General features: G+C 38.8%; 1 protein-coding gene across 1 annotated transcript; it reads left to right on the top strand.

Annotated features, from left to right (window-relative positions):
• Positions 1–69764: 69764 nt before the first annotated feature.
• STAC (SH3 and cysteine rich domain) lies at positions 69765–139083 on the top strand. The gene is made up of 11 exons (XM_065753386.1): positions 69765–70441; positions 92494–92770; positions 111685–111785; positions 114320–114401; positions 116124–116239; positions 120542–120614; positions 124692–124756; positions 125706–125794; positions 129317–129368; positions 129466–129603; positions 137902–139083. Exons 1-11 carry the CDS (start codon positions 70325–70327, stop codon positions 137998–138000), a joined length of 1209 nt encoding a protein of 402 aa, XP_065609458.1. The 5' UTR covers positions 69765–70324; the 3' UTR covers positions 138001–139083.
• Positions 139084–144179: the final 5096 nt, after the last annotated feature.

Genomic DNA, 144179 nt, shown 5'->3' with positions numbered 1-144179 from the left:
TTGTTGCATACAAATATTTTTCTCTTCCAGAGCCAGTTTTGCCTGTGACACTGACATCATTTTTTTTTTCTTGACTTGGCTTGTATTTTTGGCATACGTGACGACCTTAACAATTTCCTCAATTTTTCTGTTCATCTGAGGACTCATAAAAAATATGCTTGGACCTTTTCCTAAGCCTATAAATAACCTCTCTATCCTTTATAATGTGTTCTTCTGTAACATCTAAGGAGTCAACATTCCTCTGGCATTAAACAAAATCCTATCTAGTCCCTAGAATGGCTTTTTACATTGATAATGCCACTGAGGCATTTGCTTCTCTGACCACCCTATGCTTACAGAAGGAATTAAATTCCTCAGATGTTGCTCCTCAGTAGAGGGTCTGGCAGTCATAACTCACATAACCTTTGAGACCAGACATTTGTTTGTTGATTTCTTTCAGTACAGCAGAAGATGTACTGATCACATTAATGAAATGCTCCAGAGAGCATGCATGGAGTCACTTAAAATCCCTTGTTTTGGGTTTTCCTGTTACGTGTTTGGAACATTTTAAATACAGTTCCTTCGTTCTCAAAGGGTGGGAGATTTTGCTGTGATTTTGTATCTCCGAATGCTTTCATGTATCTGGTGGGTTACTTAACTGCCCTGTCATCCCTCTAAGGATATTCCAGTTGTTTGACTCCTGGTCTCCAGCATTCTTCAATAATCACTTGGAGCCAAGCTGCCTGGGAGAGTATGGGTTCCTGGGGTACGTAACTGCTCGGTACGGCATGGCATAAACTTCTGCATAGCAGGGTGTCCAATTACAAACAGTCTTCATCTTGGAGGTTTTCAGTTGCCCATATGCATTACTTCTTTTCTAAAGATAATACATTTTACCTTGATGTTTTGGCTGTCAAAGCATGGAGGTTTCTCTATGCCTTTGTGGAAATGAAGTCAGTCAGCTTTGCTGATGGGAAATCTATATTTGTATTTCTCAGTTCAGGCAAAATAAGGCTTAAATATCAATTGAGGCATCAGAACAGATCTTAGGAGAATAAGAGCCCCTGCATTCAGTGTTTTTCATTTTTTCCTTTGTGGTATATTCAAAGGACGTTCTTAAGCACTTGCAGTTTAAATGTTACTTTAGTTTCCCTCATGCTTAAATTGCCAGCAATCTGTGCCCTCTCTATAGTGCAGACATAGTAAATTGCTGTGGCTTTGTATAAGTCTGGAAGATTTGAGCACGTATTTCAGTGCTTATCCTTGACTTATTTAACATTCACGTAAGTCACTCATGTCAACTCATACCCAGAAAAATAAAATCTGAAAAAAAACCAAAAAAAACCACAATAAAGCCTGAAAAAGTTGTATTATTTACTACAACAAAAGGAAAAGCATCTTGATTATAGTAGGTAATGCAAAAGATTTTTGTCTCTGAAGATACACAGTAATTGCAGAACGATATACATATTACTTTTTTTTTTTTTTTATCTGAAAGATCTCTAGGGTGTTCACTTTTCATGTCCTCAATATAGTAAAATATAATGCATCAAAATGATAAAGTTCTGGGAGTTTCCCAGTCCGGATTTTGCTGTGCTCAAGACAGAAGATAGTATGAGGGCTGTGCTGTTGTCACTGTTGTCATCATCACCATCACAAAGCCCATTCCCAACCACAAACCCAAGATTTAGTGTGCGAAAGGAAATCTGTCTTAAACTGGCTTAGTGCTATTATTATTATTTATTTATTTGCATTGTAATGGGGAGCGGGAAATGGAGTAATGTGATTTGCTTCGTGGGAGGCAGTGAAGATGTAACAGATTTCCTGCTATGGATAGATCTTGTGATGCGTACTTTGACATCTTTGGTTTTCTACCAAAACCAAATGTGGCATTTTATTGTCTCTTTTTTAAAAAAAATCTTTTTTAACCAGTACTGCAATATGTAATGGAAGGGGGTGCTTCGGGGCCAGTGGTATGAGGGGGGCACTCCGTTGACCAACTTAGAGTAACTATTGCTTCTGTGGGTTGGCTGCGGTAGCTGAGGTCTGCATTCCATGACCCATCTGCCCTTCCTAGCACTGAAATCCAAAGCAAGTAGTGTTTTACGTCAAATAAACGCAATCCCCAGCTCCCAACTATTTCTAAACAGAGCATCCTGCAAGTTGGAGACTCTGACATTTACTATTTTACAAGGAAGTCCTTGGATACTTTGAGGATGGATTGTGATAAAAAATAAACAAATGAATAGCTCTGGGTTGCAGTTACATGAACTCTCAAAGGAATGAACTGTTAGTTATCTGCAAATGGTTCCCTCCTCCATAGTGTGGCATTGCTAACTAATTACATATCATTTAATAAGAATCATTTGTTCAGTCTCATCTGAGAGGCATCTGCATCTCCTAATAAGATATTCACTCTCTTTTGTACATCCATAGTTTTAAGCATTGCAGAATAACATGATATTTCTTCTGTTTAATGAGGGGAAGAAAATGTTTTTTTCCCCCCAAGACTTTTAAGTACGACTTATTGCTATTGTTGTTGTTATTTGCAATGTTTGCAGAATTAATTTGAATGCATGTTTGATGTCACTGGGGCTCTAATTTCTTTTTCTGGGTGAAAATTTTAAGAGTGGTTTAAAAAAAAATCATCATCTGGGTCCTGTCATTGCTGACATGATGTGGGAAGGAGGTCACCAAATTGAAGAAAAACCTGAGTCACAGCTCATTAGGAAAAGATTAATAGAGATTTCTCAGAGTTATTTTGTTCTTGGGATGTGTATTCCTAGAAGTTCCCATTTTATGAGTTCAAGACTCGCTTTTCACCTTGGTCCATGTGGCCATCAGTGCTCATAGGGCGTGAGTGGTCAGTATCAAGGTCTTGCACGGATGACGACTGTGGGAATGTGCAGAGAAACTCATGGAGAAATCTGGTATCATCTGGTATCTCAGAAAATAGTAAGTTATACTTCAGAGAAAGCTGTTCAAAAGTTTAAATTCTATTGTATGAAATATTGAAGTAATATTCTTGACAGAAGACTAGGGAATTTGACATAGTTCAGAAAGTTTTAATCTTGATATTTATAAACCTGGCTTTTTCTCTCAAAAATGCCTTGTGTTATGAAGTAGTTACACAGTAACTAATATATAGATAAACTATGTATACACATAATAGAGTACACTAATAATTTGGGAAGTGTTCATCAGTTTTCAGCCTCATGGAAGACCTATATTTTTTTTCCACTTTATTCACTTATGTTCAGGCATTAGGTATATGAGTTTTGATTTCCTTTCTTTTTTGCTTAGAAACCTGAGGTAACGGGATATGGCAGTAGGTACAAGTGTTAGTTTGTATTCTGTCAGGACTGGGAAGAATAGAACTTAGAATTTGTAATTCAGAATGTTTTAATTTTGTTACTTATAAACCTGACTGCTTTCTTTTCTCAAGAATGTCTCTTCCATGAAATAGTTTGGCCATATATCAGTTACTATTTAATTTTAATTTTATACAGTATTCCCTTTATTTCACCATCAAAAAGTGAAGATGTCCAGTTGACTTGATATTTAAAACACCAAATAAGCCTGAGAGCTTCCCCTTCTTGCCCTCTGCCCCAGCTTGAATATGTCTATTAATCTTACTTTCCCTTTACTGGAAATCTTTCCATCTTTCTTTCCTTTATGTATTGTGCTGATCTCTTTTTTGGAAATAAACTGTACATAGTAGTCAGTGCAGGTGGAGTGCTGACTTTATAATATCAAGGAAGACCGATATTAATGTTGATACTAGGCATTAGTTCAAATTCCATTTTTATAGGCTAATATCTTATTTTTTTCATGCTGCCACTTTGTGTTGAGGAGATAATTTTGTTATTCTACCCACTGTGATACCCAGGTCTTCACCTTAAGTGGTTACAGATGATAGATGAATCACATGTAGCAATACAAATTGTTTTTTCCCAACGTTTTCAGTCTATGTTCTTCAAGGAGAGATTTGTCTTCACTCTTGACTGTGCGTTCTTGCTGTTCTGAAGAAAAGTTGTTCCCATCCTTGGTATATGCAGCTGTGTAACTTTTTGCAGACCTCAGGCTTTATTACCTTTTATTCCTCTAGAAAGTTTAAAGCTCTAGTACAGTCCAAGTAGTTATTTTGTACTGGTGCTCTAAGAATCATTGTTTTAGCTTTCTTGTCCCACTTCATTGGCAAAGAACTGAACCAAAGCCTGGAACAGAAATAAATAACCAAGCAAACATCTGGGTTGACCTTACTTCAATGCTTTGCATGTTTTGGTTCAGTTTTCCAAACCTGTTTTCTGGTGAACAGGCTGACAGATCACTCCCTTCATAGACAACGTTATCAAGTAAATTCCTCTCTGACTCTGACAGAAAAATGGTGCTGTAGCCTCCACAAACGTGGACTACAATGCAGACAGGCAAAGATGTACTGACAAAATAAGTTAAATAGGTACATCCAAGATGCATACTAAGTCAGTGAAGAAGTTTACCAAATTTAAGTTGTGAAAGAAAAAAGATCTTTAGTCATTGAGATCGTGAAGATAGTGCTTTATCTGCTGATAAAATTTGTAAGAAAGAAGGTAATACAGAATGTGATTAGGCATCAGAGAAAACCAGATGTACGTCAGGCAAAAAGTTATACACGGTGATGAGAATTACTGGGATTTCAAACTACGCAGTCCTGCTTCACAAAGGAATGCATATGGTCACGTAAGGGGAGGTAGGGGGGACTTAACTTACTTTTTATCATGAATCTGGTGCTATTTCCAATGGTTTTAAGCAAAATTTTACTTTTAAATACTCTGTATGTTTTCCTCTAGATAAGACTGTACTGTAAATAAAGGTACTTCAAAATATTTGGGAAAATTACTCATTCCATGTTAAGATATCCAAATAGTTTTATAAACAGTGAGTACACCTTAAATGGTGACTCTTATTACTCACTTAGGGTTTTCATTTTGAAGATTGGTCTTCTAAGAACTTGTTTATATTTGTTCCTCATTAAAATTTGGAGATGTAATACTCTACACAGAGATGTTAAGTTCTCATAGCACTAAAAAGAGTCATTTAAGCATCCTTAAATTGAGTGAGACAAGCATGTGATTGAATTAAACTCATAAAACTTTATCTCCACAGCTGATCTGCTATTGCTCTGAATGTTAATTGATATTATCCTATGGAATGATCTGTCTTGTTTGTAATCCCTTGGACCACTTTTCTGCATGTGCAGAGACTACAGTGTTGTAGAACTAAAATTCACCTTTCCTGGCAGAAATTAGACTTTATATTCTGTAGTATCTGCAACACTCGAGAAAGAGCCATCTCTGTACAGTGAATAATATGTCGGAAAGTAACAGATCCTAAGGAGCACAATCCAGTTAAGACTACAGGCTAGTATTTGAGGGGTGAGATTGGACACTGTGGTTTTTCAGAATTCTTGCCTACAAGATTGGAAAAATGTAGCATTTCACACTGTTGTGTGAATACATGACATTGTGATTTTTGTTCTGGGTTATGGTTGCAATGCCTTGGTCTAGGGAGCTGCTTTGGCCGGGGGGTTGGACTCGATGATCTCTGGAGGTCCCTTCCAACCCCTACAATTCTGTGATTCTGTGAAAAGCCATCATCATTATTTTTATATCTTATGTTTATATTGAGAACTAACACAAACCAGAGAGGTACTACAAGCATGATGCATCCAGTCAGGAAGGTAGGGATATGCCACATGGATGTGGTAAAACAAAGTTCCCCAAGCTTGGCCATTGCCAAGGTGTAAGCCATGATCTCAAATGGGGGGGGGGGGGGGGGGGGGGATGGAAAAAAAATAATAATGAAAAATCCACAAACCCATAAAGCTTCACACAAACTAGAAACTAGACTAAGTCTTAATTGTAGGAGTTCCAGGCAGAAAATCTCATATTCACAACAATGGTATTTTGCACTTCCTAGAACTCCAGAGTTTTAATCAGTTGCTTGCAACATTGCTTCCTTCTTTTAGCAAGACAATTTCTACCAATTAATAGAAAAAAAAACAGTACAGATAGCACATACCCTAAAATAACTGACTTTAGAGATTATTAAAGCTAGAGTACTTCATGTGCCTAGCAGTAAGCACATTTAAGAGAACTTTATAAACCTAGTGTCCTAGGGTGCATTACTCCATCACTGTTTTGGTATGACAGTAAAGTAACAGTGAAATTTATCTGAAATGTGATTATTTATTTGATAAAGGACCAATGCTTTGAAAAAGCAGAAAATGAACAAACTTTCTATTTCCCTTCTCAGATTTTTTGATGTGCATCCCTTTAACAGCAAGTGATTACTACTGAATAGATCAAAAACATGAGTTAAAATGAGCATTGATTGTCCTTTAATCCAAGGAAAATGCACATGCATAGGTGCTTTCTTTCTCTTCAGATTCTGTTCAAGCAACCTTTTGAGAGCCTATCCAGTCACAGCCATTGAGAAATGGATCTTTTTAAAACCAAATCCAAAGGAGAGCGAGCCGGGATCTACACTGCATGTGTAAAAGCCGCTGTGCTCAGCACAGAAGTGCAGAGTAGTTCAGTGGGAGTCTGCAGGCAGTGGGTTTTACAGGAGCCTGATCTGGCAGATTTCACTTCCATTACAAGAAATTAATCCCCTGTTCAACAGACCCAAAATAGAAGCTCTTTTGCTTGCTTGGTAATTAGTCTCTTGCATATTTGCATCTCATTGGCTTTTTCTCCATACTTAGTAGTGCAGCTGGTTTTTGCTCATGATAAATTAGAATGGGAATCAGGAAAATATATCCATTTGGTAGTAATGGTCTGTCTAATAAACTTGTTGCCTCTTGAGTTTCACAGCCCTAATGGTAATCTCCTATTAGTTCCAGGAATGCTTCATTTCTTTCCTTCCTCCTGTTCTGTTCCCTATTAGTTAAAGTACAGGTTTAATAAGATGAATTTCTGCATCAACCATCTTTTATTGGAAAGCTCATCTGCTGAAATGTTCATATTTCACATCAGCCATTCTGAATGGGTGCCATCATAAACTGCAAATGACAAGAAATAGCACAGTAGGGAGTAAATGGCCAGTTCAGTTTAAGCAAGGAATGTAATTTTGCTCCATTGCTTTTCACCTGCAAGCTGCATATAGCCAAATTTCCATGCAGTGACTGAAACTCTTCATGTCACAATTTGTATATTCCCTGTTTAAGCCAATGTGAGAACCAAGCAGCCCCAGGTTGTATTTAAACAGCTGACTGGTTCTCTCTCAGCTTTCATTAGAGCCAGTGAATTCAGAGTGGAGGTGAGTACACAGTGCTAATCCTCTAATTTGAGTAGCTGGTGAAAATCTCAGTTATGAAGAAATATTGGAGATAGTTATGTGCTGTGGTGGAACTCTACTAACTACCATTATTTACAAGTGTAAGCAAAAAGCTGCTTTGCTGAGGGCTTCATTTGATCATAAGCCAAGTGGAAATTATGCCACTGCAGGCTCTATGTAAACTAAACTAAAAGTTGTTAGTCAAATTTCTTCTGTACGGGGTTGTATTGTGTGAAATCACTGCAAGGGTTCTCTGTCACTAAAAAACTCTAGCAAGAAATTCCATGATTGTCTTACGTTCATAATATAGAAGCTGCTGAGCAACCACAGCATGTTTACTTAACACTGCACTTGCTGAAAGCTACAGTGTGGTTAAGCTATTAGGCTACGGTTAAGTAAGTTTCTATTGTGAAGATTGTCCTGAAATTTACATTACCTATACTCATTTTTTTTTCTTCGGATTTTATTTCTTTGCAAGTAATTAAATTTGTATTTTATTTTAAAGTTAGTGTTTCTCTGTTTTCCGTTCTGAACTGGAACTGCTTCTTGAGTAAGTTGCTGATGTCAGTTGAGAGCAAATTCTTTGCAAGAAAAAGTAAACAGAAGAGCATGCTTTGATCCCTGTTGTTTCCAGTGTGCAACCTTGAAGTGACACTAGTAATTATTTTAATCAAACCAGTAAAGAATCGTTGAAAATGCCTTGGCACTTCTGCTTTTTCTTTTGACATTCATTAAACTAAATTAAGTGATAAATCTGTGGGTAGGACTAGCAGACTAATTATTATAACCTGTCACCTTAGAATTTGTTACCATGAAAAGGAAAATGTTGCATGCTGTAAGTCAGGAGTTTGTTGCAGCACCAGGTGACACCCTTAGAGTCTGTTGTGTCTGAATTGATGTAAAACTGTTTCCTGTTTGCAGCATGATGTAGTGTTGGATCCTGACTGGAGCTCACAGGGACACAGTGTAGGCAAGACAAATAATCTTTCAAATTTCTGCTGGTTTCACTGATAGCTTGAGTCTACACAACTCACGAGCAAAATAATGAAAATAAGTCTAGCGCCAAATGCTTAAAAGTTCACAGCCAGAAGCTCTGTTATGGGGAAAACAGCCCTTGGAGCTAAGCATCAGCAAGATGAGCTGAGCAGTTAACTAATTGAACATATGCACACAATTGCAATGAGTATGTTTTTAATTTAGGATTAGATCTTTATGTTTTGTGACAGATTTAATGAGTGACTTCCCTCCAAGCACTCTGAGGACCCTTAGGCTTCTTTCTGTTTAACAAAGCAAAGCAAAGGAATGTTTTTAGTTTAAAAGCAACAACAACAAAAGATATTTTGGTTCACATGCAGACTCAGCAGAATTTCAAAAAAGCAAGAGGTGTGGAAGAAAGAGCCTTAGATGCCTTGTTTAAGTTTTATCTCTTTTCTAGTTAGCAGACATCTGCCCTTGTTTGAGAGGAGACAGACATCCAAAGGGATTTAGCTGAAGGGGGATCATGCAGTTGAGGAGAGAGCAAAAGTAGTGCTGTGGCACAGATGAATCCCTGGGCTATTTCTAGCAGGCAATTGTAATACCTGCTGTTGGTGAAAAAGGGGTAATTTAGTTGCTCTTTCATTTCTAAATAAAAAAGGTGAGTGCTTAACTGTTGATGAGTTGGCTTTTGAAATATCATGGCTTTTGCACTGAATTTCATTTCCCTATTGAAGGTCAATAAGTTATTGTATCAAAGGAGAAAAGGAAAGTAAGAGCTGAGCGTGTCTGTCCCTCTCACTTGCTAATTGCCCAGAAAGGAAGAATTTCACCCCTGCCTTCTTCAGCCCAAGCAGCTCTGTGCTTGGGCTCCATCAGGGATATGTTAGAGCAGTTTGGATCACTTGCTAGCTCTTGACTTTAGAAAAACTTGGAAACAAAGTCTCTGATGGACACAAGACTTTTTTTTTTTTTTTTTTTTTTTGCTTCAGGGTTGTGTCTTTATTAATGTTCAGGCGTTTATGGCCTGGCAAAAGGGAACTTTCTTTTCGCATACTGGAAGCTTACGAACATGATTTCCTTTGAAGAGCAGATACTAAATTTAGAATATTAAGAGAAGACTGATATGAAGCTTGATAGTGCATAGTGGGTGAGAAAAACATTTCTTCAAATTTATAATTTCATCTGCCTCACTAGCTATTAATATAGCTAATGTAGAACTGGAAAACTCTCCTACTGTAGACCCTGAACAGTTTCTTCTCATCAAAGATCCCAGCTTAATGAAAATGAGGAACTTTTACTAGAGCATGGCTTTTCCCTATAAAGCTAGTCAACCTGGTGGTGACTCTGAAGCGTCCATCCACAGACAAATCAGTCCAAGTGGACAAGGCTCTGTGTAGCCTGCTCTAGCTGTCCCTAATTTGAGTGGGGTTGGAACAGAAACTTCCAGAAGTCCCATCCAACCTTTGTAACTTTGTAGTTCTGTAATAACATGCGCTGCTTTGCCAGCTGTGACAGATGAAAGGAAGCTGACCATTGGGTGGCTCTGAAAAGCCTGTGTTCTAGATTAAGCCAATAGAGGTGACGTCAGTCTACCTTACTTGCCATCAGACCTTACCTCTGAGCATTCATACAATTTGGTGTAATAGCAAGGCAGGTCTAAATTCATTTGCAACTCTAAAAATAACATTTAATTTCAAAATTAGCATACTTTCAATTAAGGCTCTCCAGTCTATTACAAAATAAAAATATGCACATTACTTATTGTTCTGTCGTCATAAAATACATAAATTAAACCAACAAATGTAAGAACAGAACTCTCTATAGCACAAGATGTGCTATAGAGATATACATGTGTGAAAGCTGGGAAACAGAGTAAGAGAGCTGAAAATATGTTTATATTAAACTTTGTATCACAGAAAGTGGTGTGGGGGAATGAAATAAACAAGGTACAGCCCATCAAGCCTAAAAAATATTAAGGTGTTCCGAAGGTTCTCAGGTTTCTGCTGAGAAATATCTGTGTCAGTGTGATACTGTTCGAATGCCCAAATGCCACTTGGAAAATACAAAATACTGTGCCATGCATGCATGGATGATACATTTTGTCAGCCTCAACTGCTGTCTGAAGATGTCACTGAACTTATTGTGAGCACAATCTTGTGATCATACAACTTAAAATAAGATTTTATATGATGATTGCTTATCTTAAGCTATAGCAAACTGCTTTATGTTACCCTGTGCCATGTAGATACTGCTCTGTGTTGTGGAAGACTGTTTTGATGGGCCTTGTGGGAACAAAGGTCTGTGCAGGCAACTGGACCTTCAGGAGGACTGCTTCTCTGAGCCATGCCATTGTTGGATGCTCAGGTTCATTCTCTCCCTCCAAACACACAGAAAAGCAGTGAGGGTAGTAGTAATTCATTAAGCCAAGTTGTCACTTCTTGCTATACCTTGAAATTTCCAGTTTAAGGCTTACAAAAGCAAATGTTGAGCTTGAGATGATGTCAGCTAGTGGTCAACTTGTGATCATTACTGCCTGGGTCACTCTGGGCTGTTTTTGTGGATTTGGGTTTTTATTTTTCTGAAATGCTGTGTGCCTCTGAAAACAACACAAACAAACAAACAAAAAAAACACTTCAGTGTTTAGAACTAAGCTTTCAAAACTGGAAATAATCAAGACTACAGAGGCTTCTTTGACTACTTAGAACTTCACAGCATTGAATACCATATTGCTGTAAATTATTTTATTGGTCATAATAATGAGAATAATCTTCATGATCTTTTTTGATGCAAATACAATTGAGACAGATGGTAACAACACTAAGAAACTTCTGTCTGAAAGGTTAATCTGATTCCTAACCAGGAAATCTAATTAGCCAAGAGCTGTCATTCTAACTCAAAATCTCACACCTGTAGTAGTGGAAATTGCCAAGTGCCATATAGACTTGTAAACATTAATCACCCTTCAGCCAAATGTCTGCTTTCCAGTAAGTCCTTGTACTGCTATCTTCTTCCTGTTGCTAAGCATTGCTATTTTAATATTTGCTTTCTGCAGCCTAATTTATTGCCTACTTTATCTTCAATACATTTGGACTGAAGCTTAATCCAAGTTCTGAAATTTCATCTACCTGTGCAAAATCTTACTTTTCTCCAGCTAAAATTGGAAGGTTGGAGGAGGGAGTATTCTATTAACAAATTAACAAATTAAACTGGATGATGATATAGGAAGATATGAATGACCCTTACTGAAATGTTTCAATTGTGTCACTGCTGTACCATGGACTCTTCTGTAATTCAGATTGAGTGATACATTGCACAAGCTCATGTCAAAATTCCATATGCACTTTTTTTACAAACATTTGGATGTGAATGTTTTTCTTTCTCAGTCTTTAATACTCTTATCAATAAATCTGTAAAAGTTTCATCTTTCTTGTTTAACACTTTTGTTATTTGGAAGATATACCCTGACCACCATGTATTTCATCGTCTTATAAGAGACATGTTCACAGGTAGTGTCATGAAGATGGAAAAGCTAAGAACTAGTCACAGATACAAGGTGGGTGGATAGGCAGTCAGCCAGCCTCATCATGCTGAGATCATAAGCACAAGACACTGCTCTCCCCCAGTGATTTCTCACCATGCTACCCATCCTGAACCATTTCTCATTCTACACAGCCTTGTAACTGTAGCCTCTCAAATCCTCGTGTCCAGCTATAACTGTGCTTCTTACTGTATTAAACATGTTTAAACAATCTTTCTAAGGGTGCTACCTATATGCTGGAATAGTTAACAAAGTGCTATTGTATATATATGTATACACACATGCATGTTTATACACATAGATATGAACACTTATATTTTTTTAATAAATAAATGTATTGCTATTAGGCTGTCTCAGGTTTTATTCTTTAATTTGAACTGAATATTTCAATAGATGCATAGCATGGCTTTGTTTGTTTGTTTGTTTGATTTTGAGATTTCTTGCTGAAGACAAGGGAACACGTTCTAGAATCATAGAATCACAGAATAGTTAGAGTTGAGAGGTCATCTAGTCCAATTCCCCTGCAATGAAAAAAAGACATACATGATCAGGTTGCTCAGAGTCTGATGCTGCCTGACATAGAACATTTCCAAGGAGACATCCACCACATCTCTGCCCAAACCCTTCCAGGGCCTCACCACCCTTATAGTGAAAAACTTTTTCCTTATGTCCAATCTAAATCTCTACTCTTTTAGTTTGAAATGACTTCCCCTTGTCCTGTCACAGCAGATCCTGCTAAAGAGTCTTTCCCCTTCTTTCTTACAGCTCGCTGCTCTCAGATCTCCCTAGAGCTTTACTTTTCTCCAGGCTGAACAACCCCAACTCTCTCAGCCTGTCCTTGTAGGAGAAGTGTTTCATCCCTTTGAACATTTTTGCAGCCCTCCTCTGGACTTGTACCAACAGGTCCATATCTCTCTTGTAGTGAATTCTCCACATGTGGACCCACTATTCCAGATGAGGTCTCACCAGCTCAGAGCAGAGGGGCAGGATCAACTTCCTCACCCTTCTGGCCACAATTCTTTTGATGCAGCCCAGGATATGATTGGCTTCCTGGGCTGCGAGGGCACTTTGCTGGTTCATGTCCAGCTTGTCATCTGCCTATACCTCCAAGTCCTTTTTGGCACAGCTGTGTTCTATTCTTTAATCCCTCAGCTTGTACTGACACTTGGGGTTGTCATGACCCAGATGTAAGACCTTGCAATTGGATTTGTTGAACCTCTTGAAGTTCACCTGGGCTCACTGCTTGAGTCTTTGTAGGTCTCTTTGGATGGAATCATATCCCTCAGAAGTGTTGACTGCACTACAAACCTTGTTGTCAATCACAAGCTTGCTGAGGGTGCACTTGATCCTACTGTCTATGCTGCTGATGAAGATACTGAAGCGCATTAGTCTCTGTACTGACCCCTGAAGGAAAGGTAAAGCTTTCCTTTTTGCAGTCTGTGCCTGACTGAGATTGATTTGTTAGCCCATCACTTTTGTAAGTGCTAACCTAATGAATATTTGACATCTCTGTGCCTTCTAAACTGCACAATCTTAATGAGATTCTTTGGTTTCTTTTAGCTGTAGATGCTTTTGTATCAAAACAGCCCAGCTCTACTGTGGTTTTTATTTTTTATTTATTTATTTTTCTGAACATGAGTTTAAAAGATAATTAGAGATTCAATGGGAGACAAATAATCCTTGTTTTTTTCTTGAGAATCCATGCTAATATCTTCCACTTTTAAATCCATTCTTTCTTATTGTTCATCGGTTTTAGATGACCAGCTTGATCTGAATGTGACCTTCAAAGTCAATCACCATAAAATAGTTATTGTAATGTTTCTGCTGAAAGTACTCTTGACATTTCTTTAAGGAGTACTTGTTTATTTAACTGCTTTCAATGATGATGCATTTCCAGATGAGCTGGCCAGCTAAACAGTGCTGCGCTAAGTGCTACCAAGAATTTATTGTCTGCTTTCTGGGTATGAGGCTGGGCTACACCTTTACTGGATAATCTATTAAGACAGGAACAGAATTACTTATGAGAGAAAGAGAGATCAAGTAAAGACTTGAAGGTTTGTTTGGGTTTTATTTTCCTTCCTTTATATAAAGGAAAATCATGGCAGGGCAAACAGTTGAAAGGGCTTGAAGAGCATGCACAACGATGAAGAGGAGTAGGAGAGAAGTTCCCTTTTCAGGGGGAACTGGGACTTCTGCTGGCACCTACTGTTCATCCTATCAAAGACTGGAAAAGGCCCTCTTTCACCTAAGTATTTTCTGTTGCTAATTGAAATCCCATTAAGACTGGAAAACACTGTTTCTGTGGTAGTCTAACTAGGGCAATCTGAAGAGCATCAGTATCTAGTCATATCCTGAAAAATCTGATTCTGCAGCTCAAAGAAACTTCAGTCTGGAAAAAGGTTGTAGGGAAAGTTTTCTTTCAGACAACATATGAAGGTGACAAACAAACTCACTTGATGCTAGGAGGGCTGCTAGGATGAAGGTTGGTGGACAGTTGGCTTAATTATGATGGGATAGTGTGCGCGAGTAAGTTTCTGGATTGATCAAAAAGTGATTGAATGCATTTTTAGACAAATTATTTAATTTAAATATATCTATTTGGTTAAAAAAATGTTAAAAAAAAAAGTAACATAGACATGAAGCACGCTAAGTTTCTGTTGCTGCAGCCAGCATAGGTAGTTTGGGCTAGTTATGGGAGTTGTTGATGATAAGTATCTGAAGATAAATATCCACCTGTCCAGCTAAATAGCTGATATCACTGTGCATTGTTGAAGTGAATAGAAACCTGAATCTCAGTAACTGTGAACAGATATTTTCTAGTATAAAGACACAGATACCAGCATTTATAGAGCAGAACAGAATACAACAGCGAAGATTAGCTACATAGAACATGCACTAAAACCTTCATTGAGCTGATAAGAACTTCAGAAGACAGACTTGAGCAAATCCTCCCTAATTTAAAATATTGGGTGAAGGCATAAATGCATTCATTAGGGATATTATAGAGCACTTGCATGCGCGTGTTACCTTGTAGACATCTAAGGGTTTCTTAATGCTGCTAGGAAAATAATCATTGGTGATCCTTAATGCCTCTGATTCATAGAAGTACTTTGAAGCATAATGCAATTGCTATAAAGAGACTTCGAAGATGAGTTTTTGTCTCATTACCAACAATTTCTCAGTTTTATTGTCCAGAAAAATGATTTTATGCTTTGAGACCCATGAGTCTGTAAAAGAAGAATTCTTTTCTGTGTGCATGCATGCACATGCATGTTGTGTCCTACATCTTCTGTATCCTTGTCCTTCAGAAAAACAAACAAACAAACAAACAAACAAAAAGCAATGACAGTTCCTTTAACAGGTGGAAGCATTTTACTGGCAGTAAACAGATCTGAATTGCAGTGTTACACACCTCTTTTTTGAAAGGATGTTACCAAGGCGTAGCTTAAAGTACAGTTGCATCTGGGAGTTGAATATCACCTTAGGCATACTTTTTCCCATGCCTACAAAAACTTTTGCCAAAAGATGAAACATGGTGCACAACAGTGTGTAGACTCAGTGATGAAAGAAAATTGAGATGGATATAAGCAGGAAGTCAGTTTGATGTTTCTTAGTTTACCAATGATCTTTGTCAATAGCCAGGTTAATTCAAGCAGCAGCCCAGACAAAGGTGTTGCTCACATGTTGTGACATCAAGACAGATCATTGTATAGGCTTCATACCAATGATTAAGCTCAAATGTCTGGAGGAGAACCATGAAGTTAGGTGCAGGCAAAGCTACTCTGTGAGGTCTTGTCAGTCCAGTTATGCTGATGAATACGATGCACACAGTTGTCTGAAATAGGTTGGCTACATGTTGGAATGGACCTCATTTGGCAAGAGAAACCAGTAACTATCCTATTTCTACTCTAGGAGCAGAATGGACAGTTATTTGAGATGCTGTATGTACAATGTTCTAAGTTTATATACACAATTTGTCATCAATCTTGTGATCCACTGGACTGTGCTGCTGAGTTTTGCACTACTGTAGCACTGATTTCCTACTACTGAAAGAGGAATTTGACTCCTTCCTAGCAGAAGAGATTTGGATAAACCACATTTTAATATATCCTATATCCCTACCTTTATTTTATCTGCTATATTGACTTGGTAATAAATCAGTGTATTAAGTTGTCCCTTAGCCATCATATCAAACCTTGAATCATGTCTTCCTCTTAATGCAAGCAAAGAATTTCTCAATGCAGAGGTGGCACTTAGACTTCTCACTAAGTGATACTGTAATTCTCTCAGGACCAAGTGAAGAAAGCTACTCTGAACTTAAAAAGGTTTCTTAACATCTCATTTCTTGCTGCACTGAACTCAGTGCAGCAGGGCGCTTAAAACTATTTGACTTTCATCCCAGTAAGTCCCTGTAAAACCTGAAATAATAAACCACATCATGTAAGTATATATACATGTATATATTTAGTACACTAATAACTTGGGAGGAGCTCAGCATCAGTTTTCAACATCATGGAAAGACCTTTGCCTTTCTACACTGTACCCTTCCGGTTTATGAGGTTTTTCTTTCCTTCCTTTCTTTTTTGCTTAGAAACCTGAGCTACCTGGGGATATGGCACTAAGTATGAATGAGGAGTTAATTTGTTCTCTTTTAGAACTGGGAGGAATATAAACTTGCAATTTATAAACTTGGCTGTGAGACACTTAGAAAACTGTAATCATTTTTCATTTGAGTTTTCACAGTGAAATTCTTCTTTGGGCACTGTTTCAGATTATGCTGTAGATCCCACACTAGGTTTTCCCAGGAAACATCCAGCAGTTAAGGACCCTTTGGGTATGATCAGATAAACCCTGTCTCTCAGTGGTAGGTTTTACAAAAGGCTGCTCTCAGGAGCTGAATAAGCAAACACAGCTTCCCCTGTATTTCAGTGGCTTGCACATAACATGCTGTTATTTAATTGTTAGATTTCAGCAGACTTTCAGAAAATTCTTAAACAACACAAGTGTGTTTTAAAGGATAATCCAAATATATTCTTTCTACCAACATGCCTATGCTTATTGGAGCTTGGGTTCTTTTGCTGTGTCTTATTTATTTATTTATTTCTGTATCTGATTAACACAATCCCAAGTAAACTTGCAGTTTTATACAAAGTGAAATTCATAACCTTGCATCTTAATCATCTTCTAATGGTAGGAAAGTCGTAGCAACAAACATAGCTATAGCCACATCATGTGTTGACATGACTTATTGATTTCCAAAGAGATGTACATTTTTAATTTATTCTTCAAAATCATATTGCACTGCAAATATTACCTTACTCAACCAAGTACACCAGAAAACTCTCTTCCCAATGCAGTGTGGTAAAGGAATTGTTGAATGGCCTATGTTTTTTGTCAGTGAATCAGAAACTTTAACATTCTACTTTCCATTTCCTTGTGTGCTTTCTACTGTACATTACAGATGGGCCCAGGTGCCTGGAGGGAGCTTTGGTGAAGCTAAATACTTTGTTAAGTAGAGGGATCCATCAGATTAGGACTTCTGTTGGGATTGAAACTGTCCCAGCAGCTGGGATAAGTTAAATACAAGATAATATTTTTAACTCCTCTCTTCTATGTTTAGTTATCCTTTGGCTGGTATGTGGTGGTAGTGGTATGTTTCCACTTTGATTTGTTTTGTGGGTGTTTTTTTTTTTACCTATTTTTCTCTTTGGTTATTTTGTTATTTTTTGGGTTTGGTTTGGTTTTGTATTCTAGCACTTATGCATTTACGTAGTGTTTTTCAGAAAGCATTCTGAGTCATGTTCTTTGAATGCTGCTGTCTAAATCATGTATTTCAATTGATTAATAGTTTAAAGCTTTTCCTCAGAACAGTTGCTAAAATTAGTAACATCATAAAAAGACTGTCTGTATGCTATGATAATGGCTTTGAAGTAAAACAGTAGGTTATTCATTTGCAGTTGAACTTTGTCCAAGCTATTCTGGTTTTGTTCAGGGTGGGTTCTCAGATTAGATTATGTTAATCTGTAACTAATGAACATGTTGTACTTTGAGACCTATAGATGAATAACAGCTAAAACAGCTTCACATTTATTCACAATTAGAAAATCCAGCATTTTAAAATTAGGCTGGATAGTTTTATTACCTGTAATCTTGATGTATAATGTTATGTACAAGAGCTCTAATCTAAGTGCTGTCCAACTATAGGGATGATCAAGGAAAATGTGTCCGTTTCATAATGACATTTAAAATGCATTTTTACCTGGTTAATTTGTAGAAATAAAAATGAAACGTTTCCATCTCCTAAAATTATGCAAATATCTTCCACTATCTGTTGTTTGTCATGTTCTTTCCTTCTTCCTACTCCAGTAACTGAATACTGAATTGAAAGTGCAATTAGTGGCAAAGAAATTCCAAAACTCTTAACCTCTCTGAAAATGGATGGATTTCGAAAGAGTGTAAAAAAGGTAACAATCACTAAAAGATTTAAACAGGAAAAAGTTGCATCACAGATGTTAGCAAGAACATAGAGTTGTTTATATTGTTCACTATAATTCTAATTTCTCCTCCTCAGTGTTTCTTGGTCATGTTTTGGCTTAAGATCCTCATTTTCTCTTCACTGAGATCTAACATTATTCAGTGTGTTTGATTCTATGTTGGTAAGAAAAATTTCCTAGTTCTCTAGAACATAATTCAGCCTTTTCAAAAAAATTAATCAGTTTTCTTTGGGTTCAAACATTCAGGGTACAAGCAGAACTCCTTATTCCTGGTTATGAATGTAGTCATACTGAGGATTTAGTTGTATGTACCTGTAGCTGACTATTCTTCTTACCTCTCTTTCTAAGCCCAGAGCAAAATTGAAATAGTTTTTACTTTTGAATGCACCTGAAGGCTAAATCCTATCAGTATAAGACTTCTGCTGATTCGCAATGGGTTCAGAATGAAAAAGAGGACAGAACAGTGAGCAAATGGACTTTTATGATCAGATCCCCTGAAAGGTTATATAATCCTGGTGGCAGTGAAAGAACTGTGTGTGTTGAAGTGTGGAAGGGCAGCAGCTCTGCACACAATTCACCAAGGTTTGCCTTTCCTTGGATCTATATGATTTTGCTCACAGACTATGGTGCATATAGAGACCTTCCTCAGTTGCTTTGATTTCATGCAGAACTACTGATGGCTATTTATACTGAAGGTATACCTGGTAAATTTGTAGACTTTGTATAGAGCATGCTCTGCTCTTTAGCATTCATTTAACTTCTGATGGGGAATTGGAGTACTCTGAATCTTTATAGGCTCTAAAATTCACCAGTGGTGTGAATTTTCCTATACAGACCAATGTGAAGCTGCCTACTTTGTTAAATATCAGATGCCCATATGGATTTGGTTTATTTTAACTAGTGACACACTGTAATAATTCAGAGCTTTCAAGGAAGTGCTCTAGAATCCAATGGAATTACCAAGTGGTTTATCTGTAACTACAGAATGAACCTTCTTGCTCGCTTTCATGTACCATAGCATGCTGTTTCTAAAAATCCTCATTTTTTCTAAGTTTTCTTGACACTATCAATTCAAATATCTTAAGGTCATTACCTTTACTGTCTCTCATTAAAGCCAAATATGTCAGCGGCCATGACTTCCCCTTCTTTCCTTTTACAAAAAATGGTTCATATTGCTAATTTTATACTCGTACTGTAAGGAATCAGACACAAGTAAATTAATGAGGTTCCCAAGAGAATGAGAACAGGGATGTTTTACTACTTCTGGTGTCCTCCTGGGAATAAAACACAGGCTCTAGAGAAGGCAGGAATTCATCCTCTTGGAAAACTCACTTCAAAACTCATAACAAAGTTATCTCTGACCTAATGGGTCTAATTCAAAACAGATTTTGTTTTGATAGCTTTTGAAAATAGTGGCAGGAAATTTGCTTCTCTCAGTACTAGTTCTCACTGCATAGCATATATAATTAGGCTACATATCATGCTTTCCAGCTCTGTATAAACAAAAGTGTTTTAAGGTCTGAGTGGCAAAAATATTTAATTTAGAAAAGTGAGACACACTGCTGCCCCATGCATATTTATGGGGCTTCTCACCCAATGAACTCATCCCAGAGGGCTTCAAAGAACAAAGTAGCATTCTAGCATTGTGACAGTAAGACTTAATATAATTTATAAAACTATATATTTGTTTTTTAACAGTTCAAAGCCTCTAACAAACAAGTGTGACTTTTTATTCTAGATTTAAGAAGAGCAAGAAATGCTCTTTTCCTCTCTTCAAAGGTAGAGCAAGTTAAACAGTGAAGATGAAAACAAATCTGTTTTAATCCTAGGCTTCCAAAGAAAAATTAATACATATTTTCTATTCATTTAACTGTCTGTCATTCATTATTCTCATAAATTCACACTGAATGTAAACCATGTATCTGCTCTTTTGTTGGTCTTTGAGAGAGATATGATTCAAGTTATCTCCACATGCTCTTTATAAATCCCTTTTGTCATAAACCAGGGTTTTCCCTGCACAGACTATGTATATTTTACCTGAAGCATTGAAGAACATCAGTTTTTGAGAGGAAAATAATGAGTGTTGTTGCATGGATGTGGAAATGAAGGATTCTCCCAGTTGTTCATGTTGTAGAGCAAAAATAAAAAAGACTGAAATTCTTTCACTTCTCCTGTAAAGTCAAGTGTCTGAAGACACACTCAACATACTTAGCTGAAATATTCAGTGGGACATCCACTGGGAATTTTCAAAAGCAATTACCTGCATCTTCAAATACCTGCATACTTTTCAAAAAATTATGAATCTTTTCATTGCTTAAGTCATTTTGATGTTTCTACTCCAGCAGTCTTTCATCAGTGCTGAAATAAAGAAGTTAGTTCCATAGCAACGGTCTCCTTTGTGCCCTGTAATGACCAGAACCCAAACCTCCAGAGCTTTGCACTGCATTAGTCTATCTTTAGTCTGCCATTATAACCTTTCTCCCTTGTGATTCAACAAGATACATTTATCAGCTAGGTAACTGTTCTGTCAGAGAATTGTGGCATGCAAATGACTGCTTCTACATGTTTAGGGTACTGCTCTCTATTGCTACACAGTCCTGAAGGACATTCTTGTAGAAGTGTGAAGCTGCTTTGTACATACAAAAAGCAAACCTCCAAGCAACCAAAACATAGCTAGTTCCCCAAAATTTGTTTTTAAACTAGGGACTTGAAACATCAGAATTAATCTCTTTTTCCTATACTCTTATCAAATTACTGAATTGACTGATGGCAATCTGGCCTTTTCTCCCAGAGCATCCATGACTTCTGCAGTAAAATTTTAATTCAGATGTTTTGTGAATTAATTTGTTTGGTTTTCACTTCTTTACATTGACCACTTCTCAAAAATTGGAGAGAGCATTGCACTTTCTCCACAGATTTGGATGAGAACAATACTGAAAACTTTAGGGAGGCTCAGGTACACAAATACATGCATATATATTGCAACCCAAATATATATTGTCACTATGTAGTTTGCATTAGGATGGTAGTTTGCATTTTAGATGCTTCAGTACTCAAAAATGCCATTAGTAAGTGCCATTCATGCTTCTTCATCATTCTAAAATAGCAAGATAAAGAATGTTTGAAAACAATTGCCAAATTTGCCTTTCCAGTAGCTTATGCTGATGGTCAGCCTCTTCTTCTTTCTTATGGCAGTACAGCTACAGTCTCAGGACCTAAAATTCATCTAGCTTTGTACCTTGAAAATAGTCAGAAACCAATTCTTAGTTACAGATGTTTAAATAAGTTAATTAGGGGAAGTGATTAGGTGTCCCTAATCTATAAGCATCAGCTTACCTCATTAATCATTTTACCTAGAAATTCAACAGAGAAGTTATATATCTATATATTTTTTCCTTCTTTTTGTATTTGCCAAATTTTTCAAAAAGAAAAATTCCATGATGAATAAGCACAATGTAAGCACAACTTTTCTGGCTATCCCCTTTGGTTTATGTCATGATTTCCTCCAGAGTTTGAGTGCAGAGAGAAAATCCTTTGGTAATGAATTCTTTGTTCCTATCCAAATACTCTGTTCTAGATAGTTCCAGCCCCTTGTCAAACTTTTAATTTGAAAGAAAGAGCTTGATTTGAGGGGGAGGAGAAGACAATGTGGAGAGAGAGAGCGTGGCTGTCTCATATGGCCTAATGTAGATTGAATATCTTGCTAACTAAAGATACTGAGCCTACATTTTCCAGTTAAGTTTTCTTTCTGACTTTCTTCTTGTTTGTAGAGTTCTTCAATAATATTCCAATAATACCTTTCATTTTCACCTGGGTAATTTACTTCCTCCTTCTCCTCCCTATTTCCCTGTCAAACTCTCTTTCTCACAAGCTAAAAATGCATTACATTTGGATGTAGTAAGCAAACACCTTTCTAGGTGAGGTTGTGTATTTAAGTAAATGACATTCAAAACACATTTCAGTAATCCTAGAATCATTTAAGAGGAAGGGACCTTGAGAAGTCATCTAGTCCAGTCTCCTGCTCAAAACTGAATCAGTAGAGTCATGGCTTCATTAGAGAATTTGCATTAGTGAAGTACAAACAGATGAGATTTTAGCCACTATAACTTTGAGACCATGCATTAGTCAGTTTTTACAGGATGAAATTACGTTTTGAATTTTGCTGGCATTGTATGAATTGGTCACTGCTGGCAACTTAGCTGTGATCATAAATTTATGCTGACAACTCTCTCTACAGCCATCATGCTGATCTCATAGGAACATCAATTAACTAACTACCCTCTTTTTTATTAAAAAAACCAAGAACAGGACATGACATTTTCCTAGGGGCTCTCATACCTTGCTATTTGTAGCTGGGAAGTGAAGTAGGAGCCTCTAACTTGTCCTTATTTTTAAGCACAGAAGTGCAACTACTAATCAAGATGCCTACATCTCTTCATCCAACAGAGTTACTTCCATCTGCCTAGCATTCTGAGTGAAAGTCCCAAGAGAGAAGAAAAACAATTTAATACATGGCATGTGCCACCCACTTCAGGCCAAAGGCCTTGTTAACATCCTCCTCAGGTTAGAACGATACAGTGAGTTATGTCTCCATTAAGTCACTCTGCTTGTGCTGTGGTTAGTTTAGGGCACACTGTGAATCTGTGAATCCCCAGCAATGAGTGCTAGAAGTATGTCTAGAATGGTGTACTGAGAAGTTACGAGACTATCTTCTTCGATTCTCATCAATTTCATTTACACTGCAGCATGTCCTAAGATACAGATGTCTCCAAGAAGGGCAAATATGACGCAAAAATCAAAGAGCTGATACAGTTTGTGTCAAGGTGATGATCTTCCTACAGCTGTGTTAAAAACTTACATGTTTGGAGGAGGGAGAGAAGAATAGAAAAAGCTTTCTGACTGTGAAGCAACTTCATTGCAAACCACATCCATGCTTATTGCTGCAGTTTTTTTGCAATGCTGCTTTCTTTCTTCAAACTCCCTTCAGCATGGATTGTGGAAACTAAGGCAGAAATACAAGTTTTATACAATTTTTACATTCTTTAGTTATCTGAATCTCCACCGTGCAGTCACCAGTAAATTTCTTTCTGCATTGGAGTGAGATGGAAGGCAAGACAAGCTCTTTCTCTGGTATCTAAACAGTTTTTAAAACATGGAGAAATAGACTCAGTGCCAGAATAGCATCTCTTCCCTCCTTCATTTGTTTTTTTTGATTTCTTTTCCATTTGAAATTTATAATGCTCCGAATAACCTGATATCACTTTGAAATTGTCCCAGACAGTGCTGTAAGTTCAGACCAGATGACCTCCAATGGTCCCTTCCAACCTAAATTATTCTGTTATTATAAATAAACATACAGAAGTCTTAATCTCATCTAGTAGTAAAAAGAAGATACTTATTTTTCTTTCTGTTTTGTTACTGCAAAAGATCAATGCTTAGGCCAGAATTTTGAATACCTGCATATTCATTTTGAGGACCAGTGGGTACAGATTGTTCTATATTTGGATCTAGAATTCAGTCCCAGAAAAGCCTTGTGAAGTCCAGCATGGTTGTGTTGTATCCAAGGGTAGCCAAGGGTAGCCGACATAGAGAATGAGATGCTAGGGCAAGAATATTGTTGTTTAAAGTATATGGTAGGTGTTGACTGTAGCTCCTCCTATAACTCCCATACTTGTGCGGAGACAGGCTAGCAAACAAGCAATTGGGATTGTAAACCTGCTGGCTGCTATTTCTTGACCAGTTTTATCAGATAACTATCAGAGGAAGAGGTAAATCTGTAACTGGATCTTTCAGTTTGTGTGAGTTGAATTATGGGCAGACTTTGGAGTACATTTCTCTAGAATATACTGTCAGTTGTTCTGAAAGATGGAGAGTGGCTGAGGGGATGTTCTTTGAATATAATTAGATTTATTAGGACATTATGAATAAAAGAGGAAAAATTGAGGGAATATTTGAAAAATCTTATTAATTATTCAGTACTTAGGACCTTAGAGAACTTGAGGCTTACTTTGGTAGTTGAAGAAACAACAAAGCAAAGGGCTGGAGATTGAAGCAGAAAGACAGCAAATAATTGAGAGAATATTATGCAAGTTGCTTAGAAAGGTGTGTTCAAACCATGTGTAATAAAATAAAACCATCTTGGTTGACTCACTCTTATATTCACTGCAGAGAAGAAGTGGGACTTCACTGGTCTTCAGAATCATGCTGAGAAGTATTGGAATCCAGTCCTCCAAACACCTTCATGTTATCAGCTGGCTAACACTTCCTAGATTACTTCAGTCTGCCTCTACATTGGCATCTTATCTGAAATGAGTAATGCTGATTTGGAATCATCAACAATAACAGAGGAACAGTGTCAAAAATTAAGATGATTCTTAGTCAGATTGCAGTTTGAAGTATCTGAAAAGAAGGTGTTCATCATGTAATTACTACCAAATTGACCTCTGCAAATTCTGTCTTGCTTCCAAAAAGGAAAAGTGGTCAATTTGTACAACAGCATGTACACCTTGTGGTGTTCCTAGAAGTGTGATTTGTCTCCCTTCCTTTTATTTCCTGCAGAAGTTGAGGAAGTATTTCTGGCACCGATGTTCTCCATAGAATTTTTTCTTCTTTTGCCAATCTCCTTATTTCCAAACCTCTACCTCACATCATCCCATTCCTAGTCTTTGTAGGAAGGAATCAGATGCCTTGAAGAAGGTAACTTCAAAAAACATATTGGCTCATTGAGAGTAAGATATTTCCTGTGACAAACTGCACAGTGTAGTTCTGTTGCCAACTATTTTTTGCTTTGAGCTCATTCTTATTTGTAGGTATATGAATATGCCTAGGCTACTTTCAAAAATACAAGACTGTGGCAAGTAACATAAGAAAAGAGGATTGGAGAAGCAGAATTTAGATGTCTCTTATCCCATATCTATAATTCTCCATTGCTAAGATGTAATGTTTTCAGTTTGAAGAGCAAATGTGAGAATGCCACTATGCAAGAACAGCAGTACTTAATATCCATTTTGTATACATGTGACTGTGTGATACGAAGACAAATACAGCCTGAACCTTTGCATTCGCAGACTCTTTTCCTGCCATTCCACAGAAAATATGACCTGAGGAGTGAGTAGTGCCATGCTTTGTTTCTAAGCCCTTATTCTCTCTTCCTGTAACATATATTAAAACATCCATTAAAAATTTCATCTGAACTTTTCTTCCACTTGCGATTCTCCTGCTGATGGATGATGTCAGAATCATGTAAAATATTGCCAAAATTTTTTAATACATGATACATCATCTATCATCTAGAGTTTATTCATTTTAAAGTCTTTGCTGTTCTTTATTTAAACATAATGTGAAATCATAGCTTTTTGCGAGCTATGAAATACTACCCACACCTTTTTCAATATCAAAGATGTAGTGTGAGTCACTGTTTCATTTAATTCAGCCAGTGACAGCTGTGTTCATGCAGCCTTAGAGAAAGCAATGTTACACAGTCTTTGAACAAAGCACATTGTGGGATGCATTACAGAAAGCCTCTAGTGTGACTGCCGTCTGGAAGGGCTTTGTTTGGGAAGTGAAAGAGAAGTATTAGCTAAAGAACAGGGGTTGCTCATCTTTGCTACTACAGAAAGGTGATTTTGTTGAGTACAGAGATTAGAATCTAAAAAGGGATTACAAAAAAGTTGTTGGGTGGTGCTCTGTTTAAACCCACCTTTACTTGGAACTGTTTTTGTTGGAGAATCTTTTTCCCACTTGCGTTTCCTTTGAATCATGGCTACTGGATGTGACCCGTGCTGTGAAAGTATATTACAATGAGACCTGGGAGGAAGGTGAGAGAAAGCAGGGGACTACTTTCTGTTTATGGGAGCCAGTGTTGCCCACAGGCAGACAGTGCTTGAGCATGACAGTTATCCAGGCTCAGTCTCCTGTAGGAAATAAAGATGCCTCAAGCACTAGCTTCATGCTCACAGAAACTCAGATCTGTTTCTGAGGCCTTCAGGGAAGCCATGAGACTTATGATGACTGAAGAAGAGATTACGTATATGTCTATAAATGGGATCCTGAAATACTAAAGAGTATATCTACACCTGACATACATCTGAATATACTAAAGGGTATATAAAGGCACTGGGGAAGGTTGAGGCTGCACGTGTGACCTCAGCTGATGAAAACATGATGTTTTTAACCCCTTTTTAGTAAGGAAATGAGGAGATACTGTGGACTATTGTGAGAGACAGACAAAACCAAAATTTTTCCATCTCCAACTTTGCCTTGTTGTTTTGCTCCCAGCTGAGGTGTCCTCACTGTCTTGTTGGAGTGACTGTGGCATTCATATCGCCTCAGTTGGCCACTGTCTCTAGATCACTGAAGAAACTACATGCAGATTTAGCAGGTCACTGGCATGACTGCTACCACAAAGTCTCACCTCACTGCTACATTAAATAATGGATAATACCTCAGACAGTGCACTACTGGTTCAAGATAGTTGAAAAGTTTTTTTGGTAAAGACTAAAATCCTTTTCAATGTGTATGTGTTATTTATAATCAATACTTTTTAAACCCCACAAATTGACATATTTGGCTGCAGTGAGGATGGTTCTGCTGAAAACACAGACTGTGCGATACAGAGTTCTGCCTCATCAGATTTATGAATATCAAGTGTAGGAAAATCTGCTTTGCTCAGAATTTGTAATAATTCAGCATATGTTATTTTGTCATAGACTTTCATTTGAAAGAGGAAATTGCTCTTAAACTGTTCAGATGAAGAGCCCATATATATAAGGATACCTTTGAGGAAAGCATCTGTCTTGTATGAGATTTTTGGCCGAGATAATTACTATGGATTGCCTACTTCTATCACTGAGAACACAGATAAGCTAAACTTTATTGTAGCTGAACTGTATTATACTTTGTTGGATTTTTTTTTTAATTTTTCCTTGGTTAAACAAATGGCTGAAGTTAAGCTTGTTTCATTTTACAACCTTTTTAAGGAAAAGTGAAGGTAGCCTACTCCACATTTTTCCCCAACAAGTAAGTCATGTTCTTTGTTTTCATCATTTTTGCTGGCTGAATCTGTGGCTGCTTGTTATGTACCTCATCATTCTACTGCTGAGTAGTCCACGTGATTGCTTTCCAGTCTCTTTAAAGTCTAAGGCAGTCAGTTCACCACAGATTTATTAATTACCTTGTCTATTCTAACCAGGCTGACTGAAGAGAATATATGTCTAAGGTTCATATATCCAATGCCTATAAGCACATTCTTAGTAGTAATACACTACAGAACCCATATTGATAGTATGCAGCAAACTCAGCATTATCTGGATAGACTGTCAAACTCTCACAAAAACTGTATTCACACCAGGCCTTGATTCACTGTTTTCTGCTCTTTTTTTCAGCAGTTTCTACAGAGCTTTTATATAAAAATTTCCTTGTTCTTTTCACATCCCTGAATAATTCTGATCCTCTCCACTCCACAAATATTTCTATCTACCTCCACTTTCCTCCCCTTCCCAAATCCCAGCTCTCAATGCTTTGAATGGAGCAGAAATTGTTTTTGTTATAATTATTTGGTAACGTATCTGCAGTAGATAACAAGCATCCAGAGTGATACCAACGGAAATATGAAAATATTGTGTGCTTGCTAACATTTCCTTTAATCATTAAAATCTCTTCTTAAAAAATATGCTGAAGTCTGAAACTCAGAAGTAATTCCTTAATAATCTTTCTGCTGTTTTCTCACTAGTTTTACATGACAGACAAAGAAAAGAACAGGAAAGAAGTTTCTATTGCAGGTCAGGGTAACAGCCTGCCTAACTTTACACCTCATTCTCTTCCTTCATTTTCCTCTCCTTAGTAAGATGTGGAAAGCTCTGTGTTCTGGATTGTGCTATTTGTAGATTTATTTTACTGTGCAGGCTTGTATCTCAGAAGATTTTATATCCCCATCTCCTTGCAGTGTTAACTGTGCTACTACTGAATTACAAGCAGCAGCTGTAGGAAAGGGGAAGCATGGGTGATATCACCTTTCCATCCCAGACTTACAAGATAGAAATAAATGAGGGAAGTTTTGGAAAGTTATTACAAATCTTCAGTCTCAAGACCAACCCTGAATCCATGAGGAGTTAGAGCTCCTTTCAGGCTGTATTAATTCATGCTGTAGAGGCATAATCCCAGTTGTTCTTTTTGTTGCCATGGACATGAGGAATTCTCCTGCACTCCTGAGCCTGATGCAGGCCCCATTGGAAGAGCAGGAGGCTGAGTCTTGGCTTCAATGCTCTTCTAGTGTTTTTGCCTCCAGCTGTTTCTATACTTCTGCAAACCTCTTCCAAAACTGTATTCTATATCTGTTCCATGCTTTGAATCTTAAAAAGTGGTATATATTTTAACTGCTTTTTGTTATCTTTCTGTGCAGGATGGATGTTGCGTCTTACGATAATTCAGCATGAGTTGAGTTTTGTAAGAATTAAAGAGTGAAAACTGGAAAATATTTTGCAGTTTGACTGAAAGATTGGAAGTGGAGACTTATAGTCCAAGTGGCTCAATTTCAATTTTGGGGCTTATTTACAGAAGCTGAGATATTTGCAGTGGTTATCCTGGTAATACTCTTTTCAGTTTCTGGGCTATTCTGTAGCCAGTTGATTAAATCAGGGAGAAAGACATGAAAATGGAAACACAATAAACCTATTTTTTAATCCAAATGAGAAAGCCACAGCATCCAAATTCTTGCACTAGACATTCCAGTGATAAGCTTCTTGATTCACAGTGACAAAATTCAGCCCTAATAAAGGACTGCCATGCAATTAGAGTCATCTTGTGAAGATTAAACTGCTCTGCCCTCTGGGAAACACTGCTTTTATCTCATTAAGAATTCTTGCCACTTTACAATTAATAAAACACAAAAGATTCACCTCCGTTGAAGACAGAAGATAACTGGAGTAGATAATGGCAGCCGTGCTGGCAGACAAAGGCTCACCTGCATCCAGACAGATGCTAATAGCACTGAGCTACCATCATGTGCCCTGGGTGCAGAAAATTATGTGACTGGCTCCCACCAGAGTGTTTTAAACCTCTGAGGCAGGACTGAAAGACAGCAACTATAATAAAAAGAGGCCTTTTGTGATGGTTTTATCTAGAGAATACTCTCCATCTCCTTCTCACATTTTGATTTCCTTTGTGATGGAAGATATTTGAAAATGTAGGCTACGCTTCCCTGGTTTTGTAAAGAGGTGAGCATGGTAGTATATCCCCTAAATCAGCAAATTGTTGACACTTTCTCACATCTCCCTTTTGCCATTATAATCCAAAACAGGCCTGCACTCACAGTAATTTCACTACAAGTTTACAGTGCATGAAGTTAAAGTAAAAGACCAGATGATCTCTGCTGCTGACAGTAGATACTTGAAGCAAGTCACCAAATCTTGGCATGATTGCTTGTGAGAAGTAGTAGATCAAGCAAAATATAGTTCAGTCTATACTGACAAATTATTGCTTTTAGTTTGGTAAGACCTATTACAAAGCATTAACTTATTTATGCTTTATGCACAGGAAGGTGCTGTCTGTGCTCATAACATGATGCTGTGGTGCAGTATGTGGAGTAATCACTGGGAAGGAAGGAGGAAAATACAGTCCAGGATTTAAAATACAAATATACTGGTGTGATCTAGGATGGGTTAATGGCAGTGGCAGTCTTGATAGTGATTCCTATGAGATCTAGATGAAAATTCAATTGCCTACTGTGAGGTTTTTGAAGCACTTGAATGAAAAATGTACCCTTAAATAAACGCTGGAGTGTCCATTTCTTATACTATTGGATTTCTGTGAACTTCTTATCATTCAAATAGTCATAAAATTTTGGTAAAGAGTAAATACATAAGACAACATATAGTATAGCACTAAGGTTCCTGTGGCAGAAGAAGATTTGGTTCCTTAAACCTACACATGGAACAACAGCGAGGCAAGTATTTGAAAATTTGTCCATCTTCTTTTTCTGGGAGAAAGAATTAAGAAGAGCATATTATTAGATAAAATGTGTTCACTCTGAGATGATTTCAACTAAATTATACAGTTTCCTCCTCCTTCCATTCAATGTTTGTTATTAGAACATAGAGACAATACCTTGAACTTTTCAAAATGCAAATAGGCAATGCAAACAAGGCAGTACTGTCTTTAAAAATGCTGGTAGGTATACAGCTTAGTTCTAGAAATGAGATGTGAATTGTTGTATGAAACCTTGTGTGTGTTTGGACTAGAGTGGGGAGATAGTCCAACTTGAGGAAATTGCAGATTTTTAACAGGCTTTTGTTTCAGTGATTGCAACAAGAAAAAGAAAGACAGTGAATGAGCAATTTCTGTGGTTCTTCATCCTATTCCATTTCTTTTCATAAATCCAAGGTTTTTAGCATGACTGGTAACTAGCACTGGGCAGAAAGGAATTTTCTATAAAGAGACTGGAACATGCCCTGTGGTAGACATAGGCATTTTGGACGACATTAATTAGGACAGTGAATGACATGGCAGATAATTGACACACCAAGTGCTTAGGTCTTCCACCATTCATTCACTGCCTGCCAATTCAGATTGCATCTAAAAAACATTTCATTTCCTGCTGGCACCCAATGTATACAAACAATTAGCACTATGCAATGCCTTTTAGGTCTTTTGGTTACATGCTGAGTTAATTGCTGGTATGTTTTGATGGCCGCCACAGCACTATCCTTAAGAGATAAAACATTGTTATTTTTAAACTGGAAGTGGGACACTTCAAGGGAGCTTGTTCAATATTTAATTTCTGTTAGAACATAATGAATTTATGTAAGAACTATTAAGAAAAGGTCTTTCTTTTACACCTCCTCTTCTCTGGACCCTTTGCATGTTTGGACACTGCTGTTCCAAGAAACTTTGTAGAAAAAGTCTTGCTGTTGTTATATCTGTCTTTGAAGGTGAATGTCTTCAAATATCTGGCCCTTTAATTGCACTTAACTTCCAGGGTTAATACAAATAATAAGTAAAGTGTTTGAGCAGTGTTGCTTTCGAAGTGGCTCTCCAAAGAAACAGAAGTTTTCAAAAGTTCCAAATCATGAGATCATTTAATATATATATATATATTATAACATTTTTAATGAGACTTTTCAGTCATAGATTTTCTACCTCTCTCCCTTTTCTTTTTCTTAGTATTTTTTCTAATTGCTAGACATATTTGTTGTAGAGAAAACAGTCATTTATCATTTTCATTTCATCTTCCGTTTGATCCTTTAATGATACTCTAAATGTTGTGGCATCATTGTGGACAGCAACAACTGTTTATAAAGAATATAATTTTCATCTTACCTACATATTTGGATATACTTGGCTTATTTTTTTTTTCCTGTATTATCCTCAGAGTCTATCTACAGAAAGAGAAGTTTGGTTTAGCTGAAGTAGCACTATTCCAGAACCTTGCATTTTGAGAACTTGCCAAAGGGCTGAGCCCATCATAAACAAAAAACTGTTTTAAAGTGTTCAGAACAAGGTTTGCAAAGGAATTAAAAATTTGTTTAGGTCTGTAAGAAGTGGCTATACTTAAAGATTAATTCATTATCTACCATGCTACCATAATGAGCTCTTCCAAAAATCTTACTATTTTCTTCTTGCAATTCAAAAAATACTAGACTGTTTAAGAGATCCATCACCAATTATATTTGATGAAGTCTTTTAGCCTTTGTTGGACAGTTTTGCCAAGTATGAAAAATTGTTAATCAAATCAATATGAATTTCACTACAACACTTTAATGAAGACAGGAAATGTCTAACAGAGGAAATGCCTGGCTGTTGCTGTAGTTACTGTTGGTATTCAACTGTTGGAAGAGAGCTCATCATTAAAGGATATTAGATATCACTTTTTAATTAAAGTGACTAAAATCACTATGTATGAAATAGGTGCATTTTATACTATATATACATGTATATACACATTGGTTGCTCTGAAAGTAATGCCTCCTATTTATTTCCATGAAAACTACAACCATTATGAGGAGCACAATAGTCATATTTGGTGGAATAAATTCTTAGCTGCAAAACAATATTTTTCAGTATATTCAGTTCTAAGCTATGCATTTTCACCAGCAGCAAATAAGAGCCTGCATGCTCCTCACACAAAGATCTACACCAGCCGAAGTGACTCACTTCTTCACAGTTGCTATGATGATATTGTTGGTAGGAAATTTGCTTCTGATGCACTTCCATGTCAAGCACCATTTGGTCAGACTGCCCCTCTGCTGTCGTCTGCTGCATGGCAACAAAATGTTGCAGAATATTGGTGGGAAGGTTCAATCTCTACTGCCGTACCAGCAGCATCTGCCTCTGACATTGTGAGACAATTAAATAGGAGGCATTACTTTCAGAGCAGACCTCATATAAACAGAAATATATTTTCCCTAGATTTAGGATACAAATGCAAGATAGATGAAGACAAGTATGGGAATGACAAGAAATTGTTGGATAATAGTGAGTGGATTTAGCACTTCGGTGGCCTAATGTTCATATACGGCTGTGAATGTGTGGGAGGCAGAAAAAGAAATCGGCACCAATTAGTCTTTTTATAATCATCAGAGTCAGAGTTTAGTGAAGACAGTGCAGATCAATAAGGATGCAACACTGTGGTGACTCCCTCCAACCCTCACCCTTAGCACAGGAGAAAGTACAGAGAGATTATTTTCATATTCACCCATGGAGCAGTGATAGCAGTCACTTGGGCAAAGAAATGTGATCCCTCCTTGCTTTGTGTGACATCTGAGGTGATGCAATAACAAGTGTGGGTCAGGAAGGAGGGACTGATAATGAGAGGAAGAAGCCAACCTTCAGCCCTGGATATGGGGAAAACAGATTTCAGGTTGTTCAAGGAACTAGTTAATAAGGTCAGCATAGAATCTGCTTTTGAAATTGTGAGGTCTATCAGTGTTGATCAGATGTTGGGCAAATTACTGGCTGACAGATCGGTCTTAAGAGTTCTAGTAAATAGAGTTACATCAGGCTGGTGACCAGTCACTAGTAGGATTCTCCATTCCATTTTTGTACTGATGCTCCATAATCAAAGAATTGTAAAATCATTAAGGTTGGAGTAAACCATCTATTCCAGCCATCCATCTACCACCAGTGTTGCCCACTAAACCATATTCCTTAGTACCTGTAGCAGAAACATGAAGTCACAACCTGAACCAGTGATTGGCACCTGGTGGGAAGGCAGGGCCAATCCAGGGGAGCTCAGGTGCATGCAATGTACAGAATCCACCTCTTCCCAGACCTCATTTAAGGGTTGGCAGTGAAAGCAAGGGTATCTCTCTGGAAATTCCTATCTACCTAAGGTGATCCAAAGGTAAGCAACGTCTTTACTTTGTTTCTGTGATTATAGATGATGCATTTGAGCAAATCCTTACTTGCTGCAGCCTGGGACCTTGCTGCTCTGCTGTTACTGCTGCTCTTTCCATGGCATTACAATATCACATCTAAATGTCCCTTGAATTTTTCAAGGGGTGGTGAATTAACTCCCTGGGCAGCACATTCCTAACCCTGACAACTATTTAAGAGAATAAGTTTTTCCTAATATCCAACCTGAATCTCCTTTGGTGCAACTTAGTGCTGTTACCTCTTGTCTTATTGCTAGTTACCTGGGAGAAGAATCTGACCCTCCACCACACCGTAACCTCCTTTTAGGGAGTTCTAGAGAGCAATGAGGCCTCCTCTGAGGCTCCTCATCTCCAGACTGAATAATCCTGGTTCTCTCAGCTGCCTTTTTGTAAGGCTTTTGCTCCAGACCCGTCATGGCTTCATTGCCCTTCTGGTCATGCTCCAGCGGCTCATTGTCTTTCTTGTAGTGGCTGGCCAAAAACTGAACACAGTTCTCAAGATGTGGCCTTAAAGGAACAGAGTATAGGAGGATGATTTCCTCCCTGCTCCTTCTGGATACGCTATTTCTGATACAAGCCAGGATGCCATTGGCTTTCTTGGCCACCTGGGTACACTGCTGGCTCATGTTCAGACAGTTGTTGACTAGCACCCCTCATCTTTCTCCACCACAATGAATAACGATGTTTTATCAATTACTCCAATAACAATATTGAAGGTATACTAAGTAAATTTGTGGATGATGCTAAGCTGGGGGAAGTGTTGATTTCCTCAAGGTGGAGAGGCCTTGCAACAAGATCTTGACCAATGTGGAGGCAGTCACCATCTGCATGAAGTACAAGTTCCAAACTTTGCAGCTGAAATAAGGCACCACTCTCTCTGTATGTACAGGTCTGGGGACAAGAGACAGGAGAGCTGCTACACAGAAAGGAATCCAGGGGTTCTCACGGATGGTAAATTGAATCTGAGCCAGCACTGTGCCTTGGTAGCCCAAAGGGACAACCATACCTGGGGAGATGTGTCAGGTCTTCACTGCCAGCTGGGAGAGGAAAGGGGTTGTCCCACTTTGCTGTGTGCGGTACAGGCTCTGCCAACACTGGGCGCTGGTTTGGACACTAGTCTAAGCAGGGCATGAAGCTGTTAAAGAGCATCTAGGAGGTCTATGAAGATGGAGGAAGGGTGGGTTGCTTTCAATTCATTATAGTCTGTTTCTATTATTCCAGTTAGTATAAGACAAAACCATAAACCTCATGGTATCACAAGGGTTGGGAGGGTGGCATGCTAAAATAAATAAGCTACAAAAAAGATGCCTTTCCATAATATGTTTTACAGAAACAATTTAGACTGCTTTTCAGGACAAGGAATGTGGCTGAATTACAGATGTAACTAATCAGGGCTTTGTTCTGGCAGCAGGACCTTCCTGCTAGTATGTTACTTCTAGGTATGATAAATTTGCAGTATAATAGAGGTATACTTGTGCACTGTAATAAACGTTTGTTTCCAATTTAACTTGTAAGTCTCCCAAAGACTGTGTTGCTTAACAGAACATCTTCTGTTCAACTTGCTTACAAAAATGGTATGGAAACTAGGTAGCTGGTAGGTCATCTAGATAATAAGTCACATTTCTCAATAGACTTGGAACACCAGCAAATTTTCATTATCATTTAAAATGTCTTTTGTATTCCATATTTCCGCAGAAAGCATAGTGACTTTCAGGGTACAGATACGCAGTCAGAGCTCATTTGCAGTAATTTCTCAAGAGCATATAATGTGTTTACATGCAAGAATGCACTGCAGTTTTGAACGTGGCACTTATTGCAAGCAGTAAAAGTCTGAAAGACAATTAAGTAGTTACATGAAGCGCTATACACGACCCTAGGGAACATGAGCAGCTTACGACTAGGCTTAGGGAATATATCAGCTACATTAATGCAATTACCTTAAAAATGTTCTATTTTGAACATTCTTACTGACTGCTATATTTTATTCTAGATTGATATATTCCTGCTTTTCTATTATTGTACATTTCTATTTAAGTAACCTCAGAAGTCTGACTTGCATTTCAGTACGGCAACTGAAGTACCTGATGCTTAACAGTCATTTTAAGCTTACTATAGCCTTGTTTAAATACTGAAACCAGTCTAGTCTCCAGAAATACTTTTTCCATTTTTCTTTAGTTTCTATATTCCTTCCTTCCCCCCTCCTTCTATTATCTTTTTTCCAAGCCAGTTTTTCTGGCAGGACCCAAGTCTTCTCTGTCAACAAATACAAAAGCAGCAGAGGAATTCTTGACAGCTCTGTGATTCCCTGCTTGGCTGGAGACTGACCTTGCCAAAGAGTAGGCCAACTTAAAGATTTTTTTTAAAGCTGTTTGCCCAAAATTCACATTAAAAACATTTGATGGGGTTGAGTCCAATCTCCCCTCCACATCTGTTTGTGGTCAACGTGTTCCAAGTCCTGACATATAGTAAATTGATCCCAAAGGACCAGTACAATGTCTCCGACAACTTTGGGAGTACAAGTATGCCTCTTCAGATGAAGTCTTCTTCAGTTAGTCCTTCATTGATAGTTTAGATTTTTTATTTTTATTTTGTATCATTTCTGCCCACATTTTTTTTTCAGCCTAAATTCTGAGATATGTTTTAAATAACTAATCACAACTGCTATACTGGGATCATATCTTGGTTGAGCTGTTATAAGAAACTACATTTCTTAATAAGTACATCTATAATAAGTCTATCTTCTTGCAAGTGCTAGAATCCATGCTCTTCAGCTATTTCCTATTAAATGTATAATTTCTGCTTGCTTTAAGTTACTTATTTATTAAGAGATCACAATTAGGAACGCTGTTTTTTCCTGTCTACCTGAAGATACAGTCCCATGGCTAAAGCTATATTCTAGAAATCAGATACAGGATCAACTTTTCAGAAACTTTATTAGAGGTTTTAGACAAGTCACCTGGTGTTGTCTTGCCTTCTCACCCCTAGGAGAGGGAAAAATTTGAAAATAGTGAGGCTTTAAATTGTTTGTTTCATTCTTCTGGAATACAATGTATGATGCATTATAAAGAATGGGATTTTTGATTACTTGGATGCTCAGCTGAGAACTGTTGAGGGGAGTTGGTTTTGGAAAAGCTTGAGAAATGAAGCATTACAAATTGAGCATGTAAAATGACTCGTTTATGAAATATTTTTGGAGAGTATTAAAAAGAAGTTGCAGAGTATTTATAACCTTAAGCTGGCTTTGTGCAGGCTATTGGCATTATATCCATACTCACGTCTGACTAATATTACCTTTAATAGAAGAACACATGTCCTAGGGATGTGAAAATGAAAGCCCTGTATTATGCTTAATACACATTTTAAAAACATTATGTTACATGCTGAAGTTGTGTAGCTTGTAAGACCACATGCAGGAAATGATTTCTCAAGAGTATTGCTGGAAATCAGCATAGGTTTAATGTGGAGTATAGAGCAGTTATGATACCATATACAGCAACTTTGTTCAGTGTTTTACAGTCCTCTAACACTTTGAGCTTTGGGATCCAGTGTCCTAAATGCCTTATCATAATTAGATTGTACTTTTAGTAATTAGTTTTTCTAATGCAGTATAGCCAGTTCTCTATGAAATTTTCTTTTGATGCCTAGGGACGCATTATGTCAAAATCTGATGAGTGCTATAAGCTTATGTATGCAAAAGATGACTTACAATCAAGCTCACTCCTCTCCACTAGGATAGCGAAGAAAGGGACAAGAACAATCATCTTCCTGACTTCCCCAGCAAGAAAACCAACTTCTTCCATTATAATTTTAATATCTTGCAGTAATGGTAACCACTGGAATTTAGGCACTGCCACTAAGGGATGGCTTTCCATTTCTATTGTTTTAGTTTGGTGGATCGTTAACACCTGTGCTCAGCAGCAGCTATATCAACCATGTGCATTGATTTACAAGTAGTAGCCTGAGTGGAGAAGAGCAAGCATTTGTTTCTAAAGATCTTTTTTACGCTCAAAATTATATCTTTGATTTGACAACCTTTTTTTTCAAATTTGTTCATTTTATTGAACTGTCTAGAAGAGCAAAAGAGGGTTATTATGTTTTGTTTGATAATTCTTTCACTGATATTTTTCAAACTGATAATATTACATCTAACAATATTCTACCATGAACAATATATTAAAAAAAATTACTTACTTCGATGAAACCTAAGATTTTGTTGTTGTTGGTTTGTTGTTGTTTTTTTTTCTTTTTAATTGATTTACATACTATGGAGCTATCTACATTCCCACATATACATGGAAAATTCTAATTGCCCCAGGCAAAGCTGAAGTGCTAGATCCATCCCTTAAATACTTTGTTATAGTCCTTGCTTATTCATTAACATAACAATGCAAATGTTAACAAGATACTTCTATACAGATTTTTAATGATAGGGAAATTAAAACAAACAAACAAAAAAGCATTTCTGTTTTCCAAAAAGCTATATTTTTTCAATTGGTGAAAGAGGGGAAGTTGTAATATCTGTGCCATAAAAACTTTCAGAAGTCATTGTGTGTGAAAATATTTTGGAATTTTTGGTTTAAATTATATAAAAAAAAAAATCTGACTGATTCTGTGGAAGTCGTGGCACATCTCAAGGTAACTTATTACAGTACATTTTTCTCAGTTAAAAAAAAAAAAGAAAAAGAAAAAAAGAGGAAGAAGGATGGTGAGAAATGCAGGTTAGTCTGCATCTCCATCCAGGCAGATTACCCATCCCATGGATGTGAATGAGAGCACAATCTTGTGGCAGATGGCACAGAAGGAGGACAGCAGTAGACAGAAGCTGGAACATCTTATCAAGTTTTTGGTATAGAAGGTAGACTACTGTATAACCTCCCCCTGAAAGAACTGCACTTCTAGGGAACTACTAGTAACCTGCAGAGACAATGAGACACAAAACTCCTTTTTCTCACGTCTGTGCAGTGATGAGACATCTCAGTATAATGTTTTATTGAACTTATATATAGTTGATGCTTTTAGATGAAGTGAATAAAATGATATATTGTAGGTTGAACAGACATAGAACGCAGTATTTCTTTTCCTTCAAGAAAAATTTTTCTAACTGAAAAACTTTTTCCAAAGTTATATTTTCCATCAAGAAGATGTTTAAATACAGAATTTCCCAGTGATTCTAATTAAGTAATCTAAATATAAAACATAATGTAGGCATTTATAAAGTTTTTCCTGTTTGTGGAGCCTTTATCAAATCTAGAAAGAGTTTTCCATTTGCAGTGCAGAGGTAAGTGCTACAAGTTGCAATACCCCTAAAATGGGAATGAACTAAAATGAACTCCTTACAACATTGTTTATAGCAGGCAGAGAAGTACAAACCACAAGTATGTCAGTCAAAATGTTTTGTTTTGTTGATAATTTTTTTTCATGTCATGTTATGGGAAATGAGAACAAAGAAATGACCAGTCATTGTGTTCTCCTCCTAGTTTTCACTTGTGGACACGATCTAATATTGTGCCTCAGAAGCAGAAAGCACAGTGGCAGATTTCTTGAAACAGAGAAAATGAGACTTCAGTGTTTAAAAGAGACCATGAAAAAAGAATATTAAAGCAATTTCTCATTTAATTTGCGTAGCATATTTCTGCAGCTGTAGCTCAGCTATATCAAGGCAGTGCTCTATGGTGAGTGTGATGCAGAAAAGGAGTGTTAGTGGCCAGCATGTGATGCAGGCATTTGGCTGATGAGGGGCTTTCTCGTTCCCCATTGTGCTTTGCAGTGGGATTCAATTCAGCTGGCTGTGACCTGTGTGCCCAACTCCTCTTTCCATGGAAAACACACCTATGGGACAGGGCAGAAGACAGTTTATTCACTTTGTCCAAAAGTATTAACCACAAATCAGTTTGATAAAGCTTTATACTGCAATGTCTCATCGCTCATCCTTGAGGAAAAAGGAGTTTAGTGTCTCATTGTTTCCCCAGGTTATGCTCCCTAGAAGTGCAGTTCTAGTGTCAAAATAGTTCCAGGTTGAGTGCACAGCTTCGAGAAGTGACTCTCACAGTTTAGCTGCAATTTTTTACCCTCAGCTTGTCTCCTGCGCAAAATCAGCACAAGCATATCCCTTGGCATTCATGTTATACTGTCTGTGGATGCCTGCTGGGGATTTTAAGGCACACGATGCAGTTACACAAAGCAACAAACTCTATGCATGTGGATATTTTAAGTGGGCGTTTTTATTGTGGAAGATGTTCATCCATGCATTTTGCACTGCAAGAACCTCCTGTTTCAGCAAGACCAAACTTCAGTTTAGAAACTCTACCTGTGCACAGCAGTAGGGAAGTTTCTTTAGGTAACCTCTCAGTCCCCTATGGAGCAAGTAAGTTATTGAGCTTCGGACAAACAGTGCTTAAATGAACCAAAACTGAAGTCCATAGCAATGATAAAGCACTCAATAGGATGAGGATTACTTTCATGTAAAGCTCTTTCTGGAAATATGGATGTTCAACAGAACTAATTAAAATCTAGACATTTACATCTTTTTGTAGTTAAGGGAAAGAAAGAGTCCTTTCTCTTACTTCCTAGCACCTTCAGATCTTCACCAAAACTGGGAAACATGGCAATAGATTTATTCTCTTAAATCAGTAGAGGCTCTGAGAGGAGGACTTTGATATACATTAATTTAGCCCCTTCTATTAACTGTGTGATCTGTTTAATTACAGGCACAGCATAATAAATTTTATAAATATTTGTTTACAGCATGCTGCATGAAAGTACAGGAAAATATGAAAATTAAATTTATATAATTAAAGCTTAATGATCTGCATTTTAATTGAGGTTTTACCAAATAATTTTGTAATAAATAAATAAATCAGGAATGCTCTAATAGTGCTGCTTTATGGTTAGATGCTTGGGGTTTGAAATCTCCTGTTCTGTTATATTAACGCTTAGGAGGGCACAAAAGCAGGAGTGTTAAAATATTTTGAAATATTAGGATATTTTTTTTCTCACTCATGTTTATGGTGTGCTAGAGAAACATGTCTTATGTCTGATTGCTTCTGGTCAGTTGAGGTATATTGCGCAGTACTTTGAAAAATCACTTAAAGTTAATAGTGAGGTATATATGTACTCAAAATTATATTCTGTGTTGCTATTACTCTCTGCGATCCCTACTCCCTAACTGTTCCCTGAAGACATAATCACACTGTCCTTGTTTTCTCCTTGTCTCATCCTGCAGGTTCTGCCTTATTTCCCAACAAATAATCACTCCACAGATGTTGTCGTTCACTGAGTATAGTGTTAACAATGAGGTAGTAGAGCAAGCTGCCAGGACTACTCCTAAGACCTCTTTCTGCATAATTTATGATAGTGTGACAGTTGCCATCTTGGCTAAGCAAGCAGGAGTTGAACCAAGATATCTAATGGCCTGTGATACTACTATTTCATCCTTATTTGGAGCTGCAACATACTCCTCTACCCTGTCAGTTTGGTCCAGAGGAAAAATGCACCCTCAGTAATGCTAAAGTAATGCTCTACCCATGGAGTGGTGGTGAAGACTTATTTTCCCGTGCTTATTTTACGTTCTTTGGGCAACAAAACATTGGTGATTGCAAAATCCAGATACTTATTTTCTCCCCTTTGCCTTTCCCTACTAACACTGTTATGGTTAACAAATCTTAACAAATTTGCCAGAAGCAAAACTATGTCCTCCTGGAAGTGAAGGTGATTTTGCTCCGTTAGCTACATCTATGCAAGTTCTTGTTCTTCAGGTGCAGATCTGCTGGAAATCAGATCTTGTCACATGATGTACTGACAAAGAAATTACCAGTCCATTTTTTTTTTTTTTTTTGCTACTTTTATTATAACCTTTTTCTTTTTGTTTGTTTGTCCATATTTCAAATCAGGCACTGAGAAAAATACCAAATGGACACAGCTTGCTGTTTTTGAAGTGGTCCTCTGTGGCAATTCTTGTTGTCCTACTGCTGTATTCAGGAGGCCAGGATTATTTACTTAAAACTGTTTTTTTCTTTGTGAATTTTCTCCACTGCCAATTCGAGTGTGCTTAGCAATTGCTAGCTCACATGTTTTGTGATTTCTCAATAACTACAGATGCTAGGAAGTTGCTTTTGGTAGAGATTAAGTTGTACTTCTGTAATTTTTAGTGTGCCACTTCTAGCTTTCCTAGAAACTTCTTCCTCTTCTGAGTCTCACCTCCACTGTTCTGCTTTGCCTTTTCTGCTATAAGTTCTTATCTGTCTAAAATATTAAAATTGTCTATGAAGCAATAAACAGGATATTAGGACATTATTCCTTCTGGACATCTAGATTTGCAGTGTATGAGCATTCACGGAGTTCTACAGAACTCCCAATTCATAGAAGACTCCAAGTGCAATTTTGAATGGCTAATAGATTTGATTCTCAATAAATATCAGTTGCATATATCATGCAAAGGACACAATGAGTGGGAAGTTTATGCTCCTTTTTCTGTAGGTATTTTTTCAGCTGTGTTCATGTGTAAAAATAGTTTACGTGCTTCAGTTATGCATAGAAGTCACCCATAAATAACTTCACTTGGCTGAAAAAGATCTCTCATGCAATAGACATCTCCCTCTTTTACAAGTATCCTTTGTAATCCATGCATTGGATATTACTGCATCTGTAATTTTAGTGGATATCTTTCAACTTAACTTTTTCTACTCCATTATCTTTCTCCCTGCTTTACATTTTTGGTAAAATAAGAATTCTCTCTCAGACAAAATATGTAGCCATCTCTAGGGAGATTGTAGCAGAATGTCTCTGTTTTCTACTTCTTGTGATTACCTCTGTTTCCTGTTTACAGATAATGTATTCTGAGCTTTGCCATATGCTAAGCAGCCAGCCTGATACAATCAGCAAACAAACTGGTACTTAAAACCAGGAAAATCAATGCTGCAACTAATTTTTTGTACTCTCATTTAACCCTGGCTGATACTCTATTAGATTTTGATCTAAGCTTCCAGCAAGTGTTTATGCAACCCACAAAACAATTAATAGAGTGCAACACTACATTATCTTCATCACTGCAAAATAGCATTGAAAATAGCTTTCTATTGCTATTCCATCTAGGTTGAAAATAATAATAATAAAAAAAACATTCAGTTTCATTAGATAAAATTCAACATGTCATCAAGGGTCTCAAGTCTAATGGTATAATAGCAATTATACAAAGGACTGGTTAGTCCATGAGAACTATGCTTCCTGTTTCTTTTATGTCAACCTGCTAGCCAGTCGTGCAAATAAGGTACAAGAGTAGAAGGAACATCACTGTTGCATCTTAAGTATAATCCATATTATATATAAAGAGAACTCTTCTTCCTTTAATAAAATCAGTAGAAGAGTTTCCCATAGGATGAGTGGCAAAACAGCTGAGATTCTTACTACAAGCCATAATTCTTACGAAAAAAACAGAACTCAAACTACAGTGTTGTCCCATGAAGCTAAACCTGGGGGAAAATTAAGCCTTACTGTCTCATTTGTACTATTGCAGAGTTGTGAAATCCTTGGGGAATGAAGGGGCAGATCTGAGCAGAAAGCGTGTGATATTTTCTCAGCAAAGAACGTTAGTTCTATAAATCTAAATATAGAAGATGGACAGACTGCATAACAGTCACAAACTCCTAAACAAAGTGTGAGAGAATTATAATTACCATGAGTGTAAAATCGCTGTTTATGTAATGTCGTAAGAGTTTCAAACTTTGCCAGAAAGAAAATAAGGAAACAGCATTTTCAGAAACTCTTATTATTCTTTGGTTGAAGCTCTTAACGTAGGCAGAAGGATGTCCTATTTTGTAAGACTGTATTTCCTGAATAGAAGGTAGATATCTTTGAAAAATGAGCTGATAATATACTGCTTTTTTTGGAGGACTTGAGTTTCAAAGCATTAGCTGCAGAAAAAGAATGCAAAGAAACACCACTCCTCTCCAAAAACGTGTTTAATACAGAAAGACAGATTGTATCCCAAAGCCTCTTAGATTTTTCTCTGACTTCTCACCTCTATCCACATTTGCTCATACAAGAAAGCACAGAGCAAATTGGTTTTATCCTCCTCCTCATCAACTTCTTCAGAGCAGAAATGAATCTCCATGAAGTTTTCTTTTTCTTTTTCTTTTTTATTTTCTTCCTTCATCTCTTTGGTAGTTTTTGATTTTTCACTTCAGTAAAACTCAGGTAGTTTGGTCCTTTAAGTTTTGTGAGGAGACATCAGCCTGATCATGGCTAAGATTGCACAACTGCCAGTAACAAAGGTAGATGTACTGCAACTCTACAGATTGATATAAAATTAGAAGTGATGAGTGTGAGAAACTCCCTTTCAGTCTAGGGAGAGGGTGGTTTCTTCACACTCTTTCCTTTCATGCTGCCAACAGCTATTTCTCTTCTATTGACAAGAGAGAGAAACCAGGACGATGCTTATTGCTGTCCCCATTCATTTGTTCATACCAGGGGGAATCAGGCAAGAAGCTCTTTTTTTCCTGTTAAATTCAGTGTTTGTCTGCCTGGGGCTGCGAAGGGTGATGGTGCTTTGAACATAGCCCATTGCACCAATCCATTGCACTCAGGGAAGGCTGTTAAATCATATGACTTTGAAATAAAAGATTTTTTCCCCTCTACTGCTGGGGATTTTTTTCTGAAGCTGTCAGCACTGGATTGCTAGTGGTTTTGTTGTCCGATGCTAGTAAGGGAAGAGTAAGAGAATTAAAGGGAAGCTCATTTCAAAATCCTTCTAAGCAAAGAGCTGGGTAGGTTCTCAAAATCTCTTTTGATTTTTTTTTTATTTTTTTTAACTAGGGCGTGATATAGAAATGCAGTGATGAAAAGCTAAAGGGGAAATGTTAAGATGGTGAAAAAATAATTTGATAGTCCCAACGAGTCATAGCACTGCTCTGCTTACTGTCTTCTCCAGTTTTTTATTAGCAGCCAAATGGACATACACGCAGGAACATTTCCCCTTGCTGGCTTACAGCTGAGCTGTACCTTGAGCTGCTTGTAATTCTTCATCTGGTCATCTCCTCTGCCTTTCTATAAGTGACTCCTCAGGATGCTAACGCAATGGTTGGATGTTTTGGCTGTTTCCAAAAATAATCCCTTGTGAATGTCCCTGAGTTCATAACTGCATCATTTCAGACCTCTGAATCACAGAGACGTGCTACCACAGGAAAACAATAGCCCCAATCAGTCATAGTTAAATTTATGGCTGAGAAGCCATAAACCCAAAGCTTGTATAAGCAGGATTCTGATTCAGTCTAGTACTCCAAACCCAAGATAGAGAATGAGGACAACAGCTGCCTCTGAGCAGTTTCTTGTCAAGCAACATAAATTCTTGTCTGTGGTTCAGGATGCTGAATTGCAAAGATGTCCCATGCTGCTGTTAGGCACAACTCTTCAGCCACCTCTCCCATCCACTGTTTAGCAGAGCAAAGATGGGTCACATGCATCTCCTGGGATGTATTCAGATCTTCCAGGCCTTGTTTAATTCTCAGCAGGTGCAGTTGGTAACCACACTCATGGTTGTGACTTGGGTGACTATTTCAGCCATGATCTAATATGGTGTAATTTGCTAGCAGTGTTTGGCAATGGCTGCAGCATGTAATTCGTCCTAACTCACACTGAGAAATTACATCTCCACAAGAAGATTGTCTTTCCCTAGCTCCAAGAGCTGGTAACATCATCCTCAACCTAGTAGTGTCAGTTTTATTGAGGTTGCTCACACCTTAAAATGAGCAAATAAAATAAAATAGCTCTCTTGGATACAGAAATTGCTATGATTTATCCCAAAGAAACTCAACTGGCCTCAAAGCCGTGGCAGACCTGTGGAATTTTTGCTACATGCTGATGTTCTTCAGCTTTATCAGTGAGCTGCAGATGAAGGCACGGAAATTTCATTGATATCGATTTGTAGTTCATCTGTACATGTTTTTCTCATGAGAAACACATTATGGTGTACCTGCCTTAGAGTACAGAGCTAGAATATATGTATACTAGAATACATGTATTCTTAACATCTAACATATATATATATATATATATATATATATATCTGTTGGATATTAAGAAAATCAGGTTGGATATTAGAACAAAAGCCTTAGAGTGATGAATTACTGGCATGGGCTGCCCAGAGATGTGGCGGGGTCATTGTCCCTATAGATGTTCAAGAAACATGAAGATGTCACACTGAGGGACGTGGGTTAGTGGTAGTAGGTAGATGGTTGGATTAGATGATCTTAGAGGTCATTTCTAACAGCAATGATTGTCTTTTGGTTTTTAACAGAAAAGGTGTTTCACATTAATTGTCCATTTTATCTTCCTAATGCTTTTTGATTTCCTCCCAGCCCTAGTGGGGCTATCTATTTTATTAACCAGCTACTTTTTTTTTTTTTTTGGTAAATTATTATATACAGCTTCCTCTGTACTTTTTTTTCCTGGCATTGTAGATCTATAGAGGTGAGCTTTTTCTACTCTGATACTCTGTATCACCTTCTCAAAATGCATCTCACATGTGCCCTAAACAGCACCTACACAATTTTTAAAGTACACAGAATGTTAACTGTGGGCGTTCGTCTGTAAGCCTACTTGATAAATACTGTGCATGCAAAATGTTGTTGTTTTCTTCTCTTAGTGACTGCACACTTTTCATGTATGGTATGACATTGTATTTAGAGAACTGGAGAGTTCAATATGTTAATGCCTGTTATTGTGTGCTTAACCCATGAGAATGTGCAATCAGACAAGACCAAAGCTTCTGATACATATCATGTAAATGAGCATTTTCTGAAATACATAAGATTTAGCTGAACGTGGAATTACTATTTGACTAAATAGCATATCTAGGGCACTTCTAAAGGAAATAATAAGAAATATGGTAAATATCCTGTGAAAAGAGGTTAAGGATGAGTAAACTGTTCTTGAAAAAAGTGGATGTAAAGTTAGATTCAGGAAGAAGTTTTCAACTTCATTGTTTACTAGCTGAAAAATAAATTTCTCCATGACCTAAACAATATACCAGTGGAAAGTTTAGAAGCAAATTTCCTTTGGGAAAATTGAGGAGTGTGTGGTAACATTCCTTCACATATTTCATGTTACATATTCAAAGTGAAACCATCTTCCCTTTTCAACTTCACATTTTAGATTCTGATAAACAGAATTAGAATTTAGGAAAGATAAGTGCCAACAGAAAAGGAGAGCTTTAAATCCCCAAAAAGGTTGTTGCTTTTAAATCTAGTGAGAAGTTGAAGGAGGAAATATTATAGTTCATAGCACTTCATCTAAATCAGGTTTTGTTTGTGGCAGGCTGGTTTATGATTTCAGTCACTAACCTCCCAGAATCAATTATCTCCGCAGTTCCATCTTTCCAAGTGCTGAAAAACAGTTTGAAAGTTTTGAGACTTTCCTTAATTATTCCTACATCTATGGACTTCTGCCTTCACACAGAACTTGTAAGATAACAGAAGAAAAGCTGTCTGTCTTCCTTTATGTCTGGGACTAGAAGGATGAGTGAGAAATTCATGAGCTGACCTATTTTACTAGACACAGAGAACTTGTCAAAGGTGTCCCAATGCCCCAAAAAACCTGCAAGATATTCTGAGAAGTGCTCCAACAGTCAAATCCTGTTATTAATTCCTGAGCTTCCAACCTTTTGCAATTCTGACAATTTTTGATGAATTACCATCAATTAAGCAAAAACAACCTCTTCCTTCCCACCCATAGAAAAAGGAGCCCAATGTAGGGAAGAAAATAAATTGGTAGCATTTGTTTTTTTGAGGGAGAAATTAAAATTATTTCTTCCATGTGTTTTATTTCATTCCTTATAAAAAGAAATGTCATTTTAAAAAAGCATAGGGTCATTCTTATTTGGAAGTGATACCAAATTTGCAAGTCTGTTTCTTTAATCTTCTATTTTACAGTTTTGTCCTAGTAAATGCACTGTTTTGGCTACCTGAATAAAAAGGGAGAAAAGAAAAATCAGTAAAGGGAATTCATCATGCTGCCAATCTAGTTACATATCAACTGTCAGCTAAATACACATATATATATTGTCTAAAACAAAACCGTAAAAACATAAAAACACTACAAAACCTATCTGTGACTTTGCTGTTTATCCTTTTGGCTGTGATTCTGTAGAAGCGAAAAGCATTTTGATGTATCACTGTAGTGCTGTGTCTACATTGTTCTGTAAAGATATTTTCAGCAGCAAGTTCAAGGCTGAAAGCTTCAACTGTCTACTTGCTGTTGAAATTCTAGGAACTGTCATGTAAGCACTTCACCTGATCTGCTGGTAGTCCACAGAGGATATTTTAGGTGCACCTTGCCCCTACTGTGCTGTCAGTAGGTGCTGGCATGACCAGTATGGCTGACACTTCCACAGTCAGACCACCATTCCCCCCTCAGGGGGCCATGTGCCCCTAGAGCCTTGTGCCGACCATGCCATATGAGAAATGTCATGCTTGGGACACAATGCCCTCTCCCTTACTGTGTAGCCCACAGGATTTCTGCTACAACCCTACCTCTTACAGGTACCTTTACAGCTGCCCTCACAGAAGAAGAAACATGTCCCATCCACATGTCACTTGAACTTGCCTAACAGCTACCATCTACGAGGGAAGAGCTATTCTACTGAGGACTTGCAAAGATAACTGGCAAGCCTCTGAAGGCGTTTTTTCTACTGAGGCCACAGTGGCTCAAAATCTCAGTGTGTGATCCCAGGGTGGCAATGGCCATCCTCGTGTGCTTTCATGTACTTAAGATTATCTTAAACCTACTCAGCTTCTTTCCAAGGTCATGAATGCTGCCATCTGATTCTTGCCTCCCTTTCTTTCCATCCTCATCAGCAGGCTGCAGTCCAAGCAGTCTAACTAATTTCAGATAGACACTAGTTCTGCTTTCATCAAAGGACTATAGAAAAGTCAAACCATTCTCGTCTTCCTTGACGCTTATGGTGAGAGCGGGGTTGGTCTCTTCTCACTGGTGACAGGACAAGGGGAAATGGCCTTAAGTTGCTGCAGGGTAAATTTAGGTTGGATATCAGGAAACACTTCTTTACAGAAAGTGTTGTTAAGCACTGGAATAGGCTCCCAAGGGAAGTGGTTGAGTCACCATCCCTGGATGTGTTTAAAAACTGTTTGGATGTGGTGCTCAGGGACATGATTTAGAGGAGGGTTGTTAGAGTTCGGGTAGTATGGCTAGGTCATTGTTGGACTTGATGATCTTTAAGGTCTTTTCCAACCTGTGTGATCCTATGATTCTGTGATGCACACCATTTCTTCTCTGTCTAAACTGGGCCATGGCCATTCACTTCCCTGAGCTGCTTCCAGGTTTCACTGGCAAACTTAAAGCTCCATAACCTTCCTCATAAACAGGGTTTCAAGAAAATCTGCTTCCACTTTAATAGGGATGAAATCAAGTGAGGGGATTCAGTCTTATCTATAGACACTTAAAAGAAGCAAGGAATTTGTTAAAGACTCTTTTTTAACTCAACTTTCGCACCCCTCCTTTTATATATATATATATATATATGTATATATATATATAGTTCAGTGAAATATTAATCAATGTTTAAATGCTTTTATCTCTTGCTTTTATCTAAAATAAGTCAGTGATTCAGACCATTTCTCTAATTTTCTCAAATCTGATCAAAAATTGTGTGGTCCTCACATCCTCGGCTGTATTTCCAGAATAGACTTAATTCACAGTAAGCACTTAGGCAGCCAGCTAAAAGAACCAATTTTCAAAATTGCTCAGAGAGTTGGATTATAAAGGTACTTAAAATTTCACCGCAAATGCTAAAGCAGGAAAGTACTGAAAATTATCTGGTTTTCAAAACATGCAAGGTAATAGCATGTCTTTGTCTTGTTAATGAAATAGGTCATTTGAAAAATCCTCATATATTTGCAGATAAGTGGAAATTTGCAGGTACCTGGAAATGGGACTGCAAATACTCATGGGCTGATTACCCAATATACTTTTTGCAAACCCAGTTGTTCCTATAACTACTAGAGAATTGTAAGACTCTTGTGTATTCTAGCAACAGAGAAAGTTTACATGCTTTTGTCACAAAGGTTTCTATATTTTTTTTCCCAGAATTTTAATTAAGCCTTCTCTGCAATCCAAAAAAATGTTAGTCAGTGCATTTTAATTTTCACTTGTAGTTTAATAGAAAGGAGTGTGGCTGGATGGTTTTTTGTTTGTTTGATGAGGTTTTCAATTCCCTGAGGTTAGAGTTGTTTTGTGATGACATCTTACATTTGTAAGTGCTTAAAGGTACAATCAACATATATGCCATTGTTTAGCTATCCTAGTAAAAGGCAGTGCTTATTAATAATGAACAAGAAGCAATACCTGGACTGGTCACTTCTTTCCTCCTGATTTTTAACTTGTCATCTAAGTCTCCTCCTCTGTACAGATATTCTGCTTCTGTTTAACAGTTGCTGATGCTCAGTGAAACTAAAAAGTAGCAAGGTTGGTATACAAAGTAGGATGAATCTCAAATTTGTCACCGAGGCCAAGGCCTTTGCATAGCCATATCATTGGAGCAGGAGTAGAGTTGCACTTGGCATCAAAGGCAAGTGGGGTGCTAGCAGCAGGCTGCAGGATGAAGAATGAGCTGTGCAAGTGTTGATGTTGGTTGGAAATGATGAATCACTTCTATCAAAGCATGATGCACCAGTGCGCTGAACTATTACAGAGATTCCTTGAGAGTCCCCTTGACTGATAGGCTCAGCACACTGCTTGAGTATGATGTCAGTCATACTCAGAAAGCAGAAATGAACACAGTGGCTCCTCAGTTCCATGCGCACGAGGGAACGATTTCAAGTGTGTACTGAGGAAATGCATCTTCCATCAAGTCACTAAAATGTCCCACAGTCAATTCAGAGGGAATGAGAACAGGGGGAAGAAGAAATAGAGCAGATACATGGAAAATTCTCTCTTTGACAAATTAATAAAATTGAAATCACTCCTTTTCCTTTTTCCTTTTTCCTTTTTCCTTTTTCCTTTTTCCTTTTCCTTTTTTCCTTTTTTCCTTTTTCCTTTTTCCTTTTTTCCTTTTTCCTTTTTCCTTTTTCCTTTTTCCTTTTTCCTTTTTCCTTTTTCCTTTTTCCTTTTTCCTTTTTCCTTTTTCCTTTTTCCTTTTTCCTTTTTCCTTTTTCCTTTTTCCTTTTTCCTTTTTCCTTTTTCCTTTTTCCTTTTTCCTTTTTCCTTTTTCCTTTTTCCTTTTTCCTTTTTTCTTTTTCCTTTTTCCTTTTCCTTTCTGTGTTTCTCCTCAGCAATACAAAATAGTAATTCACATGTGCCACATTATGGACTTTATGTTTCTTTGTAGGCTCTTGCACATTCAGGACCCTTGTCTTCCATTCTCATAACTATTGCTAGCAGCCATTATTTCAGTAAATTTTCTGTAGAGGCATCCTCGCAGAAATGTTCAAAAAAGTCTGGTTCTCAGGAGTGAATTATCAAGCAGTGAGAATTGCACAGCAGGCAAGCATTTCAAAATGGAGACAAAGATGTAGTGAAACGTTTGCCTAAGCTAAAATAAGCCAGGTAGATTAGAACTAAAGCAATTGTATGGTGCAGACCCATGCTGAGTAGTTGTAGTGTTATTATTTTATCATAAAATCCTCCACACTTCATTGTACAAAAAGGCATCAGCTACTCTACACTATCATTCTCTAATCTCTCACAGTACATTAGTACTATGTACTGGCCCAGGGCTCCACAGGTATCATCTAGATAAACATATGTAGAATCATAGAATTGTTTGAGCTGGAACAAACCCTTAAAGGACATCTAATTCAACTCCCCCACAATGAAAAGGAACATGCATAGCTAGATCACATTGCTCAGAGTCCCATCCATCCTGGCAATCTAGTACCTGTTCCCAGGGATGAGGCACCTAGCACATCTCTGGGCAACCTGATGCAGAGCCTCACCACCCTTATATCCAATCTAAATCTCCCTCTTAGTTTGAAACCATTTCCCCTTTTCCTGTCACAACAGATCCTGCTAAAGAATCTGTCCCCTTCTTCCTTATAGCCTCCCTTGAGATACTGTAAGGCTGCTACCAGGTCTCCCCAGAGCCTCCCCTTCTCCAGGCTGAACAGGCAGCCCCAGCTCACTCATCCTGTCTTTTTAGAGGAAGTGTTTCGTCTCTTGGATCATTTTTGTTGCCCTCCTCTGGACACAATCCAGCAGACCCTTATCCCCCTTGTTGTGACGTTTCCACATCTGACACAGTACTTCAGGTAAGGTCTTACCAGCGCAGAGCAGAGGGGCAGGATCTCCTGTCTCACCCTGCTAGCCACTCTTCTTTTGAAGCAGCCTAGGATACAGTTGATGTTCTGGGCTGTGAGGGCACATTGCTGGCTCACATGCATCTTGCCATCCACCAGTACCCCCTTTTTGACAGGGCTGTGCTCTATCCTTACATCCCCCAGCATGTACTGATAGTGAGAGCTGCCATGACCCAGGTGCAAGACCTTGCACTTAGATTTGTTGGACCCCAGGAGGTTCTCCTGGACACATTCCTTGAGTCTATCTAGGTCTCTTTGGATTACATCCTATTCCTCAGGCATGTCAACCATACTACTCAACTGGTTGTCATCTGCAGACTTGCTGGGGGTGCACTCGATCCCAATGTTGATGTCATTAATGAAGATAATATAGAACATTGGTCCCAGTACTGACCCCTGATGGACACCATTCATCAATGATCTTCCTCTGGACACTGAGCCATTGACCACCACTCTCTGGGTATGATCTTGCAACCAATTCCTCATCTATAGAACAGTTCACCCATCATATCCATTTCTTTTCAATTTGGGGAGAAGTATGTTATACAGGCACCATGTGAAAGACCTTATTGAACCAAAACAGATGACATTAGTGTCTCTTCTCTTGTCCATTGATGCAGTTACACCATAATAGAGGGCCGCTAGATTGGTCAGGCAGGACTTGCTCTTGGTGAAGCCATGCTGGTTATTCCATATCACTTCCTTCTCTTCCATGTTCCTTAGCATAGCTTGCAGGAAAATTTGCTCCACGATCTTCCCTGGCACAGAGGTGAGGCCACAGGTTAATAGTTCCCTGAGTCATCCTTTCTACTCTTCTCAAAAATGGATGTGATGTTGCTTTTTTTTTTCCAGTCATCAGAGTCTTCACATTTCAAACATCATTGATTGAGGCTTGGTGACTGCATCAGCCAAAGTCATGTATGAAATCACTCAGTGAACCCAATGAACACTGGATATATCTGTTCATATGGAGTTAGATTCTTCAGTGAATGCTCAGAGAGGTGGAGCCTCCTTCTGTGGAGATATATTCAAGACCCATCTGGACACTTCCCTGTGCAACCTATTGTAGGGTACCTTCTTTAGCAGGGAGGTTAGACTCGATCTCTTGAGATCCCTTCTAATCCCTGCAAATCCGTGATTCTGTGATCTTTGTTATTATCTGGAACTGTACTTCAGTCTATTAGATTAAGTTACAGTTTATATGTCTGTCTAGAGACAAGTCTGTCCCATTCAGAGCATCCAGGTTCCACATACGTGACTGATGCCTCTAGAAGAGCTGTCCAGATCTCCAGATGTTGGGTATTTGACTCAGATTCACTGCTGCAAGGAGCAGTTCGCATATCTTGAGATCTCAGAGGAGTAGTAATTAAGTGCTTTATCTATTCCTGAATGAAATGTCTGAGGGACAAGAGATCATATCAGGAACATGCAGACACACGATAAGTTTATCCTAGAAAAAACAGTTTCTCAGTATCTTCATTTAACATACTTTCTGTTTATTTACATATCATATTTATTTATTTTTTATTGCAGAATAATCTTTAAAAAAAAATTTCTACTGTACTGTTCCTATCCCCTATTTGTTTAGTTAACATACACTGCTATAGTTACTTTGGCCAGGGTGTCTAGCAGGCCAGAATGAGTGAAACATGTCAAGCTTCATCTGGAACTAATGAGAGGATTTTTGATAGCAGCATGCCTGTGTGGTTCCTCTTAGGAGCCTCTGACACTGAGCTTGATGGTGGCTTTTAAGCTAGAGCGTTGGTGCCTAGCTCCTGGCAGGCATTGGGAGTGCCTGTCACTCTATTAGAAGCATTCTCATCCTATATCTTGGACCTATTGCGTGGGCAGCAGAAAGAGAAGAAAGCCCTCTCACCTCTCCAGACTTCATTAAGCATCCTGCTTCCCCAGCATGAGAGTGAAGGAACTATCTTTGAATGACAAACAACACAGGGACTGCTCTTGTTGTCTCCCCTCCTGAACTGGCTGCTTGCAGGGAAGAAAAGCTTGCAACTCAGAGATGTTGAAAGGGTAGCTGAGGTTAGTTTTCACTTTTTAGTTGGCAGTATATAGACAAACAATGATTAAACATGCGTTTGTGAACCGTCTTTAAAATGTCACCCCCAGTTAGTCCTGGAGACTTGTACAATTTTATTGCAATATAAGCACACGTACTGTCTGCTTGGCAGATGAAAAAAATTGTTTGCTTTTATTATGCAGCAAAGAAGGAAGAAGTATAGCTTGTATATGTATAAATGCTTATTTTTACCATCATTAACACCAACTGTATGTAAGGAGATGTTAACATTTGAGAGCAATTGATTTTCTTCTGATCATACTCTAAACAGATGAGAGTAGTAGCTGTTTCTACAATTGCCATTCCTAAATGTTAAAACAGTACTTGAAATGACTCAAAGTTCAATGTAAATGTTTTCTGCTGGCTGCTCTGTGTTGATGTTACCATGACATATTTTCCAGTAGCAAAGTAAATAATTAGCACATTGGAAGAGGTTATTTTGTTAATAAATGTCATACAGTGCCACTTAATTGAATATAAACCTATTGTATCCTTCTGTTTAGGCAGCACATATACTCCATAGGGCTTTGGCCTCATAAATTCTAATGATCTACCCAGGGCACGGCTGGTTACTGTGCCTCTGGAAGCCTGACTGGTGGAGAAAAGGATGGTTCAATATTTGTGCTTATTCCTTTAAGTCACCACCAATCCAACATTCCAGGATAGATGTAGGGGGATCCTCTGCCTCTGGATATGCTGTCAGATTCAAGTTCTTCCTCCAGCCAAACTGCAAGTGATGCAGCATAAGTGCCTTGATATAAGTGGAAATTAGAGCAGACCTATTCATATCACATGGGAAGGGCAGCTGAGTTCAGCTCAGAATGCAGTACAGAACTATTAGAAAAAAAATCCTAGCAAACCCTATAGTACAGGTAGATTTGGACAAACAGTCAGTGTCCAGTGATCCTCCAACTAAGGCAAAGATATGGCTCTTCATACAGATGTTGATGTAAAGAGGATAAAGCAGACAGCACAGCCCACCTGCCTGTCAGGGCAGCAGGCAAGCTCACTGAGTGAGTGCAAGGAGGAGTGCCTGACCATCAGGAGTAGGGTGGCAGACCTTTTAAATGAATTCAATGATCCCAACAACATTAAGAGGTGTTTCAGCCCCTCAGCTGCTCACTATATAATGAGAAAAGGAACAAAAACACCAGTGAACTTGAAATGCACCCAACGAGATGCATTTTGAGCTGGTATTTGCCCAAATGTAAGACACAGTGAGTGGGGTGTAGTGGGATGGCAGTGGAGTTGAATAAAGACTTGTAAAATGAGGGCTCCTTTTCTGATGACTGATGCAGATGAGTTTCATTTTCTTGAAGATATAGCTTTCCAAGGCTTATGATGCTCTTTTAGGCTATATCATCTTTGAGCTGTTTCTTTTTCCTTCTGCCTCTCATGCAGTCATCAGATGAAAGCATAGTTGCCGCAAGCTTGAAAGTGAAGCTTCCCTTGCCTTAAAAAGTACTTCTTCTCACTCCTTTTTGCAAAGCTTTGAATCACTGCGACAAGCAAAACTGCTAACCTTAACTCTCCTCCTTCTAATTAGGCAACAGCATTAAAACTCTTTATTAATGCCACCCCTCCTGGGTAGTTGCAGATATATATATTTTCGCAGCGTAATTGCTTTCTGGCCCTCATTTTAATTAGAGTCAGGGGGGCTATGGGATTCCACCACCTTTATTTCCCACCGGCTCATTGTGCCTACAATGCAAATTTAGAAATGGGGAGCTACTTTCCAGATCTGCATGTGAAAAAATGTGCAAGAAGGGGAAAAACAAAACCCAGCAATGTTGCTTTCTTCCTGTCTAATTCCTCTTATATCTCAGTAAAGTCTTTCAGTCTGGCTCCTTCATTCACTGGGATTCCTGTTTTCTGACTTTTGTCAAATGCAGTGCAGTTTATGACTACATTAACCAGGAGTTTAAAGATCATCTGAAGCTAAGCTTAAATGTTAGTTAAGGTTACAATTGCTTTGCAGAGTTGACACTCAGTTTTCTGGGTCTTCAGATGTCTCAGGCAAGCTGTGGAGAGAGGAGTAATGCTGTGGCAGAAGGGAAATGCAGTACACAACTTTGCAGCCCTAAATATGAAAAGAACTGCTTCTCCCAGCTGAGATTTTGCCATCTTTAGCATTAGAAAAATGTTTTTGTTTTACTGAAGTTCATATTTCCCTGGGAGCAGGTCCTTTTTGAAAAGAGTAAAGAAACCGTTTATCAGAAGAAAACATTTTTGTCAAGGGAGTCCATCAAACCAATAGATTGAATGGAGAATATCTGATCATACTGAATTACACAAAAAATAGAACTGCTTGAGAATGTAAGTTTTTGAGATATGTACTTCAGCTGGATATTTCAAATGAAATGAATAGTAGTGAAATGGTAACAATATTGTTATTATTGGTCTTCAGAGTTAATATATGCTAAGGTGGATGAAGTAATTCATATCCATCCAAGCTATTGTGTCAAACACTGACTGCAGACACTTCTGCTCCATATAACGTTCCAATTAATGTTTTCTAAATTATAGTCACAATCATAAAGACTAGAAACTATAATTACTCAAAGAGGTGTGCAGATACGACAGTATGAAAAGAAATTCTATCTCTTATTTCAACATTTTAAAATAAAGTTTTGTTCAGTTCTTTCTCTATTAAAGCAGAAATAACTTCATAAAACTGCAGGAATATAATTGCTTTTTTGTGGGTTTAAAAAAATAAATATATATTATAATAGTTCTGACATTTTTTTTAATTAATTCTGCTAGAATTTCATCCTTCTATCTTCTGTATTTCCTTTCTTGGAAGGCCGAGCTACCAGAGCACAGTTTCATGACAGCCTAAAACTCCTCAGTGCCAGAAACACAGCTACAAGAGGCTCTGCACCTGAGCATCATTTGGTGGAAATCACAGAGCTAATGTGTTGCTCCTTTCAGAGTTCCTAATAAAAGGCTGATTGCTGTTGCCAGCTCCCATGCACAGTTGGGTGTTTCTAGAGAGGACAGTTGCTCCTCATCACGTCTGCCTAATTAGGCTGATTGGTTCACAGCACCAAGCCAACCTGATTGGGAGACATGCTTGGTCAGTGTCCTGATTTCTAACTGGTTTTGCTTTGTGTTAAATGACACTTTGCTGAGTCCCCCCCTGCAAACTGCTTTTCCAGCTAGAAGTGAGGCTGCATGGCCAATGTAATGCTGAAGAAGTAAAAACTGTTTTGCTGATGTGCTGTGGGTGAGCTACATCGCAAATATCCTGAGGTTGTAGTTCTAGATTGTGGCTGCATTGAGATTTAAAAAAAAAAAAAAAAAAAGCAAGCTGGTTATGTTGCAGATTAAGGACTTGGAAGGACTCACAAAACAGTGATTAGTATGCAGAAATAAGGGCATGCTTGTTTAAGTAAAAGTTTGTCATTTAAAGGTTGTTTGGCCATCCCAAAGTACCTTAAATCTGTCTAGTAGAGAGTATGACTACGAGAACTGTGCTACTTTCAGAGACTGACTGACAGAATAGCATGCAATTCTGCATCCCAGTCCTTTCATAATCCCACTCAGTTCCCTTCTAGGGACGGAAACATTTGCTTAGGATCATTGACCCTACAAATACGGCTTCCGGTGTTGCATAAGTTATAGTTTTTGTAGTAGCATCAGCATGAAAGTTTGTGAAGAGGCTGTACTTGTCAAGTTATACTAAAGCAGAGAATCAGGATAGGGTTGTGACTGGGGTGAGCTGTCTGACTAACACTGCAAAATTGAGAGGGAAGCTGAGGAAAGTGTTTCACCATGTGAAGCACAATTCAGACGTAAGCTTGTTTTTTTAAATCCCAAATTCTGAGGTGTTAAGTCAGTAAAGTTTATTCACTCTGTAGTGATGGTTCAGGAGCTAATTCTCTGTTGGCTTTAATTCTTGTAACCAAAATAATTAGTAGAGCATGCCATGCCCAGGAAAGTATTTGTAGCATTCATATGTGTATGTCTGGATTTTGAATGCTCTCCTAAATGTGGAAGTGCACTACTCACAAGGAAAATATAAGTCTTACATCACAGCCTTTAAATTATCTACTGACTTCGACAAGCAGTCATATGGAATTTCTGCAATAGCACTGAATTTAGAGTAGACAAACATTCTTTTTGTTGACCTCTGTGAGAAAAATGGTTGCAAGTGTCTGGAAACCTAAAAGTTGTCAAGTGCACTATTTCATTCAAGTTCTGTATGGCTAAGGTACAGTTAATCAAGTGTATCAAAGTTTGCAGAAATCACTTGCCTCTAAAATAGATGAACCATCTGACAGATTTACATCAAAATCACAGGCACATTCTGAAGTTTCATTTGATTGCATGTTAGAGTGTTCTATAACTGGATATTTTCCTGTGAAAAATTTGAGTGCTGCCATTAGCTTTGAAAGCATTGAGATAATTCCAACATCCATGTACATGACCCATTGAAACTAAATCCAAACTCCATGTTCCAAACAAGGAATTCTTAATGATAAATGAAGGGAAAAGAGCAGAACAGTAAGGATTTAAATACACATATACCAAGTTGTAACCTTTTGGAAGTCAAGGAGCTCGTACCACTGCAGCACAGCACTCACAGGTTTCAAAGGCTTTGACCATGTCATAAATGATAAACTCTGGAGGAGTTTGTCTGAAGAGAGGAGAAATTATGCACAACTATTCTTATGAAAGATCGAAGTACATCATGGATGGGAGAGAGTAGTTTACACTAGTCTAAGAGTAGGGGAATTAAGAAATTGATTTCACGGTTCAATAACTAGATATAGATATCAGCCTTCAGAATTGCCTAAAGTCTCCATGCCAACATGATTAAAGCACTAGAACTGAAAAGCTGGGTGTAGGAATGGCTCAGCAGTCACTGATAGGATACTTTTCATTGTTGATTTAGATTCAAGGAGTAAACAAAGAAAATATTCCTCTTCCATTTGAATGACAGACTTTCATGTTAGCATTGAACCAAAGTGGCTAGTGAGTCTGTATCAGATAGGCACTGATTTTTGAGAAATTGTGAGCACTTATTCCTCTGGAGTCAGTAGGGAAATATAGCCAAGAAGGCAGCAAATCAGTGCCCAAACCCTGTCTTTCTCTCCAGCACATTGTGAAACTTGCCTGCAGCCCATTCCCAAATCCACATTGTGTGAACACAGGCACATGAGTTTTGTGTGGACAAATCACTATATAACTCCATCTGGGAAAGAAGGGAAGATTCTCGGGCCACAGTTCAAATGGGCATTCTCAGATATGTTCCCCAAAAGCCTTCTCATTGGTGGTTTCCCATCAGATCTGAAATGGGTCTTTAATTAAGGCCAAGATATTAGAATTGCTCTCACTGAGCAGCAGCTCACCTCCACCACATTGGTTAAACCTATCTAGCTGGTTACAACACTGCCTCATCCGACAAGCATTGCATTTCTACATCTGCCAGTAAATCCTGATAGAAATTAGTGTGTAGTGATAGCCTTACAATAAAAAATAATTTATTAAAGTTTTTGGGGGGCTCTGACAAACTGTTAGATCAGTCCCCTGATATCAAAGCTGGCCCTGTGGGGAATATATAAACCATTTACATGTCCAGGAGCAATAGTAAAATATGAGATGATAACTACGGTTACTACTTAAAGTAGAAAATCCTTGTTACTTGAACTAATATTTAACATTTGAAGGAAATTAGAATCCCTGAGGCAGAAACAGGGACATGGCTTTTAAACTGTGTTGAAACGTACTGGAATAGTTACATGTCTTTGTGAGAAAGATTATACAGAAATAAAAAACAGAAAATGGGAAAGAGTGTGCTAAAAACAGGAATTGTCCTTTTTGGGTAGGAATGTCTGACAGCTAAGACAAATTGGTCCGGTTTTGTCGTTTAAAATAGTAACTGATATTTTGTCAAGTTGCTCCCTCATGGGTAGACTTTTACAAAATGAGAGCAATGATTCCATTAACTTGTGTCTCTTCTGTGGTCCCAGATGGCACAGCTAATATAGTTTCTGTAATGCCAAGCTAATACTTATTCTTCTTTTTTTACGTTCTTCTGTAAATTTGCCCTCAGCTTATATTATACCCTCTGGCAGTAGAGAAGTTGAAGGTTGAAGATGGAGGCTTTAGGCTTGATCTAAAAACAAAGGTTAAGAATTGCTAAAATGTAGCTTCCAAATGTGTCTTCAGATGCAACATGAGTTTCCAGTTTCCCTGCCTTCTGTATCTTTCATTTCCTTTCTAATGCTACTTCATTTCTTTTGTTACCCATTTGTGAAAATAACATAGATCCCTAAAGTCCATAATTCAGTACGATCAGGTGGTACAAGGAGTTAAGGATTTGAAAGATATATATCCACGACTCTGTCCTTTTCTGTCATACCACTTGGATGGCTAGACTAAAGAGGTTAAAGTATAGTTAAGATTGATGCTGATCTCTCAAGTTTGGATTGTCATAAGTGAAAACTTCAGGGAAGTCTGGCTGTATTCCATTTTTTTCAGCCTTCTACTCTTTTAGGAATTTTAATTTTTTCTTGGATAATTAAATCTCTGACAGTAGATGCATGTAATTAACAGGGAAGATGGTTTGCATGCTGACTATAATAGCACTGACTTATCTGTTTGCCAGATAACTGCTATGGCCTGGTTTTTCAGTATTGTTTTATTCCCACAGATATCACCAGACATCCTTATCCGGAACCATCTGTATTTGATTGCAAGGATGAAATCTTGGAATTATTTATTAATTTCACTGGACTGAGAGTTTTGCATGCATCATAGAATTCTCCTTTATGATAGTTCATATTTTCATCTTTTGGTAGCTGAACATGAATGTCTTCCTCTTTTCAGTAGTATAATAGAGCTGAAATTTTATGTAAAAAATACGTTTCTCAGGGAAGATGGTTTTTACAATTGGCACAGAAGCTTTTACTGTAATTCTCAAAATGTACCTCCCTAGGTGAGAAGATGAGTTCTCTTTAAAATAAAATTAGCTTTATCTATCTTTGGTTAACCAAAGTTCAGTTCCCTGGTGTCATTCACATCTTCTGGAATATTGCCCCCAAGTCTTTTTTGATAGCCTATTTACCATCTGCTAAGCAAACAACATCTAACAATAAAGAGTTGGGAAAAACACTTATAGCTGGTTTATTATAATGTATTTTATGCTACTTACAACTTCCTTCTTACATTTAGGTCAGATAAAAATTAGGTTCACTGGACTAAAGCTTTCAATCATGACATTTCAAATATGAACATAAGGTAGGTGAAGCATGCACCAGATTATACGTATTTTTTTTTCTGAGTATAGCGTCCAGGCGTAATTTCTAGGTGTTTAATACTTAAATAAATAGTAACAAGCAAAACTGATCTAAATCTATTGGGGAAAAAAAGTAGTAGGAAATGGAGCTAGCTGCTTGCTTTTGGCCCAGCTGGTCCATCTTTGTCAATTTGTCTTTTACATCTCTGGAAGAAGATAATCACACCTATGATGATTTGAGTGGTGTTTCAGCTGAGATCATGGAGAAAAGGCTTTTCAGACATATTAACAAGTACCCTTATATATCCACTGGCAGTAATAGGATTAAAAAATACCCCTCAAAAAGTCAAAACCTTTGCCAACTATTTGCAGTTAAAATAAATCATTCACAGTTCTGGACATTCTTTGCTTTTCTGTGTGGAATATAAAAATAGATTTGCTACACAAAGCTCTTGTTAGGGGGTCACACAAATACACAGCAGCCATTTTCCCCTAAACTGGATCATTCTCTATGCTTTTTCTTTTGATGTATGCAGTCCTTGGTGCAGTGATCTTTCCTCATCTTTCCTGAGCATTACTGCCTAGTACTGCCTATCACTCAGTGCAGTGGGCTAAGTATGCTGCACGTGAACACATATTGAAAAATTTAATGTTTAGCTACTGTTTCCTTACTTTCATGTCTCTGATTAAGATTTCAGTCTTGAATATATAACTCTGGGTTTATTTTATTTTATTTTTTTTTAATGCTTTTATATTCAGATTCTAGTGGTTAGTGCAGAAAAGCAGAATTTTGTATAAACAAAATGGGAGTGCAGAGGAAAAAAATAAAGGAAAATTTTGATGACAAAATCTTTTAACATAGATGAATGTTGCACAGGTTAGATTTACAGTGCTCCTGGGACTGACCAGGCTCACATCCACTTTTCAGCATGATTATTTGTTTGTTTTAATATGATATCAGAAAGAAAGTAAAGCTGGCTCCTAGGTGTTGTACAAATTAAAAATTGAAGAACAATATTGAACCTGTAGAGCTCACTATTTAGACATAAATTTTGTGTGTTTGCAGAAGTTTTTATCTGATTACTGGTCACATCCACTTGAAAAAAAAAGCTCTTCTGTTGTATTGTGCCTTAATTACTAGTACTTTCCTCTTCACATTTCTTATGAATCAAAACTCTTTTCTGAGTGAAGTTATATCTTCCCAGTGTCTGCAAATTCTTGGCTGTTCTGATAATGTGAGCTACAACATCCTCAGGATTTTCTTCTCTTTGGAATCCCAGAAGAACACCCCAGTTGGAACAATCCCTTATATTATTTGATGAAGGCTATTCCTTCTGCTGCTTTCTTTATCTCCCAAGATTAAGTTAGTCTCCCAAATTTATAAAAGTTCGGACACTTATTCTGAGTTGGTAATTTTTCTTTTAGATAAAGTAAAGCATCCTAAATTTTAGCCCTTCCTGGGAATTTGGAATAACTTGCTTTTCCTCCAGCTATCATGATGCTCAAGTCTTTTCTATCCTCATGGTCCAGTAAAAAAAAATTATTAAGACACAGAAGTAATATGGACTACAAAATTAAAAAGGAATTTTACAATTATACAGAGCCATATTAGCTAAACTGTCAGCCACATAAACTTAAGGGTCTGAAAACTCTTGCTGAAATTAATTTTACCAATTATATAAATAAATCTACAACATAATTCAGTACCTTGCTTACTTAAAAGTCTGAAACTACTAGGCTCAATTATTAAATATTTGAATTTGGGCTAATATATTCCATAGAAAGAGCAGGAGAAATCCAAGTCTTCACTGAATCTGGTGTGCAGTCCCTTTCTGCCTGAACTGCCACACTGTGACATCAGAATTACATGTATGGCGTGGTGTTACCGCAGGCACTATGACTGAAAAAAGAAAACCGTCATGGCTGTGTTGTTTCTTTTTTCTTAAATCTATTGAAGAAATTGAAATAACTGAGAATGTGGATCATGCTGTCTTTTTAATTATTATTTTATTTCTTTTATGCTGTTTGTTCTAAAAATGTTGACTATTTTCCCTAGTGAAATTGTTTGCTCTTGCAGCTGGGCTTGACCCCTTTGGATAATGAGGCAGTGTTACGTACTTATAAAAGGAGCAGTGACTCAGAAGTGCTCCTTGTGTAGAGATTACGAGTGGCAGCAAGTGATCATATACTTTCCTGTTGCTTCAAGCAACAAAATGTAATGATTTTTTTGTACTGGAACACTTAAAAAAATGGATGGTATTTCTATGGGGAGATTTAGTTGGAAAGATTCTCAACGAAAATGCTCAGTAGTTTTATCACTGCTTCTAGACATGATAGCAAGACCTAATTTTTACCTATGTAAATTGACCTTTCTCAGTCCTTTTAAAAGGTATTTCTTATGTTTGATAGAATCAGAATAGCGATAGATAGGAAGACAAACCTACCTTCCTACAACCATTTTGCACTAGACTAAAAGACTTTTAGTTACTTCAAAATCAAATAATATTAAACATTACAGATAACCTCTTGCAGTATTTTAAGATTTACCTTAATTTTCTGCTCTATCTAAATTTTACTTCAGGTTTTTATTTAGAAATGGTAACAACATAGAGAGAGCATACCCCCTTTTCCACCAGTATCTTTCAAGTTTTGCATCTTACTAATACTCAAGAAGCAAAAGCAATATATCTGGTCTGTAAGATATTCACCTTTCCATTCCATTCATAGCAGGCTGAATGTTTTCTTTACTCTTGTTCAAGAGCTGTAATAGATCATTATAATAACTTACATAATAGTAGGCAGCCCTCATCATACACACTGCTATTCCATTTGACACATGCACTAATCTGATAGAACAAAATGTTAATCTTGATAATGATAATTTCTGATGTTTCTGTGAAATCTCTCATCCTACCAAATCCAAAGGCTCTTAGAGATTTGCTGTGCACAACTGAGTTGTGCCACACTCTATAGAAAAGCCCTGTTTTTCTGACAAAGGTCAATGGTACACTAAGAAATCCTTTTTTCTTTCTATGCAAATTATGATAACACAACTGTGTAGACAGAGAAGTTCATTTTGCATTCAGTGTGCATGTTTGAGCCTAAATATTACAATGACAGGCACACTCTTAACTACCTAAGACAGGAAATACTGTGCATGCACAGCCTTTTAAAAATTGGTGCATAGCCGTAAGATATCTGTATGAACAAAAAAGAAAATCAAAAAAGAAAGCATATACATATCCTTGCATTTCCACTAACTGTGCTGGGAATTGTTGCCAGTTCTTGTGTTAGATTATATTTACAATTTAAGCAAAACATTGCTCTAAATGCATTTTCACTGGCATTAGATAAGAAATAGCTCATTATGATGCACTACTGAATTCCAGAGTGATGGAGAAAGCAGGTACCTAAAACAAATCCAGCGAAGCCCTGCAAGCTGTAGTACTCATGACTGGAAAGAATAACAACACGACAAGGGAATTTCAAGGAGAATTCAGGTTAGGGAAGGTTAAGGAAAGAAAACTGACTGAAAGTTCCCTTCTATCAAAAGTCAGTCAGAAAAAAATAATAACCCCAAGATCCAGGGTGTTGACCCTGTGAGGAATTCCTCCCACTCCACCCTGGAAGTGGCTGAGAAAAGAAGTAGATAAAGTTGATTAGGGTGATAGAAGACTCTTCAGAGTTATACTGAGAGCTATCAAAAAAATCCTACTTTCCATAAAGCCTTTCATTCTGGGGAACAGAAGTGAGGTTAAAGCAGAATCCGGAACGAGTGGGTGAGATTATTACATTAGTTATCATAACTTTGCTATTTCTCTAAATATTTGGAGCACAGATACTCTGAAAAGATTTAGTAGGTTGTGCTTGTATAGATGAATCACCATCACAGCCACTCACTGAACTGGGTCAGGGCATTCTCACTACAGTCATATTGGACTGTGTCAGTAAATGGCTATTAAATGCCATGAATTTCTAGGAGCATCTGTGAGTTGCAGAAAGTGGTGCTACTGATTCCATGGATCTCTTTTTTTTAGCACATTCCTATAAAAAGAGAGAAGGAATTGCATTGCTAGCAGAGATTTAAAATCAGGTCGGGACTGTCGCTAGTTATTTAAAGGTATTGCAAAGCTTTTTGTAAGACTGAACATATTACATACTGTATCTTGGCTAAACTCCATGTTTTGTAATGACATCCTCTTCTCATCTCAGACAACTTTTGTTGTCACAAGAGGATGCCACTTTCTTCATTTTCCTGAACTAGATGTCTGGTAGCAGTATTTTAATCTTGAGATGGCTCTGAAAGATAAATTCAAGTTGCCCAAAATGCAGCTTGGTTTCTGCATCACTCCCTGTAGCACTGCAGTGTGTGGACAGAAGGTAGGTTTTGAAATTTATGTTCAGACAGAGGTTCCATTTTTCTCTGTGCTAAAGTACAAGTGCAAATCTGTTGGTTTGGATTCCTCCTCCATTACTCCCTCAATACAGTATAATTGCTCCCAGGAGCAATGGGGGGCTTGCTACTTTAATTCAGAAACGTATTTTGAGATCATTGTAGTCAAAATGCAAGTCATCACTATCCCGTTAGCACTTGGAATGCTTTCATAGCATTGACTTGCTTTTGCTTCCAATTTGATGAGCTGGTGACTATAGCCCTTGGATGGCATTTTCATGAGCAAAATCCTGAGGGAGGTCGTTGTGGTCGTTACCATGTTAGCCACCTGATGAACTGCCAAGGTTGTACTGATAGCAAGCAAGAGGTATCTCACTATAAACAAAACAACAACAAAAACAGCCTCTTTCTGCTATTTTACCACTGTTTTCTCTGTGGGTACAATGTTTTCTGGCAGAGCAGTGCCCACAAGCCTGATAACTGGAAATGCAGGCAAATTCTCTACTAGTGTAATGATCTGGTCTTCGCCAGCTGGTAGCCAGCTGTGGGCAATAGTGAATACCTGATTGAGAGTTCAGCCTAGAGAAGACATCATCCACCACTATATCTGGCCAGATGCACCATGCCAAAAGTAGAATTCCTATCATGAAAAGCAATAGAGGCATAGCCTGTTGCCAATTTCCACAAAGACAAAATTGGATTGAATAAGAACTGAAGCTACTATTTCTCACCTGGAACACTCACAAATTGAACTGAGGGACTGAGAGGCTGATTAAGTTGCAATTCAAGTGCCAGAAATACAACCTTACTCTGTGGCTAATGATCTTCTGTGGCACACAGTCTGCAGACGGTTGGATGTTGGACTTTCAGTAAACTTCAATCCTCTTTCCTCTGAGGGTTCTGCTTTGGTGGCAGACATCCTGGTTCCTCCTAATTCTTGTACTGCTTTGTACATTGCTAGAGGGAGGTACATAGTGGTTTAAAAGTGCCATTTTTTAATAGCATCACCTCTGTAAGCACCTTTATACTATTTCTGCTCAGGACTGTGAGATGGTTTATGCACAGTGAATAATGACGTGTATTCATTATTTGCTGAATAATGAATACTTCTTTTATTTTTAGTTCTCATTTTTCTCTAGGAATTAAAGGGGGTGTCCAAGTGCGTATAACATCTGTGTTATATATATATATATATACACACACATATATAAGTGCTGATTTCGTAACTTTTCTCTCAGTGAAATACAGCTGTGTTTGTGTAAGCTTCCTGCAGGAAGATGTCTAAATATGTTAGAGGAAGAAGATGAACGAATGTGATACGGGCCAAAACATCTATATCAACTTAACCTTGCCACTGTGGAACTTGAGATCAGGTAGGACTTGGCGTAACAACAGCATTTATTAATAACTAGAGTATGTATTCCTGTGCTGGGAGCTTCTGGGATGCCCTCACTGGAGAACAGCTGGATATTCAGCATCACATCATGTGCTCTGCATCACATCCCCAACACCCTCATGTGTGTGTGTGGACACATGAGGGAGAGGGTGAGGCATAGCACCCACGTCTTCAGCCTCGCTCTGCCCAGCAGAAGTGTGCTTGGTAGTGACTCCAGAGAGAATGTAAGCACCTTCACACAGTGCAACAACTTCAGCTGGGGGTGGAGAATCCTTTCTCATGTTTTATTCATCCAAATTTCCTCTCCCCACTCCAGAAATCTACACTCATCTCTTCACGAGAAAATCTGTTCAATTTCCTCTCATTTAGTGCCATGCTGCAGGGCTCACATTTCCAACGAGCACCTTCACTCAGAGACTGATCGGCACTAATCACAGGTCCAACTTCTCAAGAGTGAAGCGTGGGAGAGAGAGGGAGATGTCAGCTCATCTAATTTGATCAGTCTGTTTTGTTATACTGAATATTTGATTTTCAATACCCAGCTCTTGTGGAAGGAAATAAAAATGTAAGAAATACAGCTTCCTTCCCTTTTTTGCTTTTTTGGTAAGATTTTAGGTTTGACTCATCTTTCCCAGGCTAATTGTCAAGAAACTGACAGATCACTCATGGTTGACAAGTGAGTAATTGGGAGAAGAGAGGGAGTGCAGCAGGTGTCAGTACTAATTTGGTAAAACAAACGGGGGAATAAAAAAGAGTAGAGAGTGGTATGATAGTCACTTTCACAGTCATGACGCTACAAGCACTTCATACAAAATGTGTGCAGGATTTTACTATGCTCAGAGCATTAACTATTAACTAGCCACTCCAGACACATTCAGAGTTGGCCTACAGTTCACCATAAAAAGACGCTTTTGAGTCTCTTAACAGGAAAGACTGGTTCACAGCACTGCTGAAGAAAGGGACGAAAAATAGCTTCATGATTTTCACCTATCCCACTATTGGGCAGAGCAGTCCCTCCGTGGGCAGATCTTGTGCCTTTGCCCTGATGAGCTGCACTAGGCTTGACCATCAGGAAGTTTAGCAAGGTCAGAGATGGAGCCTTCTATTGCTGTCAAGATCTCTGTTGTCCACAGCTGCCCTAATTCTCCCAGACTGAGATTTTGTCCAGTCTTTTGTCATTGCTAGGAGCCTAAATCTCACTTACTGAATGGAAGAAGGGCGTTTTCTGCCTGGAAAATTGCTCTGGCTCTGAAGAGAACAGCCAAAGATTTGGCTGTGTTTTAGATATCAAACCCTTGGAAATCAATTCTCTCACTTATCTGCCAAATCTGCTCCTCTGAGCTCTGTTATCTTGCTTCAATCTCAGATGTCACTGAAAGTGCCTCAACACCAACTGATGCTCTTGTTTTGATCCCTGTAATGGTGTTAGCGACTGCAGGCCAAATAATGGATTCTGCCAGCAGACTCCGAAGACACACTTTTGCTCTGAAGTGGTGGTACAAATAGCATTGCAGCATTTCATCTTTATTGTCTGCTAAAGATTTCAGTGTCTAATATGCTCTATTTCAAAGAAAAAATGCTTTTTTTTTTATTATTCTTTAACTGCTGATACTGGAAATTCACCGGAGATTCAAAGAAAAGTATAGTTTTTCCCAGATTTCAGCATAGTAAAAAGAATATTGAGGCTGCAAGGCACTTTTTGCTCTGGCTTTCATCTGTGCAACCCCTGGTGTCTCGAAAACCTGCTTTGCTTTCACCCACAGATCATTTGGGGCAGAGCAGGTCATTACAGGGCAGCCCCAGGTAGCAAGCATGTTTCTAAGGGGTAGGACCAAAGTGAATCTGGTACCTTCTCTTGGCTCCTTTCTGGCTCAGAAGTCAGCACATCACCTCCCAACACCTTTACATGGACCTCCAGGAAAAAGCAACATTTTTTTTCTTCTTCCTTTATGGGATGTAAGTGCTGATAACTGGAAATGCACTGGTGTTGCTTTTATCATTTTTTCTTCCATTGAAATATTGACACATCTCCCCACGCCGAATGGAGCGTATCCCACTCTGCAAAGCATCCATGTGTTGGGGGAGCGCATCCATGTGTTGGGGGAGCACATCCATTCAACCTTTCACCACGCAGACCTGAAGTCAGCAGGGAGGAGTGCATACAGGTACCTCTGCAGCTGATTTACACCAGAGGCGAGTGCTGAGCCTGCCAGCAAAGTCATGCCGTCCTTCTGCCAGGGCTACCGCAGCCACAAGAGTGACTTTGGGCACTGCGTCCTTGGGAGAGACGGCGCCTGGGGATGCCGGCAGCTTTCCCACCGCAGCCCGACTGAGCGTTATTACTATGACAACCTACAGGTACGGATCTGCGCAGTGCCGGGAGCTCCGGCAAACCCCGACTGCATGTGCATGGCTCAGAGCCGGGGTCCCCTGCCTAGGAGGGGTAAAAAGCACTCAAGAGCCACAGGTGCCCCTCCCTGTCTCTGTCCTGTTGCTCTGGGGTGTAAGGCAGGGTGGGTGTTTCAGAGACATCAGCAGCTAGGATTTTTAATAATCTTCTCTTGGACAAAGTAAGGAGAGCGTTGCTTTTCCCATGGAGTCCTTCTTCAGGAAATCACCAGACCTATAAGAATATAAAGCTGCCCTTCAAACTCTGCCTTCCTCAGCCTGATTAAAAGGCAAAACGCTCCCAAACCTCATGCACGCTGCATGCCTCTGTACATGTGCGTGCATGCACGCATTACTTTCTTACACTACTATGACAGCACATGCTCCCCAAAGCTATTCACAGCATTAGAAATACAACTCCTCCCTCCAGTGCCCTGCGTGCGTGTGGCTGGGGCTTTCTGCTTTGCCTCACTCCCAGCTGATTGCGGGCTGATGGTCACGACTCTGCTCCTCGCCTCCGGGCTTCAGGAGGAGAGAAGGATCGGGGAAAACGGAGAAGCAGGCGCACAACTGCCCTACGGAGCCGTCGATAACTCGCTCCCCGCGCAGCAGAACCACATAGGGGAGGGGAGGGAGGAGGGAGGAAAGAAGGGGAGGAGGAGGAGAAGAAGGAAAAAAAAAAGAAAAGAAAAAGAAAATCCAGAGAATTCTAGTCCTGCAAATGTACTGAAACTGAGTGGTCAGAGTTCATTTGCTCGAGAAGAGCAGAGAAGAAAGAGGACATTAAATGAGAAAAAGCAAGAAAGGACTGTAGCCCTTTTTCCTGATACTAGCAGTGTCTGAGAGGGAGAATGATTCCTCCGAGCAGCATGACTGAAGTCAGCGTGGACAGTGTGGAGAAAGAGAATGAAGTGGAGAGCACAGAGCAGCCCCCATCTCCAGCATCAACCACCAGCCAGGAATCTAAGGTACTTACATCTCTCTTATTTTTTTCTTTTATTTCTTTTATTTCTTCTCCTTTTTTTTTTTTTTAATTGAAAAGATAACCCCCCCCCCAACCCCCCCTTCCTTTGTTTTGAAAAAAATGGGAAATAAAGATATGCTGCTCTGATTTGTATTTGAAGCTCTGTGGCAGGATCAGCAGTGGAGTGCTGTGAGCCACCTCCTATTGCAGTGCCTGCTCTGACATTCCTATTTCTGAATTCTCCCTGTCACCCTGGAGGCTCAGGGGTCTGAACTGGGGAGCACTTCCCCTTTGAGATGGTTAGGTTTTGGCAATTTGGTTTGTTTTGTTACCTCCTTATTACTCTAGGGACCTGGAGGAAGAATAGGGGTCAGAGAGGGGATCATTGCCAACAGGTGATTTTAGCTATTTTCACATCAAGCATCAGATCACTTACAGAGTTTTTGTTTGTGGCTGGAATTATTTATTTTCTCATGTGTCCAGAGAGGATAATTTTGGTGGAAGACTTTAGATGTTCCACTTGCCTCACCTACTCTAGCAGAGCCATCAGTGAACTTTCACTATTTAATGAGCCAGTAGTTGAAATGAGATATAAGTGATAGCTTTGGCGCAAGAATCCTTATGTACACTACCCAGAAAAGGACTTTTTTTCCCAGCCTTTTATTTATTGATTACTAAATGTGGTTCAGTTTACCTTCCTGTAAACCAACATCCAGCTCAAATGGCACAACCCCTAAATTTTTAATTGACTAGTACATAAAAAGTTTTTCTGCCTGCCAGTATGCGACTTGGAAGATGGAGTAGTGACAGAAGGAATGTAGTGTCCTTAGATAATGAATGTTCTCTGCAGCTTTCTTGGATAATGTGATTTTACTGATCCTCTGCTACTTACTTATGACTGATATCATGATAGCACATGCCAGATCTTTCTTTAGATTTCCACAGTGATGCTGTGTGCTGGGTAAATGTATGAAAATAGGGAGATCTTCATCACTTGGAGCTTTCAGCTGGGTAGAGCTTTGGAAAATACCATGTGAGCAGAACATCTGCCTGCCTGGGAAGGTCCATGTTGGCCTGAGTCTAAAGGCACCGGCTGTCTGGTATAGTGTATGAAAGCTGCTATGTTATTCTGCAGTTAAAACTAGGTTTCCAGAGTGCAAGTCACAAGAGTCTGTGTGGGTAGAATTCTGACATAGGCTTTGGGATTTTTTTAAAAAATGCTGTACTCTAAGGAGGAGAACTAAGGTATCCCCTATGTAAAACAACCACTGTAAAAGAAAAGAGTTATCACAGCAGCCGTATAATTCCCTGTTCACACTGTTCACTGTACACATTCAGCACTACTGGGACACTGCTGCAGTCTCCCTACTGAGGAGGGGAAAAAGTAAATGGGTTATTGGTTCTAGATTCTAAAAGGATCCGGATGATAGGTCCCTAAATCCTCCCACGTGGAGCCTTTCCCCAGAATTACTGAGCTGGTATTGGTCCAGTGAGGAGCTCAGCCCCACAGTGTGGTCCCAGGAGGAACTGGAGCCTTCACTGCACTGCCAGCACTAGGTCCTCACGATGTGCTGGACTGTTTGGACAGGGTGGGATGAGTGCTCCCTCCTTCCAGCCACAGACAAGTAAGTGGTTACAGAGCTAAGGTGCTGCTCACATGAGGGATTTTCCCACTTGGTCACAGAGCACTGTTTCCCAAAATGAGCAGACAGACAGGAATCCTAACCAAGAAAAGCAGAGTGCTGCATATAGGGATCCTTCTTACTCCTTATGTACGCGCTCAGAAGGATGACAGCAGGAGTTAGACACATCTAGCCAGAGAGTGAAAAGACTACTAAGCAGTTTCTAATCAAACATTACCATCATCAATTTTTCCAGTCTTGTGAGCATTAGAAGTGATACACTGCAATAGGCAAAAGCCGTGACTGTGCAGTTGATGCCATCACTTGCATACAGATATTTTAAGTGAACATGTAATCTGTGTATTCTCGTTTTAGAACTGCAAATAAGATCAGAAAATGTACCACGTTGTCATTTCAATAAATGGAGTCAAAAGAGCCTTCTGATCACGAGGTTAATAAGATTTTTTGTCCTAGTAAACAGAAGGATGGAAAAATTGTCAATGATTTCATGATTTTTTTTATTAAGAGAGTTTATGTGCTTCAGAAGCCAAAGACTCTGACAAAGGTATATGTCAGTGTGTGCCAATGGCCTGTGCACTAGCTTTAATCCCACAGTATCCTCTGCCTAGGGTGCGGTCTTGTCAATCAAAGAGGGCTTAGCTTTCTTCAGGTACCTTCTGTTGACTAAGTTAACAAGTTCATGTCTTCTGCAGTTACTGCAGAACAGTTTGTGCAGGGTCTAATTACTCCACAGTAGCTTGTTTCTGAGGTAAAACACTGTTATGACTCCAAATATAGAAACAGAAACCACATGGATAATAGCAACCTTCAAAATGCATTTGAAAACATTTCAGCAGAATGACAATTTTGAAAAACTAATGTAGAGCTAGTGAAGCAAGATTGCTTCCATTCTTTTGTAATCATAGACTGTGACACATAGTCCCTTATAGTAACAAAGTCCAGAAAAAGGGTTTTATCTAGCACACTCCAGGCTATACTCAGAAGATGACACAGGAGATACTGCAATTCCTGATAGCATGAGTTTGAGAGGCAGAACTTTAGGCTGTTAAAAAGTACCTAAAACTTGGAAGAATGACTTGAATGCACACACCCTTGCCTCAGGAAACCAGCTTGCTTGTAATAAATGCTAAAATTTACCACCACATTTTCCTATGGATTAAGAGCGTATTTACTGGTGAGCACACACAGACACTGAAAGCTGGAAGGCCATCCTCTTGTGCATGTCTTCCCCATCATGAGCGCCTTCACTCCAGAACTTCAGCAGAGCTGCTCAGAATGAGGAAATTCAAATGCTCTTTCAATTACACCTCATTGCTTGGTCTCTACAAGCAAACCCACTGACATGTTCTAAGTAGTAAATGTAAATGTTCTACTACTTTGAAATGTAGTAGGTATAGTACTGTATGCGGTGAATGTGTCTTTCGGACTGTGTGTCCTCACATACTTTACATGTAGTACTCCCATTGTAATGTCTTGTTAATACAACTTCAAACAGATATCCAAAGGGTAGTGAACACTGTAACTGGGTCATCCTGTAGCACTACATGTACTGCTATTGTGCTAAATACCCTACAGCTTGAATGGTTAAGAATGCTGGAAATCGTAATAATTAACTTATTAATCTGTTGGCTCTTGAAAACATTTACTTCGCATCTGGGTATGACTTAAGTGGATACTTGAAGTATATTAGGAGAATAACTTTATGAGAGTACCATATAAATGTATATAGCTGCTAATTGTGTTACATGCATCTGCTTGTAATCATGCCTTCTACCTGCTTAGGTCCTTCACATCTGACTTCTAAAAAGGCAAATAGCCAACTTGTGAAAGAATTTTCTATATTTTCAACTCAACGAGGGAGGAATTCATTAGCTAATGAATCCTAAGGAAGGATCTCTTCCTGTTGGTAGCAGTTAACAACACACTACACACTTGTACAACAACTACTAATTTAGGAACAGAGGCAGAAATGTGGTGGCAGCAATCAAATGATATTTCTGATGTCTCTTATGTATAAATGTACCTTGAATTTAATACAAAAAAAAACCCTAAAATTTTTGGCACTGTGAGTCTAAAGAAAATATTGTCACATCTGACAATATTTCTATATGTTTTGGCATAATTGGCACATACCTCCTTTAGCTTTATCCTTTTTATATTTCACTTGCACATCTATATGAAGAGGAAAGAGACCATCTGCTGATTTCTGTCTAGGTTTGAGTCAAGTCATTATTGCTGTATTGTGAATAATGACTGGGGATGTTCATAGACAGTCGACTATATCTTAGAAAATGCCTTTCCCATTTTTAAGTTTTAAGGGAGCTTGAGAATCTGTGATGTTTAAGCTAGTACCTGCACGGTTGGTCAGCACTGGTCTTCACATTATTAGTGCGTTGTTTCAAGTATGTAAAACACTTGTCAGATTCTTGCCTGCGCTCTAGGAGTGTTAAGCCTTGACCCTTGTCACTAGAAGCAATCTCTCATGTAAAAGTTACTTATTTATAGATAACAGTGAATATCTATGAAGGCGAAATATTCATTCACAGCTTTGCCCATTTCCATCTACTTTTTTAATAGTTCAGGTATAATTATGATGTACTGCAGTCAGGCATCTTTGGTGTAATCGCTTCACAGCAATAATTTCATTGGCCTAACAAATTACTTACTCTCAGGTCAGGTAGGTAAGTTGAACAGAAAATGAAAAAAAAAAATAGAAACTAGTCCTCTACATAAATATGACATTTGGAATATTTATTTTGCAAAATAAATGAGTTTCTTAGTTTGGCACTTCCACACACATACTATTCGTTAGCCAGTATTCAGGGAAATGCATACTATTACATTTAAATTCAGAAATGTCAGTTCAAAAGATGTAGAACAATTGTTCAAACACTAGCTAACCTGCTATATAATGCATAAGATGGAAGTTGTTGAAAAAAAAGTAAACTGAGAAAATGATTCAGCATTGAGGTTCAAGATGTTAATGTAATTTACTTTTATCCCCAAATCAGTTGAGACAGTTGAATTTACTTTGTCCTGCCTGTTAGTCTAGTAGAGTAATATTGCTTGCATTGGGTTTCTAAACCAGGTGTTAATATTAGTGAACTATCATTAAATAGTAAACAACGTAAACAGCTTGAAACTCTTTGGATTTTAATACGATTGTGTGGGATTTAAATCACATAGGATCTGTGCTATGCACTTCTGCAGAGATCTTCCCCATTTAAAGAGTTAATTCTTTATGAGGTTCTATAGATGGTTACTCATCAATGAATATTTAAAAGAGGCAGGGAGTATGGTGTACAGTTAGTGTTTCACCCTCCACACTACTGCTAAATGCCCAGCACATAAACTACTGCTGCAGTCTTCAAAGGAATACCAAAGCTTAAAAAAATTCTGTGGAAGGGTTCTCCTTAATCTTACCCATATGCCTCTGCATAAAATGGTGAGTACTACTATGAAGTAAGACTAAGGGAAATAAATGTGCTTGAGTATTTTTTAAGATGCTACTTTCTGTAGCAGTTTAAGGGACTAGAGGATTTCCCCTACAGTAAGAAAGTGGAGCTCTATTGATATTTTCTTGAGCTGAGTTCTTCTGTTTACATTTATTTTGTATTTCTCTCTTTCTTACTCTTCCAATTAAAACACTCTGCTATTGTTTTTGCTTTGATATATATGTCAGATTATTTCTTAGGTGCATTGAGATATCTAAGGCAAAACAGAAATGTGATCACTTCGTTCTCTTCTATCTGCACTTCCTACTTTGCCAAAGTGAAGAAAATGTCTACTATCTTTCGGCAAGTAAAGATGACTTGATTCAAGTCTGGCATGGTAAAAATAAAAATAAAAAAATAATTAAAAACAAAAGAATTTACTCAAAGTGAAAATTTTCACTGAAACAAATGAAATTGTTCTCTACCATCACAGCCTGTTATCCTGTACTCTTTTAGTTAAAGTAATCCTCAGAATTTATTGCTACTCCATTAGAAGGGCTCTTTCAACACCTGGATGCTCTAATGGCTAAGGGATGCCCTCTGTTCTCTCTTTCCTTCTAGTTGCAGCCTAACTTTATCTCTGAAAAGCTTGTGTGCCATTGTACTTTTGATAGTACTATTTTAGTTCAAACAGGTCTTTACCATTCTTAGTGTGGGTCTCCGTTATTTGGGAGTAGACTTCTATATTCTTCCCGAGCCTTTTATTTTCTAGACTAAACAGGCAGGCTGATATAATATAAACTCTCAATTCTTCATCTCATTCTAATGGCAAATCTGTGAAACTGTTTCAGTTTTTAATAAGCTTTCTTGAAAAACATCGACCGACTCTGTGCAAAGTATTCACTAATACATCATTAACTTGCCCAGAAAACCTGCTTCTTATGCTTTTTAAGGTTGTCACTACATCCTGTTTGTGTGCTCTAGACACTCTTCAGTCAATCTGTGGTCATGATTCTGTTTCTATTCAAAGATTTCCAATTATTAGGGTAGATTTGTCCGTCTTCATCCGGAGTGATTTGGATCACATCTCAAGTGCTTAAGCATGCATTTGCATTGTTGATCACCATTGTATTTCTGTAACTCCATCCCTCAAGCCACAAGCCTTTCTGGTTTTAACAGTGCCTTCAGCATTTCAATAAGGAAATGGCCTTATGACACACCTGATCTTTGCATCACATTCAGTAATGAAAATACAGAAGCAAGATTGGCCCTAAAATGTTTGAAGAACTCCACTAATCTTCCTTCAAGCTAGTACTTCTTTCAGCAGAAATCCTCATACACTTGACTCACTTTCCTTCACATCTTAAAATTTCTCTGCTACTTCCATTCTTTTATGTCTAGACTAATAGTTCCTAATTGATAGCACATTGAAACAGACAGAGTCTTCTTTGGCCTACCTAATTTTCTTTGACTAGAAAATTTTTCATCTTGTCCAAGGTAGTTAACTAGTCTAAGACGATCGAGTTTTTTGTTGACAGTTGTGCTGTTGAAGTTAGATCTCCCCCCCCCCCCCCCTCTTGAAATAGATGTCTATTTTACTGTATCATTTCTGGCCTGATAAAATTTATTAAGAAAACTTGGTCCTAGACTTGCAAAGTTTTAAATTTTGTAATAGAGAGTTTTCTTCTTCTCACCACAGCAGGTATATTGAACTGCTTCTTTGATGTCATGCCATCCCTTTCTGCAAACTCTTTCCTATTATTCCTGTTACTTTACCCAAAGATCATTGTTCTGGGAAGAAAGTGAGATGAAGCATTTGATAAATTCTGAGTCTACATTTTATCCCATCTTTGCTGTTCCATAGTGTGTTTCTTCTTTTCCATTCCCCAGTCTGCATCAATCCTTTGACATTTCCTTAAATACCTTTTGCAAGGATTATCTCAGCTTTTCTTGGCAATTAACATGCTTAAACCTCAGCAGCTCAGCTTGAACGTTCAAATTTTATTTGCATACCAGTTTTCTTTTTTATTCCTTTTCGTTCTCTTGCTCAACTCCTCACCATTTTTTTTTGTGGACTCTTAATTTTTCCCATTTTCCTTTCTGAGAGCTATTTTCAAGCAGTTTTCCAGGAACACACATCCACGAGATGTTTTTATTCCTTATTGTTTCATATTCCAGGTATTATTAACATATTTTCTTTGAAGAAATTTCATGCCTCTTGCACAACCAAGCACATCCAAGTATCTGATGGTTTCTATTTGATCTCCTTTTTCAGTGAAGCATGTCTCTAACCTGATACATCATGGCTAACAAAGGTCAAGGCCATTCCATAACCATGAGCCATGGGGGCTCATCAGCTCTCAGTACTTGCTGACAGCCTTCACTCATTAGTAGAAATGCAGCAACCTGCTAACATAGCTATGCTGCTTTCTAGACCACTGCTAGGACCTTCATACTGCTTCTGATGGACATACTAGTTCAGACAGACAATAGCTTGGGTCCTTCTGTGTCACATTCCAGGATGTGATATGGTGTAAAATAAATCCTTAGGGAGCTGAGAGTGCTGAAGGCTTCAAATTTCTTTAAGAGAATGTAACACGTCAAAGACTATCCTTTTGAAGTCCCAAACTTTGCTTAGAAGTTCATTGTTTCCCTCACAGTTAATTTAATTTAAATTGAAGTAAATTATAACCACTTGATTCCAAGCTATTGTTTCTTATAGTCCTATGGACAGTATTTTTCTTGTTGCCTACCTGAGCCATTACTGTATGCTCACGATGGGTAGAAGATTGCATTAATCTCATATTTGATATTTTTCCCCCATATTTGTCAGGCAGAGGACTGAATTTTCAGTAGTAAATGCACGAGTTGAATATGCTTGACATTGTATTCAGTCCTGCGCAATTCGCAGTTGCATCAATCAGTTAATAATTGTGAGAGAAGGGTGATTCCCAACTGCACAATGCTGCAAGTTCAATATGGATTTGCAGACAAGAGTCCTTTAGGTGAGTAACAGTGATTGCTTGAATGCTATTCTTTTCTTGAGACATAATATGCTTCATTTCTGAGTGCCATTTAAAAGCCTTATTGAAATGCCATGCATGCACTGCTTTATTAAGATCATTTGAGCAGTCTAGTGTTCTGAATAGAAAAGCAAAATGCATCTGACCTACAGTAACTGATGATTAGGTTTGATTCAGAAAGGAGCAAAATACTACAAACTGGTGTTCACAAAGCCACTAAAATCATTATTTAGAATATATATATATATGTATATATCTCATTTCTCAGAGTAAGAATTTCAGAGGCATAGCTGAGAGACCAAAGTCATCCTGACAGCTTATTATAGCAAATATAGTTAATGATTTTAGAGTGCACTCACATCTCCATTACCACTGATGTTTAACTTCATTTGAGTTTTACAAAAATTAGTTATGCACAGCAGAGAGGAACCAGATTTTATAGTCCAAGTCAGCTTCCTGACATGAAGCATAGAAGTCATCTCCTCAAATACCACATGTGTAGGTGTAATATTTTTTATTGATTTGCCAGTGTTTCTCCTGCAAGTTTAAATGCTCTGGTAATGATTCTGAAAACCAAAATATCTCGAGACTGAGCTGAGAGACTGAAAATCCTGCTTCTAACAGAGAGGTTGGAGTTAGGTGATCTCAAAGGTCCCTTCCAACCCAGACCATTCTACAATTCTATGATAATGTGACTTGTGATGATATGCCAAATATGTCTGGTAGTGAACATTTCAATTGAGTGTTTGTCAAGTGCTCTTCTCTTTTTGGTCAAAACCTTTGGTTTTGGAGAATTACTCACTAAGCATGTAAACCTTATTGAGGAACCTTTCCCTCATTACATGATGAAATTTCTAGTCAAAAGAGGAGGAAAATCATAGGTTAATTCATACCTGTACTCAGAGACCAACTTCACCTGTACTCAGAGACCAACTTTTGGCAGTTAGTAGTTTAGTATCCCTACATTAGGAACAGACACAGACTAAAGCAGTTTTATCAAACGTGTAATTTAAAGCAAAAGGCAGTCTAATGTGTTCTAAATTAGCCTCTTTGAGAGGAAATCACTTTCCTTTTACTACAGTACACAGCTACTGCTGAGTTAAGAGCTTGAATTTAAGTAGGGTGAACACCTCTTTGAATCTGTCAAATCAAGGTTCTTGAACCTTACAGACAAAAACTGGGCAATTGTTTCCTTCCCTGAAAGTTTACTTTTCTGCCCACAGTCTTCTCAAAGACATTTTGAAAGACTGCAGTTGTGGGGTTTTTTTTTTGTTGTTGTTGTTGTTTGGTTTTATTTTTATTTTATTTTATTTTATTTTTTATGTCTGGATGAAACAAAGTCATTCAGAATTAGAATTTCTTTGCTATGTGGAATTGCTGTTTTGCAGCCAGTCCTGTAGTGGAAAGTTACGCACCTATGACAAAAAGAAAAAAAAATGTGAGCCTGTCCAGGCTTCAAGATATGAAACACTGCTATTAAACTCTAGCTACAAGATCAATCATGTACCCGTTTCATGAAGTACAGTCTTTGGCAGGTGCACAGCAGTTAGATCTATCTCCTGTAGTTAGTCATAATGACAAATGAACTTCATTCTCATGGCCATCCAAAAGATCCAGATGAGCGCTTAACTGTTTTTGCTACCTTGTTCACTCTGTGCATTTCAGTGCTTCTCTCTCTGCTCCTTTTCTCACGCAAATGCTTTAATCCAGGACGAGGCTCTCTGACATAATGCAAGATTTGTCTTCAGAGGCAAAATTTCCAGGTGTCCAAGGTTAGCCATTTTCAAACATGCCTGTTAAGAAAATAGATGGTGGTTCTTCTGTTAGGGAAGGGAACTTTAAGGAATACCATGTGGATGCTGGCACTTGTGCTGTAAGTACTCTTGAAAAGATGCAAACCCTACTGTTGGCACTTTCCTTTTTATCCATATCCAGTCTGTGCTTGTTTTATTCACAAATAAGTTCTTCCAGTTGCATTTTAGTTTCCCTGTGTCGTCTGGCATTGTAACGTCTGTGCTTTGCGTGTGGGTGCCTATTTCTTTCTCAGTGTAACATTGTACTTTCTACAAAATGTATACACGGGGAAACTATACATAAATTTATATCTCAGACAATGAGGTAACGGAAAACATTCCTTATGCAGAAGAAATGAAACCCTCTTAATCTCCCCTTGTCTTAGTCTCCTATCTAAGTGGGTAGTAATGTAACTCAGGAGATCCCTCATCAACTCTGTTGCCTGCATCCATAGCAGCATAGGTTCCTACATACAACCTTGCACTCCTATTCTGCCCTTGGCTGCATTTTTTGTTTCCCACCTGACATCTAAGAAGAATGCACTGGACAAATGAATCTCTGAAGATTATCAAATCTAAAATTAATTCCAACAGCTATAACAAACCTACTTGAAACCTGCTAGAATGTAGATGAAGTAAAACCATTTTACAAAGATTTTTAGAAAAATGAAAGCCAAACCTAAAATTTCTGAGGAGAATTCAGCTGTGAAGAGATGGTGACCATGAGAAGTATCCTCTCAGGCCAGAGGGAAAAAAAAAAAGACAGATACTTTTTAAACAAGATGAGAAAAACAGCCTGCTTTTTCTGACTCTGTAGGGAACACATTGCAATAAATACAATATTCCTGAAGTAGCAAGTGAGGTAACACCATTTGGCCTTTACTACCAGATGCTCAGTTCCAGAAAAAGATCTCCATTCCGTGAGTTATCAGCCCTCCAGCGCAGTCATACTCAGAGTCACTGCTGTATATAAAAAAATCAGTTGATGAGAAAAGAACATGTATAAATCTTAGAAGTTATCAGCATGCTTGCTCTTCAATTCAGCAGTGGTGGGTTACTCTTCAGGCTCTGATATTTGATATAATGTGTCACACTCCTTATGAATCAGTGCCACTCTGCTGATAACCAAGAATTGTAGCTACTCTGACAGTAGACGAACCAAAGTGATATATTTCATGGAAATAACCACTCTTACACAGGATTCATACTCATGTTTTTCAGATTACACTCTGTCCTCACTTGACTTTCCTTTCCTCTTCTTTCCCTCTGCTCTCTTGCCTGCCTGAATCCTTCACGCAACCCCACTGAAGTCACTGTCGTTATTTCTGTCAGAAAACACAGTGTTCTACTCATTTGAAATCCCTCACTTTCCTATCATATAAACAATTTCTGTAAAATCTGTTGGTGTCTTTTCTCTCTTTTCTGTACATAACTATTTTTTTTTTTTGAAGCTAGATATCTCAGTGTAAAAACACAGTGGAGTCTTGAGACTTTGATAGAGATAATTTGAGGAGGAAAGTTTTGCAGCTGGTGGGGATAAAAATAAAATGTTTTTGTTTTGCAGGGTTGATCTTGAAACAATAGCTGGCTAAAGATGTTCAGCAGCTTGGAGATTTAGAAAAAGTACAAAAAAAAAAAAAACACCCAAACAGATTAGCCTGAAGTAAAAGGAGTAAAAGATTTACAATAAATCTCAAACATAACTTGTCAATTAACATCTCCATATATATATATTTACTATATTACCTATATTACCTCCATAAAGTACCAAGTAACTGTAATTCCATATATACACCAACATCATTATCATCAAATTAAATTCTTCATGAGGAGATTTGGTTTATTCTTAATGTAAGACATTGAATGTGGTTTTGCTGAGCATCACTTACTTGAAATGACAGTAAGACAAAGGACAGACTTAGATGGAAACTTTATGTACTACTAACAGGTTCATTGAAAACTGAGTAATACAGGAGTAATTTTCCTTCAAATGATTTTTAAGTACTGTTTGAAAATTAGAAAATGACTGGAATAGAAGTGTTGGAAAGTTTTAAGTACATGACCCAAGTTGCATTATGAGAAGACCTATAGATGTAAATTGCCAGATCAGGACTGGATCTGGATGTAAACAAATCTCTGCTATGGTTGACTGTAACATAATTAGATGTATAGGAAGCAAGAAAGATATTATCAAGGTGGAAAAAGATTTTGATTTATAAATTACGGTATTTGCCACGTATCTGGTAGCTGCTGTAGGACTCTATAGCTGGAAAAACAAGATGAAAGAAGCACATTTGGGCCCTGGGTGGAGCAACAAGAAACCCAGTGGCATTAACTGGCTTTGCTTGACCTGCGCTGTTGGCTCTTCCCCACATCCAGGGCTACAGGTCAAGTGGTTCTAGGGCAGTGATGTGTCTGCACATCAGGACAGCAGGGGTCCTGCTGGGCTTCAGAACAGACATTGCCAATGTAACCCTGCATCACGGTCTCCAGAGCAAGCATTTAAAGGATGAGAGAGTGTCAGGCTCTGGGAGGGATAAAAAGAAGACAGGAGGCAGAAAATTTGCTACCAGGTTGTAAAAATAAACACTCGGAGGGGAAGGAGGCTGTGAAAAAAACCTGAAAATGAGCCAACAAACACTGCTAATATTCTGTAAGGCATAGTCTTCCCACTGAGAAGAGTATGAAATGGAAAAATGGGAACAAGTTGTATAATTCAGATGTGAATCTGTGGACTGACAGCAAAGAAGGAGGTGCAAAAGCCTATGGGATCAAATAAGCCAAAATAGCTTTGTTTATGTGTGTTGGGATGCTTTTTTTTTTTAAGCTAGTAGGCCATATAGCAACTGAATCCTGGCATTATGGTTCTGTTCTTTCTGTGATCAGATCATGTTAGACCTGAAGCACAGTAGTTAAAGAACTCTGGACAGAATAAAGTCACACTAAGTACACATTTGAAACAAATGTATAGGAGAAACAAAAGCAAGTGGCAGGGTCTGTCTGTATTTGGTTGTGGAGAAGAGATTGACCAATAAGGTTTCAAAAATAGGAAGGATGAATTAAGTCTGTAGATAACATGATGCCACATATATTAAACTGGCTATTCATGCTGTGTGCAGTAATCCTTTGCTCTTTATGTGCAAAGTAAAACAGTAAAAAAAAAGTTTCATTTCAAAAAAGCAAAACAATAGTTCAGCCAGATCCCCAACCTCTACTTGGGAACCATGTTCACTGAAGTCAGCAGGAGTTAGGAGTGAGCAAAGACCTTAGTATTTGGCTCAGTGACAACAACTTTGTTGTAGAGCTGAGCACTTATATGCTTTCAGCGTGAAGCAATTTTAACAGCCTAATTTTGGAACCCCAGAAGGAGGAGTGGAAACACTAAAATATTAACTATCACAGCTCCCAGTTGATCTCATCCTCCTTTCTGTGGACAATACAAATGTGATTTTATGGTATGTGGGATCTGGTTCTGATGTTAATTTGCCCTCTCGATTACTGTCAGCCTCCCTGCCAGATGTATTTCCATGTTTGTTTCAAGAGTCATACTACCATTTAAAGTAGTGTCTGTTTTTGCTGAACGTCTGAAAAGCTTTGTTTAAAAAAAAAAGAAAAAAAAGAAAAAAAGACAAACAAATGAGCAAAATGAATTATTGGAAATTATTACCATAGGTAGATCAGCACTTCTTAGCAGAAGTTGTCTTTTTTTTAAGAAGATCTAAGTAGGTCACACTGAGCTTTAATTTCTCAAAAGAACAACAGTGGAAAATAATGACGCATGCTTCATAGGTGGACAGATATGAAGCACAGTCATAGATGATTAATCCTACATTCACAATCATGTTCATTGCAGATTGTTTGTGAGAAGAAAAGGAATCAAAACTCAGTCCTTATTATTATTATTGCAGACTCTCAGCAGGTGCATGCAGTGTAGCTTCATTCACCTCAGCAGGGCTGCCTGGATTTACATTACTCTGAAATCCAGCCTTTTAATCTCCAAAATTCATTGTGCCATTTCCACTGCTGCAAATATTATCACAAGAGTATGTCAGGAGTTACCAAAGGGAAATCACTGTTCCGTTTACAAGGTGAAATGGAAAAGAGATATCCAAATATAGCAGCAAAATGCAGGATTTCTGGATGGGACCTCAGAGACAACAGTCTTAACTTCCTCTTATGTCAAAAGTTATGAGATAACTACATGTGCACTTCATCCTAATGGAGACAAAGTATGGAGATGACCAGCTGCATAGCAATCAGATACTTGAAGAGAAACCCAGGGTACAAACCAAAATGTAGTAAACACATCCATTTTGAAAGTGTAAGTTAGAAGGGGATTTTAAATAAATGAAAGGACTGTTCTTCATCATCTCTTTGCTTGCATTGTGATCTTGTCTGCGAGCTCCATGAGGAAAGACTGGAGATTAAATTGCCTGGCCATGAAGAGAGGAGCCGCAGAGAAGATTGTAGCCAGTTATTCCACTAGCCACATCTCATAACCTGAATTATATGAGATCTTCCACAACTCATGCCACCCATGTTGGAACAGCTGTTTGGTGGAAGGGAGAATATATTCCTGTGATTAAATACAGAATTTATAGTCATGCTTTCCTCTTCGGAGAGAAGTATCTCCTCTTTGCTAGGTGAGGCAAGAGAAGGGGCAAAGTGTTTTCCAGTCTCAACAAAACAGTAATCAACATGTTTTGGGAATGGATGAAGTGTTATTTGGTTTGATCTGTAACATGTTTTGATCTGTGCATGAGTTCTTAAAGGAAGAACTGATGATCATTGAGCTAAACGGTGAACTAAACATACCTGACTTTGGGGCTCTTAATCTGACTTTCATAATTTGGATGATAAGATTCTCTGAAAGATGTTCTTGTAAACTGATAGCTTTAAATGCTGCAGATTTGAGAAAGATTCACTGGTCTTCCTCTCTGCTGGAGGCAGGTTTAATACAAACCATGACTGAGTGACGCATACACATTGATAAAACATCCACTCTTTTCACAGCCATTTTTCCCAAACTTGACTTGTTGTGATACTTGAAACAATACTAATGGAGACAAAATCTCACAGAAACAGAAGTGTAATATACAATCTTTTCTTTCTAGATTACTGATTCTAGTGTAGCTAGATTAAAAGAAAAAATGAGTGCATCAAAATAATGCTGCTTGAAAACTCAACAGAAAAAAAATTTAAAGGGAACATTTGAGAGTTTTAGCTAAATAAATGTGTTTAATGTTGCTGTTCTCGGGGAGAAAAAATTGCTTGGTGTTTGATTAAAAAATTAATTTTCTAATTTTCACATGCATACAAATATTGTTATATTTATTTTGCATATGTTGCCTCCTTTTTACAAGCTGTTTTAAAATGTTTAAAGGACAGTGAGTCTTTTGAAGCTAGTATGAAAATATATTTGGCAGTGAAGTTAATACGAGCTCAGGGTATTGCAGAATATTGTACATAGAGTTTACTCTTTGTATGCCTTAAGATTAAGTAGACTACTCTGAATTTAATGAACACACACAGAAAAAAATTACTTGAAATTTGATGGAAATTACTATTGTAGTTTATAAATTGTGTTTCCTCAAATCTGCCACTCCTTGGAAGGCAGTACTTTGTCCTGTCACACTCTATGCTGAATTTCAAGGCTATGTAAAGGAATTTGGAGCAAAAGGCAAACCATTTCATATTGTCAGGCATTTTATTTCACATTTGTTTCATATATTTGCTAGTTCTGGTTCTTTGCAATGTTAGGAAATGAACCTCAAACTGTAAGTTTTTGGCCCAATAGCAGAAGGAATTATTGAGATCAGGTTTAAGTTTTCAGGATGGTTTAAAAAGACCGGAGAGTTGTATAGAAGGGACAAATCTACTAAGCAAACAGTGTTTGGCTGCAGGTGCAGACTGTACCTCTTGATAATTTAGAGGTCTGCCAATTAGATATGCAAACACACAGCTGCCAGGGATGTTGTACATCAGTAGAGGGCTGAGAACGTGTGATTCACAGTGACATTTGTGGGAACAGTGACAACTGAGCATCTCTTCAGATTGCATGCTTTGAAAAAAAATCCCTGAGGCTCTTTCAGGAATTTTTGTTGTTACGCTCTGATGTGCCAATCAGAGCATTTAATTGTAGTTAGGACTCTGTATGTCAAACAAAATCACAGTAAGAGTCTTGCATGGAAAGGTTTATATCCTAAATTGGTTTGAGGATCATTGGGTGGGTTTCAAAAACAGCGAAGTTAAGGAAGGGTAATGTAAGAATGATGGTCAGAGCAACAGTAGCCAACCAGAGTGGTTGGAGGTACCCAATAAATCAGTATTATTATTATTAGGTATTACAGAAAAAAAATTCCCTTTGAGTAGTCCCATACAATATTCTAGTAGACAGATAATTATTATTATTTTTTTTACAGCAGTAACAGACGTATTTTTTTGCATCTCTTTGGGAAAAAAAAACACAAATATGTAGCAGACCGTGCAGTGATAAGCATTCTCTCTTTGTCTGTAGTGGATTAAAAGGATTAAAAGCTTCTAAGAAAGCTGTCTAGGGCAGTATTTGTGAATACATGATAGAGCTAGATTCTCAAACTATAAATTGGCAGCGATTGAAGTCAGTTTAGCTAATTCAATTTGTACTAGCAGTGCATTTGTACTATTTATTATTTAGAAAGGAGAAGATAGAAAAGGGATCAGCTTTGCTTACAAATTTTATCGCGGATACTTTGCCAAAAAACAATACCAACCCCTTAAATGTTTGAAATATCCTTTTATCTTGTTAATTCTATAAGACATGGTATTTCTCTCATCAACAGGCAAACATTATTTATAAAACTGCATACTGGCTTTGGACATGTCATAAACTTATTTTGCTCATTAAAATGCCAAGGCAGTGCAATTTTTAATCAAAACTAAAGAAGAACACAACAATCCCACTCTCATCTGTGCCCAAAAATCACTTCCTTTTGCGTCCCTCAATTTCAAGAAGAAATTAGAGAGCCTTCATTCCAACCAAAGCAGCATTTTCTGTTGGAGGAGGTTCCTAGTTTGCTCTAATCAATGCAGCGTGCTGAAGCCCAGCAATACCTCCAGACTAGCTGACACCCTGCTAACATCTTGTCCTTCAACAAACCCATTTAACATCTGAAGTATGTTCAGGGGGGTTGCTGGTACAAACTGAATGCTCCTTGGCCCAGAAAATGGACTGTGCTTGGTAGAATAGATTTCATTTGTCAACACTGCTGTTCTTTCCCTTTTTTGAAAGACTTTTGTTTTGAGTCCCTTTTGGTAATGCACCTGACGTGATCTCTAGTTAATCTGTAAGACAATTCTGCATGTTGAGGGCCTTCATTTATAATAACTTGAGAGTCAAGTAATTTGGAAAGTTGTTTTTAGAATCTGAAAGAAAGAAGAAACAATTCCTTATAGAAGGTGTTTGTTTATCTTACAGCAGTGAGGGAAAACCACTGACAGCACTTATAGTCTCCATAGCTAAACAAATTAGGTACATTTTATAAGAATTGCAGCAATCAAATTGTCTTAAGGTTTCATCGCAATGCCATTAATGCCTTGTGTTACTTGTAATCCATCTAATGATGTTGCTAACACTAGTGTGAAGAAAGGGAGAGAAAAGAGCAAGCAATCACTTTTTTGTTTTTTGTTTTTACTGGCACAATAGCACAGCTGGCATCTGAAAATCAGTATTTTGTCATGTAGTCTGTCAGTAAAGGACAGTTGATAAGCTTGGTTCATTTGCTCTTGTGTTGTGGAAGATAAAGTTAAGTGTGGAAATTTATGAAAACAACCTTCTTTTTGGCCCCATGCCATCCAGGAGCCTCTAATGGTGCCAAGGATGGCTAGCAGTGGCTGAACAGGGAGCAAGATTAAGCCTGTTGGGAAGTAAATAACTCCCAACGGGGTTGCTCTGAATGCCAAAGCTGATGGTCCAAGCAAACACAATATAATCAAACTGCTTGTCCTTCCAGTTAACTACCATTCACCTTCAGATCACTAAGGAGATTGCTTCTGAAAGAGGAGTGAAGCACTCATGTGGAGGGAGTGGGGCTTTCTCTGAGCTTTGAATGGTAAGAAGGTATGATGGAAAAGTTTTTCTAGAGGACCGGTGACGACTGAGAGGAAACCCACCTTAGCATTTTAATTTGGTTTGTGAGTGCAGTTTCAAAGCAAACCTCTCAGTTGCCTCACTGAGCACTGCTTGCATCTCTTGGGGTTTTTCTTGCATTCCAGGGGTGCACTTAATGCACATAAAGGCTAATGGGCTGCTCTTGTTCAGAGTACTCTGTGCCATGAAATGTTTGCATACTGTGTGCATTTCAACACCCTCCATTTCATTCTGCAGATCTGCTCCTACTGAGCTACCTTGTCTGCAGCTGTAGACAGAGCCAGAGAGGCTTGGGAAAAAAAGCTTCTAGAGATCAGGGGAGTGGTTAGGAGCCCAAACAAATTATTTTTTGCAGAGTGAACAATTGGAAATTGCATGTTTAGCTTTTCTAATTGTGAAGTTAGTGATTATAAAGCAGTTCAAATCATTGATATCATCCCATCTTCACCTCAGTTCTTAAATCGAAATTGTAGAAGAGTTGTGTGCCTTCCGTATAAGATAAAGTCTTAGCAAGGGCAGGTGCAACTCCCATTCACATCGATATCAGTGGCAGCCGTTAACTCTAGGGATGAATTTCAGTAGCTCTCCTTCTGCTGCCTGCTGCTTTCTGGTTATAGCAGCTGAGGAGCTGTAGTAAAGGGAAATCAGAAGCAGAGGAGGTGTTGATAAGCTGTGGTTCATCGGGGCTTCCGGATTCCTTGAGGCGTAAGCATTCAATAACTCTGAAGAAGATGGAGATTGTGCTGGATAGTGCTTTAAAAAGTTTAATAAAGTCCAGGGTTTATCTATTTCACTTATCTCTTCCTTGTCCTCAAGTTTAATATATTAGTTGTGTGACCAATAAAAAGCTTTTAACCAAACTTTTTTCCCCATCTACTTCCAACCGACCAGAACATCTTGAATTTGATAGCGAAGGTTCATGTTTGTGTAGGGTTGCTATTGTGAAGTCTGATGATCCTATCATAATTCTAGAAAAGCTCTTGTGCTTATAGAAACTGTAATGTTATCTTACTTACTTACTTATTAATTTAAAGAAAAGCTAATTTGTAACCTTCCTTGCAGAGCAGAAAATGTGAAAGGCCTAGGAGAATTATCTCTGGTATGTTTCTTACTGCCTTTTAGCGGTTTAGGTTTTTGTTTACTCCATGATTTTGTTCATGATATCACATGAAAGTGTTGAAGTAGTGTCAAATACTGAGCAATCACAGTCTCACCTTTTTCCAGTGTTCAGTAGTGTTTCTGTCTATGACTTAACTTTGGACTAAATTAACTCTGCAGAAGGAAATTAATAATACTAAAATTTGCATACTTCTCTCTCTATTGACAGAGTTGATTCCAGTTGAATTCCACAGCTTCTCCCTTAAGAGTAGCATTGCAAGTACATTAAATCAGTTTATGGCGGATCAAAACCAGGCCAGTTATAAGCCAGCATTTGCTTTTAAAATCTTCCAGTTACAGAATGGGCCTGGCCATAGCAGACTTCAAAATGAGAATTCTGCATTTGAGTAACAGCAAGGATGCCCACCTCATCTTGAAAATGATTTTAACACAGGGTAGTGCTCAGGATTATTACCTCATGAAGAGATGCCTGCCAAGTCTATAGATATAATATGATAGATTTGTTCCTGAATATCTGTGTTCTGTTCTGAATGATGTAGCTGTAGATTTGTAGAGTATGCTCAACTGCACACTCACCTGAGTGAGCATGCCTAGGTTTGGATATGCATGGCCTGAATGTTGTACTACCCCTCTTTGGAAATCTACTGACTTTTCTGCCCAGGGAAGAAAAGAGTGCTGGAAAATCTCTAGACTGGCAAATGACTGTGCACAGGAGAATGCAATGAAGGTAGTAAAAGGAGAACTCTTTGAAACATACCGCACTGCTGAGCTTAAAAGACAGTTGATTCATGATAAAACAAATACTGTATTGCAGAGCTTAGTCTTCTTTCTGTGGCAGAAGCAGTATTTTGAAATTTAATTAACTTCGTGTGACACTATAGAAACGGATGGCAAATCAATAATGAATGCCATTTCAGTCACCTTGTGGTGGTGTAATTCTGTGTTTTGCTGCACTGATTAGGTCTGACTTTGGTGGGAAGCACTTTGGTAGCAAGGAGGCAAGTTTCTGTCTGTCACTGAGAAGATGAAATAGTTTCAGCACTTAGTAACCGCTGATTTTGGGTGCCAGTGGCTTAACATCTAAGCAGGAGAGAAATAATTTCACATTTTGTTGATGTTGTTATAAGGTGGTTTTCAGGCTCAGTAAGTCCTCTACTTATCCTTCAGCTGAATGAGGTTCAGAAAACAGAAGTTACTCTTGCCTCAAAATTGGCATTTATTTGCTTACTTACTTTTCTTCAGGCATCTCCCCACTGAGAATTTCTGGCAAACTGGTAGGAATTTATTTCCTTTGGTTCCAGGACTCTGCCTGTTGTGCCCAGAGAGAGATGTGAGATGGGCCCCTAGCTCTGAGCTCCCTGGCTCCCAAATTCATTGTAGAGAAACAGCTCAGGAAGCAGAAGGTTTCTCTGGCTTCATTGGGAAACTTTCCATGTAGCAAACACAAACATCACCAGAAGTGGTGAGTTAGGTGTTGAGCAGGGTGGGATGAGAGTTGGTGTATCTCCCTTCTTCAAGGGCAAGTTGCCTACGTGTAGAAGTGGTAAGAGTGGCTTCCCCTCAGGATGCCTGCAGGCTCTTGTCCCACAGTGTGCTTTTGGCTGCATTGTAAAGAAAATGGATGTATCACAAAGAGAAACTGGAAAGAGCAAGTACCCAGGGGGCCACTATGTCAGTGTGACAGTCCCATGCTTTTTTTGGGAAAGCACGTGAACACTTCCCTTTATATCAGTGTGAATTATGATTCCCAATCATCGCTGTTTCTAACATAAACAACTTCTAATATAAACCATTCCCGCTGTTTTGCCACAGCCGGCCAACGAGGAATGGAAAATATCAGATGTTACATCACGTTTGCCCAGAAAATTGCAGCAGTGATTGAAATGATTCTGTGATGGTTGGTTTAATGCTGAGGAAAAAGGTGGGATGGAGGTGTTATACTTCAGAGACAGCAAACACAAGGTGGATGCAAAGCTGGTTTTCCCAGGAAGCTTTCCTTTTACCCAGACTCTACTCATGGGTTACTGGAGTTGACAAAAGTGTAAATTGATGTGGTTGATATGCTGATACCTTATGTGGATCACCTCATGACCTTCCCAGCCTTAGATAAAACTCTTTTGGGGGGAAGGATGAGACAAGCTCTGTTAAGGTACAAGACACTTTATGTATAAAGAAACGTAGTGTAAATTTGAGTTAAGTATGCCTTATTGTGATGCTTAATATTCTGACGATGAATGCACAATACAATTTATAAGAAATTATATGAATGCCTGTTAATTAGTATTAATTAATGCATTAACTACCAGTTGACTAGTTAACTATGCAGTTAACTATTTTTTTTCCTTTCTAAAAAATCAAGTGAGTGTTTCTCAGTCAAAACTGCGTAATGTCTCTGTTTCTGCCAAATCCAAGACATTTAATTATACCAATTTTATTTTCTGAATTCACTTTTCTTGTAATGCCATTTAACATCTGTTCCTGAAATGGCTTTACAGGCTGCTGAAGGCCATGCAATGCTCTAACTTTTCTCATGCTTGAATGGAAAGGATATATTCTCCAAGGGAGTATGTGTGCAGATCTCTGCAATATCTCTTGGTTGTCATACATGAAAGAAAAGATAAATAGCATTTCTTAGGGCTATAAAGTTTATTACCACATCAGAAAATATATGCAGAGTGGTTTATTTTTGAGTGGGGAGCTGTGTTTTTTTGTTTGCTTGTTTTGAAATTGCTAGTTAAATTCTAGAGTCAGTTTTATTACTCAGGTGACTCCAGGTTTGCTAATGTGTCCTAGGTGCCCAGGGAACAGGAGGTTGTCTGCTGCTTTCTTAGCAGCAGCGGCAGATGCCAAAACCAAGAGCTTCACTTGTTGTTGAAGAGGAAGAGGTACTAATTGTAATTGGCTTCTTTGTTGCAGTTGCAGAAACTGAAACGATCACTCTCTTTCAAGACCAAGAGCTTAAGGAGTAAAAGTGCAGACAATTTCTTCCAGAGGACTAACAGTGATGTGAAGCTGCAAGTGGACTTGATGCCAGAGGTGAGCACGAGCACAGGGCAGCTTCCCAGCTCAGAGAGCCAGGCATCCTCACCCACCAGAACCCAACAGCTGCCAGAAAACAACAAGACTCACATCTTCCAGGAGCACATCTTCAAAAAGCCCACCTTCTGTGATGTCTGCAACCACATGATTGTTGGTAAGAAACACTTTTCAGACTCCCTGTGGGCATCCTTGTTAGAGTGTGCAAGATGACTTTCCATAACTTACATGATCCCAGACGTCCAATTGAGAGATCTCATGCAAGTGTCTGCATTTAAGTCACATCTGCTGTGAACTAATACAAAAATCTGTATTCTCTCGTGGTTCTCTTTCCTTGGTGATACATATAGTTATCATAAATAACAGGTGAGGGTTTCTGCCAGGGTTAAATTCTGTGCTCATTCAGGTTATATTGAGCACTAAGTGCACACCTTGTTATATATTATGCTAGAAACACCGAAATCCATCTTGCAAATTTGTGTCTGCTATTCTTTCTCTTTTATACAGCAGTAATTCTAACTCTCTTGTTCTTTATGACTGCACCAACCCTTTAGCGCTGTTGTTTCCCATTAAATATGTGATGATGCCCATCTACCCCAGTTGACATCTGAGCAAGAAGTATCATCTGCAAGGTGGTAGGCTCTGAGCCACTTGTGTGTGCATGTTGGCTGTTCAGAACACATGCTTTGGCAGAGTAGGTCAACTGAACAAATAACAACTGAATTCACACTACAGTGTTTCTTGGGATTGTTGATTTAGGTGTCTCTCTTCTAGCTATTCTCTGGATCTCCAGAAACCTTTGAAGGAACTCCCTTCTTCATCTCTGGAACTGTCCGTGCCTGTATAAGTTTCTGCCATGGAATAATTGACTGACAGAAATAGAGGATGAAACTAATCATTTATTATTCTCTCTAGCATCCAAAGAGCAATGGCATGCTGAGCTCTGCTCATAAAGTAATTTTTAATACGGAGCAGATCTAAAAAAAAACACCCTTTGCACAGCAGATTATCTGTGGTGCTATATAGGTAGTCAGGAAAGAATTGCTGGCAGGTAGCTGAAGGTGTACAACATGTGAGGTCACCACTATGGGAAGCTGTAGGAGCTGCTATTCAGTAAATCCAATGCAATATAATCCTGCTTCTTTAAATTAAATAATTAAACACGAGTCTTGATTTCACCCCCCCCCCCCCCCCCCCCAGTTATACTAAAGTCAGGGAAATAGGAGTTTTGATTTCAGGCATTTGTTTCTTCCGTTTTAAGCAGTAGAACAAGTCAAAGAGAGAATGAGAAAAGCATCAATACCGGGTAACTGCACATTCCAGAGACTGAAAGGATGGCTGGAAGATAGGCAGACAAAATAGCTTCTTGTATGGAAGCAGGCCCAGAACTTGTCTCCTTCTCTAATGTGGATGGATGTTCTATCATACCTCAGTTTCACAAACATATACTGCAACTACAAGTGCTTTTCATTTCTGGCAACTTCTCATGAAAATTGTATGGAGATTAATATGATCACAAATCTGTGCAACTCAGCAAAACTGTTCCAAAACACTGCTGCACAAGACAGATTATTACTGGCAGCAAACTTTGCAGAGAGCAACTCCAGTTCATAAACATTTCTGCCGTTCTTCCTTGCTAGGTTCTCTATGTCCTGCCTGGGGTTGAAAAGTCCTGAAGCACATCTATTAAGCTTCAGAACATCAGCTTTAACCCTACCAGCCTTCTGATTTTTTTCTTTTCTTTTATATCCTTTGAGGGCTTCTTTTTGCTGTTCCCTTTCTTATCCTCTTAATTAGAGAGCAAAGCCTTTTGTAATTGCTGAAGAAGCTAATGTGACCTACTTTGTCTAGTGGCAGGCTGAGTCAGGTAAATTTCTCTGACCTCCTGTAGCATATCTTTCCTTGAAGATACAGCAGAGAAGAAAAGATGTTAAGAATTTTACCTTATAATGCATTGGAGTCAGGATGCCCTTATTCTCATAGACAAAAGCCTACTCTATTTCCATAATGTTCTTTTATCCTTACTACAGTCATGCCTGGTTTCTCTGTATTGCATTTTAAGCAGCATGGGAGATTTGGATGTTGCTGTTTGTAGCTCCATTAATCCACATACGTTGTGCAACTGTTGGTCATGGGGTTGGTGAAGCAAAGCAGGCAACTTCTCAGGAAATAATGTCAAGCCTTCTTCCACAGACAGATGGTAAAAAAAGTCATTTCTTTGGAGGAACCTTGCATTTACGCTTGCAACACAGAATCTGTTTGTTCCCTCTATTTGCATTTTTCAAGGGCAGTGACATTTGAGAGTAATGTGTCTCTGGCTTTAAATTCCTTATTGATGAGAGTAAAGGCAAAGGCTAGATACATGTTTTGAAGGCTGGGGGAAAGAGTCCAGGAAAATCCCAGCTTGACTTTAGATGGTTTCAATTTTGCCACCAAGAGTGATTCCAGGTTCACCTTAAATGGTTCTCCAATTCACAAACTGAGCAGCTTTGTTTGGTGTGGGGCAGCATGATGAACTGTGCATGGCATGAGCATGCAGCATACGCTTCAGACTTGCTGGGATGTCAGAGCCTGTCTGTAGCTTCAGCATGAACAGGACACTTGAAACAGAGGCAGCAGGATCCCTGTGCTGCGCTTTTCAGTGGCAGCAAAATTTAAACAAAGGAGCGTGAAATGTTATCTTCCTACAAAAAATATATGCACCATCTCTCCTTGGTTGTTAGGCATCAGGTGCCAAATTTTGCCATTGGGATGCAGCATGTGTTCCTGTTTGTTCATTTGACTGAAGTACAGTCATAAGATAGATGAAGGCCAAATGCATGTAATAGCTTTCAGCACTCAAAAGAAGATGTTTACTAGGATGATTATAATACAAATTTGCTCATAAACTCTTGTGTACTGGTTCATTCTCAAGAAAACAAAAAGCAATATTAATTAATATTGTGCTTTTTACCTTACATTAAAGACAGGACTAACTGTGTTCCCACTATCTGTACTAGACTGCAGCTCAAGTTCCAGCTCTGTAAAGAAAAGAAAAATTTGACATAGAGGCGGTAATTTTCTGCCTAATAAAATATACAAGATAATTTCAGATCCAAAGCAGCACTATGAAGTGTATGGATCATCCATTTGTTAATGGGGCCTTCCAGCACTGTTAGATGATAGCATGATACAATCTCCAGTTCTGATACTCAAGTCAATAGTAATGCTTCACATAGTCTCAGGGCAAATCAATAATATGTTGGAAAGTACTCTCTTCTGTCACTCACTCTTATAGCACTCTGTATTACCCTACTTCTGCGGCTGTGAGCTCTAGGCAGTGGTAGGGTTAGGACTGAGGATTCAGCTCTGTAATGGGTTACATATTTTCCTGTTATGTCCGTTCATGAACATCTTCACACAGCACAGCTCTTAGAAACTCTTTGATTTGCTGTTCTTGCTCCTAATTTTATTTTTTTTTTTGCTATTACTGTTTTTATTATGATTATAATATTCCATCAAGGGAAAATTTTGAAAATCAACGTATCCCATGTAACATATCACTAGGTCATTATTTAGAAGACGCTGGTTTGTTAATTTTCTATCACTGAGAAGAAAATGAAGCAAATTCAGAGATGTTTTGGCTTGGCGTTATCTACAGTTTTCTGTGTTCAGCAAGAATGTGGTAAGCTTTGGCAATGTCCAATAAAGGGAGACAAAGCTGTCTGGCATCAACAAAGAGAGAAACTGTTAAATTAACGTTGCATCAGATGAGAAGCTTAAACTGTGCTGATCAGAAGGAAGTTCTTGCTTGCTCTTCTTCAGTCTCTGGTGTGTCATCAGTCATCTCTGTGGTACTTTGCTCTATCTGAAATCATGATGTCAGTACTCTACTCTGGTGTATTAAAAAAAAGAAAATCTCCATCTGTAGACTTCTCTACATTGCACTCATTTGCAGTTCATTTCCTGTGCTGACTCATATGGAAAAATTTTTATTTTCCACACATTCCAAGCATATTACACACAATTAATATGCTTCCATCTAAGTCAAATAAAAGTAGTGTAGCAAAAAAAGTAAGCCACTTTGCTTTCAAAAATAGCTGACTTAAAAGTTGATCCTTTAAAACTGTTTTTTAAGGGAATAGCTGCTCATTTATAAGTGTCCTTGTGTCTCACTATGTTTTCAGAAGTGTACTTAGCTGTTTCATTCTGTGTTAGACCTTACCACTGGCATACATTTATGACCAACCACCTGTTTTATCAGGAGTATCTTTGTCTGGAAAGACATGCTAGGCAATCATAAGCATTCAGGATGTCCAAATAGAACTATGGTCTTCAGAGTCCAACAGTGCTTAAAATGTGTCCTTTTGGATCATACCTCTGCTACTCTGCTCTAAGACATTTTCTAATATTTATACTAGCAGCAGTAACAGGACTACAGATAAGTGCATTGGCAATATTTTTTGGATGAGTGTTCATCTTTCACAGACTGTATGTTGCCACGATTGCCCACATACAGAGATAATACAGATATAATGTTTAACCTGAAACTTCAACAGGGCAAGTCGAACCTGTGACTTAGATATATGCATTTTATAGGTCTCAGGGGAGACGAGTTTCTCACTTGGATGCAGATTCTCCAGACTACCGCAGTCCCTTTGCAGGTAAATTACTCTACTTTCTCTCTCAGGAAGCTAACTCAGTTCCAGACAGATAAACCTCTAGAAAACAAAAAGATAAAAACCAATAATAACTCTGTACCACACCTTACTTCCAGTCTGCTAATAGTACTTAGTGCACTTCAACAGTGAAATTGTGCTGTCTCTTCAGTGCTGATTCACTTCTACCACCGTCTGCTCTGGCTTAGCCAGTGTATTTAGAGTTCCAACCAACCATCCAAGTGCCATGAATAATTCCTAATGGCCACATCTTTAAAATAAATCCTTTATTTCTTTATTTCATTGTGCTGCTGCAGCTTTTGGAACTTTCAACCATTTTCTCCCTTGGAAGCGTCTTCCATAAAGCTGGAGTCAGCACTGATAAATTGGCCCCAGCTTTTCAAATGCAGGAGTGAAGAAAAGAAAGACTTCTGCATTGCAGCTTCCTGACTTACTGTTCCAAATAGATATTCTGGTTTCATCAACACCTGCCTGTATAGGTAGACGAGGGTACAATACAATGTCACAGGCTGGTCATGACTGCTTCACATCTACACAAGCTTTGTTGTTCAAGGCCTGTTGTTTGGAGGGCTCCCTTGGAGATCCTTTTGTTGGGTTTTTTTTGCTTTTTTTTCCCTGAAAGTCTTCTTTTGGGTCAAAGGAAAAATAATAATAATTTAAAAAAGTATTATTTTCATTTTCATCCTACCTTTCTTTCCTCCTAGTCCCTCTGCCATCTCTCAGTCAGAGGTGATCTCGCGGGCATAGGTGTGTATTGCCACCGCCATGCAGGAGTTGTTCCCATGGACAAGAGTGAGGAGATGCCCCTTGATCAGCTTGTGACCACCTTCCCAGTGGGCTTATGTGGTCACAGCTGAGCCTTCACAGATCCATTTTCCAAATTATAATGGAGTGTAACATTGTATGTACTAATATTGTTTATTATTGATGCAAGAGGGCAACAGATTTCTCTATAGAAAGTTTTCAAAGCATCTGAGTCATAGAATTAGAAAATCATAGGGTTAGAAAGGACCTCCGGAGATATCATCTAGTCCAACCTCCCTCTGAAATCTGGTTCCCTAGAATCCAATGACTTTTATTTTTGATTGTGAGGGAAAGAGGCAGTTGTGTGGTCTTGTCAGTGGTTGGTACCAGGTGCTAACCTGTCTGTTATTTAAATGGTCCTAAGTCCTTGTCTCTTCTCCTTCCCTTCAGTAAAGATAGTCCTGGATTTAGGAGACCTACATTCTTACTCCAGTTGATTCTGAATAGTTCTGGCTACCAAAATCTTCTTTTGAAAATCAGTGGGTGAGTGAGTTACTTCAATCCCCTCTGACCTTCTTTTCAAGAGTTTAGGAGAAACATATGGCTCTTTTTATTTTTTTTTATTAAGTGATGATGCAAAATAATGGTTTTAACATTATTATTAGTTTGACATTGACCCTGGCTTTTCCAATGATCATTTTCTTAAATCAGTAACTCTTCCCAGGAGGAACCTTATAACAAGTGCTAAACAAAACCCTGCTGAGATTAGAGATTAAGTGCTACACATTCATCAGTTTATGCAGCACACGGACAACCACTACTTATACATTACTCAGATATAGACAGCATCATCTGGACTCTGTAATATTTCCAGAAAGTGGACAGTCTGTATATCAAAAAATTTTAAGATGTGGATGAAGAGAGGGAAAGTAGATGCACATAGGGTATATGTAGTATAGATGTGCTCTGTGGATACCTCTCCCACTTTTTCTAAACATGAAAAAAAGAATCCTATTCATGTGGGCTCACATTTGTGAAGTATCTACAGTGGGCTAAATATTATCCATCTGTTAAATTAATATTTTTCTTTGGTAATAAATAGTTAATCATACTTTAATGCAAATATTGAAAGGCAAATATTTAGTCTGTTTATCCTCTGGGAGGGCTTCCTCCTCTGAGATGTGGCGAGAATGTTAACACTAAATTGGATAATCAGGAACAGTTTAGTTGAGGAAAGAGGATGGAAGTATATTTTAAATTCTAATTTGTCTTTGAACAGCATCAAGCATGTTTCACATTTGTTACTAAATAATTTTCAAGCTCACTGTAATTTTTGGAAAATTGCTATTAGTATGAAATTGCAGTTAATGCTTAATGAAAATAAATGTTCTGAAGGCTGCTGTGAAAATAATGTTTTCTATTTTGTTACGTTGGCCCACAATATCAGAGGCAGATGGTGGTACAGCAGTAGAGGTCGAACCTTCCCACCAGTATTCCATTACATTTTGTTGCCATGAGACAGATGGCAGCAGAGGGGCAGCCTGACCAAACAGTGTCTGACGTGGAAGTCTGTATGAAGGCAAAGGTGTGTCACTGAATTCCTCCATGTGGAAATAATTGCACCCATTGACATTAAGTGACATTTGCTGAATGCTTATGGAGACTAAACAGTGAATGTGAGCGCAGTGAGGTGGTGGGTGGTGCATTTCAGCAGCAGTGACAGTGGTAACAGAAAGACAAACCATGTTCCGGATGGCCATGCACAGCTGTCACACATGAAGAACATCTCAGTCACCTCATCTGTATGAATAGGCAGCTTTTCATCATTTAAGGATGCAGCCCACACAGGTGGGTGGTGTGCACTGTCTTTTGGGATAGGAAAGAAGTGATTCTTACTGATTTACAATTATCCAGATAAACCACCAACTCGGACTGTTACGTTGTGACACAGACCAGCCTGAAGACTCCAACTTCCAGTCAGGCCAGAGAAGACAACTTCTCACTTGCAACACAATAATGCCAGGCCCCATACTAGTTTTAAAATCAAAATGGGCAGTGCAAATCTTGGATGGACTGTATAGTCTGGATTTGGCGCCTTCTGAATTCCATCTCTTCAAGCTGATGAAAAATAAGCTGCATGGGCAGCATTTTCCTAGCAATTATGTCTTTATAGCAACTGTGAAACAGAGGGTCAACTCCACTTTTGCAGATTTCTGTGTGTGCGGCATGCAGGCTTTTGTTCATCATGGGGGAGAATGTACAGCTAATGGTGCTGACAGTGTTGAAAAACAGAGTTTTGTAGCTGAGAATTTGTTTTGAGAATTCCAAGAGACGAAATAGGGTATGGGCAGTATAGCCTCTGAGTTATTGTGAACTAAAACACTATAGTCAATATTTCCCTGTTGCACTTCCTTGGCAGTGGAACATTGAGTGTTGGGACTATTAGTGTGGGAACGTATATTTGCAATGCTAATACAACCTCTTTTACAAGCTGTACCTTTCAAAAGTGTAGCAAGCTCTTATATCCCATGACGATATGAGTTACATGGAAGTTTCCGGACTGCAGTTCTCCACATCTTCTTTTGAAACATGAAGACAAAGAAGGGGGCAAGCACAAGCTCAGCATACTGGCATCGTGAAGGGCTCATTTGCACATTTGTTTACAGTTGCTTACTGAGTTATCTGCCTCACAGTGTTGTAACTAACAAATACAGAAGATTTACACTAAAAATCTGTTTTACTAAACTTAGGCCCTCAGTGCAGCTGAGCATGTAAGTCCATTTTGTACTAGTAATCGCTGTATGAGACAACCACTGAGTACAACAAATCTCAGAAGTCACCAAGAATGGGAACACAGTATGGTTTCTTCTGAAAAGCAGCAGATGAGCAACAACCTCTGATAAGTAGTTGTTGTTTTTCCAAAATAAGCTGATGAAACACTATCGCAGACTGAGCTGCTTAGTGATGTTCTCTAGGGGCAACAAACTCTTTGTTAGCTGAAACAGAGGTTTTCTGAAGAGAAAATTCATCTCTTGGGTACATCTTACAGATGAACTTCAGAGTGCCCCATTTACAAAACTTAGGCTGTTCTAAACCAAATAAATTGAAATAATGCTGACCTCTTATCACAGGCAAGGTAGTATAAATGTCAACATAGAGGGAACTGATACTGTGTTTTACTGAAGAACCAGTGGAATTACAACCTTTACCCTACTTACTATATCCCTACCTCCCCACATCCTCCATCACCCTCAGTGTTTTACCCACTAGATCTTCATCTCCCCTCCTCTGCAGTCAGGTTGCTGTTGGCTCTGGAAGTTTGGGCAGAAAGACGTCTTTGTTCCTGTTGTGATACTGCTCACACTGAATGATATCAGACACCACTGACCAAAGTCCCTGAACATCCCCCAGCATTGATGTCTACATCTTCCTGTGCAATCTATTCGTCAAACTGCTTTAGCAGAGCGTTGGAATAGTTGATCTCCAGAGTTCCCTTGCAACCCCTACGATTCTGTTATTCTGTGATCTGTGATCATCTCCAGGATGTTTTCCTTACTCTGGGCGTTCCCCTTGTTACCTTCGAGAGCACATGTTTACAGAAACCCATCTTCTGGCACCAGCTCTTCTGGAAAAAAGCCAGCAGCTTCTCCAATCCAAGTAGAAGATACGCAGAAAGAAGCACAGTCCTCAATTAGGCTTTTAACTGAGGTGCCTGTCTTATGTCTTCTTATTAATTGGAGAATTTATGTTGTGCCACTTCTGTTTAGTCCGTATCATGAAAATTTCCAAGCAGACCATACTAGCTGAAGCTTGCAAGTAACAGGTTGCTGCTTTAGAGTTCACAAGTTCAGTTTTGGACACTTAGTTGTGCACATATGCACAGTTACCTGTTCCCTGATGGTGTTCACAATTTCAGCTATTTTTTGCTTATGACAGTTCCTGAATCTGAGTGTATGTATTGACTCAGCTTCCAATTAGTGTGTTACAGATATGTGTCAGTGCCTTCTGACATAAAGGTCTTCTGCCCTCACCCCCCAAAAAAGTTCACAGCTTCTGAGACTTCCACCCAAACAGCTTCTGTTGCAAAGAAAATCATTTTGTTAAAAGCAAAGTTGCCTGATGGAATTTACTGCATTTTTTTTATGTAATTCTACAGGCAAGATGGTTATAGCTACACAGTGTTGCTATCCCTATCTTTTTCATTAACTCTGATAATAGTGTAGTAATAATTATGGCCAGTATTTTAATTCAGACTTCTAGATAACAGATTACATAGCCATGCCGGTGCAAACTGCATGTGTAAATGAGAGAAGTCATGACCTAGGTGGGTTTGGCTTATTCCTACTTGAATTTAGGGTGAATTCAGATAATGGGAATCACTGATAACCACAGAGAGTTTAAATAATGCATTGAAGCTCTTCCTGTTGATGGGTAAAATGTTATCAGTTTGGCATTTTTGGTTTAAAATGTTAATCTATGTAGCAGTAATGTAAAGTTCCAATCAAATGTTCATATTTCTTTATGATTCCCAGATCGACCCCGACACAGTTAACAGTCTTGTTGCTTTACTGAGCTGCAAGAGCTTATTCACAATCATTTGGCAGAAGTTTTCCTCTTTCTTTTAAACAATACTTGATACCACATAGAGGTGATCTTGTGAGTGTGCTTCAAGCCAGAGCTGCTATGAGTCAGGGGCTAAATTTGGTCTCAGGTCATAACAGTGAAGGATGTGATTGCCTCTCTGAGCAGATGACAGAAGTAGTCAAAAGTGTTTTTCTATCCAACTTATGTCATTGAAATCAGTAGAATTTTTCTTGAAAATTGTCAGTTTAAGCAAAAACTGGTGTTGAAAATGATTTTTTTAAACACTTGCACGTGAGTTGAAAGGATTCGTTTGAATGTTTCTCCCAATTTAGCATTTCATCTTTTTGCTTTCAAAATTGCTGCGAGGAGGAAACTGAAATAACTCACTTATGAAATGTGATTGTAAAATTCTATGAAGAAACGATACACCATGACTAACTGCAACAATAACTTCCCTGAAAATGGATCCTACCAAACTGGAAGACCTGCCCAGTTACCCATGGTATAACCTTGAGTCATCTCTGGTCTTGTTTTATCCTGCTGTCACCTCCTCCAGCAGCCTCTGAAAAAGTCTTCCCAACTGTGTGTGCATCCAAGAGCAGAAATGGCTGTGGAGCAGAGCCTGTTTGTGGCCACATCCTGACCATTCAGTGGGTGTTAGGCAGAGGCGAGCATAGTTATCCTGTCTTTATGCTTTCCCTGCTCCATTGCCAGTTGAAATGGGGAAAAGAGGATGGAAGGCAGAGGAATTATGTCCATGGCAAGCTGCATGTCAGTGTTTTGTGTGTGAGACCCTTTGCTGCAAATGTTGCCAGTCTGTTTGCTCTAATGAAGAACAGGAACGATGACAAGAGGTTGTGCTGATGAGAGAGCATTTGTGCTGCAGGATGAAAGAGCCAAAGCCCTCAGTAAGATTGAAAGAGCAGAAGGCCAGAGAGCAGTTGGCTGTTTACATATCAGGTTTTTTTTAACTAAACCTTTTATAGTCAGATTGCCCTAATCTTCTGGCACCTAGCAGCCTCTCATTTCAAGCCTATTGATGATGGAGCTCTGTAAGCAACAAGCAATGTTAAAAATCCATTAGCAGAACAGAGAGGATATTAAATTCCTTTGCTGAGGGCAGGCTGTTCTTTTATTCTATAACTCTTCTCCCACATTTCCAGCAAGTCCAGAACCACACTCAATTTTGCAGCATAGTATCAGCTTTCTGCTTTCCAACTTCTCTCTTTTCAGGGGCGCAAAGCTCTTGAAAAATAAAAATTTCAGCATCTGTAAGTGGCCCTAAAATCTGCAGGTCCTTTTTCAAAGCATTTCAAAACAGAAAGAAAAAGGTTGAATCTGGATGGCTTTTCATTTCAACATATATAACTTAAGCCTGCCAATGCAGAAGTCCTGGTTGAAATCTGACTTTCATCATCTCCGTGTCAAGAAGAGTTACTGACCACATTATACTTGCTAATATTACTGAGACCAAGATCAGACAGTGATCTCTGAAAGTCTTTCTTTGGTCTTAATTTCTTCATTTTGCCTTGTCCTGCTCAGCTCTGGTATAGTCATCATCTTTGGTGCAGTTCAATATCAACCCCTGTTGACAAGTCCATGCCTATCACCTCCCAGCTATTTTCTTTCTCCACAAAACAACCCAGTGCAAAAATACATGAACACAGGTTCAAGATTGCTGGCAATAGTCTATAAATGTAGTTGTTATTGAGATATCGCTGTCAGTTTGTTTAGAGCAGAGAATGCTAGAGACAATTTATGTTTGGGTTTTACAGGACTGGGATTTTTTTTTCCAATAATGCAGTCAGCTGTTAGTTTATTTATCATGCTGTTCCTGCATCTTAACTAATGTTTTGATGATCAAAAACGTGAGACAATATTTTAAGAAATATGGAGGTGGCTATTTCCTTTCAGGGCAGACATTTATAGCTAAGCTGCGGGATATGTGAAAAGTGCATTGCAAATAGAAACTGTTGCAGGCAAATTTTTCAGTATGGGGCAGTGAATTTTGTCCTTTTCTTATCACTAAACATTAAGAATGAGAATTTCTTTGGGACCAAAAGACAGGAAAAGCCTATTTCCCTTGTAAGTAAATCTGACTAACCCTTTAGCACAGAATAAGAGGGCTGGCAGCGTTGGAAATTCTTTGTCAAGGAATTACAAAGTAGACTTGCAAGAGGAATAAAGGCATTTTCTCTTCCAGAAATGTATGTTTTAAAGCCATGAAGTTAGAAAGAACTTTAATTTAGCAGGAATATTTTCCTTTTCTGGAACAGCCCCTAAAGAAAAACCTGCCAATTACTGCCTCAGTTTTTTGTTTTTTTTTTTTAACTCAGGATATTGTTTCTAAAGAAAACTATGTCACTAGGAAGTCAGTTCTAATTTTATGCCCTGTTTTGTGGCCTGTCTACATACAAGACAACTTTTTATGCTATTTAAACATAGAATATTGTTATAGGGAAATTGGGTGGGGTTGGCATTCAGACAGACCCATACCTCTCAGTGGCACATAACCTAAAATTTATTAATTGGGTAGGACAGGTAGTCTGGTTGGATATCTAGTTCTAGTCTACAAAACACAAACAGGTTTCTTCTCCTTCCACCCAATTCAGTTTAGAATGACACAAATTGGACTCAGGAAAAAAGGATGCTTGTGCCAACCAGACAAGGTGTCAGGTCCAGACCTGGCAGCTTGGATGCAAATGGAGGGATTCCCCTTCTAGATCCTATGTGTATTTGGATATGCCTGTACAGCGTACTCCTTTTTGAGGAACTATGGATTTAAACTACCTTCAGTTCTTTTCATTTCAAACTGGCAAATTGGACTGTAAAGAAGATACCGACTAGGAGGTAAAATCTTTGAAGTCAATCCTTTGCTGTTGTTATTCATGGAAAAGTGCCTAAATAAGATTTTTGCCTACTTTTCTGCATGCACTTCAAACTCTTTCATCTGACTTGTCTGATATTCAAGCATGGAGAGCTTTTGCCACACTGTTCAAATGAGTGTAGGTCACCTAGTCAGGTCAAAAGAGAAGCCTACTTGTAAACTGTAATTTCTTCTCCTTGAACAGGAAAACACATCCTATTGAACAGCTGAAATGGAAATGCCAAGAGCTGCTGTAATCCATTTATCTGTAGGCAATCTACGAAAAATACACAGCAGACTGCAAACTGATTATTTCCTTATCACTTTTTTCAATAATCCGTGTCAATAATCGAGTGCTTAGGAGTAGAAAGCATGATGGAGCAACTGCTAATGGTGCTGATAATTTTCTGTGAGGTGAATATTTGTGTATCAGTCAACGCACCTGGCCAACAGTATACAGTGGTGAGTATGTGGGATGCCTGGGAAACATGGCTTTGGGCTCCAGTCTGTTGGCCAGATGCATATTTGTATGTCTGCCCTCTCTGCACTGTCAGCTGGGGGAATCAAGATTCTTAACATTAAAGGGATGGGTATCCTGTACATTCTCTGTTCTGCCCACAGCTCTCATACTCTGAGTCCATGCAAAGGAGGAAGGTGAGCAGCAATCATTTGAGGGGAGAGAAGTAGCCATAGAGGAATTTTTAAAGATAGTCTCCATCCTTTCAGCAACAGAGCTGTTATGCAAAAACAATTAATTAAAAAAAATGAGGAAAAGAGCAGGGGAGGAGGTTAGACAAAGGCTGAGATGGATACAGAAGCACCAGTGCCATTTCAGGGTCTTCTCTTTCTCCTTCTAAGGTTTCATCCCAAACCTCTCACTGTTACAGTGCTGGCCCAGCTTGCTTAAAATCCTCAATTTCCCAGAAATTCTGGCACAGGGACAGCTTTCCAGTGACAATTCCAAATGCGCTTTGGGAGAAAGGGGCAACACACTCATTATTTTTATCAGCCTCCCACAGCAGAAGTTGAAGTTCTGTGGAAAATATGTAATTTTAAATGTGTTTATTTATGCAAGCTTTAAATCAAGGCCATTTCAGACTAGCATGTTCATCTCAGCTGGAACAACAACAAATATTCGTTGGGTCGCAGTTGGATTAGTTGGAGATGACAGTCCATGTCTTTGCCCTTCTACTTTCTGATAAGAGACCTGAATCTTTTTACCTTTTTTTTTTCTCTCCCTTTTCATTTTAGCCTAAGTACCTAATATAGATATCTTTATACACTCGGCATAATGTCATGCTGTTACCAGCATCTGCAGTTTCCTTTCAGATTTCTTCGGGCTGCAGAGATCATTCTCACTCACTTGCTATTAATCTTATGCTCAGTCTTTAAACAACAGACAAAAAGCACAGGCAGCAGTGTTGTGGCCAGAGCTGTGCTGGCCAAGAGGATGATAAAGGTTTCCTTTGCAAGCATGTGACCAAATAATTCTCATTTACATTCCTTGAGATAAATGCCATTCTCCTGAAACGCAGTGTAGTTTCTAAACTAGTTTAATTGGAGAGACAGGCATAAAGCCTTGAAATCAAATTCTGCCCTTTCTGTCTCATCTGTTTCTCTCTGCCTTCAGTTTTTTCCATTCACCTGTGTTCTGATCCCTTTACGGCTTCCTCCAAAAGAGCCTCAGATTTATGAAGGTGATGTAGTATGTCTTTTGGGTAGTATTCAGGATCAGATTATCAGAACAGTTCAAGACTGAATTTTCCATGGCTGTTCTGAAAAGCCTAGCCTCCGGTTTAGGTATTCAAATGGGAGCTGACCTAGTCGTAGATTATTTCTAGCAAGGTGTTATTAAATGTGACCTGCTTCTCAAAACAATGTGTCCTTCTAGTACTGGGAGTCTGGATGCATTAGTTGGTGTCTGAAGAAAATGACTGTGACAGAACCTCGTTTGTAAGTCTGTTTAAGAGCTACTCAAGAGTCCTGACGTTAAATTTCCTCATTTTCTTTCAGTGAAACATGGTTTCTTTTGACATTTTTGGCTTTTTCATTTGCAAAACAATAGGAGACTTTACTGACTATGAGAAAATGAAGATACATTAATAAACAAGGCACAGAACAAATGCACATGAATGTATGCTTTTTTCCTATAAGAATTCCACAACTTTGTTGTCTATTGAGTTTATATGAAATACGAGTTTGCTGAACATGATCTAGTATTTTCCATTCTAAAGCCCAGTTTTAATGATTTGAAAATTTTATGACTTACATGCTGGCATCTGGACCAAGCAGTGCCCATCAGTGACACCTCTGATGGTTTTACTTTTATTCCATCAAATGGGATCCATGTTATTTAAGTTTTGTCAAACATGTTCATATTGCAAGCCATAAAGAAACAAAGATAGTGGGCACACAGGTAAGCCTGTGATGTTATTAATCATCTTCTATTTGGGAGTGGTGCAGATATGATACTCAAGAGATGATGTAAAGGAACACGTGCAGACCAGTGAAGAAGTATTGAATAGAGCTGGCCACTCACTGAACACTGTCTATCCTGTTTACTGAAGGAAATGCTGTGCCTTAAATTAAAATATCTCACATTCCAAGACTGCAAAAAAAGAGAGCGAGCAGAACCTTTGTTCTAACATGCTCAACTTGTAACAATTTGATTATGTAACCTTAATAAGGGTCTTTGGAGAAGGGAATGAAGATAATTATATTTTTAAGGTAATGATAAAGAGTCCATCAAAGCTATTCATCTCCTCCTTCTTTGAAAGGATACTGAAGCAAACTGTAGTTAATGTGCTCAAGGTTTCTCTTAATTGTATTTCTGATCTACCACAAATGGAATTGACTGGCACATTCCAGGTGGATAAAGGCATTTCATTGAGTACTTTATACCAGTAGCTTCCTGCTGTGCTGAAAATTAGTACAGAAGAGTATCTGCTTGTGGGAATAAATGGTGGGCTGCAGTCAGACTGCCAGAAGCAGAGAGCAATATGGCCTACAGAAGTCCTAGAGAAGAGTGTTATAGTGTCCCAGGCTTCACAGGAATAGTGCCATTTACAAACACTGCTGTGACTATCTGAAACAGAATTCTCCCTGTTCCCCACGTTTCAGCCTGCAAAGAGATTAACCCAGTGGCAATAAGCAGACCACAGAGTGGATTTTAACTTCTTATACACCCTGTTGCCCTATGGGAGACGAGTGAAACTGACCAATTTCCCTTCAAATAGTCTGCCCCAGTGAGTCATTATTATTATTAACATAATTATTATCATTTTTACTTTTAGCCATTAATACCACTTTTTTTTTTTCTTTTTAAAAGACGCTTAGAACAAACCCCTTGCCTTCACTTGTGCTCTGGAGGAATGTATTTGTCAGTTTCCCAACATTGTTATCTCCTGTGCCATCTCTTTAGGCTAATGAAACACCTCTGGCATGACTGGCAGCATGCTCACCCAACTCTACATAACTTGCTTACAACACCCATGTTCTGCCTGATTTTTCCTTATGTCAAACTACAGGGATGCTGATAAAAAACAGCTCCATTCAAGCAACTACAAAGGCAATAGGCTTGCATGCATGTGAGCCTGAAACCTAACCACAGTGCAAATCCTGGTCTCATTGACACCTGTACTGCATGTGGACCAGTCCTTCTCCACACTGTGAACTATGGCTGCACCTCAGTTCTGAATCTCAGGAGCTGGGAGGCAGATACATTGTCAATATGCAGTTGTCTAACATCTGGCATGCTTTTGAAATATCTTAGATGTGATTCTCTGGAGAGGTTTGAGTTAGTGTGATGGAGATGGGAAAGAAGGAAGAATTATCCTGAGGGAAAATTAAAACATTCCCCATATAAATGTCTTTTTCAGAGCTTGAAGTATGATGGGTAAGTAAATATGGAATTAACTCTGCTTCTTTAAGCCCTTTAGTTATTCCTCAGAGGGAGGCAGGGAGATACATGCAAATTACTTTCAAGCTGCTTTTCTGCACAGTAAACCAAAGTAGTTAGAAGTGACAATGAATTGAGGATTGAAACTTTTGATAGTTACAGGCAGTTTCATTTTGATTTTAAAATCTTTCAAATATGTGACTGAAATAATTCTCTCTTTGAAGCACCTGTTTACCTACCTGTAGGAAACAAATGGCATTCAGCAGTAGAAATGTAGTCTTACTCTTTTGTAATTTATTTTATTAGATGGATTGTGGCTCATTTTCACACAGCCATAGATTTCTCTTCTAAAAAGTGAATTTTTTGAAAATAGCACACCCTACATGTGTTTTGCACATCAGTTGGGTGTGCTGTTACATCAAAAAATGTGTATATCCTGTGATTACACAGTTATGCCATGTAAGGACCAGTATCCAGCTTGTAACATTAGCATTAACATGGATAGAATAGCATAATAGAGTCGGCAGAAAGGACTGTGGCACTGACTTATCCCTTCAGCTAAATCTCAGGAGTGACATGGTAAAGCAGGTAAGAGTCCTGAGTTGAAGACCAGCATGAGAGAATGTGACAGTGTAAACACTGATTTTAAGTACCCGTTGTGTGGGCAAAATATGATGATATTTTGCTTTTTTTATTCCAACCTGTAGATCTAATAAAATATTGTGGAGGAAGTCCTGTTTTCTCACAGCTGTCTGTGTTTGTCATAGACAGTCAGAAAGGGTGATACAGCATTTCATTCTCACTAACACAAGCACAGATCCACAGAAGTCAAATTGGTTTGAGCATATGTTATTGAAAAGAAAGTGTAATGGGAAAAAAAATCATCACAGCACACTAATTCAAGTGCAACCACATGGGAAGAAAAAAAAAAAAAAAGAAACAACACATGGATATATTAGAGTAAATCTTGTTCTTACAAGTTAAAAAGAGCCCGGGGTGAAGCTAACTGCATATGCATTGATTCAGTTGAGAGGGGTCATACAAGCAGCACCTAGGGGCCCCTGGAGTGCACCCAAAATGCCAAGCCTCATTCACTCCTCATGTCATCAACAGTCTCAGCAGGAAGGCAGTGATTTGGCCAATTACCTGTCCTGGAAACATCACAGAAGTGATACGTCCAAGCTTGTCGTAGTGCAACCATCCCCAGCTCTTGCAGCCTGCCTTCACCTGATTGGAAGTGGCCACTTCAGGGACCTCTTCCCCTGAAAGTGGTCTCAACAGGGCTCATTTTCTGACACCAACTTGATTCATCTTACCCTGAAGTGCTTCTTTCAGAAGCAGCATTTCACTGAATTCAGTCATCAGTGTGTACATGATGTTAACAACTCAAATAATCAGGATCTACGAGTACTTTCAGATGTGTGATCTTCTGACTCTTGACTAATTCTCCTATCACGTATGACTAATGAGGGCCAGTTTAAAATGTCAAAAGGTTTTTTGTTTTTATTTTTACTACTTTGTTTCTTATTCGCAGTTGATGGTAATGAACTGACATGCTGTTGACTCACCCCATTTATACAGTCCTGTGGCAGGAGGAAAAGAGTTGCTGCAGCTTAGCTGCTACTATGTAGTTCAGGAAGTCTTAAGTATGCATGAATAAGAGTGATTGTTCCTTCCTGGAAGACAGACATTACTCTTTTTAAGAGTAGGTCTACACTAAATATAATTCAGAGCTACAGTTCTGCAGTACTGGGAACAGTTCTTCAGTACTGGGAGAAGTCTTCTTGTGTATGGCAAAATTTGTACTGGAGCTCCCTAACATGTGGCACCAGGTTTTTCCATTTTCAGTGAAGGAAAGCAAAATCAGGTTGATGGCAACCTTGCTGCCCAGCTCAGGGATGTGCAAGGTGCAAGGAGCAACTTCTACATGCCCCTGAACAGTGATCTGGGGAAACAAGAGTGGCAGCCGCTTGAGCTATGCCATGCAAGCTGGCTCAGCATCATCACATTATCACACAACAGAGCTTAATCCATTATATATCCAAAGGCAGCACTAGCCTGGGAAGGAGCCTGGAGGAGAAGTGCCAGAAATTAAAAGACTGGGGAAAAAAAGCAAAAAAAAAAAAAAAAAAAGAAAAGAAAAAGCATGTAAAAGCATGCATTAAAAAGTAGGCAAGACAAAGTTTGCCATCCGTATTTACACTACCACTACTGACCTCCCCATTAGCTCTTTCAGGTCATTCATTAAATGCATCGAAATTTGTTAAGTGCATGGAAACTATTGATTTTGTCTAATCAAATCATTTCCGTGCACTTCACAGGGACAAATGCTAAGCATGGACTGCGCTGTAAGGCTTGTAAGATGAGCATCCACCACAAGTGTGCAGACAGTACTGGACAACAGCGTTGCATGGGCAAGCTGGTAAGTAAGCAGCCCGGGGCTTCAAGTGCAGTGGGGGGCACACTGCTTTGTGGTCCAGACCCCCTGGCTGGCATTTAGCTGAAAACAACAGTTACATAATCTAAATTGAGCAGAATATTAGAATTAATTCCCATAATTTAAACTATACTTACTGTAGTGGAAATCACTGTGGGGAAAGCTATCAATTAGTCAAAACATTTCAGTGCAGTTTAACGAATGAAAAATTCATCATATTTTGTTCATTGTTTTTTCCATTGTTAGGGCTTGAAGAAAAACCATCTTAAAAAGAAAACTGAAAGATATTTCACAGTGAGACACCACAGAGCTTGCAGAGGCTTGGAGGGGCCCTGCCCTATATGGGACACAGCACCATAACTATGTTATTGGCAAAGGCAGGATACTGTGTTTGAAAAGATTCTAACTTAACTTGGTCACTTTTTATGGGAAAATGATTCAATTAATTACTCCTGGGGGAAAAAAAAACTTAGAAAAATGATAATTTGGCATATAAAAATTATTGGAATATAAAAAACAGGTACACATGTTCACCAAATGATAGAACCTTAGAATATCATGAGTTGGAAGGGACTCATAAGAATCATCAAGTCCAACTCTTAGCCAACACATCACCACTCCAAATCTAACCCCTATGTCTGAGAGCATTGTGTAAGTACTTCTTGAACTCTGACAGCTTGGGGATGTGCCCACTCCCCTGGGCAGCCTGTTCCATGCCCACCACCCTCTGGTGAAGAAACTGTTCCTAACCCCCAACCTGACCCTCCCCTGACCTGGGTATGGTTTGGGTTGCCAGGGCACATTCCTGACTCAGATTCAACTTGCCATCAGCCAGAACCCCCAGGCCCCTTTCTGTGAGGCCTGCCTCTTGTCCCCCAGTGTGTACATATGTCCTGGGCTGCCCCACGACAGATGCAGAATTTGGCACTTGCTGTTGTACAACTTCATGTGGTTGGTAACTGTCCAGTTTGTGTTTCAGATGATTTCAGTTCTGTTGCAAACATGTACCAGCTGAAGGCAAATCTGAACTAAGTATAAACAGCCTTACTATGTTAAATGATTAAAAAAAAAAAAAACAACCAAGCATTGATTTGAAAAAAAAAAAAAAAAAAGAAGTAGGAAACGTACTTCTCCCTGGAAAGATCTTTTCAAGTATATTCAACGATTGCTATTGTTTTTCATAGTCCTGAAGCCAATCTTTATGCATTTAAAGCATAATCACAGTCCTGGTTTGGTGCTTTCTGGTATAGGAAGTTGATCCGTGAAGAGCAGAAGTATCTTACTGCAGGCTTGGGACAAGTCAACTATTAAATCACATTAATTGTTTCACACATTGCCCGATTCCAGCCTCAACTCTTGTGGTGGTCAGTTGACAAAGACAGAAAACAAGAGGCCAAATTTATAGCAGGAAGAATTCCAGCAGAGTCATGGGAGTTTTATGAGTTCATGTGGTGTCTGAATTTAGTTTGGGTCTAAACTGAAGCTGGGGAATCTGGAATTTGTTTCTGTAAGTACAAATTCATCAGCCCCCTTGTTCCTGCTCAACCCATACTGCAGCTCGTTAGTGAAAGAACTAGTTCTACATAATTTTTTAATGCATACTGAATATAAGATACAGAAAATATGCACATCCTCATGAGGCTTTTCCGCTTCTCACTGTGGCTAGAGGGTCTCACAGCCTGCTGAGATCAGAGATCTGAGAGAACTTTTCTGAATCTGTAATGCCTTGATTGGCATTTCCAATGGCTTAGGTGTTAGCACCTTCATCTTAGGTACTCAGCCTTTGCCTGAAGTATTTCCAGTCTGAGGTGGTAAACAGAAAAATAACAAGAAATATTCAATCTTCTAAGAGTTGTTTATGGAGCAATACAGGGCACCATTGTTGGCTATACTGGGTATTCTTCAGTGATGTAGCTTGAGTTGCTACAGTGCATTTCTTTACCATCAGACATTTAGGGGGCATGTGGAGATGACTTGGGGAGTTTTTAGACCTTGCAAGGCAAAAAAAAAAAAAGCAAAAAAAAAAAAAAAACGAGTGGAAACTGTGGTCAGTCAGCAGCAAATTTTAGAATAACCTAAAAAATTGATTCATGGAAACATGGGGAATAATAGATGTATGTTTAGCAAATGCAAAACAGTGGAAATTCACATCACATAAGAAGAAATGGAGAAAGGAATGTAGAGCTTCTCAGAACATCTAATGATTCAGCACTTCTGCTGCAATTAATTAGTGTTGCTTTTGTGTGAGACAAAAGAAAAGAAAGGCTGGAAATGAGCTCCTTCTTTTTCCACACAAATACGGGAAATTACTTTTTTCCAGGATAAAAATTAAATAAAACACTGATCTCTGCACCCCACAGTGATTCAAAAACAGAAGACAAATTTCCAGTTTCACCACACTCTGCAGGAAAAGAGAAAAGAAGCACTGTTATGCCACTAGCCAAAGAGCTGAGGTTATTTCTACAATGTCAATCGTGGCAGCAATGCACTTCACATGTTTTTGCTTTCTCTCCCTCCAGCCAAAGGGATTTCGACGGTACTACAGCTCACCACTTCTCATTCATGAACAGTTTGGCTGCATCAAAGAAGTGATGCCTATTGGTAGGTTCTGATTGCTTTTCCGTTCAGTCTCCCTTTGGCAGTGCTCTGCAACAGCAGCGGCAGACTTCCAGCCATGGTATTTGCCCTCAGCTGCCTTCCAGCTCCTTTCAGTGACTGGATATCCTTCTGCCATCTCAGGAAAGGACCACTTCAAAGATACAAAGCTGGAAGAGGAGAGGGTGTGTTTATTGTGTGTTTCACTCAAAACCCCCTACATGTAACCTCCTAGTAATCATTCTGTTGATAATATTAACTACATGAGCTCAAAGTAAGGAACTTAGGAAGAAACAGTTGAATACTGAAATGAAGGTCTGAGCTGGGAAGAACTACAGAAGAGACAGAGATCACAGCAATGGGATGCATTTAAACTACTGGTCTGGACCTTAAGGGGCTTCATGAGGTTCTTGTTCTTTTTTTCACTCGCCTTTTTTTTTACTTTTCTAATATTTTTCCTTACAGAATGCTTCAGCAGTTTGTCCAGGTATTTAAAAGACTGAATTTTGCTCACTGTAATACTTGAAAAGAAAAATTTATGAAATGGAGAAATTGAGTTGGTCCTGGATAATACTTTTCCCCAGTCAGAAGTAGTCTGAGCAGGCAAACCTGGCGTATGAAAAGATGATTGCCAAAAGTAAATAGTCAGTTTAAAATGGCTTTCTTGAGAACGCTTATTTTGTTGTTTAGAAAAAAGGAAGCCAGTTACATAGATTTCATCTAAGATTCTCTTTCTAAAAACCATCCATCACTGTCATTTTTGTCATAAGTAATTGAAGCATTCTGAGTAATCTCTGACTTAAAAATAAGATGTACTTTGTTCCCATCAAAAGTCAAATTCCCAAGCATTTTTTTTAGTACTTTGCCCAAATTTCTCTCACATACAGTGTTACTAAGATTCTGTATTCTAAGCATCTACTGCCTGGTATGACAAGGGAAGCTGAGGTCTAATGAGGCAGTGTGTATAAAAGGGTTTTATCTGGATCCATGCATGTGAATTGAAGATGTTCAATTCTCTTCCATGGGAGATTACTTTGGGACTAGCTAAGAGAGTGTGGGAGTGAAAATGATCAGCCATGCCAGTGGGGATGGTGGCCTTTTCTGACTTCCCCTAGACTATGCTGGGCAACCTGGAACGCATTTCCAATAGCAAGTATCTTCTCATGAATGCTCCCAGATCCCACTGGGGCTATCAACACCTTCCCAGGAAGGTCGAGGTCATCTTATTTATCCACATTATCCCAGTAACAGCATTGTGAGGGCTACTGGCATGAAGGTGAAAGCCCACACACACCACCCAGATGCTCAGGGAAGATGCAAGTTTTTTCCCATCAAGTATGCAGCATGGAGAGCAATCAAAGAAGTTAGTGGTACAAATAGGCAAGAAACATGGGTTAAAGCCTCATGGTGTGTTAACTCACGCATGCCAATGTAGGCAGCATTGGTAGTGTTTAGGGAAGAAAGACTGCGGGTGAACTGAGATGAGACAATGGCAGGGACTCAGAGAGCCTGTGTGAAGAAAAGTTAATGTGAGCAAAAATACAGCAAAAAGTCGGTAGCAGAAGCCAATTCTGTTAAGTTCTTCAAGTGCTTTTTATCAGGATAGTCCCTCAACTTGTATTCTAAACATGTATCCGAACATGTCAGTACAAGCAGTTGGAGTGGAGCAGGAAACTGGGTAAAAATATCCTTGGGAGACCGATGTATGTTTTACTCCTTCCATTGCAGCCTGTGGCAATAAGGTTGATCCTGTGTATGAAACTCTCCGCTTTGGGACTTCTTTAGCCCAGAAAACCAAGAAGGGAAGTTCTGGAAGTGGGTCTGATTCTCCCAATAGGAACTCTGTAAGTATCCCACATCTTCCTTCCATTTTCTTTGTGGAGAAGCAATACATACTCATTCACAGGAGTTGGTTCTGGAGTTCACAGAACTTGTATTTCAAGCTGTAAAGCAAATACACACAAAAAGAAAACACCATTAAACTAATTCCCAGCTCCCAAGATGAGGCAAGAAAACACTTTATAAACAGTATTTTTTAGACAACTCCTGAGAAAAAGAAAAAAATACAAAATAATTAAAAAAAATACAAATTAATTCTATAGGACTGGAAAAAGAGATAATATTCTTTTCATTTCTTTTGGTCTATATATGTAAAAATGAAAAGAGAACAGAAATATATAACAGTGATGCCAGAATGGACATCCTGCCTGCTGTTAATAGTGTACATTTACCCTTCACACCCTTGACACTGATAAGCTGGAGTACTCAGTTTCTAGATTTAGAAGTCCATTTTATTCTCATGAGAGAAATGTCACAGATTTAAGCTCCTCTTTCCAAACTTCAAATGCTGACAAGTGTTCTTAGCATGTTATAACCTGACAAAGAGATTTTCACTTCCATATTAAAACTTAGCATTTATTCTCATCCATCATGGAAGTCATTTTCTTCAGGACCATGGCAAGAGTAGAGAATGTGGACAAGGGAAGAAGGAGTTCTCTTAGCCCTGTCTGTTGTAAATCTCTGTTTAATTTAACAATACTATTTGACAATTAGTGTAAAGAGAAACGATATTTCAACAGTATTGGTGTCCATGAGGTTAGATTATCTCTTTTAATTTTTACCAAGAGATTCTTGCACATCTCAAAAGGCAGTCACAACAAAATGCACTTCAGACTGGAGCTGACTGTCATGTCTAAAAATTAGACCCATACTATCTGACAATCTTTCCTTCACTCAACTCAGAAAAAAACTTATCACATACAGAAACACTGTAATACTTGGTCTCCAGGCCTCTGTGCAAATACTTACATGTTTAATTTACACTTGAGCTAAAATGTAGTTACGTTTGGTACAGTGTTTTCCTAGAACTTAAAACTATGCTCACTCACATGAGTGAATGGTAACTTCAGGTGGTATAGGTGGTCTCTAAAACAGATATTCATTTCTCGAATGGGAAGAAAACAAATTCACCCAAGAATTGAGTGAAATCTGCATGGGAGTTACTAAAGGACACGTCCTTGATCCACTCTTGTTTGTGCCTTAAAAGCAATTTGGTTATTTCCTTTTTTTTTTAAACCCAAAGTGACCCTACCACCTGTCACATTGTGATTACACTTCTTTCTTTCAATTATTTCATTTACTTGAAACAGAAGTTCTACAAACGCAGTTATTGCTTTCTAAATCAATAAAGCATTATGTTGAATTATGAATGACTACTTAAGCTCAGAAATCATGAATGCTGTGTTTTCCCTAGAGAAGTGATCATAACTAGGTAGGGTGTGGGTGTAGCATGAGAAACGCAGGTTCATTATGGGAATTTCTGCAGGGTATTGAGGCTGAGAGAGAATGTAAAACGTGTCAGCATACAGAAAATAGAAAACACTAGTGAACTGAATAACGAGGCATTTGAAACCACAAATTCCGTTGGTGCAAGCCTGTGGATTAAGTCAAGAACAAAGAACAGGGACAGACCCAACCCTGATCAAAATAATAAGTGCATATTGCTTCACAACTGTGATGTGTGACAAAGGAGCAGACACTGGCCAGTGGCCAGAGCAGGGGGTGATAAAAAATGCCCTTAAAGCCCAGGTAAAAATGCACCAGAACATGCAAGCTGTCAGTGCCTGTGCAGTTAATAACACACAGGGACTAAAATTCTTTCCCAGTGGTCTCTCTTCTCACTTATGTGCTGCTCTGCTCCTCTCAAAACAGAAACAGTACTGCAGCTGTGAGGCTCACAGCATCATCAAGAATTTGCAGCTCAATCATGCCCCAACCCTGGCAGCTGGGGAGTGCTTCAGGGTTTCTGCCACAGGACTAAACCAGGGACACCAGGGGCTCGCTGACACCTAGGTTCCTACTGCACCTCACAAGTGTGTCCAAGTCATGAGATGGTTAACTCAGGCACAGAGCAGTATAGCAGTACCTGCCAAGAATAGTTAACAGCAAAGGCAACAAGCCCAGGAGCCATGCCCTGCCTCTACAACTTCCAGGACTAAAGCTCAAGTCTGCCCAGAGTATAGATACCATCTTGCTCTTATCTAGCTGAGGTATTTTTAATATGACTGTGCAGTGTGGATGCAACCACTGTGATTTTCAGCCTGGATTCTGCATTTCCCGTAAAAGAAAGTAGCCATATGTTCCAGATTTACTACCTACTGCTTCGTTCAGAATGTACTTCTGCAACCTACATTTATACAGAAAGTCACTTGAGGTGATGTAAATGTGATTCCATTTCTTATTAGTCTTCTCAAAAGTAGCTTTGTACCTCTACCATTTCAATTAGACTCTCAATACTTCTTGACTGAAAAGATCTTAAATGTAAGTGGTGTTATTTCAGGAAGTTTTGGATGAGTTATACGCTGAAGAGACTGTTATTGCACATCCCATATGCAGTAGTACCCCAAAAAAGTACAAAGATAATCAGTCATTTTGATGCTAGTTCATGGAGTCTGAGGAGCATGCCACAGCAGTGGGTTAAAAAATAGTTGGCACTTTGTATTTCACCAAAGATGGTCTTTCTCTCCCCCACCCAGCAACTAGCAGTCCACAGTTATGCTCTACTCCGACTCGTTATCATTTCTATCACAGTCCCTTCTCATCCACAGGTGACCCTCTTGTACAAGGTGCAATACATGCATGACCTTTTCCTAAGGGTGAAGTCTAAAAACAGTGCATGGTAGAAAATAAAGTAGAAGGCTGTGAAAATAGCAAGGGAGACATGGTAATCACAGGATACCTGAGGCATAAATCTACTGTTAACTTTGTCATTCATCAGTATACATGCAGTGATAAGTAGCGATCAAACAAAATTCCTAAGAAATATACTGAATTGGTATTTTCTAAAATAAATGTTTTGTTGTCAACACTAATGGAAGGAAAAAAAATCATAAAAAAATAATGAAAAGCAATTCAGATTTTGCACTCCCCACACAAAGGCAGTGGATCTACAGCGGCAGAGATCTACAAAACACCAGATAGAGGTATGTCTTTAGTATAATTATAGAGTGTCATGAAATAATTAAGTTAAATCTTTCCATCTGTCTTAAAGTCCTGTTAACAAGAAATAAACCTTAGGAGCATATAAGGTCTTAAAGTTGTTAATATTGGAAACGGTGACCTAATCTGCAGTTTAAAGTTCTGTTTGTTTGTTTGTTTGTTTGTATGGTGATGTTTATCCAAAAGAAGTGGTAGGTGGGAAGTTCAGAAAGAGAAGCTCTGTGAGGTTAGATTCGGACAGAGCTGTTTGGACTGGCTCCTGGTTCCTGTCAGGCTATACATGGAGAAGCCAACTACCCAGCTGAGGAATCCAGTGCCTTACGCAGAGTGTATTTGAGAGGCTTGTCATCCCATGTTTTCCTGTGTCCTAGAACAATGGGTCTCTAATCATGACTGACATTAATATGGTATGCATAAGAAATCATAGTAATTCTAACAATAATATTTGGGCTTCATTTGTCCCTAACTATACCAGCCAGATGAGTATTTAAAAAGAAATCGAAGGCAGATATTTAAAGGCTGACTTCACGACTTCACTACACACCATCTCCTTTTTTTTTCACAGAATGTTAACGGAATTAAAATCACACTTCTCTTACAGTTATTTTACCGAATAAATGTGTTTTGGGTTAATAATATAATACAGTATAATATAGTATAGAATAATATAATATAATATAATATAATATAATATAATATAATATAATATAATATAATATAATATAATATAATATGATAATGTTATTCAGTAGTTTCAACTAATGGCCAGTCTTACCTGTAGTCAGCTATTTAGAAAATCTTCATAATCTCCAAGTTCTCCAAGCTTCTGTTCTATATAGACAGTCATACTGTTTAACACAGTCAATTATTCCTTTACTTTCACTTCACTTTACACTGCAGAAATGTTTTGTACTGAACAGAGAAAATTTTCTCTGGAGTCCTTTTGTGCTTTTATTGCTCCCTATAAAGTAGGGTATTTGCTGTGCATCACCAGACAGTGCTTTCGGTAGACCCATCAGGCTGACTTGCTTTGCTCTGATAGCATCCAAAGTGCTACATTCCCCAAAGGCTCGTGAGAGGTTTTATTTCACCTTGTTGCTCACTTTCCCTGGCTTTTCCCATCTCATTTGTTCTCTTTGTCCCTGCAGACAGCTGATCTGGCTGAAGTTCCTGAGGAGGCCGATAGCAGCCTTGACATAAGCAGGAAACGCAGCAACAGTGGTGAGTGCTGCTAGGCCAGGATGGCATTTCACATGTGTTGGCCTTCTGTAGAGCCCATTTCTGGATTTGGAAGGGGGAGATGGGTGGGGCAACAAGCTAATTTGGGGAATGCTTTTCTGAATGTCAGCTGAGCTCCAAGCCACTGGTTTCCATAATTTGTTCTGTCCAGACCTGACACTGAACCAGGCTCACGTCTATTCCTTATCTCCCATGCTTCATGACTCTAGACTAGTCACCTTAAAGTTTCAGCTCCACATTGGCAAAAAGTTTCAGCTCCACATTGGCAAAGTGAAACAAAAATAAGACTTTTTTTTCTCTTTCCGTATATCTGACTTGTCTACATGCCTCTATATACCATAATCTCTTTGGTATAGGAAATGAATCATATAGTATCCATATGTCTGTAAAATATACATCACAATGAATCCTGATTATAATTGCAACTTCTCAGTACAGCTACAGAATGTGCCCTCATCTTATTAATAGCCAGCTCCTTTGTCTGCTTTTCAGAGAGTAGTGCTTCTACAGCATTGGCATGATAGGATTTTTAAGACCAGAGCTGAGTGATGAAATCTCAGCTACTGTGGGATGGTGTACATGACCTTCCTTTTGAATTCAGTCGTGGCAAGAGAAGCAATAAGTACAAAGTGGGTTGGAGCATTTTTAGTAAAACTTCAGGCCCAAAACATCAGTGACTTCTCTAGCACAAGGCTACTTTGGTAAATTTCACATGAGATGGACATGACAAAAGCAAATCACAAGGAGCATAGCTTTTTCCTTGTGCTCCTTCCATACAGATGACAATTAATGTGGGTGAGATGCCAGGTTTAGCTGTTCATTGCACTTTCATGCTGTCTCCATCTTATTCCTTTCTTTCCAAGTGTTTCTATCACTTCTCCTCACTGTGTTCAGTCATTTTCTCCCTTTCATTTTGTGAACATCCCATCAATGTTATCTTTTCTCCTGACAATTTATTTAGCTTTTCCATCTCACCAGTGTGTGTTGATCTGACTTGGCTGAAGATAAAGAATTAAGCCTACTTCCCATTTTTAAATCCTGCCCACCTGAGATTAATTTGGCCTTGTCTGAGTTTCCTGATAACTTTTTTTCATTGTCGAACAGCAGTTTAATTTCTGAAACCAAAAGAAACTTTTTTGCTGTGAGATCTGCCTTCTCTGAATGCACTAAGAGGCAATCAAGGAACTTACTCAAAGAGATTAGTTTAAAAACCCAGCATGTGTCAAACCTCCAAATAACTTCCGCGGCACATTAACGATTCCTTTGATCAGCACTGGCTTTTTACAATCCATCCTTCAGAGGCTCACACCATAAATTATGCATCAGTCACTCCAAAAATTTCCCCTTGGTAGATTTTTAATAAACTGCCCTCACTGTTTGCACAAGCTGTGGAAATGGTAAAATCCTTTTCAGACTTTTCAGACTGTCAAAATCTCTGGCTTTTTCTGTTTTTTTATTTATTTATTTTTTCTCCTTTGCTGCTAGGGCAAGCAAATATGAAAGGAGATGGATTTATGTTTTGTAGAGACATGAACAACAGAGCTGTATGGCTTTCGGACTCCAGTGCCTCCTAGAAATACCCAGAGACCATGAACTAAACATAGATTAAAAATTTAACAAAGTAAATTCAAAATGTTGCTGCAGGGTGATTCACCGTTCTTTTTTCCTCTGTTGTCCACTGCCTCTTTAGCAGGCAGTTCCACATTAGTACCTTGATGAATCAGGTTCATTACAGTTATTTTTGTTCCAAAAAAAAACAAATCTTAATTCTGCAAACAAGATTTTAGGAACATGCACATTTGAGCCTCTGTTTAATGAGAAGAAACAGAAAGAACTCAGTACATGGAATCAGTCCTATAGGTATATGACAGGAACTTCAGGGGATGATGGTTAATTTCAGGCCCTGGCACACAGACTATCCGGAAAACCTTGCTGGTTTTCAGTTCTAAGATGACATACCTAATCACCAGCCCTTAAGCCTCCTCTAAGTCAATCATACTTCTTCGCTGCTGCGAATTGCCATCTGTATCGGAAGCCCCCCAGGCCAAATTGTATTTTAAGTATGTACAATCCTGTTATCAACAAGGATTTCAGCAAATGTGGGACCCTCACTTCGCAAAGCCAGTTTTGGTGAGCATGTCTGTGCATTCACAAGGATATGTGTATCACATGCCAACCTCATGAAGTTCGACACGGCCACGTGCAAGGTCCTGCATCTGCATCAGGGAAATCCCAAACACGTATACAAGTTGGGTGGAGAATGGCTTGAGAACAGCCCTGAGGAGAAGAATTTGGGAGTGTCAATTGATGACAGATTCAACATGAGCTGGCAGCGTGCTCGTGCAGCCCCAAAGGACAATGGGTTACATCAAGAGAAGCATGAGACCTCACCTGGAGTATTGCATCCAGTTCCAGTAGGACCTCTCTACACAGATGCCAGTTATAGGCATATCCCTATGCTAGAGAATACTGCAAAGTGCTTTTTTTCTTCAAGTTTTCCCTTCTGGTGCTGGTGACAGTGTGCAGAGTCAGTGTCCCTCTACCACAGGTCTTGGTGAAGACCGCACAGTGAGGCCTCCAGGTCAGCCACAATCAAACCACCTGGAGACAATCTGGGGCAGTTTTCAGACTAAATGCCACAAGCGTCAACTCATATACAGACTTCATATTCACACATTAGACTTCATGACTTTAAAATTGTCTTACGTTTTATTAGAGCATATGTGGTTTTGCATGCATATGGCTGTGTGTCCCTTTGTAGGAAATCTTTCTCACTTATGGTGTGTCTATTCATTTTATCTATCACCTCCTTTACAAGAAAAACAGTACATTTTTTCAAGATGTAAGTACAACTGCCTATTCTCAAGGAGCCTTACTATTTAACTCATGAAACCCCTTCAAAAACTTTGCCTGGTTGTCATTGTCAATCTAAAATAGCCACAGTAACAGTTTCTTGGAAGAAAGATGAGAATGTGGAAAAGCAGAGAGAGAAGGGAATTCAGACATTTAGTGATTCCCTGCCCTCTTCTTTTCTCTGAATACATGAAACCGTATCACAGAGAAATATAAAGAAAATACAATCCAACAATCATCCTTCTACTTACTACTGTTTTGGAGATTTCCAAATTCTTGTTAGAGACTGCAAAACCCAGCTTCTGCTTAAAACAGCTGCAGAGGTAAATGGATGGAGGAGACACTGATGGTTCTAGCTGCTAAATGACTCCAGATATTAAAATCATATTCAGACTTTTTCAGAAGCATAAAACACCAAGCAATTGTTAAAATGTAAAAGGGGATTCAATCAATTGAATAAAGCTAGTGTGGTCTTTCTAGGGAGATGACTGAGGACAGATATCTGTCACGTTGCAAAGCAATTATGAATAGAAAGTGACTGATTAGTACTAATTGGGTCGATTATAAGCTGTGATTCTTGTTTTATTAGATGAGTTTCTGATTTAGTAACTTAGAAACACATTTTCAAACATACAGGCCTGTGTCTTAGACAACCCATCTTGTCTTTAAAGTTTCTAGTATTCCTATGAGATCAGATGGAGAGGGAGGGCAGAGCCAGTAGAGAGGCAGAGGTTGCTGTAGAGAAAGCGAAAAGAAGTCCACCAAACATGTAGTGGATTCAGGAAGAGAAGAAGGGGTCAAGGCTGCAAAATTCTCTCAATAATGTTTACATACAACCTGATGGTTTTGCAGTTGTTTTCAAATGGAAATTCTTCTGGTCCTAAACATGAAAACAGAGCACCAAATGTGAAGAAAAGGCTTCAGGACTTTAAATAGTAGTGCAATTGCAAGACTTAAGTTCTTTGCTGTAACTATGTAGTCATCTGATCAAAATCAGTTATTTAGTAAACTCTTCAGGATGGAAATAGTTTTGAGCCATGAGCCAAGTTCAGTGGAATACCTGGTTTTGTTGAGGGGGTAAAAAGGTTCAGAGGCAACAAGGGATCAAAGAAAGTAAGGGGGAAGAGTATAACAAAACTAAGCTGACCATGCTGAAGTGAAGAGCCTTAACCTATTCTAAAATGTCATGTGTTTGCTTTATTCCAGTGTTTACATATTCTGAAAACGGCACAGAACACTTTGGAGAAGAACCAAAAAGTATACATTCCCCGGTAAGGGTAAAAAATTTCTGAGAATGCAGTGAGGATGGGAAGACATGTATAAGACTGGGGAAAACCTTTAGCTGTTAAATCATAGTGGGACCACTGGGGGCACTATCTGGGGCAAACATTACCTGTCTGTTGCATAATTGTTCAATTTCTGGGCCCTTGGCAATGTTTGGAAGCAATATACAGGACTGGATGGCTCATTGGTTGACCCATAATGGACTTTTTTATGTTCCTATGCTTATTGTAATTTGATGTTATGAACACAAAATATCCAGTGTGGAAGCCATGTCATTACAACAGAATAGCAGTAACATAAAAATCACAGAACTGATGCAATTTGGAAAATTACCTGGGATTTGGTTAAGGTTTGTTTGTTTTTTCCTGCAGATTTTCAGTTGAGGAGAGGGAAAAGAATAGCCAGTCTTCTCTGCACTAAACCTAGTACAAATAACTTTCTGTTAGAAAAGTATTTTTTCCTCTCTATTCTTTGGACTTCTTGACTGTAAACGTTGAGTTCATCCATAATGAGTCCTGTATATTAGACACATTTTATAATGCCAGAAGTACACTGCTGGGCTTGCAACATTCATCTGTTAAGGAGCAAAAGGCAAGTGTGCTTGTATGGGCTCAGCCAAAAAACACTGTTCAGATTTCTGCCAGAAAATTGATCTTGGGATTCAAGGATTCATACTTCTCTGTGAAGACATTTGCTACCTTAGTCACTCACGTTGTATCTGGGCAATAGTACTCCAAGATGTGAAAGCAATGAGATTCTGGCTCATCTCTTGGAAGAACAGACTTTGTTTCCTCACTGTAACAAAGTGAACAAAATTCCTGGGTTTTCCAATGTCAATAAGCTACAGATATGGGACCATATGTTACACCTCATTTCTAAAACTCTGACAGACATATTTACATCTTCTCTTATCTTTTTTTTTTTTCTTTCTTAAAGGGACCATTTTATAAAAGCACGTTACAAATGAACACCTATGTTGCCTTGTACAAATTTGTACCACAAGAAAATGAAGATTTGGAGATGAGGTAAAGCCCCAGAATATTTCTTAGTTGATTTAATGCATGCAAACTAAGGCTCATATTGCTATATATGACTTGAAGGGGAGGGAAAAAAGATTTGACATGTTTTCTAGACATTTTTTAATAAAAATACTTGTGGATTCAAAACTGTTCTTATAGAAACAGTGACCTTTTTTTGGCAAGGACACAACAGATAAAAGGATTAAGACACTTAGGTAATTCTAGGAGCAAGAGGGCTTTCCACTAGAAAGTATTCAGTTTTCAGTTGCTTTGTTATTTTCCAACATAAATTTTCAACTAGGAATCCCTCACCAGCTGTCATACTAATGCTGAACATTTTGCTAGTCCTGTTTGATTTTTCCCTCCCATTCAGATTATGTACGAGAAAAAAGAATGATATCCAGCTGCTGGATGGCATTTTTTCCACACTAGAAAGGTACATTCTGAGTTTTGCAAACTGGACTTGTTAATTATTAGTTTTTAACACTTCCTGCCACGGTTCTGCATCAGTTGCTAGCATTGCAGGGTCTAATCCAAACCCACTGAAGTATAAGGGCATCTTTTCTTTGAGTGCAATAGGCTTGACTCATGCCGTTCACATTTTGCAGGGCCTTGCTACAGCTGTTGACTTTAAATGTGCCAGTTCTCTCCAAGACATTCTCTACATGATAATAATCATGCACTTGACACAAAATTTAAGGAATTGCAAGAGAAATGCCTCCATTGTTAGCATCTCCTTTTTGGTGTTCCCAGCTGCACCTTCTCATTGCTCTGGAAAGAATGGGTGGGATATAAGACAGAAATGACAAGTTTCCCTACCATTCTGTTTTGCTAGCATTTTCGGATCATTATTTTAGACATGGCAGCTCTTCAAAAATAACCACAGGGTATGGTGACCTTTAGTGCTACTTTCCAGACATTCTGCTTGAGGGATCCCACTTTGTATCCTGATCATTTATGGGCATATTTCAGCTTGAGCAGTTGAGCGAGGAACTCTTGAGACACACCTACACTGGCTTCCTCATCCAGACACAGAAAAAACAGAAAATACCTCATCCTCCAAAATTCCCCTGTCCTTCCTATGGAAGGCCAAAGCAACCTACAGCCTACAACCTTGTCAGTTGTTACTGACAGGCTCTTTCCATGGAGACACAAGCCAGATTTTGGAATGGTGTCACTATTGTATTGTCACATTATTATAGCGTCATCATGGCAAGAAATTTAGTAATACGTGGATTAACACAGTTTCAAAAGTGATGCCAAATAGCTAGCAATGCACTTCAGTGTCTTCAGGGCAGGATTAAGGTCATTTGGATGAATTTTCATTCAATAAAGTTGAGTTTCTGGAGATGGCTTTAGCACAGCAGTATTGTCAAGGCTTTACACATGCTGTCCTGGGAACCCAAGACAGGGATCAGCTGTACACTAATCATCCTAACAGAAAGAAGAGAACTAGCAGAGAAAGGAGGTGAGCTGGACGGAAGACTTAAGGGAGATTTCTGGAGATCTCAGCTCAGATCTGAGGGCATGCAATAGATAGCAGATTGCTGATTTCAGCAGCAATTAGTGTTTGACACAACTTTGATTTCTTCTTCAGCAGCAGAAGTGGTCAGCCTTGTTTGCTAGAGCTCTGGCTTCAGTGACAAGTTCCAGTAACAAGCTTATTCTAAGAGATGACCATATCTTACAATGCCTAAAGCAATTTCTGGAGAAAAGCACTCTGGGTTTCAGATACTGCATTGATAAGCATCTGTCTTGGCACCACTGAAATACAGAGCACTGGTGTAAAGCAGAGTACATGTCTGGGGCTGCAATGCAGAGAAAAAAAATAGGGTAAGACCAGAGAGCCATTTCAACAAGCAGTAAACATCAAGCAGGATGCCCCCTATCAGGGGTTTTGCAGCCTGAAGTCTAAGGCAGGAAAAGTAATATAGGTTCACCTTGGATTTCTGTTAATGAATCCTTTTGGGAGATTAGAGACATCTATGTTCTCCCTGCACTAAAAAATATCAGCTAGATTTGCAGGTCTTGCATGTAAAATCTCAGTACATCCACTGATGTAGAAGACTTTAGGTTCAGTTACCTTCTTCCTCTGATAACCTGAAATTTATTTTCTTCTAAGTTTTTTTTCTAGTCACCAGACTGGAAGCTGTTTAGAAGATAGATTTCCCTTAATCTTTCATGTTAAAGATGTTCCTCCTTTCGGTGTCAGGGTGCCACTAATATTACAGCTTGTTCACTTTGAAGTGACACGTTGGGCTCCTTCAAAACCCAAGTATCTTATATTAAATATTAACTGGACTCAGATGTCCCTTCCTATGAAAGAAATCTTTTACCATGAGGGTACAAAGTCATCCTTTTACTTTAGCTTCCTTTCTCACTGCAAGAACATTCAAGTATTCCAAACACAATGGAACAGTTTTCCAAGGAGGGAAAATCCTACTCAATTTCCTTGATAGCACCTTTGAAACCTAAAAATACAGGTTCAAACCTCACCGTGTTAGAGGAAAGACTAAATTCCTGTTTCTACATTTGTCAGCAGTAGTGATAACTGTTGGGCAAGTAGACAAAAGAAGCCCTCCAACTGGACAATGCATATCTTCTACGTGTGTTCTGCCAGAGCCCATTAAATTCTCTTTTTATTATATGTTCCCAATGTGTTGTCAGGCTCTTGTGCTGATAGCTCAGTGATAAAAGGAGACTGACATGATATGCAAGGAAAGCTAAATAATTAGGGGTCAACCATTAATTTTACTGAGATCAAAGAGATGCCTCTTATCAAGCAGACAGATTTCTGAGGTTAATCCATTTGCAAATGGGCTGCCACTTACGTTCTACAACACAGTGCTATTATAATTACGCAACAACAGTGATGAAGTGCCAACAATGGGGGAACAAAGTCAAATAACCATTCAACTACCTGTACAAAATCAGCTCGGTATGTTTCACTATTAGCATTTCCAGCCAAATTATTCTCTGCTTTGGAACTAGTCAGCTGGATGCTGATACTTAGCAATTACAACCCTGCACTGTGCATTACAGAGGTAAATATGTCCCATTCAAAAAAAAAGAAAAGACATTCCTGGGCAGAATTATATCCCTGCTGACTAATTGCCTTTGTCAGTTAAATAGAACCATTTTCCTGCTGCCTTCCGTCTGCAATCACAGCTTGAAAACACAGATGATAAAGAAGTGTGTCCCAACAATGCAAAATATCTTGAAGTAACAAGATAATGCCTGTAACAAATAGGGACTGCATTTTAAACAGTTCCTTATTAAACAGGAAGCAGAAATTCCAGTTCACAGAAGGTGTTGTCTCACAATAAAGATCTAGCCTCAATATAGAGCAATTATCTTCCTGTGTTATATTATTTAAGAAAACCTTGCTGCCTCATTGAGTCTACCTGCAGTAAATGGCTCAGATAAAATGACCAAGGAAGGGCCACCTTCCTATTAGAAGGCAATTCTGGGAGCTGATGCAGCATAGCTATTAAGAGTCATCCTAATCCACTTTTCTTCTAATTACAGGCCAGGGGACATGATCACTCTTCTGGAAGATTCCAATGAAGACTGGTGGAAGGTATGTGCTAATTATTTTGCATGTATTTTCAGTACTGAACTTGTATTAAAGCTACTGGTGTTAACAACTTTCTTCCATCGATATGTTTTCTCCACAGGGGAAAATCGACGACAGAACTGGATTTTTTCCTGCTAACTTTGTTCAAAGAGTGCAACATGATGAGAGGATTTACAGATGTATCAGGACGTTCATTGGCTGCAAGGAGCAAGGGCAGATAACTCTGAAAGAGAACCAGGTAAATGCAGGGAGACCTACTGGGCTGAATTCCCACCAGACTTGGGCATCCAACAATCAAACTGATTTAACCAGAGGGGAGGTACAAAATGGACACAAACAGATGCTGTTCACTGCAGTTCAGCTATTTTTTCAAGGTTTACCATTAATGTAATAATCTGCTAACTAGTTAACACATTTTCCCTGTTTATTGTGGCCTACATTTTCAGACTTAAAGAAGTTTATAAAGATAACTTATGTCACATGCAGATCTCAGAGCAACAGCTTGGAAAATAGAGTTGTAGGGGTAGACCTTGAGTGCCTAACACACGGTCTGCTTTTCTCCACACTAGAAGAGCTGATCTAATAAAATAGAGTATCCCTTCCCAGACCTTAAATTACCTAAACATTTAATGCAGGACATTGTTTCAGCTTCAGCAGGAGCAGAGCTAAGACATCACTGAAAAAACTGTACATCTTACATTTATCCCTTATTCACTGGTTGTAAAATATCTTTAGTCATTAATAGCTTGTGACACCACTTTTACACATCCTTTCTACAAGTAATAATTTAAGCAGCAAGTGGGAGTTCTAGTGTACCACATACAGAAGATTCACAGAGTCCATTCACCTGGCATATTTTTAGCAGTTTTTTCTACCTTAGGTTATTCAGGTGGGCTCACAAGGTGGAAGCCACAGCCACTATTATACAGTATGCCTTTGATCTGATTTTAAGTACACTTTTAAACTGAATTTTTATCAGACTTTCCAATAATGCTGCTATAAATGTTCGCTAGGGTAAAGTGAGGGAAGAATTTGGCTCAAAACTTGCATTAAGGACAGTAAGGTTTGTGGCATTAGGGTCATGTAGATAGAGGATGGCTGCCCACAGACGGAGTTCGCAAAACCCTGGACAAAATAGGCAGCTGGCTTTCAATCACTGTGTTTGTGAAGCCCAGTTTTGTTCCACTTTCCTTTCCGTTGGCAGTTTATATCATGTCACCAGGAGGTGTTTGTCTTACAGTGCCTGGAAAGCCATTGATTTTAGCAAAGTGGAGCAGAAGTCAGCATTAGGGTAGACTCCAGGACTACACATTTTCCATGCAGAACTTCTAATACTTCACTCCAGCAGTGGGTAAGGTTAACTCGTACCTTTGCTGCTGCCTTGTGGCACAGCATAATGTACTGTTGCCGACAGTCCTTGGCTATATGCAGCTTTTTAAGGGAGGAATAGTAATGCAGTAATAAGAATATATTTTAATTGCCCTGTGCACTTTTAGTATGCTTGGGATCCCTGAAGTTGCTAAAAAGAAATAAGGTGCCTAATTTTTTTTTTTTTTTAACCTAGCTCTTCTTTTTACTATTGATAATTGTGCACACAGGGAGGAGATGATTACCAAAGCCAAACTGGAGCTTGCTCTAGGATTAACAGTGCAGAAGCTCTAGGAAATAGAAGTGCAGAGATTTGCTTGCCAGCACAAAGGAGGCGTGGCAGTCTGATTCCTTTCTTGTCAGCAGGCACACCATATCCTCCCTGTCAGTGTGGCTGCTCCTGCAGACAGTGAGGGCATGGTTTCTTGCCTCATTTCTCACAAGACTACAGTTTTTAAGTGCACAGGTCTGGCAGCTTCATCTGAGCACAAGGGCTTCCTATTGTCCCTAGTTCATAATAGGCTTACAAGAGAGCTCACAGTCAGGAGCACAGCGTTGTCTGTGGTAGGGCAGGTGGTAAAAATGGGATGATGAAGCCGTCCTATTTGTCTATCCCCTCTTTTCTTTGCCTTTGTTTTATTTTCTTTTTTTTTTTCTTTAGCAGACTTATTTGGCTCTAGCTATCTTAAATGCAAAAGTGCTGAAGTTAAATGTGAGTACTGTTGGGCCCTTGCTCCATGTGGGAGAGTTTTCATGGGAAGAAAGAGAAATAAAAATCTGATTAAAGCAGGGGAGCAGAGACAAGGATGAATCAGCACATGAGTGCAGGGTGGTGAGAGCGTGTTCCATCCTCACACAAATTATCTTAAAAGGAGATGATAAAGGAAATTCAAGGCCATTTTGAATAATACTGAGGTGGAACAAGTTCCAGAAACTCATCTGCTTCCCCCAGTAGTCCCAAACAGGGGCTGATTCCCCCATGACAGTCCCCATGAGAACTGACAACCTGCACAGGGCCAGCATGTGGTAGCAGCATAGGGCCAAGGGCACAGGGACTCCCAGAGCCAGACCAGACCACAGGACGTGTGCCTGCCTCAGAGATCATCTCCTCAAGGGCACCATTCATCATCCTTTTTTTTTTTTTTTTTTAAGCAGAAAAATTATTTCTTTCCTGAGGAACAACAATTCTTGATGTAAAAAATTTGTAATTGTTACCAGGAATTTTTTACTTCGGAAATTTGAATTTTTCAAGTTGAATTTTCCTTCCTTCCTCAGGTATTGCTCTTATCTTCTGTCCTTTATTCCCTAGTGTTTATTTCTCCCATTGAGAGAGTTAAACAAAAGGGAGGACATGAAAAGAAAAAGAAAATCATCTGAATGAGCAGGACTTCAGGAAAATGTTTTGCAGAATTCATTCTTTTTTACATTCCACTTGAGGATTTCTGTGGGATTTAAGCAGCCATTTTAGCTATCTCACAGCATCCAGAGTCCTGTGAGCACAATATATATATCCTACATGCAAAGCACTGGCTTCTTTTAGATTAGCAAGGAGGAGAAATTATTCATTGCTACCAATTCCTATCAAGTCTCACTTTAGCTAGAAAAACTCATTATCAGGTCTAATAAATTCTTTTAACTTTAGTACAGCAGATTATCTTCATTTTATCGTGTTAATTCACTGGGGGAAATCCTGCAGGGACGATTCTCTGGAATCATTTGTTGTTATCATGACCTGTGAATAGAATGTTGGGGTTTCAGCCTCATGCAGACCTTTCTGGCAAGGCCAGTACTCAGGGAGAAGAACAAAGGAAAAATAAAGCAGCACATTTGCACGTCTTAAGCAATATGAATGCATTTATTTTCACAAAGGTTTTTTCAAAATAAGAAGAAAAGAAATCATTATGAAATATGAAACTTAGCCTGGGAATGTACTTCAGTACATTCTGAAGTACACTCAAGTGTACTGCTTCAGAGGCAGCAGCATCTTGGGCACGCTGACCGTTCCTGAAACCAGAGTAGGAAGTGACTGGGCACTGCAGGGCTCAATCAGATGTGTGCAGGAGAAAGGCAGACGTAGCCCCTGACATCAGTAAAGCAGGCTTCCTAACAAGGGAAACACAGCCAGTCACTTTGCGTGGTTTTCCAGTTTTAAGCTTTCTCACACTCAATATTGTCTGCATAATTTCTAGCCATAGTTGTAGCATCACTTGGATATATGCAGTTTTCTCCAGCCTCTAACTTCTGCTGTAGTCTATCTGAATTCATTGCCACATGTTGTGCAAATGCTTCTCTACATAATTACTGGCTCTGGTCTGACCTCTTTTCACAAAAAGAGTCAGTATTTAAAATGCTTTTCACATTTTTTGTCATCCTTGTTTTTAAAGAAGACATAACGTTCAATTGTTTGAATGTCTGTTGGTTCTCCTCTTCTAGTATACTACTTAAATAAAGGAAATGCCCTCTTTAAGAAAACCCTGCCCACACCCTTTACTGGTAGCCCCTCTGACATCTACAAGAACACAAATGTAAACCACACTAGGACTGAGCTCTTTGTGATTAAATAACACAATTGATTTTTAATTGCACAAGTGATCTTGTGAAACAGAAACGACCTCAAACCATGACATCTGTAACAAGGTTAGCAATCAGAAGCTCTCTGCCTCGTCCAAATGTGGATTGTAAGATTACATAAAGGTCAGTACAACATATCCATATTGCAATGGATGTGTTCTATAAATGTCACTGATGTAAACTAGCCCTGTTTCAGGAAGCATCTCCCATCCAGGTTCCACAGTGACTGCAAAAAAGCCCACAGCTGTGATGGCTGCAGCCTCCAAGCTAGAGCTGTCAGTCTTGCTATCCCTAAGACATCCATCCCCCTAATACCCAGTTGCCCACATTTCAGAAGGAGTGACTTGATAACAGCAGTTGCGTACTGGTCTGATTCTACCACCTGAGAGGAGCCTAGAAATGAACTTTGACCCAGACACAGTCTCTCACTCTGGAAGCTGGACTCAGCAGGACAGGACTGCAGCCCAGGTCTCCAGTCCCAGGGGATTGTCTGCCTCAAATCTTCTCATTAGTTCATATGTTTTATTGGTGTCTGGCTTTTCGCCTTGCTGCCTGAGAGTCACATTAGGTCCCCACATATTTTATTCTGAGGTACTCCAGAAGGAGCTGAACTTCTTAAAGCATGACTTGGCTGCCTTTGAAAATCAGCTGCACTGCAAACCCAGATCAGAATGCAATGCTGAAGTTTTACTGGTACTCTCCTGCAATAGATGCTACTCTTCACGTCTAGGCTTGAGTGGAAAAGGGTCTTTCTCTCCAACTATCTCACTTTTGCACTGATGCTTGTCTTGTTCCACTGGGACATTCATTCAGAGACAATGAGTGGCACACAAGTACTGCATGAGTCTAGAACCTGAGTGCAGCACATTATGTATCCAGGTCATCCTTAAACCCCTGAACAAATGTCACACAAAAAAAACAAACTGGTGTTCTTGGTCCAAAAGCGTGTAAAGCATCTGATAGAAAACCTGTCATCATACTTCGCACTATAGCCAAATCAGCACAAAAACTGAGTTACCTACCATTTTCATCCACAGAGCTCGCTTTTAGGCAAAAATTACAATGCACAGACAGAAGCAGATGTGGAAACTCATCGTGTCCCTGTGCTGTCATTTCTAGAGGCAAGCAGAAGGCATGAGCTTTCAGACCTCTTGACCTGGCACTGTCTCCAGAGCTCTTGAAGCTGTGCTGTCCTCATAAGCAAATTCCTGTCTCATCAAAACTAGTCTGTTGCTGACAGACAGGTTAAATATGTGAAAGAGAGAAGATAAGCAAATGACAGCTACAGAAAACTAGAGCAAGTTCAAAGTTACTCTGGGACAAATAGAGTTTGCCACAGGACTTAGAAGCACAGGAGAGTTCTGAGGGCAGCTTGAAGGATCATCTTCTGATTGCTGGTGTCTCCCCTGCTGTGGGCTGATGGATAAAGAAATCCTGAGGGCAGATGTTGACAAGTTCAGACATCAATCAGGATCTGACCAGTTGTTTATTTTTGCTGTATGTTTGTTTTTTGTTTGAGTTTTTTAGAAAAATGAAATGAAAGAATGAGAAAGCGACTTTATAATACTAGATCCCACTTTCAGTTATTTCTGAAGATTACTTGATGACTGAGAAATAGCCTGAGATGTGATTGCTTATCCCATGGCTTACTCTATTAATAATCTCTTGAGCCAGGGCAGTTTCTTTTCTAAATAAAAAAGGAAACACACTGTCTCGATTTGTGTTGCTGCCAAGTTCATAGAGGAATAGCTGCTCAGCCACCTTGCCCCCAAAACATGCCAGCCTGAGTAGCTGTCATTTCAAGCCATTTCCATTTTGATGCAGCAAACTGTGAGCGTGTGATGGCAGCTTGGCCATGTTGTGCTTTCACAGCCACCACACTTGCTGTCACCAGGGCTAGTCCTCAACAGCTGATTCATCAGGTGGAGCCTGAAACACTGTACAGCACCATGCACTCCTGATTTACACCTACCTAAAAAACCCAGAAGGCAGATCCCAAGGCTAGAACTTGTGGATGAAACCCTTGGCAGCTCTCACAAAAGGCAGTGAGGACAAACATGGCCAAAAATGGGGTTGTGTTCCCACTTTCCTGAAAGTGCAGAATCTGGAGCATCTCCGGAGCTGTGCAAAGCTCCAGCAGCTGCTGCAGCCCTGGGGACCTCCTGACTTGTGCTGGATTAGTCAAGTGTGGCATACCGTGGCCAGACTCAACCTACCCTTCACACATCCCCTTTCTTGGGAAAGAGTAGGAAAAGCCTCTGCCATCCAGGTGCTGGCATATGCAGGGCTTAGAGTATTAGTGTGAGAGAATTTCAGCTGGAATTTGGGAGAGTGCATGCTGATTAATGTATTAACATGTAGAATGAGAGAAAATCTTGCAGAAAGGCCTTGTTTTCCACATACCCAGTGAAGATCTAAAGCTATTGCTGTAGCAGAGCATTCCCACTGATATCAGGGAGAGCCTGAATAGCAGCAGCAGAATGAAAAAACTTTTAAAAGATCAGATCTGCCATCCTTTTTCCACTCTAAACATAAAGAGAAACCTCTGTTTAGAAAGTTCTGTATTTTTCTTTTGTCCACAAATCATTCTGCTGACAGTGCAAGACATCAGGGAAGAGGTCTGTCAGACTTTTTTAGTTAGGGGGTAGCACAGTGATGGAGTCAGGCATTCCCCTTAACTAGCCAGGTCCATTACAGAGAGCCTGCAAAAGCTTATTTTCCCATGCAGGGATGAACTGAGAATGGGCATCTCTCAATCAAGATGCCCTTCCCTACTTCTGAACACTCTGCTATGCTCACTTTTCCTTAGCTTCCTTGCAGACTTCCTCTCTAGTTGCTAAAGCTTCATAGTCTTTCTCAGAAGACAAACCAACATCTTGCAATAGTCAGAAGAACCTTCCTGTATACCTCTGTTTCACACATCTTTGCTTCAAATGATGATGCGACTGGCCTGGGAGCTGCTACTGTGCTAGGGATTCATCACACAAAATTAGCTTGGCTCTTTTGCAACAGTACCTGACAAAAAATAGCATCAATTACAGACCTCTCCCACTCTTTCCATGTGAATTGCCCAAACAACAATACATTATTTTGTTTTAATTGGATGTCAGCGCTGTTGGTGTGCTCAGTCATTCTGCCCCAGGAATGCAATTCAGATAGAATTAAGCAGGTAGCCTTAGAGTATTAATGAGCACATACGTTTTCCAAACCCTCATTTTCAGCTACAGAAATACACCTGACCATTTCCAAATACTGGAGATGGCAAATATGAAACAACTCCTTCATATATCCTTTCATTTCCCACTGGCAGCATCAGTACTGCTAGTAAATTTTACATAAGAGGACAATCTTACCCACAGTTGAGATATAGTACTTAGGTGTCATCATACAATGTGTAAGAGTCATGCTAAAATGCATTTAGTCAGGAATATTTTTATCCATTTGGGGGTCATTTCACACTATCTGAATTGTTGTAATTAAACACTGTAAACACTCATCAGACAGAACCTTTGCGAGTATTAATCCAGGTACAGGGCTAGAAAGACCTGGCACTTTCATCATGAGAAACCAGTGAGTTGATCTCAATAGCACCATCAGTTTTCTGTTTTTTAACTGTAAATGAATAATAGGAAATATATATATATTCCTGTAATTGAATAAGAAGAAATATATATATATGTATATATGCACACACACATATATATATATTTCCTTCACACAGCTTCAAGAACTGTTTTGGAGCCTGGAGACAATGTCAGGTCAAGAGGTCTGAAAGCTCACACCTTCTGCTTGTCTATTTTCTGAAAACAAAAAAAGTCTTAATTCTTGTGCCTCTGCACTCAAGTGTCCAGTTCAAAGTATTAGTGCTCATCCATTGCTAAAGCAGTCTCAGGATGAGCCCTAAAATGGAAATACGTGAGTTCACAAAGGTCTGTAGGAATTGCAGATCCTTAACATGATGTAGTAGCACTTGAACTATCATGAAGGCCATACAGTTTCCATCACACTTACCTCTGTTAGACATAGGTGTTGTGCAAACACACTCACAGAGCTGTATTCAGGTCATACTTTGGTATCCAAGATAGACACCAATAAACAAGAGAACTAAGGAAATAACAAAACCCACTACCCACCTGAGAAGCACCTAGGCTCTTTAAATATGCCGGAGAGAATATGCTTGCATTCAGATCAGCTGCTACAAATGTTCCACCTTGACACTGATTGTTTTTCATCAGCTGCTGAGGGAGCCTGGTAGCTCATGAGCTGAATGACCCACATCTCTCATACACAGACAACTATACCATGATCGTTACAGTAGGCTGGAGTCATAATTCAAGCTTCAAAATATTTGATTCTGTATGGTGGTGCTAATGATTTTAATCTCTTCCATTCATATGTGGCACTTGAGTGAGGTAGGGGGAATGGTAATGCTCTGAACATATGAGTTTCTTGTCGAAGCAGTGAGCCTGAAAAGGATTCTTATACATGTAGAAGTAACTAGCACAGTGACCAGCCTACCTGATAAACAGCCTCCAATAATTTGTCGCTTTATCATAGCAAAGAGATTTTTATTTTCTTGTACCTTCTTTGCATTCAGATTTGCGTGACTTCAGAAAAGGAACACGATGGCTTCATCAAAGTATACAGCGGGAAGAAGAAAGGCTTTGTCCCCATAGACGTCTTAGAAAACATCTGATTCCAACAGCCCACTTGCTGCAGTAGGAGCCCTTTGTTGGCAATGCCTGTCTGCCTCATCTCACACTGTGTCAACCCAGATGGGCTGTCTTGCAGATGTTCAGGGAAACAGTGGGAAAACTGCAACTACAAGAAGAAAAAGACATTTAGACTGCCACAGCAACACTAAGAAATAAGAAAAGTGGAATGATTGAAAGAAAATATAGTCAGAAACCTCTAGGGAAATGAGAGGCCCTTGGAAACTAATAGGAATAAGGTAAGAAAAAGAAGACTGGGCTGATTTCTGGTGCAAGATGGTTATTGCAGCCCTGATAGAAACAGACAGCTGTTCTGAGGGACTCAACTCAAGTCTCATTCTTGTGTCTTAGAAAACTGTTGGACTGCTTTCTTTTTGGAGGTGTGTGTTTGGGGGGGAGGGACAAACACCAGTCAGACTGTCCTTGTACTACAGTCCTATGCCTGTAGTAAAGTGTGGCTGTGGTTCTACAATTCTGTCCCCTTATCTACCAACCAGTTGAAGCGTTTATTCCTGATGTTAGTCTCATATCAAAGGCGTTTGGAGTCACCATGTGAACGTCAATTTGAGAAGTGCACTGTGCCCTGGAGGTCAGCAGCTTTCTCTTTCTGTGCAATCTTACCTTACGAAAGAGTAGCAACCTTGTGTGTCCTTTGTTTTCTCTGTATACGAACAAAAGCTCTCAGCATGTGCCAGCTGTGATGACTGCTCTCATAGCTCACAAAAATGGCCTGCCCTCTGATTCAGGAGACTTCTTGGAAGTGTCCACCTGTGTTTCCTACACCCTTATCTGGTGAGGCAGAAAACAGGAGGAATGCTGGGAGAGAGCCGCAGGCTTGAAATGTTTTGTATTTTTTCTGTGTTTATTGCACTTAAAAGATTTTATATGCTAATCCTATTTATAAAAACATAAAACAGTTAGCTAACCCCCTGCAAGACTGAAAACACTAGGAAAGGACAGACTGCACATAGAAGTGAAGACTACTGAAATCCAGAATTCGTGACAGTAAGGCACTGAGTGTCTTAGCATTGTGTTCACCCACCAAAGTCATCATCTTCATTTGCTAAAATAGTTTTGCAGTCTCATCAGCAAATACATTCACATGAATTCTTCCTTGGCATAAAAAAAAACTATGAGCCTCCCATAAGCCTTCTCAGTCCCAGTGTGACTGAACAAACAGGTTTGGTTTGTCCATGTAAGACTCCATTTTCAAATATGTTTAGGGTATACGATATGGAGAGCAGTCTGTGGGACTCGTGGATTTTGACCCACTTACACATGTCAGCCTGTGCCAATCCTGTTGTAGAGTGGGGGCCTTATGATGTTTCAAGACAGTAAACCTAATTTACAAGTATTTAATTGGATGTAATTGCACCAAATACACTTAAACAGCTTAGCACGTATTATGACATGGATATTAAGTCCTGTCCCAAAGCTCCTTGGCGAAGTCATGCCTTATTTGACCAGCCTGAGATTGAGTGCCAGTCTTTAATACGACTGCAAGTAGCTGCAAATGGATGTCCTAAATGCCAACACTGCAAGAAGAAATCCAGATGCTGCCAGGTTAGTACAGGCCTTTGCAAAGTTGACACAATTTCTAAAAAGATGCTGTCCATTCTGCTTCCTTATATTGAGGCAGTCTGAATCCGTGTTGCACAGCCCAGGTCTCATAGTTGGGATGCCCAACAGCTGACCTTATGCAAAGCCTTATGAAATCCAGCGCAGTGCTACACATGAGCAGAAGCTCACAGGGCAGATCAGGCTGCAGCCTCTCAGAGAGATGTTTTGCAGCTCTTACGTATCACTAAATTGCTGAGGAGGAAGTTGCAGGGGTGTCAGCAGCTGAAACTTCATCCTTCGTAATGCAAATGGTCTGCACCAATAATTCATGTCCTTCTGGCTGATCAAAAGTATCTGATTTCATATCTCTCTCTATGGGAATATCAGCAATTTATAAATGGCTTTTCTACAGAGCAAACAATGAACATTTGCTCAGCTCATTCTCCTAAGTAACCAGTAAACTTAGTGGGAAGATGGAGAATCCTGACAAGCCTTAAAGACCAAGACGAAGAGCAGTGAAGTCATGATAATCCACTCCGCTTTATATGTTTTTTATATATATATATATTCACCAGTTCAAAGAAAAAAAAACTCAAATGTTTGTTAGAATTGACATATTTGCTATTTTTGATCTGACCTGTCAAGTGGGCAAAGGAAATCTGTATTAATCTATACATATGTGCTATTGTTTACATGATTGCATCATACTGTGATTCCCTATTTGAGTCTTCTATGATTTTAATTTATCCCTACAATGTGCATCATACTATTCAAAGAATGATATGAATATTACCTACAACTCACAATGGCCTTTAATTAATGTCAGTTTGATTCCTTTTGATACTGAGCAATAAATAATAAAGTGATTGAGTAAAACAAAACAAACCCTATGTGGACTGCATTACGTTTGAGCAAGCATTGCTTCTGAACCAAAGCTTTAATGGTTATCTTTTTTTGTGTGTATTTTATTCTGTCTTTTTACTGGGTTTTTTCTGCTGTTTGGTATGGAGATGTAATTTTGCCTCATTTAGCAAGAAGCACATACATGAGTCTTACTTTAAGCATGTGATTCATTGGCTATTTGCACGCTTAAAGCTGAAGCACTTTGCTGAATTGAGGACATTTTCCTCAAATTAATTTTGGATGCCTTACTCTGAATCCAGATGAGTATCCCATTATTTCTTTTTCCTATCATATGCAATTTGCAGTAGATGCTGAATTAGCAGGCAGTTAAAAGAAGCTGGAGTGGAATTTATCTGACATTTCCTCAGAAAATTTGAACTTTAGGAGATGAATACTGTTCACAATATAATATTCTGCTTAATAAAGAATGTGCAATGGTTGGAAGGAGAATAGAAGTGTATGTTTCTTGGCTTCCTTGCATCAGCCGCTATCATTTTCAGTCAGCCACCTCTGAGAGCATTTATTATAGTCATCAGCAACAGACATCAGTGAGCGTTGCCATTTCAAATCTACAGCACTTGCGTTTGCCATATTTAGCAAACCATTTCTAAAGTGGTTCTTCTGTAATGTATGTAGCATGCACAGACTCAGAGCGAAGTTTTGCAGTGCAGCCATCCTAATCATTTGTTTCTGACAGATCAGGCTATACTTCAAGCCATTCAGCATCTTGTCACAGCACAAAACTGGCTGCAGAATATTTTCATAGTGCTAGGGAGATTGACCAACGTGAGCTGAGGGTGAACTGCCTGAGTCATGATTTACTCCCGTCCAGAAATAACACAGTATCTATCTCAGCATATCATCATCCTGCTCTAACACCTGACCACTTTGGCTCAGTGACTTACTTCAGCCACAGATGCAGCAGTGCGTGGTCAGCTGCAGACTCATGGCACCAGGGGGACTAAGACACTCCTACAAGCACAGTTTGTCTTTAGTACTGTCTTTGTAATTATTGACTGAGATTCAGTTGACTAAATATAGCACCGAGTGCCATTATAGATTGAGGAGACTGCACAAGAGTAGCGGGCAGTGTCACTGGAGATTTGGAAGAGCCATGACCTTCTGAAGAAACCACTGGGGACCGTGTAAGTTGTCTAAAATGGCATTGGGTAGAAACGTTTGGAAAATGAACCCTACTTCTTTTTTCTAAACGTATGCAGACAAGTCTGATTTATTGAGAACTCAAATTACATAACTTTCCCTAAAGGATGCCAAATAAATGCAGCTAACCGTATCCATCTTGTCTCATTTAAGTCCACCATGAAAAGAATCTTTGAATGCCACAGGGAGTGGAGTTCATCTATTATCTTGGAAAAGGCTGGTCACTGTTATCATTCTTCCAAAACTCTATGATGTAATTTATCTCATCTAAGTGAAAATGTCTACAGCTAAGCTAGTAAATCAATTGGCTTCCCTCCTTCCCCAGAAAAGAGAGTTATGGACATTTCTATATTATGTTTCATGTGACCTGCTGAAGCCTTCTGCTTTAGCTTGAGCTTTATTGTGCCTGTCAAGTGCCTGTTTCTACCCATCAACAGTCACAGGAGCCTTGGGCAGTTGGATGCAGACCTCTGTAGAGCAAAGTTCTAAAAGACTTTCTAGCCCCAATTTCTGGACACATAGGTATAATACATATATGTGAGTATTGCGTGTTTATTTGGTGCTTTTTATAATACTTCAGAAGTTACTAGTTGTTATTATTATTACTAGAAATGAAAGAAGAGCTGCATTTTTGTCCCTTCTTCCTTTTTATAGACTTTCCTTTTTCCTAGCTGGTGGTCAAGAGTGGCCTTCTCAATAGAACATGTTGCATTTACCTTTAACGCAGCATTGAACTGATCCTAAGAACATTTTGATTTAAAACACTGAACATGGAAAATATTATCCTGGCCCTAAGTCTGCCTCCAAGTACAGTGCCTGTCCCCAGGTCCTGAAAGCAACAGTAACACACTGACTGTCCCAGGGAGGTCAGTTCATGTGTGGTTTATTTTCTATTATATTTCACAGTGTTTCTACTGGACAACATTTGGTGACACTGAGAAGCACCAGTGTTAATAGCATTGGCTTGGGCAATCAGAGCAGGATGGAGGCTGCTGTGTTCATTCACACCCAACAAAAAAGCAAAATGCAAGTCTTTTATTTTTTGTTGATTGGTGGCACATTTATCAAAACAGTTTTCACAGCGATGCAAATAAGAATAAGAGTGAGTGAGTATAAAGCAAGTCTGGTTATGTTTAAAATACAAGGAGGGATGAATGTGAATGATGTTCCCATACATATTCCTTCTGTACTTTACTGCAGCTAAGGTCAACAACACAAGCGTTTCTTATTTCTTATTTCAGACATTTCAGAAAAATGTAGTCCCAAATTACCATCCAGACTGTGCACGCTACTGTTTGCAAAGCAGAGTGAATATACTTTGCCCTGTGGGATTGTGTGTCATCACAATGTTGAGTTTTCCATAACAAAAAAAAAAATCTGACTCTAAGAGGTATATAAGTTATTTTTAAAACCATTCTTTATATAGAAAATTGCCATGTGCCTGGGGAATGAGCACTTGGCAGGCTCACCATAAAGAGGCCCAGAAAAACGACATCAGGGCTGTGTCAGATCCCGATGTATGTCCTTTTCTTGAGTAGCTCTAGGAACTCTGTTCAGCATTTACACAAATTCACATCACTCATCCTATCAAATAAGATGACATTCGTTTAATATTTCATATATGTACAAACAGACACCACATAAACACAAAGGTAGGTTGATAAGCATATCCCTCTCTATATATTCATCACATTCAGAAATAGTACTCAGTAACATCAAGCCAAAGGCAAGAGGATATTTCCTTAAAAATCTGTCACAAATGATTTTTTTCCTTATCTTAACATTCTCAGCACCTGGTTAGGATGGTTGTCAGTTCCCTACAAGTACTGAGACAGAGAGCTGTAAGGGCAGAGAAGTGTAGCTTTGGCAAGTATTAGCTATGTTAGAAAATAGAGCATATAAACCCAGAGTTACCAGCAGGTGAACTGCAAATGTGCAATGCACTGAGGACAGACAAGATACTCAGTGCCCCCAACTGTGTGATATCCATCCAGCAAAGGTAGGGCTGCATGCTGCATACAAATGGGGAGCCTGGAAATGGTGTCAGAACAACATGTATAGCACACCTCTTTGACCTAGGTGCCTCAAAATAATGAGGTATGGAAAATAAAGGATAACTTCTCCTCAAAGGCATGAAGGAGTGGTAACCAGTGGGAAGAGACAGGGCGTGTTCCCAGGGGCTTCAAATTAATAAAACACAACAAAAAAAGAAAAAAAAATGCACAGTCAGACATTATAAAAAGATAACATAAATTTACCTTTGTTAGAATGAAGTAATCATCATCTGACTAATTACTATGCTACCAGTGGCTTTCCAGCTGGTAGGGTCAGAGGTTGTCTACATGAAACTACAAGACACTGAGAGTTATTTCAGTTTTGCATCACAAACAGGGAAAACTGAAATGTAGCTGAGAGTAAAATCTGATTTAAAGGGCATTGCCCAGTAGCAGCACTGAAGCAGCCCCTTCAACATGCCCTGGGTTCTTGCAGCCTTGTCCTGGGTTGGGGTCTGGGCAAGATGGCAGCAGTCTCCACCTCA

The sequence above is a fragment of the Cyrtonyx montezumae genome, unplaced genomic scaffold, assembly GCF_038088225.1.
Source record: "Cyrtonyx montezumae isolate F1298 unplaced genomic scaffold, pur_monq_1.0 scaffold_8, whole genome shotgun sequence".
Taxonomy (NCBI): Eukaryota; Metazoa; Chordata; class Aves; order Galliformes; family Odontophoridae; genus Cyrtonyx; species Cyrtonyx montezumae.
Note: the sequence above shows the minus strand (reverse complement) of the source record. Positions and strands in the feature narration are given on the sequence as shown.

Coding starts and splice junctions, on each gene's coding strand:
- STAC (XM_065753386.1), top strand. CDS start 70,325: ATGATTCCTCCGAGCAGCATGACTGAAGTCAGCGTGGACAGTGTGGAG. Junction 120,615..124,691: donor CAGGAAACGCAGCAACAGTG/GTGAGTGCTGCT, acceptor GCTTTATTCCAG/TGTTTACATATTCTGAAAAC. Junction 124,757..125,705: donor CAAAAAGTATACATTCCCCG/GTAAGGGTAAAA, acceptor TCTTTCTTAAAG/GGACCATTTTATAAAAGCAC.